The sequence below is a fragment of the Rhinolophus ferrumequinum genome, chromosome 12, assembly GCF_004115265.2.
Source record: "Rhinolophus ferrumequinum isolate MPI-CBG mRhiFer1 chromosome 12, mRhiFer1_v1.p, whole genome shotgun sequence".
Lineage (NCBI taxonomy): Eukaryota > Metazoa > Chordata > Mammalia > Chiroptera > Rhinolophidae > Rhinolophus > Rhinolophus ferrumequinum.
The window spans coordinates 82,098,587-82,234,730 of record NC_046295.1 but is presented as its reverse complement, the minus strand read 5'-3'; the positions used below and the strand labels follow the sequence as shown (position 1 = coordinate 82,234,730).

General features: G+C 58.1%; 6 protein-coding genes, 1 long non-coding RNA gene and 2 other non-coding genes across 27 annotated transcripts; 3 read left to right on the top strand and 6 right to left on the bottom strand.

The window, feature by feature from the left end:
- Positions 1-19,582: 19,582 nt before the first annotated feature.
- On the top strand, positions 19,583-29,662 carry EGFL7 (EGF like domain multiple 7). Of its 8 annotated transcripts, none has more exons than XM_033124049.1 (9): positions 21,395-21,485; positions 25,200-25,327; positions 25,464-25,580; positions 26,862-26,977; positions 27,188-27,283; positions 27,425-27,589; positions 28,308-28,372; positions 28,964-29,087; positions 29,303-29,662. In XM_033124049.1, exons 2-9 carry the CDS (start codon positions 25,242-25,244, stop codon positions 29,323-29,325), a joined length of 792 nt encoding a protein of 263 aa, XP_032979940.1. In that variant the 5' UTR covers positions 21,395-21,485; positions 25,200-25,241; the 3' UTR covers positions 29,326-29,662. The 8 variants fall into 8 exon arrangements, 7 of the variants coding, with proteins under 7 accessions (XP_032979941.1, XP_032979942.1, XP_032979940.1 ...); XM_033124046.1 differs by having other exon boundaries at positions 28,964-29,126; XM_033124047.1 differs by lacking the exon at positions 21,395-21,485 and adding an exon at positions 22,423-22,472 and having other exon boundaries at positions 28,964-29,126.
- Positions 29,663-30,219: 557 nt separating this feature from the next.
- Positions 30,220-43,835, bottom strand: AGPAT2 (1-acylglycerol-3-phosphate O-acyltransferase 2). 3 transcript variants are annotated; one of them, XM_033122642.1, is made up of 6 exons: positions 43,501-43,835; positions 34,470-34,603; positions 33,873-34,048; positions 33,560-33,655; positions 31,763-31,835; positions 30,220-30,852 (listed from the first exon to the last, which is right to left on the bottom strand). In XM_033122642.1, the coding sequence occupies exons 1-6, from the start codon at positions 43,680-43,682 to the stop codon at positions 30,677-30,679; spliced, it is 837 nt and encodes a 278-aa protein (XP_032978533.1). In that variant the 5' UTR covers positions 43,683-43,835; the 3' UTR covers positions 30,220-30,676. The 3 variants fall into 3 exon arrangements, with proteins under 3 accessions (XP_032978533.1, XP_032978534.1, XP_032978535.1); XM_033122643.1 differs by lacking the exon at positions 43,501-43,835 and adding an exon at positions 43,242-43,419; XM_033122644.1 differs by lacking the exon at positions 43,501-43,835 and adding an exon at positions 39,527-39,645.
- A 17,587-nt stretch (positions 43,836-61,422) lies between these two features.
- On the top strand, positions 61,423-69,273 carry DIPK1B (divergent protein kinase domain 1B). Of its 4 annotated transcripts, none has more exons than XM_033122702.1 (5): positions 61,423-61,568; positions 65,001-65,135; positions 67,099-67,206; positions 67,294-67,470; positions 68,068-69,273. In XM_033122702.1, exons 1-5 carry the CDS (start codon positions 61,506-61,508, stop codon positions 68,878-68,880), a joined length of 1,296 nt encoding a protein of 431 aa, XP_032978593.1. In that variant the 5' UTR covers positions 61,423-61,505; the 3' UTR covers positions 68,881-69,273. The 4 variants fall into 4 exon arrangements, with proteins under 4 accessions (XP_032978593.1, XP_032978594.1, XP_032978595.1 ...); XM_033122703.1 differs by having other exon boundaries at positions 64,998-65,135; positions 67,144-67,206; XM_033122704.1 differs by having other exon boundaries at positions 64,998-65,135; positions 68,224-69,273.
- Positions 69,274-70,826: 1,553 nt separating this feature from the next.
- Positions 70,827-76,571, bottom strand: LOC117031862 (uncharacterized). Of its 3 annotated transcripts, none has more exons than XR_004424637.1 (6): positions 76,361-76,571; positions 75,516-75,603; positions 74,119-74,170; positions 73,633-73,734; positions 72,328-72,362; positions 70,827-72,235 (listed from the first exon to the last, which is right to left on the bottom strand). It is a non-coding gene; the product is annotated as an uncharacterized LOC117031862 (long non-coding RNA). The 3 variants fall into 3 exon arrangements; XR_004424636.1 differs by having other exon boundaries at positions 76,410-76,571; XR_004424635.1 differs by having other exon boundaries at positions 76,414-76,560.
- LOC117032609 (small nucleolar RNA SNORA43) lies at positions 74,782-74,925 on the bottom strand. The gene has a single exon (XR_004424784.1). It is a non-coding gene; the product is annotated as a small nucleolar RNA SNORA43 (small nucleolar RNA).
- LOC117032613 (small nucleolar RNA SNORA17) lies at positions 75,683-75,813 on the bottom strand. The gene has a single exon (XR_004424787.1). It is a non-coding gene; the product is annotated as a small nucleolar RNA SNORA17 (small nucleolar RNA).
- A 5,757-nt stretch (positions 76,572-82,328) lies between the features above and the next one.
- Positions 82,329-84,987, bottom strand: MRPS2 (mitochondrial ribosomal protein S2). The gene is made up of 6 exons (XM_033122062.1): positions 84,852-84,987; positions 84,790-84,793; positions 84,222-84,583; positions 83,967-84,101; positions 83,237-83,366; positions 82,329-82,980 (listed from the first exon to the last, which is right to left on the bottom strand). The coding sequence occupies exons 1-6, from the start codon at positions 84,985-84,987 to the stop codon at positions 82,371-82,373; spliced, it is 1,377 nt and encodes a 458-aa protein (XP_032977953.1). The 3' UTR covers positions 82,329-82,370.
- PIERCE1 (piercer of microtubule wall 1) lies at positions 84,575-91,299 on the top strand. Of its 2 annotated transcripts, none has more exons than XM_033122434.1 (3): positions 84,575-85,497; positions 86,560-86,638; positions 87,275-91,299. In XM_033122434.1, the coding sequence occupies exons 1-3, from the start codon at positions 85,100-85,102 to the stop codon at positions 87,461-87,463; spliced, it is 666 nt and encodes a 221-aa protein (XP_032978325.1). In that variant the 5' UTR covers positions 84,575-85,099; the 3' UTR covers positions 87,464-91,299. The 2 variants fall into 2 exon arrangements, with proteins under 2 accessions (XP_032978325.1, XP_032978327.1); XM_033122436.1 differs by having other exon boundaries at positions 87,310-87,444.
- Positions 91,300-91,438: 139 nt separating this feature from the next.
- Positions 91,439-102,007, bottom strand: PPP1R26 (protein phosphatase 1 regulatory subunit 26). 4 transcript variants are annotated; one of them, XM_033122430.1, is made up of 4 exons: positions 100,288-102,007; positions 97,819-97,932; positions 96,899-97,036; positions 91,439-96,619 (listed from the first exon to the last, which is right to left on the bottom strand). In XM_033122430.1, exon 4 carries the CDS (start codon positions 96,559-96,561, stop codon positions 92,953-92,955), a length of 3,609 nt encoding a protein of 1,202 aa, XP_032978321.1. In that variant the 5' UTR covers positions 96,562-96,619; positions 96,899-97,036; positions 97,819-97,932; positions 100,288-102,007; the 3' UTR covers positions 91,439-92,952. The 4 variants fall into 4 exon arrangements, with proteins under 4 accessions (XP_032978321.1, XP_032978324.1, XP_032978323.1 ...); XM_033122433.1 differs by lacking the exon at positions 100,288-102,007 and adding an exon at positions 100,025-100,046; XM_033122432.1 differs by lacking the exon at positions 100,288-102,007 and adding an exon at positions 99,803-99,965.
- Between the last annotated feature and the right edge of the window lie 34,137 nt (positions 102,008-136,144).

Below are 136,144 nucleotides of genomic sequence, written 5' to 3'. Positions count from 1 at the left end.
CTTATTCAGTTAAACATGTATCTCCCCTAAATCCTGCAATTTGACTCTCAGGTGTTTATCCGAGAGAAATGAAAACGTGTCGCTGTATCAGTTATCTGTTGCTCTATAATAAATTGCCACAAGCTTGGCTGCTTCCGAAAGCACCCACTGTTTAGCACACGTCCCTCAGGTCAGAAGTCCCGGGCGGCGTGGATCCCACAGGCCAAAATCAAAGGTCAGTCAGGCTGGGCTTGTCTAGAGGCTTTGGGAAGGATCAGCTCCCACGCTCACCCGGATTGTTGGCCACGTCCAGTTCTTCGTGCTGAGGCTCCAGGTCCCCATTTCCTCGCTGGTTGTCTGTGCTCTGAAAGGCCACCCTCAGCCCCTGGCCCTCCGCCTTGAAAGCCAGCAGCAGCGCAGAGTTCTCTCACTCCCTTCTCTACCACCACTGGAGGAAACCTCAGCTTTGAGAGGGATCGTGTGGCACAGCTATTCTCGGGTCTCCTTTTGCCGTATAACGGAACCGGATTCCCGGGGTCATGTCCACAGGTCCCACCCATGCTCAAGATGGAGGGGTCTACAAGGGCAAGTGCATTAGGAGCCAGTCTTACCTGCCCACCGCAGTCACCAAAACACACGCACAAGAATGTTCCAGGAAGCCTCATTTGTAAGAGCCAAAGCCCAGAAGCCAATCAAAGGTCCATCAGCAGATAAACAGCATCCTTGCGGGAGCCAGACCATGGACACGCTCGGCTCTGAGAAGGACCCTCAGAGGCCTGCAACGTGGCTGAATGTCAGCGTCATTTCGCCGTTAAGACTGCCCCACCGCAGTGCAGGGTAGCAATGGCGTGCAGACTGCAAGGGAGCAATCCAGTACTTGGCAGGAGCCAGGCTTCTCACTGCTGGGGTGGAAGTGACAGACAAGCTGGGGAGGTGCTAGAATGATGCACGTGGTGACAGATTAGAGCTGGAGATAGCAGGAGAAGCTCATAGTTAGCTTCCTATAGATACAGATGTTTACATATAGAAACATTTATAGATGTGTGTATGTACACAGGTTCCTATATGCACATACATCTCCTTGCTCTGTCAGGCGAGAGGCCCTAGAAGCTACGACACCCCAATAGCAACCTTGCACACCAGCGCCCGGACCTTGGTCTCCAGTGAAAGAAACCAGGGCTCCTTGGAGAAACGGCTGATTCTAGGACGGGGACAGGAAATACACACGATGAACCTGGAGCATCTCGTGATGCCAGAAAGCAAGGAAATGCTCACCGCCCCCCAACCCAACAAACCCACAGCATGAGCTGTATGTCAAAAGGACACAGACACCAACCGAAAGCGCTCCCAGCAGGCCAGAGCTGGGACAAGTTGAGCGACTAAATAATTTCGTATTGGATTCTAACGCAAAGTGTGAAATAAATACCCATGAGTATGGAGTGATACAAACATGCCATTGAATAAGGGAGGTAAAACCTGTCATGCAGAAGCACTCCAAATGCGTTATGTAGATACCCCCACATCCCGAGGTGCAGCAGAACCCCCTCTCCTCAGCTATGACTGTGCAGGTGACGTCCTTCCACAGAGCACAGCGTGGAAGGCAGGGGGAGGGGGTTTACAGCAGAGCAACCTGGAACAGAAGTGCATGTCAGCCCAGTGGCAAAGGTCAACATCGCCAGCGAAAAGTCATGTTAGCAGCAAGCAGCTCTGCTTGGATGTGATGAGAAAGACCCCCTCACCTCTCTGGACTTCCCCCAAAACCCGTCACCTCAGTCATGGGAAACACACCAGACAGATCCCAATAGACGGACACGCTACGGAACACCTGACTAGTCCTCCAAAACAGCAAGGTCAGCAAAAGCAAGGAGAGTCTGAGAAACTGTCCCAGTCCAGAGGAGCCCAAGGGGACGTGACGACTAAGTGTCATGTGGGGTCCTGGGTCAGGACAGGGACTTGGCTAAACACGAAGGAAATCTGGAGAAAGTTCAGACTTACTGATATTTAATGATAATGTCTCAATATGGGGTTATTAACTGACTAACACCCCATCCTGGTATAGAATGTCGATAACAGGAAACTGGGTGCATGGGATTCTGTAGCATCTTGATGCTTTTGCGTAAATGGAGATGTATTCTAAAATACGAAGTTTACTAAAACCCCTTAGAATGTAGGCTGTAGGCACACAGCAGGATGGGGGCAGATGCAGAAGGGGACAGAGTCGTGAAATCCAAACTCCATTCCTGGTAACTCAAAACATATGCTGATGGATCGTAAACATCAAAATGAAAACACACTGTGGATGCCAAGCCTTCGTCTGTCTTTCTCAAAGTGCTGAGGACAGGAATGGGACCTGTTTGAAAACTGTCCTTGTAGGTGACACGGAAAGTGTCCTCGTCCATGTGATCTCTGCTAGAGCCCGAGGAGCCGCCGAGTGGGTCCACGTGGTCATCCGCCCCCAGCAGGAGACACCTCCTCCCACGATCCTGACCTGCCGTCCCGTCGTTCACAACTCTTTCCCTCCAAGTCATCTAAGCTTGTCCTAAATCCAGTAGAACTACCTCTGAATTGCACAAAACCCCCTGCTCAAAGTTGGAAATGGAATGCCTTAGAGTATTCCAGGCTGCCATATGTTTTAAACAAGCTGTGATCGTAAAATTCAATATGCGACTTACAATTAAAACACAATTTTGCTGCGCGAAAGAAGCCAGACACAGACAGGGACAAACTGTCTGATTCCATTTACACCGAGTCCAAACACAGGCAAAGCTGACTATGGTGACGGAAGGCAGAAAGTGGGCGTGGAGTCGGGGTGGGGACTGCCCAGGGGACGTGGAAAGGGGCCTGGGGGAACTTTCTATGGCAATGCCTTCCACAACTCTACTTAGCTTTTTAAAAAATTATTTGTTTAAATGTGCTAAAGGGTGCATAACATAAATGTACCATCTCAACCATCTTTAAGTGCCAGCTCAGTGGCATTAGGCGCAGTCACCCTGTTGTGTGACAGCCCCCTCCATCATCTCCAGGACTTTCTCATCTCCCCAGAGTGACACTCTGTCCCCATTGAACACTCGCTCCTACCCCGCCCCCAGCCCCGGCCCCACCGGCTGCTTCCTGTCTCTAAGCTGTCTCTCCCTCCCCTCCCCTGTCTCTTATGCTGGTAAAAAACACGGAACATCAATTTTACTCTTAACCATTTTGAAGTGTACACTTTAGTAGTACGTTGTGTAAGTCACACTGTGGTACGCTCATGTCCAGAACGTTCTCATCTGGAAAATAGGAAACACTATACCCGTTAAACAACAACTCCCCTGTCTGCCTTCCTGCCTCTGAATCTGACTCCTCTGGGGACCTCCTGTGAGGGGGTCCTGCAGGGTTTGTCCTTCTGGGACGGGCTCGTTTCACTGAGCACAGTGTCCTCAGGGTCCGTCCACGTGGTAGCGGGTGTCACGACCTCCTTCCTTTCAGGGCTGTGACATTCCACTGTGTAGAGGGACCCCGTTTGGTGTGTCCATTCATCTGTTGATGGACCTCTGGGTCGCGTCCACCTTGGGGCTGTTGTGAATAGTGCTGCTGTGACTGTGGCGGGGGCAAATGTCTCTTCAAGACCCTGCTTTCGATTCTGTACGCCTACAAATGGAATTGCTAGACCATATGGTAACCCTGTTTTTAATTTTTGGAGGAAATCCCATACTATTTTCCATAGTGGCCACACCATTTCATACCAATAGTGCACCAGGGTTCCAATGTCTCACACTGTCACCGAGACTTCTTTTCTGTTGTTTTGATAGTGGGGGTCTTAATGGGTGTGAGGTAGGATCTTACCATGGTTCTATTTAGCTTCTGAAATGCAAAACACAGCTATAGTAACGGTTTCAATGTCCTCTGCTGCTTCGTGGTAACATCTGTGTCTGTTCGGGGTGATTTGGGGGATTGTCAATACTCCCCTGGGGCTGCGTTCCCAGCTTCCTTGCGTGCCTGGTAATTTTTGCTTGGATGCCAGACATTGTGGGTTTTACCTTGTTGGGTCGTTTGCCTTCCTGTAAACCCTGTTGAGCCTTGTTCTGGGGTGTGGTTACCTTTCTGGGAGCAGGTCAATCCTCCTGGAGCCCGCTTTCACGATTCAGGAGTTGGGTCCAGAGCAGAGTTCAGTCTAGGGCTAATTATTGTCGACCACAGCGGCAAGCACTTCTGAGGACAATACCGTCATTCTGTGATGGAGAGTTCTCTGGTCTGGCTGGTGGGAGCAGGAGTGTGGTGGGGGTACTGTTCCCTCGGATCCTTCCAGATGGTTCTTCACCCGCCCCTGGACATACCTTCATGGGCAGCTGCTGGCCAGTCCTTCTCTAAATCCTTCAGGGGACCCTCTTCAGATTGCCAGGGTTCTCCCCCTCTCTGACACTCTCCTAGCCACCTAGACTCTCACCCAGGGAGTCCTCTGGGGCTGTCTCAGTGCCCCTCCCATGCCCAGGCCCGGGACTCCTGAAAGGCAGGGAGCTGGGGCAGTGGGGCTCACCTCATTTGTCTGCATCTCTCAGGTATCACTGTCCCGTGATGTTGGGTGTCCAGTGACTTAGAAGCCACTGTGTCACACATTTGGCTGTTTGTTTTGGTTTTTGGTTGTTCCCAGTGTGTGTGGGGGGGTAAGTTGGTCACCTCAGCTGGCAGGGGACGTTTTTCCTAGAGTGATGGCAATGTCCTAAGTCTGGACTTGGGTAGTGGCCACACCTCCCTGAGCTCATGCGGTCCAGCAATTCCCCCTCTGAGCGGACACCCAGAGAGCTGCAAGTAAGAACACACAGGTGTCTGCCCTCCTGTGTTCACAGCAGCGCTGTTCACAGCAGCCAAAGATAGAGGCATCCCAGGGCCCCTGAACAGATGGATAAATAAACAAGGTGTGCACCATCCATACAACAGAATAATATCCAGTCCTAAAACGGAAGGACATTCGAACACACATTACCTCATGCATGAACTTTGAGGACATTGTGCTCAGTGGAATAAGCCGGCCACAAAAGGACAAATCCTGTAGGATTCCACTTACGTGAGTGCGATGGCTAATTTGATGTGTCAACTTGACTGGGTCATGGTTGCCTGAAATGTCACCTGGCAGAGACGCTGAGCGCTGGCGGGGGTCTGGCAGGAGCTTGGGAGGTAAAGCCTCCAAGGCGAGCTTTCTGGGGCATACCCCGGCTCTCGGGGGGGCCACATGTGACGTGCATGTTCCTTTGGACAGAAGGAGCCACTTCATAACTGAGCTGGGTCTTCTCTACCTTGTGTGTCTGAAGCTCCTTGCCACACTGTACAATTGCTCAGGTTGTCAGGGGAGTGCGACGGCTCACACTGTCCCACACTCTGGGGCCCCAAGCCCCCCCAAACTCCTGTCCAAGGTTGGGGCGGAGCTTGCTGCCCCCACTGGTCCTTGGTCATTTCCGAGGACTGGGGCCTGGCTCACGTGGTGAAACACCGCTGCCCAGTGGGCAGAGAGTGAACTGCACGGGAGCGGACTCCATGTGGTCGTCCTCAGCAGACTGCTGGGAAGAGGGGTCCCGGGGCTGACGGGAGCTGCCAGGCTGAGCACCCTAGGCCTGCGTGCCCAGGAGGGGGTCCTCACACCACGAGCTGGGAGGTCCCAAGAGGCTGTACCCAGCGCCCTCCCTGCCCCACTCCTTCCTTGGGCCCAGGGAGGACAGGCAAGGACCAATGTGCCGATCTCTGGCTAGGCCTGCGTCTGGGGTCTGGGGCACAGCAGTGACCGTGCTGACACCCTCCCCCCCAGCATGGATGTAGGAGCCAAGTGTCACGGAAGCCCCTAACACTTCTCCAGGGGTCTGGGCAGTTCTCAGAGAGTGAGGCATTAAGGCCAGGCCACAGAGGTCACAGATGGCCGGGGGCTGGCCACAGGCCCCCCCGGTACACTCTGGGTGCTCCTGGAGCAGCCCAGACGGGTGGGGTCAGTGAGGAAGCAAGAGACTGGCCGCCTTCCTCTGTCCTCTCCAGTCAGCAGCAGCAGGGCCTCCGGCCAGGCCGGGCCAGGGCCGAGTGTGGACGTGCTCTGGACATGAGTGCTGGCCCCTCTGTGGCTCCCGAGCACGTCCCACCCTCCAGCTTGGGAGGGCTGCCCACAGGGCTGGGGCCAGCGCCACTCAGGCTACAAGCCTGGCCCCATCTGATGGGGGAAACTGAGGCACAGCCAGGCCCAACGATGGTGATGGAACTGGTTGGCTGCTGCAGGTGGCAGGAGCCTGGCGAGGGCCTTGTCCTCTCTGACCCCTGGGTCACAGGCCCCAGGCAGGACCAATAGGAAAGATTTTCACAGCACTGCCCACAGAGGGGCATGGCTGTCACCTGATCTCAGGTGACAGAGGTCACATCTCACGGCAGAGCCAGGGCCTGAGCCCCGAGCCTGGGCTCCCCATGTTTCTGGGTGAGGTGAATGGGAATGTCTGACCAGCCCCTCCCCACCCCCTGCCCCCAAACACTCCGAAGGAGAAGCCTTGGGTGACAGGGGTGCAAGCCTCTGGGGGCCTCTGCCAGGCCCCTTCCTTCGCTATGCAGAAACGGCAATCCTGCAGAGGGCTCTGGTGCCTGCCTGCTGCTGGTGGCACTGGGACAGCCTGCATGACCACAGATGACAGCCTGGCCACCAGGACCCTGCTGCCAGGACCCTACATTTTGTTGGGGTCCCACCCCCGAGTCCCATTGCCCCGTTCCCACGGAAACAAGGACTCTCTACCCTGGCTTCACACTGGCACCCCAGGGAGCTTTCAAAGTCCTGGGGTTTGGGAGGGGCCCCTCACAGGGGATTTGTAAGTCTTCCCCAGGTACCAGGACTGAGAACCACTCCCCTCCTCTGTACCCCGTCCCTTCATTCAGGAAATGGGGTGATCAGGCCAACAGTGGGTTTCCAGAGGGAAAGGCCATGAGCACCGGAGGACCCTTTCAGACCCGGGCAGTAGGGGCACCCAGGACGGACCCCTGCCCGTTTGGGAAGGGAAGCCCGAGGACCCAGCGAGGCTGTCCCAAGTCTGTGGCTGCTGGGGCAGAGCCTCGGACTTGGAGCCACTAGGATCAGGCTGGTGGGGAGGGTGGGTGGGACGAGGTCCCCACCCCCCACCCCCGCAACAGACCGTGGGTCTTTGTAGGAAAGCCGCTGAGCCCCAGGCCCACTGCCTGCAGCCACCTCATGCTTAGTAATCGGGGCACACTTTTCATAAATGACATAAAACGTGCAGCTCTATGTATTCAGTGTGCTGAGCTGTGGCAGGTGTGATACCCTGCCCCCTCACACCCCTGCCTGGGTCTCTCCTACCCCGTCGGGAGCATTCCCAGGGGTCGCCGTGGGGGGGACCCAGGCAGCCACAGTCACACAATTGCCTATTGCCCATCCTCCTCCTCCCGCTGGGGCGCCTGCCCCCCCTGGTCACGGCACTCTGGGCTTGTCCTCATCTGATGGACGGGAGACTGTTGGCGCCTCCTTCACGGCCGTGCAGCAGGCAGAGTGACTGCCACCACTCCACACGGATTACAGCCCAGAACCCCGGAGGCCAGGTGACCTGCACCCTGCTGCCCCCTGCCGGCCGGCCATGTCCCTTGGGGGGCAGGTGTCTCCCTCCGCCAGTGTCCCCTCGCGCCTACACATGCGCAGCCCGGTGGGGTGGCCAGGCGGCAGGAAGGCGGGCGGAGAGGAGAGTTTCCGCCAAGGCCCCTCGCCCGAGCGTGCAGGCCCTGATAAGGGCGCACATGGCCGGCTGCACGTCCGCCTTTTGTCCCGGCTCTGCTCAGCCTTTCCTGCCAGGGCGGGAGGCCGGAGCTCCCTCCCGGTGGCGGCCCAACTTCCCCTCCCCGCTCCTCTCAGCTCTGAGGTCCAGGGGCCAGGAGGAGTTTGAAGCCCCGGTGGCAGGGCTCCAGCCCTGGCCTTGGAATCTGGACGGCCCAGGAGCTGCTTCAGGCTTCCTTCCCTCCAGGGCCAGCACTCTGCTCCCGCGGCTCTGGGGAAGTGGGTCCCCTGTCCCCACCTCTCCCGCTCCTGTGGCTCAGGCCGGCTCAGGCTCCTCAGGTGCAGACACTGCCCACTGGCTACCTGAGGTCCAGGGGAGCACAGGCTTGGCTCAGCCTCACTGGTGTCCCCTCAGAACCCGCCTCCCAGGCTGCTCTTCCTGCCATCTGTCCTAAAATGAGCTGGTTGGCATGAGCCAGACCCTGGGCAGAGAGAAATGTCAGCCCTACCCCCCTGCCCCCACTGCCCACAGTGACCACGACTCTTGGCCACACAGCAGGTCTGGTGAGCTGGGCTGCGGGGGGCTCCAGCAGCCCCTGAAGGGACCTCTCCCACCCCCTGAACTCCAGGAGTGGCCCTTAGCTAGGGAAAGGGTTACCCCGTCAGAGGGTGGACCTCAGACGGCAGACGGAGCCCAGGGCAGGGCCCACCATCCCCCCAATGTTTGCTTTCGGAGTCCCCGGGAGCACAGGAGAAAGGACCTGGGCCCTGAAGATGCCCTGCCAGGCTGGGGACCCTCGGTGCTGACCCCCACCAGTTTTGGGGGTCCTCCTAAAACATGCCCGCACATCTCGTGGGGCTGGTCAGATGCCCCCCAGTCCGTAGGCAGAGCCTGATGGGCAGACATTCGGAAGCACCTCAATTTCTTCTTCTGTAGCATTGAGGTGTAATTCACGTACCACAGAGTTCGCCCTTTTAAAGTATCCAGTTCAATAAGCTTCGGTTTATTACATGATTAATTCTTTTAAATTACGATAGCATACATATAAAACATAAACTTGGCCATTTTCACTGTTTTGAAGTGTACAATGCAGTGGAATTAATTACATTCACGTGGTCGAGCTATCACCAGCACTATTTCCAAAACACCCCCCTCACCCCAAACTAAAGTTCTGCACCCATTAAACACTGACTCCCCTCTGCTCCTGGCATCCACAAATTGATTTTCTGTCTGGATGTGCCGACTGCAGACACTTCACATAAGTGGAACCATACGATGTGTGTCCTTTTGTGTTTGGCGTCTGGCACTCGGTGTCATGTTTTCAGGGCTCACCCGTGTGGGAGCGTGTCGGCTCCTCGTCCCTCTTTGTGGCTGAATGAGGCTCCACTGTATGAATGCACCTCACGTTGTCTGTCCACCTGTCAGCTGAAGGACACTTGGTCGCCCCGCCTCTTGGGCTGTGGGCGTCCCACACATCTGTTTGAGTCCCCGCCTTCGCTCCTTTGTGTGGACACCGGGGAGTGGCGTGGCAAAATCATGCCGTAATTCTCTGTTTACTTTTTGAGCAACTGTGGGCCGCGTCTTTTAAAGTGTGTTTGATATAAACTGTGGCCCACCCACACCGCGGGATCCCACTCAGCAGGGGACGGGCGTGAGCTGCAGACCCACACGCAGCACGGACCACCTCCAAGGCTCCGTGCTGAGCCCAGGGTCCTGCCGTGTGGTTCCAGAAAGGGACTCTCCAGAGTGGCAGAGTGCAAGGGGGGGACAGAGTGACCACAAGCGGGTGGGGGCTGCGTCGGAGTAGAAGGGAAATGTCCTATCGGCTGATCGAGGCGGGGGTGACACGGGGGACACACACACCAGAATCATGAAAGTGTCAGCTTACATCAGAGGCTATTCAGGACAGTGACACTGCTGAGACCCTGTGGTGGCTACGTGTCGTTATACGCGTGTCCAAACTGACAATGTACAACCCCAAGAGTGGCCCTAAGGTACACTGTGGACGCTGGGTGATGACCACGTGTCAGTGCAGGTTCCCGCATTGTAACAGACGTGTCACTCGGGTGGGAAGTGTTGGTCGCGGGATGGCTGTGCATGTGGAGGCTGGGTGCAGGGGACTCTGTACGTCCCTCTCCATGTTGCTGTGAACCTAAAACCGCTCTGCAGATAAAGTCCATTGTGTCGTACATGTCTTACTGCAAGTGCTGGACGTAGCTTAGACCTCAGCAAAGTCGGTCTCAAGGACCTGTCTGTCCCCATCGCCGTGGTGGTAGTGCTGGGGCCCTGGCCAGGGAGGGAGTCACTCTGCATTCACCCGCGTGCCTCAGCCTTGCATGGCAGAGTGCTGTGGGCACCCAGGAGCCCCCCACAGACGCGAGGCTGTGTGGCGTGGGGGGAGTGGCGGTTTCTCTCTCGGGCTTCTGTGCCTCAAATCCAGCCAGCGTTTTCAAAACAAGCAGATATTACATCATAGCCCAGACAACACTCAAAACAATTGATTTGCATGTTGGGATTGTAAAATACAATAGAAATAAGTGATCCTGGTCCAGAGGGACCTTCCTGTCCTGCCCCAGCCACAGGCCACTGGCTTCTACACCCTGGAGGAATCACATCCCCGCAGCACAGCCCACAGGCTGGGGCCCAGCTGCCCTTTGCCTCCAGGGTGTTGGCCCCGGGAAGGAGGTGGCTCTTCCTCTGGATGCCATTCCTTTAAAATGGTGGGGGGCTGTGCTCACTTCGGCAGCACATATACTAAAATGGTGGGAGGCTGACTGGGGCGAGGGTTGGGGTGCCCCTGCGCCTCCTGAGTCAGACCCCCTAACGCGTCACCAGCACCACACTTGCGTCCCTGAGCCCTCAGCACTCTGCTCACTAAGCCTGATAAGCCTCCTGGCGGGGACGCAGCGGAGGTGGGGCGTCCCTCCCTAAGCAGAGCAGGAGTGGGCCGTGGGCATGGTGGCCATCTGTGGCCTGCTTCCTGAACCCTCGGCCAGCCCAGGCCTCTGGGGGGGGGGGTCCATCGTAGCCCAGAGACGACAGGCAGTCAGGGCTGACAAGGCCGCCCGGGAGGAGCTCTGCTCAAGCACAGCAACCTTCCCACCTCCCCAGGGCCACACGTGGCCTGCCCAGACCGGACCACGGCCTGAGCAGGGAGTTTCCGGCCATTGTCAGAGCAGGGGCTGGCTCAGGAAGCTGTGATCCCCAGACGGGGCCTGATGAAGCTGGGGTGGGCTTGGGGACATCCTGGCTGAGAGTGCAGCTGGCGTCACCTGGGCTGGGATGGTGGCCTGCGGCAGCAGTACCGACACCTAGACTTAGGGCTGATCCCCACGCCTGAGTGCCTGCTCAGACAGAATTGTTGCCAGGCCTGGGGTGGGGACTGCCCACACCCCCTCCTTCCCCAGGGAAGCATACAGGGTCACCTTCACTCGGTCACACTTGGGTGCAAGTGGGGCATGCAGAGCTGGTCCCCAGAGTGGTGATGGGGTATTGGCAGAGAACGCACCAAGAGTTATGGAGACTGAGGACCCTGGCCCAAAGCACCCAGGGGCCACTCAAATCCTAGAATGGGGGAGGGGGAGGGGGCACAGGAGACACAGAGAGCAAGTGCTGGCTGCGTGGGGACCTGTATTCTAACCCTGGCTCCACCATGTGCCTGGTGGCCTGGAGGGCACTTGGCCCTCTGAGCCTGTTGCCCCTGGCACAGTGAGGGTCGCGCTGGAACCCTAAGATTTAGTAATGGGGGTCTGATCGTTATCATTACGGACGGAGGACACTGGGGTCTGGAGAAGATGGGGGCTTGCCCAGAACTGCCCTGGGCCCCAGGAACCCTGAGCGCACAGCCCAGACCAGAACCCTGCACTGTCACTCTCCCCCAGCTGGTGGGGGGCCTGCCTCCCTGGTCCTGGTCTCACCATGCCCAGACTGGGGGCCAGGGCAGGAAGCTGGGCTGGGCACGAGTTACAGGCACTGGGGTGGGACAGGAAGCCATTCCAGAGGGCAGTCCTGAGATCTGGGGACCCCCTGTACCTCCTGAGGGCTCCAGGACTGAGTCTAGCATGTTCAGCTGAGAGACAGGCTCCTGTGTGACCCAAGCACACAGTCTACAGAGAGGGGACAGCCCACAGGCTGCATGACGTCTGTCCCATGACAGCCTCATGGGTCTTTGGTTCAGTTTTGAGCCTGGCCCAGAGGAGCCACCAGCCCGGCTCCCACGTGTGTGTTTCCGAGTCCATCCCGGGTTCTGGCAGGATCGGGGAGCTGCCCCTCCAGCTTTTCTGGGGGTGGCAGGGGAGTGTGATCAGACACCACCAGCTTGGGACCTCCCCAAATGATTACGCACGGAGTTAACCCACTTCCAGGCGTGTGCCTGAGAGAAGGGAACATACACAAACTTGTACGCACACATGTTCACAACAGCCAAAGGTAGAAACGGCCCAAACGTCCATCAGCTGAGGGACAGATAAACAAGATTGGCCCATGCAGATACTGGAGCCCTTATTCAGCCAGAGAGAGGAGGGAAGCACGGACACTCGCCACAACACGCATGAACCTCTGTGAAGGAGGCCAGACACAAGTCAGACACAAAAGGCACGTAGTGTAAGATTCCACTTACATGAAATCCCACAACAGGCAGATCTGCGGAGACAGACAGTGGCTGTCGGGGGCTGGGGAGATGTGAGGGTTCTGGGGATGACTCCCACAGGGTGTGGGTTTCTTTAGAGGTGATGAAAATGTCCTAGAAATGACCGCAACAATGGCTACTAAACCCTGCGACGTACTCTAACATCTATTGAATTGTACACTTTAAATGGGTGGAATTACATCTCAGTAAAGCTCCTATATTGGAAAAAAAAAAAAGAAAGCACCTGCTGTCCCTGGTTCTCACTGAGCCAGGGCCCCTCCTGGAGCCCTGCCTGAGGTCACAGCTCCATGTGACAGGGCCCGGGCTTGTAACAGAGTGCCTCCGTGAGACCTGCGTTAGCCTACTCAGGTAGGCATGGGTGTTGCAGGTGAGGGTCCAGGGGCCTGGACAGGCAGGGGTTCCCCGAGGGTAGCCTCTGTTCTGGGTGTGGAGGGGGTCTCTGTCCCCTGCACAGGTGGGCCTCTCCAGAGAGGACCTGCAGCCCCAACCAGACCCCGCGTAACCACAGGTACTCCACCCCACACCCCGCGGCCCCCAGACGAGGCTCTTCCCCGCTCTGGGCCTGTTTACCCATAACGGAAAGGAGAGCACAGCTAGATGGTCCCTAAGACCCCAGGAGCCCTGACATCCAGGGAAGGAGGGGGGCCTTGCACCCTCCCCCCAACAATGGGGCACTGGAGCGTTTCATCAGGAAAAGAACCAAGACTAAATTTATGCCTCAGCCAGAGCATGGTGGGGGAGAGGTCAGGCTCCGGCCCCCACCCTGGCCTCTTGACGCAGTTCCTCTTCCCTTCTGGGGGGGTTCTATTGTTCTCGCAGCCCGGTCCCCAATCTCCCCAGCACACTCACTTCCTGTTTCCTGGCTGAGAGGAAACAGAGATTTCTAGCTGGGCAGCAGATCCTGGCCTTTTTTTCCCCCCTTCTCTCTTTACATTTCTAAGCACATTAAAAAATAATGATGATAATAAGCAACTTCAGAGCTGAGGGTGGTGAACTGGGAGGTCTGGAGGAACCTCAGGGCTCTGACCTTGGGGGGGCGTCACAGACCCCTTTTTAACAACCCGTGGAAGCTGCAGAACCCTTGTCCTCCCCTGCCCCCCGCACAACAGGCCCAGGCACAAACTGTCCACCATGCCGGAGGTTGGAGACCCCGAGATCTCCCTAGGTCTCCCCAAACCCACCACATCCTTACCTGACACATGGGGAAACTGAGGCAGAGAAGCCTTTGGGGTATCCAATGTCCCTGACTTCACTGGAGCCCACGTGCAGGTCTCCCCAGGGAGGGGACTCACACACACTCCCAGCAGCCTTCCATGACCGTTGGGATAATGGGGACAGGGGCCTGTCTCGGGATGGGGACCGCTCACCTGCCCCCCACGGCCAGCATGCCCCTGCCTGCCGCTCCCGCCTGGCCCGGCTCTGGGCAGGAGGTCAGGCTCTGCCCTGACAGTCTTCGTGACCGTGAGGAGTCATTCTTCCTCCACAAACAGGGTCAGACTGTGGCATCACCCTCAAAGGGTGGTGACAGCCCCCCAAGGAGCCACAAGCACTCAGCAGTGTCTGCAGGTCTTAGCTGTCACTCTTGTTCCCCCCCCCAAAGGCTCTGGAGGGCCTGGCCCCCAGCTTTCCCTAAGTGGGCAGGGCGGGGAGGGGACAGGATGGCCCCAATGGGGGCAGGAGCTGGGGGGCCGCTAAACCCTGGCCCACCGCCATTAACGCCCCCTCCCCCATTCACGGAACTTCCCTTTCCGTCCAGGGAGGTAAAGTGTTTTTTTCCCTCCACCTTAACGGTTGCCCCATCTGCCTGGCTTGGCAAATTGCAGCCCGACTGTAAGTGGGGCTTCCGTGCAGGACGCCAGGCGGGAAGGGCAAGCCCCCTTCCTTGGCCCCCACGAAGGGGGAGCTGTGAGGGTGTGGGGGTGGCCTCCGTGGCCTGGAGGAGCCTGGGTTCCAGATGAAGCTGGGCCCTGGGACAAACCCCGGCCGTGGGGCTGAGTGTGTGGGCTGAGGTGACCCTCGAGGCCCGGCCACAGCACCAGGGGTCTCGGACTCTGCTGTGGGCTCTCCCAGCTCAGCGAGCCTCCTGCAGGAGTCAGTCCCCCCACCACGGCCCACCCTGTGCGTGCCGCCTCCTGGCTGGAGTCAGCACCTTGACCCTGAGCTAGCCAACAGCTCTGGACACAAACATTTCATGGGGGCTCCTGGGAGCCAGGGACACACTGAGTACCCACAGAAATTACACCAGGGGACCCCCCAGGCTCAGCCCCAGTGGACGGCCTCTTCTCTCTGCACCACCCAGACTTGTTCGGTGCCCTGAGACAGTCACCACTCACGGTGCCTGCAGGTCAGACTGCTCAGCGAAGCCAAGCCTGGCCCTTGGCCCCTCCTCGCAGCCACCCTGCTTCCCGACGGCCCCCTGTCCGGCTCTCACCCCCACCCAGGTATCTCCTCTATAAATGAGTCTTTCCCCAAGGGAGAAATCTGTTGTTCAAAAAAGAATATTTTCATCATCTCCTTACATTAAAGAAATAGTAACACAGCGATACCACTGCAGAATCAGCAGAATGGTTCAAATGATAAAAGACAATAGTCGGTGCTGCCGAGGGGCGGGGCAGCGGAATGTCCCTGCACTGCTGATGGGGGCCACCTGAACTGCTGGGTGGTCGCTGGCTTCGTGCCTCTCCTGGGACAGTCCCAGGTACAGGCAGCCAAGAGAAACGCGTTCATGTGTGCGTCTGCCAAAAGGCCGGCCCAGTGTCCAAAGCAGCACCGTTGGTAAGACCCAAAGCCAGCCACACTGTGCACGTAAGTTGTTCCATTCTCCCAAGGGACGAGCAACAGCCACCAAATCACAACAGCACAGACGGGTCTCACAGATGCACCATGGAGTGGCACAGGCCAGACACAGCGTGGGCACCACGTGACGCCATGGGCTTAAGCTTTGAACCAGACAGAACCACCCTGTACGAGTCAGGGGAGCGGCTCCTGGGCCGTGAAAGCGGGACCCGGTCTCTTGGCCGGGTACCGGTTACACGGGCGTGCTCACCATGTGAACATTCACAGGGCCATGTGGTTCTCTACAAAGTGTTGGCTGCAGTGCATGTTTGCAAGCCACCTCTGGGTGGGGGGCGTCTGCAGGGCCCCTCAGCACCTATTGAGGATGTAAGGGGCGGCTCTGTCCCAGCCAGGGCAGGCAGTGAGCGAGAGACGAGGCCCCGCTCCGTGGAGCTGGCGCTCAGGTGCCGTGTGAGGTTAGAACTCAGCCCAAGTGCCGTGGGAAGCCTTCAGGGGGGCTTAGGCAGGGATGTCACATGAGCTGATGTCACCCTGCACAAAGCTCCCTGACAACTGGTGTGGGGAGGAGGGGTGCCCACCAGGTCGAGGAGGAGACCGTCCAGGCGGGAAGCGTGGTGGCTTGGAAGGCAGAGCCCATGGGGATCTGGGAACGAAGGACGGGGTGTGGGTGTCGGGGTTGGCTCCCGGTCCTCCATGAGTGGTCTCCAGGAAGCGAGGTGGTGGGGGCAGCAAGGAGAAGGAGCCTAGGGTTCCCAAGAGTCTCCCGGTGCCCAGGCGCCCTGAGCTCTCCGTCCAAGGCTTCTGTTTCCCACTGGCCGACCCTGGACAAGCACCTTCCCCTGTGCGCCTGAGGCCCATCACCTGAAAATGGGAAATTCTCAGCTCAGGGGTGTTATGTGAGCACTGAGCATGGTGCCCAGGTGCCCAGCAGGGGGCACTTCTAACAGACACGTGGGGCAGGAGTCAGGGCAGTGGGGCGGGGGAGGAGAGCTAAGACCCCAGGCAGGCTGGACAGACCCCAGCTCCCTATCGAACCTGTTCCCTTCGGGACCTGGCCCCACTAGGGGTAGACAGCTCACCTGGCCAGGGGTGCCCGAGCCCGGCCACCTCCCTTGCAGCCCCCACTGGGATGGGTCGCTGGACCAGGCCATCCCTTAATGAAGGTTCAGCCACATCTGGCGTGAGGCTGGGCCCAGCTGTAGTTGACAGACCATCCTGTTCCTGAGGCCAGCGGCGCTCAGTGTTGGGGGGTGGGGTGGGGAACAGGAAGCCCCATCTCTCCCGGCAGCTCCACGCTCAGCTCTCCCCTTCCTGCATCCCGGCTCACACTGCGCCTGGTACCCCTCTGCCTCAAGCCGCCTGAGCTGCCCACACTGGCTTCTGCTGGGGACTTGGTTCACCTTTTCCTGGGGCTGCCGAAGCCGAAAGCTCAGCTGTAAGAGGTCCCAGGAGGGTCCCAGGGGGCCGACCTCTGCCACTCACCATCTGACCAGCACACTCGGGGACGGTAAGGTAGTAGGACCCCTTCCCAATCAAAGTGCTCTGGCAGCAGGGAGGAAGCTGCAACAGTCTCACCCCGCTAACCGTGGAGCTGTGGGGAAACTGAGGCGCAGTGTCGGCAGAGCCTCCCACGGAAGCAAAGCTGGCACCAGAGTGCCAGGGCCCCTGCCTTGGATGCCACACTCAAAGCTGGCGGGGCTCCAGGCCAGGCCTATGAGCCATCCAGGTGTGGACAGCCAGGACCGCGTGGAGGTCACTGACCAGTCCCACCAGGTGGTCACCTCCGTGCTGGGCCTGTGAGGCAGGGCACGCTCTGCCATCTGGGGACATAGGCCTGGGTCAGAGGCGCTACTGACTCCTTCCAAAAAGGACTCGGGGCGGACAGGTGGTATGCTCGATGAACCTAAACAGATGCTATCAGAGTGGGGAGGAGAACCTTCCTGCGGGGAGCGTGGGGTTCTGGCCTGCCCCAGGTTGAGCCCCCTCCAGCCTGGAGCACAAAGTGAGCTCTCACCACTCCAGCACCCCAAGGGGCTCAGGGGACAGCAAGTACCACTTTCTTCTTCCAGGCCCCCGGGACCCTCCTGCAGTCTGAGAGGGTCAGACAGCACCCCCTGTCCTGGGCAGCCCCTCCCTGACATGTCCTGGGTTGGGGCAGGACTCCAGTCGGGGACCTGAGATGGTAAAACACGGTGGGGTTCTAGGCAACTGGACAGGGCGAGGTTGGTACCCTGCCGCCCTGAGCCAACGCCTCTCCTCCTTGGATTGGTTGTGGTGTTGGTCCAGGGAGGGGCTGGGGTCAGGGCTTGTCAGGAGGGGATCACGAGCAATGGCGGACCCCCTAAACAAGAGGCCAGCAGGCAGGGTTAGATCCCACCCCAGGTGGCACCCAGGAGCCAGAGTAGGAAGATGGACCTTGGCAGGACCCAGGGCTCTGCTCTCTCTCCTGTCTGTGCCTGGACTCACCTCTGTGAGCTGGGGCACCTTTCCAGAAAGTTCCCTAACATGCCCCAGCTTTAGAGGGAGGAGTTTGGCTAATTAGCTACTCCAGACCCATCCTGCCCCGGCATGAATGGGTCTGATGCCTAGTGGGGGGCATAAGGAGGCATCGGGGTGTTCACTGAGCAAACAAAGGAGGAAAGGAAGGGGCTGTTCCTGTCCTGCCCGGCCCCCTTGCTTACCTGGCCGAGTCTCTTCCCTCTCTGGGCCTCAGTTTCCCCACCTGTACACAAAAGGGGCTGGATCTACCCAGCCCTGATGTCTGCTGGTTCTTCCACCCAGGGGCACAGAACAGATCCCTGGGCCTGGGGTCTGGGTCGTGTGGGCACCTCCTGTGGGGGAGGAAAAGCCCAACTGGGCCCCATACTCTGGCAAGGACCTTGGCAGGATACCCCAGCCCTTCTGGGCGGATGGGCCCTCAGGTGGGTGAGCAAGGAGGCCGAGCAAGGCAAGGGGTGACCAGAGTGCGGCCCCTGTGGGCTGGTGGGGAGAGATGGGGGGAGGGGAGGCTCTACCTGCTGGCTCCAGCCTCTGGGCAGGGGGCACCTTGGCAAAGAGGCCTCCAGGCCCCTCACCACTCAGACCAACCACAGCTCAGCCCCAGGTGCCTCCTCAGCCATCACAACAAGCCTGCTGGCTGGAACCTCTCTCGCCCCCATGGAACAGATGGGGAAACTGAGACCCAGAGAAGCGAAGCCCCTGGGTCCTGACCGCAGCCCTGCGCCTATGGCAGACCCTTCCCCGGCCATGGGGGCGGGGAAGGGAGCAGGTTCCCTACTGACCATGGGACCTGCCAAGCATGGGTGAGACCCCTCCTGCTCTCAGCATTTCCATGGGGAATTTCCCAAGCTGCCCGCCTCCCTCTTGGCCTAGACATGAGCTGGGTGGGGCTGGCGAGAGGGGAGGGTGAGTGGAGGGGCTCACGGTCACAGAAACGAGGGTGTCTCCGGCTGTGGGGAGGAGGGCTGACCCCAGATCAGGGCTTGTGCCCTAGGGCAACCCTGCTTATTTGGAGGCCCTCGGCCAACTGTGTGGTCTGGGTGGGTCCTCAGCAGCTGCCCAGCTCCCCGCGGGCACCTGCCACCCACCATCACAGCCTCTGATGCTCGGCCTGCAGTCTCTCAGCGCCACTTAAATGAGGAAACCGCAGACCAGACCTGGGGGCTGGACCACCCAGTCACCTGAGGAAGCACCCTCTTTGGCCAACTGAAGGTCCTGCGTTCCTCCACCCCCATCCCACCCCGCACCCCTCGGCCTGCTGGAGGTTGAGGAGGGCCAGAGAACATGCTTTGCCCAGGACAGCACCCCTGCTGGTACACCTCCAGGACTCACTGTCCCCTGGGCAGTCCTTTCCAAGGGACACAGCTCCATTCCTAGAGAGGTCCCTGAGCTGATGTCTGCCCCTCCCTGTCACGCCCCACAACAGCTGTTCTCAGACCACCCAGCCCCCTTGTCCATCCCCAGGTCTCCTCTGGCTGGGCTTCCACCCCGTGGCACACACATCAGGGGGTGCTGGTGTGTGCCCCGGGGGAGAGTCCAGGGTCACAGAACCAATGGTCCCTTCTGTGGAGACACACTAGCATGGCCTGAGGTCCCACCAGCCTGGTGGACCCACGGTACTACAAAAGCCCTGGTGCCAGCCACATCCTCTGTCACACATGGGACCAGCCGGTCCCAGGGTCAGGAGCAGGGCTGTGGTTGGCCAGAGCCTGGTCTCCGGCTGCTTCAGGGTTCGACTCTGAAGCCCCAGGGGGACGGGTCCCCCACCCCTCCCGCAGCTGGGCCAGGCCCCTCCCTCGAAGGCCCCCACCGCCCCTCAGCCTCCTGTTTGTGTGCCGACAGACAGATCCCATTATCAGTGGAGAACACACACAGGAAGTCCGGTGGGGAAGGGCCCACCCCGATCCTGATTTCCACGGGAGGGAGCATAAAAAGCCGCCCTTCCTTGCCCGGGAGGAGCCTCCCTGCCCCACGACGGCTGTCCTGCACGCACGGCTGAGATGGAGGCTCCAGCAGACAGGCGAGGCGGATGGCCTCAGGAGGTGTCCCGGGGCGACTGGCGAGGGGCAGGGTCCACCCCCGGCCCAAGGAGGCAGCTGTGGTGGCCATGGCCCAGCCAGGGCCTGGGCAGCGTCAGGTACGGCAAGGGTGGCCTTGGAAGGGCAGGAAGCGGGCAGAGCGGGGTGAGCGCCTCAGCTCCCAGTGACCACGGCACCTGTGCCAGCTCCGGACTCCGCTCTCCGGTGCCGTCTCATTTTCCTCCTATCGGTGCCATCCCCACTGCTCAGAGCAGTCAGGCCCCTGGGCCACAGGTGCCCACTGATGGGGGCCCAGTCTGGATTGCGGTCTGGGCTGCCCGACTCCAACACTTACCCCTGGGCAACCTGGCAGCTGTTATGATCCCTGGAAAGGGAAGCCACGTGCAGCTGGCACCCTTCCCCTCCTGGCACCCCTCCTTCTGGCTATACTCTGCTTCCAGGAGAATCCCAGCCTGGCTCTCCTCTCAGACCCAGATATCCTGAGGGCATCCCCCAAGGGTGGGCGAGCACTCCTGGGGAGATCGGGAGGGCTGCCTGTGGGGGGCAGGAAACCCAAAGCCAAATCTGCAGGCAGGATGAGCAGTGCATGTTGGGGGCATGGAACACAGGACCAGGAGGAGTCCCCTCCTGCTGGCCTGGCTTCGGGGGTCTGCAGGCAGAGGGTCCGCGTGGTGGAGTGTGGTGTGAGCACTGTCAGCCCACCTAGGACCCTGGGGCAGCGCCTGTTCTCCCTCTCCCCCACCCCACCCAGAGTGGCCCAAGTCCCCTCCCAAAGCCCCCAAGCTGGAGTGGGGGCCTTCCCAGCCCCAGCCCCAGCTTGCTGCCATCTCACATGCACACCAGCAGCCTGTCTGAGGAACACCCATTTTTCAGATGTGGGAGCAGAAAATGAGGCCTCAGCCCTGGTTAGTGGCAGAGTAAGGACAAGCTGACCCAGCCCCCCAGGCTGTCCTTTCTGCTCAGGCAAGAGGTCAAAGGGTCAAGTGACCACAGCTTCAGAGACTGGATGGGGGCAGGAGACAGGGTGAGGAAGCTCTTCCCCTGAGTCGCAGCTCTTAACCCTTTACTGCCTGGGGCTGCATGAGGGCGACCCTGCCTGGGTTGGGGCCAGGAGACCTAGGGTTCTCAGAGGTAAGACCCCCCCCTTCACAAACATAGGCATCCAGCAGCAGCTGTCCCCGCTGCCCTCAGGCCATCTGCCAGAGGTGCCCAGGGTCCCCTGGTCTGGGGCAGTGGCCACTGAAGGGCAGGAAGGAGAGGCCTCATTCTGGGGGCCCCTGTACAGCCAGCTGGGTCCCCCCCCAGCTCCTGTGCATCAAAGGAGGCCCAAGCCTGATGTCTCATAGCTGCTCGCCCTGCAAGAAGGGGCCTTCCTTCCTGTGAGCCTGCAGGACCTTCTCCCAGCACCAGGGCTTTGCAGAGGGACTGTGGGCTATAAGCAGAGCGTTTCCATCCCCAGGGAGCCTGGGGCAGGAGGCAGCAGTTCCCTCTGACAGACAGACGGAAACCTTGTCTGCTACCAGACTGCAGGTGTGTGTGGGGGGGCAGAGCTGAGAGGCTCTTCAGCTTGGGCCCTGAGGGGTGGGGGTCTGTAGAGCAAGTGCGGGCGAGGTCCCGCAGTAGCGTCAAGGCTGGCCCCTGGCCCCTTTCCCAGCCTCTGGATGCCAGGGTGACCGAGGCTGTGTGCTAACCCACACCGTGTCTCTGACCTGCAGACCCCAGCACAAGGGAGGCACAGGTTGCCCCCACCGTCCAGAAGAGCAGCTGCCGCCAGTGTCCAGGGCATGAGGGAGACCCCTTCTCCAGGTGAGTCTCCACAGCAAGGCCCAGGGGCTCTGGGCAGCGGTAGGGGGGCCGGGCTGCGCCTTTACTTAGGTGATCAGGACCCAGGCTTGAGTTCAAGGGCAGAAGCTGCCAAGAGGGGAAGGCCACGGCCTCAGGCAAGGTGATGGCTATAACAATCAAGTTAGAAAACGACCAAAGTGGTAACAGTTCCCAGGTACGGCATGCCTGCACCTGGCTCCAGCTGTGCCAGCCGCTGTCTCTCAGTGGGCACTGCTGCTTCTAGACATTCTGCCACGTGGGGCTGCTTTAGCACATGTTACAAATGCCTAAGTGGAGCTGAGGAAAGGAGAGACCAGCCCAAGAGTCCCCATTGGTGACCATGGAGTTGGGAGGACTCCCTGGGGGCCTGAGGAGCACACTCAGAGGTGGTCCTGACTGTCCTGAATAAGGGGTGCTAACCTGACACCCTGGTTGGGAGGGAGGCCTGGTGTCACACGAGGACCCAGCAGGCTCTGCGGGACTCCCATGATCTCATGGGAGTAAGGGGTCTCCACACTTGGGGGGTCATGATGGCCACCCTACGTGTGGCTACAGAGCCTCAGTCAGCTCTAGCCTACCCCTGGTGCCTAGTGAACTGGCCACCCCCGCCCCCACCGTTGGTGCTCAGCTTGGGGTGGGAGGGGCGAGAGCTAGCCACCCCGGGCCAGTGTGGCCCCCCAGTGCGGATCCCCAAGGGGCCTACTCTCATTCCTGGTCCCCTGCGGCTGGTGGCGGCGCTCCGAAGCCGTTGTGCGTCTGGAGCCCCGAGTTGTAGCTGACTCACTGCCCTGCGGGGCCTCAGTTTCCCCATCTGCGCAATGGGGGCGGGAGGGGAGGCTGGGGGCTCGGAGCCCACCCCGGGGCGGGGGCGGGGCCGGGGCGGGCCAGGTGGGGCGGGGCCGGGGCGGGGCAGGGCCGGGGCCCCTCGGCGCGGTGGCGGCGGCGGCGCGTGCGCGCCCGGATCGGGCGGTGAGTGCGGAGGGAGCGGGGCGCCGGGCCAGGGGCGCGGGGAGCGCCGAGGGCGGGGGCTGCTCGCCGCTCAGGCTGGGGGCGGGGCAGGTCGGGGACCTAGCGGCGAGCGGAGCTGGGGGGCGACGCCGAGCGACGGCGGGGAGTCGAGAGGTGAGCGGGCCAGGGGCGCCAGGCGCCGCAGCGCAGAGACACGACCCCCAGACCTGGCCCCGGGTCCTGAGGCTGGGTCTGCAGAATGGGCCCAGCGGCCTTGGGAAGTGGCGCCCCCTGCTGGTGACGGGCGCCCCGGGCCGGGCCGCGTTGGGGGCCGAGGTGGGGAGCGCTGCAGCCCCTCATCCGGCATCCGGGCCCTGCGGGTCCTCCAGGGCCTGACTCTGGGCTTCGCAGGCCCGGGACCCCACAGCCCAGGCCAGCCGAACTGTCTGCGGAGCGGGGAGGGGGTGTCACTCCACCCTCACTCCCACTCCCCCACGAAGCCGGCGTGCAGGGGCAAGGGGGGGCGTGGGGCGGGCAGTAGAGAGGGCACGGTGAGTCAGTGTTCTCTCACTCCGCCTCGGCGCCCCCCCACCGGCGCCCCCCCACCGTGGGTCCTAACGTGCAGAGCACCCCTCCCGGTAGGAGGAACCCAGGGCCATGGAGCTGCGGTGGAGTCAGGCCCCTCCTTCTGCAGACTCAGCGTCCCCGAGGTGTGTGTGGGGGGGTCTGCCCGGATGCAGACCGGCCAGGTGCGAGGGAAGGTGGCAGGCAGGGCTCACGCTGACACTAGGAGGGAATGGGACACTATTGCTTATGGACCTGGCGGCCGGTGGCCACCCCCGGCCTGGTTGTCCCGCCCCAGCAGGGCTGCAGCACCAAAGGGAAATAAGAATCTGCCAGCCCAGCGAAGGCACGGCAGTGCCTTGCCTTCCTCCAGTCCAGGGGGAGAGCATGACTTTCAAAAACTGAGTTTCCTTTTCTGAAGCACGATTCCTTTTCTAGGCCACTTGGATAAGTAGGGAAGGTACTGGAACCGAGTTTTTGCAAAGGGCAGTTACACCTGTAGAAGCCTGGCACGGCCCTGCCCGGCTCAGCCACTGAGCCCACCCACCCACCTCTGCCTTCCCAGGGCCTCCTCCCAGGGCCACCTCTCCTCACCAGGCCAGTTCTGACCTGGACCATCAGGCCCGCCCCCCAGCTGTGCTGCCCCCACGGTCCACCCCAGTTCATCTCCCCACCGGCTCTGATTAGCAGGATGTGCCTCTGCGTGGAAACTGAGAAATCCCCCACTGCCCCCGACACCTCAGTTGCCCACTGCAGTCTCTGCCTGCTCAGCTGCCCTCTGCCCTCCCCTCTCCGGCCCCCCAACAGAGAACGGGGGGTGCAGGAAGGACCCTCCTCCCGCCCTGTGATGCAGTGGGCAAGAGTGTGGACTGAACCAGCTGAGTGACCACTGGGACCAGGCATGGCAACACTCTCGCCTCAGGGTCGGGCTTGGTGGGCATGGAGGTCTCAGTGACGGCTCATGGTGCTCATGTTTATGGGACTGACTGTCAGAGGCAAAGGAAGGGCCTCTGAGATCCCAGTGATGTCTCTGAGGAAACTGAGTCCCAGAGAAGGGGACTACCTTACCCTGACTCTATCCCCCCACCCCCACACACACACGTTCAGCTTCTTCTGGTGCCTTTCCTACAGGACAGCCCAGGGGCGGGGGCACTGACACCTGGCCCCTTGGGGCCCTTGGTAGGGGGCCAGATCATGGGGGCGTGGAGCTCCCCAGCTCTCCAGCGCCCTGGCTGCACATATGGCAGTATCTTCCCCAGTCCCGGACTGTGGACCGCCTCTCCAGTCCCCGGGGCCATGTTCCAGACCATTAATTCTGGGCTGGGTTTCTCACATGCCCAGGAGTCCTCCTGTGGCCTCCCTGGCTCCCACCCACAGCCAGCTGAGGGATGGGGACCCGATCCACTGGCGCGGGGTGGGGGAGGGGGCTGCTCTAGTCCCCCTGCCGGGTGGGCGCCCAGTGGGGCCGCTGTCCTGGGAGCCCTGAAGGCTGCATGATACTCCAGACGGGTTTGGTCCGCAGTGTAGGACTCCCCGCCTCCTAAGCGCGGACCCCAAGGCCACTCTGAGGACTGGGAGGACTCATGCATGAAGCGCCTCACGCCTGCTGGACGCCCCTGCCAGGCCGCCTTGACTGGCTCCCCATTTGGCAGATGAGCACTGGAGGCCAGAAGGGCCAAGTCAGCTGGGCTGGGTCCCAGCTCTGCCCACTAACGGCGTTTGTGGACTGAGATTGGGGTGTAAGCGTGCCTTTGCGCTGCCATGACAGGAGGGCACTGAACCCCATTAGGGGAGGGAGAGCTGGTCCATACGCAAGCCCTGGGCCCCCACTTGCCTGAGTGAAGTTCCCTGGAGCTTCCGATGCTTTGCAGGCTCACTCAGTCCAAGCCCCGCAGGGTTAGGGTGCCTGGAACCCCAAATGAGAGTGCTGGCTTCTGTTCCTAGGCCCCGATGGTGTCGCCTTTCTGTGGTCCCCGGGTGAGCTGTACGTGGCTGGTGAGCGGCTGGCCTCACTTGGTGAGGCAGGCTGGGGGATGGGAGAGCTGGCACCCACCTGTGGGGCCCCTCCCGCTGGCAGGAGGCTGAGCTGGACAGGTGTCAGAGCCAAGGGGACAGTCCCCACCCGGAGCATGGGCTCGAGGAGGGTCTGCAGAGGGACTTACAGGGCTGTGCCTTGTGCTCCAGGCCCCCCTGAGGAGAAGGCCGTCCTACCTGGAGACGCGGACCATGTGGGGCTCCAGCTCCAGCGAGCTGCTTCTGGTGTGGCTCCTGGTGCTGGCAGCAGGTGGCACCGAGCACGTCTACCGGCCTGGGTGAGCTCATCCTTGAGGCTCCTGCTGAGGGTCCTCCCCACAGTGACACTGAGAAGCCCCTTCCCTGGGTTCTCGGCTCCCTTGGGTCCCAGGGCTGGAAACCCCTGGCTGACCCACTGTCCCCCCACCTCTGCAGCCGCAGGGTGTGTGCCGTTGGGGATCCCAGGAGCCCCGTGTCCGAGTCCTTCGTGCAGCGTGTGTACCAGCCCTTCCTCACCACCTGCGATGGGCACCGAGCCTGCAGCACCTACCGGTGAGTGGCCCCCACCCGCCACACGTGAACCCTGGGGCCCAGGAGGGCAGTTCACCCCGAGATGGGAAACCGAGGCCCAGAGCAGCAGGACTCGCTGAGATCACGTCCAAGTGGGTGGCAGAGACTGATGCCTGTTTGAACGTGGGCAGTCCTGGCCTCAGGAGGGTATCGCAGTGACCTCAAACACCAGTCCTCCAAGAGCATCTGGCACGTCTGCCTCCACCCTCATTTTAGAGGGGTCCCCATCCTGTCTGCTTCCCTCCATTGCGGGGTGTGAATTCCCCCACCCCCAGCATCACTGGCTACTGTGCTGTCCACTTGTGATGCTGCCTCCGTCCTGCTCCAGCCCTCGGGGCTCCAGTGGGCACCCCTCTCCCCTTGATGGCCCTCGTGGTCACAAATGGAGAGCCTGCCCCCCGCCCCTCACCAGTATTTCCCCTTCGGCTTCTGTCAGCGGGAGGGGCGTCCATCTCTGGTTCTCAGCTGTGGGGCTGTGGCTTAAAAAGATTTTATTTTCTGTAAGGTTCTTTAAGACCTCCCTGGCAGAGGGCGGGGTTCGGGCTGGGGACCCAGAGACACATGCCCAGTGTGGGGCAGAGTCCTAGTTGCCTCTGCTCGGGTACCTCAGCCTGAACATAAAACATACGGAAACGTCATGTTTCACTAAGCCTGGGTGGCTGAGGAGGGGGCTGGTAATTACAGCCCTGATCCGTGAGCCCTGTCCAGCCTGCTCAGGGGAGGGGTCTAGGTGGCTCCTGAGCCGGTGATTTGAGAAGTGAGGGTCTAGAAGAGCACTTTCAGCAAACTGGGGAGACCAGCCCTGTTCTGCTGGTGACATGCTGCGGGACCAGCAAGTCCCTTACCTTTCGGCCTGGATCCCCCTGTTCCTGGAACAGGAGGCTCAACTGGCGTGGCACGTCTGGGTAGCGGCACCACCTCGGCTCTAGGCCAACCACAGCCGGGGCTTCCTGCCAAGTCTTGGGGTCCCACTCATCACCACAGAGCAGGGTGGGGAGGTGGCTTTTGCAGTGACCCCGAGCTGCCATCCCAGGGGGAGAGGACTTCTGGGGGCACACCTGGGTAACCTTGTCCACTCTGGGGGAGACGTGGCTCCTGTGGGGCTTAGGACCAGACCAGCCAAGAAGGTGGGGGGATAGGGAGGGAAGGTGTGCCTCACTTAGCGTGTCTGGGGCAAGCCTGGCCTGGGCCCAGGAGACCTGGTGCACCCGCTGAGGCCAGTCCATGCGGGGCCCCTCTGAGCTGCCCCTGCCCACCCCGCAGGACCATCTACAGGACTGCCTACCGCCGAAGCCCCGGGCCGGCCCCCGCCAGGCCTCGCTACGCCTGCTGCCCCGGCTGGAAGAGGACCGGAGGGCTCCCTGGGGCCTGTGGAGCAGGTGAGGATTCCGCAGCGCCCCGCATGGCAAAAACAGTGGCCCGGTTAGGCAGCAGCCCCTCCCACACTCCAGACCCCAGCAACGCACCTGCTGCTTCTCAAAACCTGAGCCCAGCGCCTCCTCGCCCTGGCTGCGTGGGACCCTCCCTGCTGCCAGCCATGGGGATCTGGGGAACTTCCTGAGTTGGTGACAGGCCTCCCCCACCCACAGCAATATGCCAGCCACCATGCCAGAATGGAGGGAGCTGTGTCCAGCCAGGCCGCTGCCACTGCCCCGCAGGGTGGCGGGGAGATACCTGCCAGACAGGTGAGGCTGGACCCCACCCTCCCAGAGGGGAAGGATCTCCCCGTGTGTCCTGGGTGGCCCTTGGATGGGTCGGTCTTGAGGAGGCTCAGGGTGTGCACCGCCCCCTAACTAACACCCTTTCCCACCCCACCCCCCCCGCAGATGTGGATGAATGCAGTGCTGGAGGGGGTGGCTGTCCCCAGCGCTGTGTCAACACTGTGGGTAGTTACTGGTGCCAATGTCAGGAGGGGCACAGCCCATCTGTGGACGGGGAGCTCTGCCTGCCCAAGAGAGGGACCCCCAGGGTGGCCCCAAATCCCACCAGAGGTAAACTCCCCACCGGCCCTACCCTTGCTGCTGTGCCTGGGGGAACAGGTGGGGAGGGCCTGGGGTGGTGGACATCAGCCGGTAGGTCTGTGCTGGGCATGGCGGGGGCTGCAGACCAGCGCCCTGACCTGGCAGAAGTGGGCTCTTCCCCACAGGAAGGACGGGTGGTGGCTTCTCTAGGGCATGTGGGGAGGTTGCTGGGGGCCTCATCTCAGCCAAAAGGGGAAGAAGGCCCGGCCCTGGGGGTCCTGTGTGTGTCCCCGCGCCGGCAGCCTGGAGATGCGGCACCTGTGCTGGTGACGGGCCATTATTACTTTTGGTACGCGCTGTGACACTTCAAACTCGTACCGTGAGTAATAATGCGCCGTCGACAGCCTGGCACCAAGAGCGTGGCACGGACCTCGGCGGGGACCTCAGCATGGTGGGGAACCTGCACCAAAGGGCTGGTGGGAGTGGGGCTGCGTCTGCCCAGAGCCACACCCCAGGGTGCACTGAGCTGGCAGGGCCACCTCCCAGACCTCCAGGCCTGCCCTGGTGGACACCTGAGCCCCAGAAGGGGGGGACGGGCTTGCCACCACAGCTGGGACTTGAACCCGTCTCCAGGGTTCGGTCCCACACCTGGGGCAGAGGCGGGGAGGCCACCCATCAGGGTAAGAGGCCAGCCTGGGGTGGGGCGTGTGGGCTGAGCCTCCCTGACTCAGCACCTGGATTTCCCCAGGAGTGGACAGTGAGGTGAAGGAGGAAGTGAAGAGGCTTCAGTCGAGAGTGGACCTGCTGGAGCAGGTGAGGCCCCACCCTTCCCCCTCAACGCTGTCGCCTATGGCAGAGATCTCGCCCTGGGGATGGCTGTGGGGTTCAGCAGGGGTGCTCCAGGAGGAGGCTTCCTCGATCCTGCAGCCCAGGGGGCCCTAGGTCTGGGTTCTGTGTGGGCTAGGGGCAGCATATGACCGGGACCCCCAGGACAGCAGGGGCCTGAGCTCAGCCCTGTCCCCTCAGGCCACACAGCCTGAACCCAGGTCCAGCCCACCCCTGCCTTTGTCCCTATAGGGACAGAGTGCCCCTGTGGGCCTTTCCACGGGGACACTGACCTGACGACCCCTCAGAAGCTCCAGTCCACCCCTCCTCGCTCCCCTGACCTGGGACCCCAGTCCTTGGGGAACGTGGGCTATCTGCCTGTGACCAACCACTTCTGGCTCCCCTGGCTCAGAAGCTCCCTCTGGTGGACGTCCAGGGCCCCGCAGCTAGAGTTAGGTGGTTCGGCAGAGCCCTTGCTGGCCGCAGCAGTTTCCTTTAAAGTCTAGTGGAACAGAGGGTGAGGGGCTGGCCCAGGGTCACACAGGCCCTTCCCCACCCGGCCCTCTGCCTGCCCCACAGAAGCTGCAGCTGGTGCTGGCCCCACTGCACAGCCTGGCCTCGCGGGCGCTGGAGCACGGACTCCCTGACCCCGGCAGCCTCCTGACCCAGTCCTTCCGGCAGCTGGAGCGCATCGACTCTCTGAGTGAGCAGGTCTCCTTCCTGGAGGAGCAGCTGGGGTCCTGTGAGTGCCGGGTCCCCACGCCCACCGCCCCACCCGAGTTCCCCTGCTAGCTGAGCCACCCAGACGGGGGGTGGGGGGAAGGGTTGGGGCAGCCACAGAAGTGAGAGGGCAGAGCTGGCTGGACTGGAAGGTGGTGGGGAGCAGTGACCTCTGACCTCACCCCTATCCACCTGTAGGTTCCTGCAAAAAGGAGGTGTGACTGGCCTGTCTCCTCACCACAAGCTCTGCTCTGCACCCCCCACCCCACCCTCCCCACTGTGCTGGGCAGGACAGGGGGGCGGCTGTGAGCCGAGGCAGGGGAAGGCGCCCCCACCTCTCCTACTGAAGAACCAGGGCAGAGCGGGCTGAGGCGTCCTGTGAATCCAGCCCCAGCCCAGCCAGACCCCTGCACCCCCGAGCTGGCTTTCACGGCCTGGTGGGGCCGTGGCTGAGGGAAGGTACGAGGGCTCCCTGCCCAGAGCCTGGGGCTGCTCACTGGGCAGTGTGCTGTGGGGGAGCCCCCCCAACCTTTATATGAATAAAATGAGACTTGAGGAGCTGCTGCTCTATGGATGGGTTTTGGGGGCATTCAGAAGCTGACGTGCCTCCCCAGGCCCACGGCCCTGTGCTGGCTAGTGGGAGAGGAGGGCAGCCACAGGCCAAGGAGGGTGGCTCCAGCCCCCTGGGTCCTGCTAGGAAGGGTCTTGGTCCCCACTCTCCAAAAGGGGCTGGAGCAGGTGGTTCCTGGGAAGGTGTCACTGGCCACAGAGACAGCCTCCTCCTGTGACAAGTTGGCCCCACATGCAGCCAGTGGCCAAAGAGCAAATCTCCAGCCTCTTTCCCCAGTGTCTGCCGGACCCCTGGGAACGCCCACTGCCCCCATTAGGTGGACAAGCCCACCCTGAAAAAAGTATTATAGGATGACTGTGGGCCCAGTCCCTGGAAGGGAACATTGCCAGGGGGTGTGTTGGGGGTCCCCTACACTGTGCCCCAGTGGGGAAGAGGCACAGGGAGCCTGGAAGACCCCATGCACTGCCTGGGCTGTGCCTCCCTTCGTCCAGGATGGAGCCTGAGGCAGCCCCGCCCACCCTTTTAATGACCACAACTCACCAGGCACTTCCAACAGTTCATTTATAAAAAACAACCAAGTGCAGTACCAATTCAGCACGTGCTCCCCAGGGCCGGCGGGGGTACAGACCCCACCCCAGAGCCTGCCTCTCCCTGAGACCTGATACAGGCCCATGGCTGGGAGCCCAGCAGGAGGGCGGAGGCCTCAGCTCAGGCCACTTGCTCTGGCCCCAGGGCTCCTCCTACATGCGGATCCTGGAGGCACAGGGTGGGTGAGGCCCTGCCCTCAGAGCTCGGGGAGGCTCCAGCTGACTCCTTTGCAGGGGCATCAAGGGCTTGGATCCCAGGCCAGTGACAGGGGCCTGGATGAAAGCCAGGGAGCTGTGGGAGTGGGACACTGATATTTGGCAGCCAGGGTGGGGTGGGGGTCCCTCTGTCCATACTCTAGTCAGGTCCTGCCCCCACCTGCCCCACCCCAAGTCCTGCCCCACCCCAGGCCTTGGCTACTGGGCTGGGTGGGCACCAGACCCAGCAGTGGCCCCGTTCTCCTGGGGTGTCTTGGACATGCGGAAGAAGGTGGTCCTCATGGCTTGGTGGCAGTTGTCCATGAGCGTGGTGACATCAGCGACGGTGAGGCCCCTGGTGGGGATGGCGTCCAGCACTTCTACCTTGATGGTTGCTGTTGGTGGGGGTGGGCGTCAACAGCCTGGGGGGCTTGGGGCCCCACCTGTAGTGCTGCCCTGGCCCCAAGGCTGCAGCCTCTCGTCCCAGCTGAACCCCCTCCCCTCCCTCTCGGCCACTGACCAGACTTCCCTGTGGAGCCCCCGAGGGCCCAGCCAGGCTGGCTTCTTCTCTGGACACTCCAGCCTCGGGTGGTTGGCTTTTAGCTGAGAATAACTTACACAATCACCACAGCTCCTACGTACACACTCAGTAGGTTTGGATAACCGTGTACGCTATAAGCACCACCCAAAGTACAGAACATTTCCTCCCGAGAAAGCACTCGTGCCCCCCGCCCGCTCCCAGGCAGCTCCCACCCATGTTTACTCCATCTCCACAATGGTTTAGGCTGCACAGAATCCTGGATGTGGGCAAACAGCTTGGCTCCTTCCCCACTGCCCTTCAACCTTGGACCCCACCTTTCCACCTGGGCACCAGATGCAGGGACTGGAGGGAAAAGCAAAAGCCCTGAGCTCTGTGGCCTGTGGGCATGGGGGTGCCTGGGAGGCTGCTGCCCCGGGAATCAGGTCTGGATGCACCCTCGGCACAGGAGATGCCTGCCTCAAGCCCCCTGAGATGTGGGTGTGGCCTAGAGCCGTGTGTGAACTCAGGCACCCCGCACACAGTCTGGGAGCCTCAGTGTCCTCATCTGGGAAATGGGCCCACTACCACACACCTCATAGTCCATAGCTGAGACACTTCTTCCCTGCCTCCCTCCCTCCCCCCTCCCTCCCTCTTTCTAATGGTTACTGTGTGGCAGGAGTCTGGCTTACAGTAACCACTGGAAATGGGCACTATATTAGGTGCCCGGGTGTTACAGTGACCAAGGACGAGACAGGCTGTGTGTGCACAGGCGGTGGGGGTGCTACCTGAGGTGAAGAGCTTCGTCTTGGGGTTGTAGAAGGAGGAGAAACTGGAGTACACCACGGGGATGATGGGCACCTGTGTACAGAGAGACGCGGGCAGCCTGAGGACGACCGGAGCTCACCCCAGACCACTCATCCCCAAGGGCGAGCTCATGTGCCTTGTCACCCGCCTGCCCCACCGTGGAGCAGCTGCCAGACAGACACCCTGTCCTACCTCAGTACCCTTCCACACTCTGACCCCTGGGCCTGGGACACCCTTTATGGGCTGGGTGGCCCAGAGTTCCATAAACTCATCCTGCACGTCTTCACGCAAGCATCACCTCCTGCAGGAAGCCTTCCTGGCACACGCCCATCTGACCCACGTCTGTGTCCCCCATTGGGTCCTAAGATTCCCCAGTGGGGCTAGACAAGGTTGCTGAGGTCTCCCCATCCACCCTCCCTGCCCAACCTCGCCCCCACCCTGGGGAGGCTGGAGGCAGCTCTCGCGCAGGGAGGGGGCAGGGCCTGCTGCTGTTCCCGGGAGACACCAGGGTCAAGTCCAACTGTGACTGCAATGTCGGAAGTGGTGCCTGAGGGAAATCATTAACCTGGCAGTTAGGGAGCCTCTCCCCAGGCACCACAGAGGACCGGAGGGCGGCTGGGAAAACAGGGAGGCTACACTCAAGCAGGTGGTGGGTGGGGGATTGAGGGCGAAGGGAGGATGATGGGAAACTGCGTCCAGTCCCCTGGCTGAGGCTGCTGCTGTCCCAGCCCCACCAGATATGCCTCCTCTCCCACCACCCTCCCCCATGCCGCTGGCAAAGGGAAGTGACATCAGCCCCAGGCACCTGGCAGGAGTGCCCTCCACCTCCTGGCTAGAGAGGCCACAGGCCCAGAAGGCGGGAGAGCCTTGCTTGGGCAGGGCTGGGATCGGAGCCCAGGCTCTGGAGGCCCCCAGCTCAGGGATCCTCCAGCCATCTGCCAGTTCCTGCACCCCAGGGGGTTAGCTGGGAGCCTCTGGCAGGAGGGCTCACCTGGCCTTGCTCAGGGCCAGGACCAGGGGGTGCTAGAGGCCACCTGTCACAGGTGGAGGACAGGAGAAAAGTCACCACATAGACCCCAGACCCCAGATGGGCAGGATGAAAGCTCTTTCTGACCCCAGATGATGGTTTCCATACACAGATGCCCCCAGCACGGTACCTGGGTAGGACAGGGCATCTTTCACCCACCAGGAGACCCCACCCTGAGGATGAATGCGACACCTGAATGCCTCTCCTGGCATCGCTCCCAGGCCCCAGGACACCTCTGGGACAAACTGCACCCCTGGAGGTCAAGGACCAGGAAAGGATAAGGTCCCACAGCACAGCTCGCGGCTCGCTCCACCCAGGCCCACCTCCAGCTCTGGCCCAGCCCGCCCCACACTGCGGGTCCCGCTCGTTTACACCCACTGCCCACTCCCACCCCAGCCAGGGTGCCTGGCACTGCCCTCCAGAGCAAGCTCAGCAAACGGGCTTCTTCTACCACCCCCTCCCTGGGGGACCCTCGCCTGGCCAGCTAGGAAGTGGGGGCGCTGAAGCTCCAGGTGCGGCCACAGCGGAGCCGAGCATTACTCCAGCTGGTCACTGAGCCTCAGCAGGCGCCAGCCCTGGGCCTGGTGTCAGGCCTGTCACTCAGTAGGTGAAGGGGCCCAGAGGACCTTCCTGAGGTCAGGCGCTAGAGGGGTGGTGAGGCCCTGCCACCTGACCAGGAGTGGTCCCTTCAGCCTTAAGCCAACCTGGACCAGCCTCCCCAACCCCCAGGAAGGTGAGGCCATGGACACACCTGGGCCTGGATTGCCAGGTAGAAGGCACCTTTCTTGAAAGGCAGCAGGTCCCCATTGTCATTTCGCGTGCCCTCGGGGTAGATCCACACTTTGAGCTGCAGGGGACAGAAGAGGCAGCTGTGGCAGGCTTGCCACGGCCCACAGCTGCCCCAGGGAGGCTGCCCCTTCTCAGCAGGGGACACCGCTCAGTGAGGACTTCCCTGTGTGCGGTTTGCAGCCGTGCGGGGAAGTGTGTTTCTGCCCAGAGGAAGTGGCACTGCCTCCCGCCAAGACAGAGCGTGAGCGTGGGCAGCCCCAAGCCCTGGCACTCACATTCTCGCTGACCATGCGCTCGCCCACGTCGGCCATCACGGTCATGGCGGTCCTGGAGCGCTGCCGATTGATGAAGATGACGCCTCCCAGGTACATGATGAGGCCCACAGGCCCCGTGAAGAGCAGCTCCCGCTTGGCGATCTGCACACAGCGCCGGGGGAGAGTTTCCATAAGGCCTGCGGGCACCCGGGGGGAGGGGGGCAGAGAGAGAGACAGGCAGGCCTCAGAGCCTGGAGCCACCTCCCCAAGGAGGAGGGAGACCCGGCCGCCCTGTGCCCTGACCACCAACAGGCCTGGGCGACTCCTGCCTTCCCACTGGCTCCCTGGGCAAGCCATTTGGCCTCTGAGCCTGTTTCCGGCCTGTGAAGGGAAGGCGCTCAAACAGCTCCCGGGCCCCGTGCCGTGCCGGTGTCACTCGAGGCCTGTGCGGGAAGGAGGCACTCTCCCCTGGCCTGTCAGGCCCCCTCCCCTGCCAGCTCATGGGGCCCCGCCTCCACCGCCCTGAAGCAGCACCCTCCCGCAGGCACCAGCTGGTGGCCTGGACTGAGCCTGTGGCCGGGAAGGCCGGCTCTCCCGCCAGACCCTCAGCCTACTCACCCATCATGTCCAAGATGCTCTGGTGGTTGGAGACGATGACACAGGGGTGGTCCACCTCCAGCTTCTGGCGGCCCTTTATCTCAAAGCGAAGGCCATAGATGTACTTGAAGGTCCGGACGAACCAGCTGATGATGCTGAGGGGGACAGTGCCAGTGAGCAGAGGTGCCGCGGCCCCTCGGCCTGTCTCAGACTGGCTTGGAGGCCTGGGAGGTGTCATGATACAGGACAGGAGAGAGACACGGCACCGACGCCCGCAGCCGACAGGGCCTGCTCCCCCGCTCGTGGGCGGCGACGTGACCTGGAGCTCCCCTTCCCATCCAGAGCCTTCAGGTCCTGTCCCTCAACGGGACAGCGAGGGCTGCCCTGCCTCCCGCCACCCCAGCCAGACAGATGGGAGCAAAGCCTCTGGGGGCAGACACCCAGCAAAGGGCAGGGCACCTACTTCCACGTCTGCTTTCCAGGGTCCTGCCCATGTCGCCTGCCCCTCACCCCACACCTCTGCTTGCTCAGCCAAGTGGGGACCGAGCTGGAAGGGGCTGGAGGCTGAGAGCCCATGGGGCCTGGCTGAGTCTGCTTCTCAGCATGTCAGTGACTGAAGGACCCAACGTGGGGAGAGGTCCCAGGTGTGAGCAAGGCCCCCACCCACAAACTCCGGGGGAGCAGACCCAGGCAGGGAAGTGACCGTCCCCTCAAGGTAGTGCCATACCAGGAAGCAAGCATAGATACCAAGCGGTGACCTTTGCAAGGAGCTGAAGGAGCTTCCGGAATGATGGGAGAGCCACCCCGGAGGGGACTCGCGAGACCAGGCACATGGAGGCTGTGCTCTTCACTCCTCACCCCCACCCTACAGAGCAGGGCCAGCGTCCCCTTTTCACAGATGAAGACACAGGCCTAGGAAGGTCAAAGACCTCGCCCAAGGTCACCAGGAGAGAAAGTTGTGGAGTCGGGATGTGTGTGGGTCCGGGACTCTTGACTTGGAAACACAAGGCTCTTCCAGGCCTTGCTCCCACAGGAGGCTTCCCTGAGGCACCCGTGAATTTGAGGGGCCTGTCCAAGCAGCACTCAATGGGCGTGACCAGGTGTGTCCAGGGGGCACCTGTGTCTTCTGACAGAGCCTGTGTTTGCAGGTGGCTGGCTGGGTGTGGAGAACCAGGGAGAACCGGCCGCCTCAGGGCCCTGCTCTGCAGGATGCTTTGCTCACAGCTGGGACAGGACAGGTGCCCTTGAGGGGTCAGCCCTCAGGGGGATGCCTAGTCACGATTCTGAGATGTGAGCTCACTGCTCTGCGAGTCCCTGCAGGGCCCTGGGTCCCTCCCACCCCCTGTGGGTGGCAGGGGGCTGGGGATGTGCTACCCACCCACCCAGAATTGCTGCATTTCTCCCAGAAGATTCCTGTGACTGCCCCCCGCCCCCTGTCCTTCCTCACTGTCCCTGGCCTTCCTCACCAGTCCTGAGGGAAGCGGGGGGGTATTTTCCACCCTATACAGGAGGTTACTGGGAGCTGACTCTCAACAGAGTGGGTTAGGGGGGCCTCTGACTCAAAGCCAGACCCGGGTCTTAATTGTGGGAAAATACACAGGAAATCGACCATCTCACTCATTTTTAAGTGCCAGCTCAGTGGCTTTAGGCACAGTCACACTGTCGTGTGCCCACCACCTCCATCATCTCCAGGACTTTCTCTTCTCCCCAAACTGACACCCTGTCCCCATCCCACCCCTCCCCCAGCCCCGGTCCCCACCAGCTACCTCCTGTCTCTGAATCTGACTCCTCTGGGGACCACGTATAAGTGCAGTCCTACGGGATTTGTCTTTTTGTGTCTGAAAGGCTGTGCCTCTCACAGAACCTAATTCCTGTCAGAAGCGCGGACACATCTCATTGCCTCATGCTGCACATGGGGAAACTGAGGCTCAAGGAGCACAGTGGTTAGTCCTGGGCTGCTTTCACGATCAGACCTGCCATCCCTCCCTGGATCTGCAAGCCAGGGCCTTCCTCCCCACGTCGCCAGCCTCCGCCAGCTCAGGCCAGACCTGCCCATTTGTCCCATCCACGCAGGGGCTGGGCCCCGGCTGCAAGCCCTGGACAGCGGCTGGAACAACTGCCTGGCTGTCTCAGCTTCGGGAGCCTCAGTTTTCTCATCTGCAAAAGACAGCCTCTCGGGTCACTGAGATGATTGAAGGAGACAAGGAGAGGACATAAGTGGTCATTTTACAAAAAGAAAAAACATAAATGTCCAATAAACATAGAAAAAATTCCATCTCACTATCCACCAGAGAAATGCCCATTGAAACAAGAAACCCTTTTTTCGTTCTTCAGATTGGCACAGGTTAAAAAGACTGGTAACGGGAGGTGTCGGCTCCGAGAGATGCTGGCAGTATTAGGAGCAGCAGATGCTTCTGGAGAGCAGGTTGGCTGCACTCCGCAAAAGCCCTTAAGAAACCGAGTTCCTTTCACCTGAAGTCGCTCTCTAGGAATCACCCAAAGGCAGTTATGGGTAGCTGTGGTGACGCTCAAGTGTGGTCTGAATTAGGAGAATCTGAAAACACCTAAATGCCCCCCAGGAGGGAGAGGTGAAATAAATCAGGGTCCATTTCACAGCCTGCTGCAGCGGAGGAAAATAACAACGGAGATCTGCATTTATTTACTGCAAGAACATTCCTCTGACTTCTAATCCTACTTCTAATGGTAACTACACATGGCTTGCCTCTCCCTACTCTGCTGCACAGGAAAATCTCAGGCCACACAGGAAATGGACAGTGGTCCCACCTGGTAGTGGGATTTGCTGGTTCCGTTCTTTCTTTTTAAAATTGTGGTAAAACACGCATAACATAACATAACATAAAATTGATCACTGTAATCATTTTCCAGTGTCCAGTTCAGCAGAACATTGCACAGCCAGCCCCACCATCTGCCAGAGGGACTTCCTCTATTGTGTTTCTTTTTGTATCATATTTAAGGGACTGCTGGCACACTATTACTGTTTCTGAACTAAGACAGATACTATGTATCAACCCCACCCAGTAGGACCTAGGCAGGAGCCCCTCCACATCGGTCCCCTGCCTCCTGCGCCCGCCCCAGCCGGAAGCCCAGGCAGCCTGGCAGAGGCCATGCTACCAGGACCAAAGGCTCAGGGAGGGACAGACAGACTGCTTCAGGAGATGGAGGCTCCCATGGCACCATGCTCTCTACCTTTTTACAAATAACTGAATTCACACACACTGAAAAATACAGCAGCCGGTGTGATTACAGCGAGCTGCGGTGCATCCTGGGAGTGAGAAATCCCAGGCAGTGCCCATGTGGGCACCCACTTTTTCTTCTCCCAATGTCCCACCCATATTTTCAAGATTTTCTGTAAAAGTGGTGGGATAATATATATTATCATTTTCACAGTGTTTCCTCAAAGAGGAAGGAAGCAAAGCAAGCTCTGCAGAGGCTCCTATAGTCAGTAGACATTTCCGGGGACCCACCATGTGGCACCAGGCACCTGGCGCCCAGGCAAACAAAGCCGGTTGGGAACACCCCCCACGAGTGACGTCTGTTGAACATCTACTGTGCACCGAGCACTGCACCAAGGGCTCCACGTGAACCATCCCATGTTTTTCAGACACTAACCCCACACGGTCAGTACACTCAGCATACACTCATTATGCCGATGAGGAAGTTGAGGCTCAGCAAAGTTAAGTAACTTGTCCTAGGTCACACAGCAGAGAAGCCAGGATAGGCCAGAACCCACCTCTTAACCTGGCTTTTGAAAACCATGTGAAGAATGCCAGGCAAAGGGCACGCTGGAGGTGGGGTAAAGGCTAGGGGATCGCAAGGGTTCAAAACCACAAGACTCCAGAAGCTAGTGTTGAGGCCGCCCTCCCTCCCCCGGCTCTACAGCGCCCACCCAACCCCCAGCAGCGCTGGAAGTGGCTGTCCCCCATCCTAGCCGGAACCTCGAAGCAACCATCACCCCAGGAGGCCCTGCCTGTCCAGCCCAGGCCTCATCCTGAGTGCCAGCTGTCCTTTGTCCCCAAGCTTGGGGCAGGTGTCAGCGCTGCTGGTCCTGGGACATACTTCTCTGGCCGCTGTCCCACATCCTCCAGTCCCCGATCCCATGACCCTGCTTTCCCAGGGAGGCCAGTGGGAGTGGAGCCAAAGTTGCCTAAAACCCAAGTGGCCATTGGATGGGTTGGGTACCTGGCCCGGTGTTCCAGAGCACCACTGACGGCTGCCAGGGGGGTGACTGACGTGGGCTTTCTCCAGCACGGCCGGTGGCCCCTGGAGCAGGCCCTTTCCAACTGCCAACAGGAGTATCCAGCTCCTCAGGCAGAGAGGAAAGCCTGACCCTTCCCCGGTCTTTTCAGGAGCCCTCCACTTAACCTCAGACCAGGACTACTGGCCTAGAAGGGAGCGCCACAAACGTCACAGAGCCTTCCAGGGCCATGGGAGCCCAGACTGCGCTCCTGGCAGCCAGTCTCTTTGGACCATCTCATATGCTTGGCCCAGGGACACCTGGGCCCCTCCCAAGCCCTAGGTCAGACAGACCCGGATTTGGATCCTGACTCCCGTCTCACCAGCTGTGACCTTGAGCAATAAACTTGACGTCCCGAAGCTTCCATTGCAGCCTGTGAAATAGGAAGGGGGTGGAGGGATTGAGCACCATAAGGGTGGGACACCCCGTGAAACATGTGGGACCGTGGGAGCCTCTATAACAGCAGCTGTGATGATGACACGAGCAGAAAAGAAGAACCCAAAGTAAATGAAAACAGAGCCTCCCCCCACTCGGCCAGCCCACTCCTCCCCCACCCGGCCCCGGCTCCAGGGAGCTGCACAGCAGTTCAAAGCCAGGCAGGGCCACCTGCTGACCTTTGCCCTCAGCCCCTGGACTTGGTCTGGGTGGCTCCCAGGAGACCCGGGCAGCTGTTTTGGCCAAGGCATGCCAGTCCTCAGACCCCTTGGGGTTTGCCCCACAGAGCAAGGGGGTGTGGTAGGGCTGACTTGGGGGCAGCCCTGCCAGGAAGGCAGCACAGGTTCTGCTGATCTGCTCAGGAGATGGGACGCCCCAGTGAAGCCACCTGGCAGAGTAGGGGCACTTTCCAAGTGTCATACGAGCTGGAGCACGAGGAAGGGACAGGAGTGGAGGGCAGGCGCTTCAGCCTGTGCAGACGACCAGAAATGCTAAGACGGGTGTGCAGGAGTGGAGTGAATGCCAGGGACCTGGAAAGAGGGGGCCCACAGGTGAGAAGCTGTCCAAGGAAACCCTCCCAACCCTCATTAATGAGCAAGTCTCCAGGGCTGGTGGGAGCCCTGGTTTCTGGGCCCAGGAGAGTCTACCTGTCCCTTGCCATCTCACCCCAGCAGGACAAGGGTGGACTTTCCTTCAAGACCAGGGCCCCAAGCCAGCCCCAGGTGCTGTGGGGCTCCCCAGGCACACTGTGTCCCTATCCATGCGTCCCCCCAGGACCGCTCAGTGGCAGGCAGCACTGGCTAAGATGCTGGGGTATTCTGGCTTCCTCAGCGTTTACATGAGCACGGCCCACACAGACCGCGTAGCTCACTGCCCTGCCTCCCTTGCTGCTAAGAGCCACGCCATGGCCACAGGATATATGTCATCCAGTCCCCAGAGGTCCTGCCACAACGGTGGCCTGCTGGACCCTGAGAATAGTGGGGCAACAAGCCAGAGGAGCCTGAAGCTTTCTGTGGCCCCAGGCCACCCAGCTCTGGTTTCCTTTGATGTATGAAAAAGTGAACTCTGAGTGGATGGGGGCAGGAGGGTTGTCACTGTGTGAGGGATATAAATGATAAATGTCGAACTATGACATTGTTTTGTGCACCTGAAAGTAATAGTTAAAAAAATGTTATAAAAAAAAAAGGGGAACTCTGCTTAAGCTCCTATTCTGAGGGTTTCCTGATCCTACAGCCAAATCCAATCCTAACACTCACAGCGTTCCTGGACTTCACTTTCCTCTCTGTCAAATGGGCGTGATAAGGGCATCTGTCGTCTCCCAGGACAAGGACCGTGGCCTGCTATTCCCCACTAGCCCTGCACACACCACCAGCCCAAAGCAGGTCCTTGGTCCCAGCACCCCCAGCCTGGTCAGAACAGTCCGCCTCTGCTCTTCTGTTCCTATCACTTTTCCTGGCGCACTCAGAACTTGAGCCTCAACAGCAAATGTCTCCTTGGGGGCCCACCCAGAGTCCCACGGGGAGGGGCTACAGCTCAGGGGGAAGACCGGAAAGTGGGGGAGAGGGCAGAGTGGGGATGCCCCTCCCAGAACTCAGGGCTTTCCCAAAGCCTGGGCTCCAGCCCCAAGACCACCACGGCACTGTCCCCAGACCCTAGCGCTGGGAGGGCACAGAGGAAAGGAAAAGCACGCATTTCGGAGGCACTCAGTGGATGTGCATCCTGGTTCTGCCATGTCCTCGCTCTGGGACCCGGACAACCACCTCCTCCCCTCCCCGATTCGGAGGCCTTAGTTTCAAGTTGCTTCTCTGAACCTCAAACTCTTCATCTATAAAACGGAACACATATTGATCCATTCCCAAGGCTGAGGCATCTGCGGCACAGAGTGGGGTGCTCAGGAGTTGGAAGTGGAGGTTGGCATAGAGCATGACAGGCAGAACACTTCCGGAAAACAGGTGAGACTGGAGAGGAGAAAGCCAGGCACCCACGGTGCGCACGGGTCCTGGGACTAACTGGGCAGACGTAGCCTGCCCCGGCCCAGAAGGGGCCAGAAATGGGGGGGGAGCCTGTCACTCACCCCATCTTCCTGGGTCCTGTTGCTGGACACAGAACCTCTTCTTTCTCTGCATTTCTCAGCCTCCCCTCCCCCACAGCCACGTCCCTCTGGAAAGTCACCTTCAGGAGCACCCTATCCCAACTCTGCATCCCTACCCCCCACCCTAGCCATCGCTGTGGAGTCATCACTGTGACCCATCCCTGTGGGATCTGGGGATGCAGGGGTGCAGGCTGTGGGCTCCCCTGGCCCATCTTCTCCCTGCTGTTAGGTCCTGGAGCGGCTCCTTTAAAGAGTCTTTGTCTGGGGATTGCCCTGGGGAGGGGCGCAGCAGGAAGCCCCACCCAAGCACCATCAGGCCATCTGGGGTCCAGAGGGGGAAGCCCTAGTGGCCAGAATCTCAGGTGAGGCTGGGTGCCCGAGTCAGGCCGGGCTGAGGAGGGCCAGCAAGTAGAGGCCAGCAGAGGCCAGGCGGCCAAGGCCAGGCAGGGTGGGGCTGCAAAGTCAATTGCTAATGTAACCCGCCCACCAGGTCCAACCACTGTCAGAAAGAGCTGGTGACTCCTGACTTCACCCCTGGGGAGCAGCTTTGTTGTCCAGTGCACTCTTGGAAGAGACAAGGGAGCCTTTAAAAGACAAGGAAGCCGCCTGGAGAGGCCACCTACCTAATGACACAGAGTGTGTGTGTGTGGTGGGGGATCAGCTCTAGGATCTCCTGTCACTTCTACTGGAAACCTGCTCTGGGCCCAGCTCCCCCCTGCACCCCAGGAAAGCCAGGCCCAGGGCTCCCTGCTGCCTCAGAACCAGACATGCCAGCTCCTGGCCTGTCTTCAAGAGGGCAGCACCCTGAACTCAGCACCACCCCTTCCTGCACCTCCAGGCCCAGCCCCCAGCAGGTGCAGGGTGGAGACTCAGGCAGGGTCCCAGGGCCTTCCTGCCAGGCCAGGCCTTCAGAGATGCACGAAGCCGGGGGCACTACTGCCCTGGCGTGGTGGGGGCCCAGCTCTGAGGAACTCCTGTTTCTGGTGAGGCCCTCCCCTCACCAGAGGGCACTCCTTGGGAAGACTGACGCTGGAGGGACAGCGCCTGGGGCCTGTGTGTGGGTCCTGGGACGCTGGCTGGGCCATTTTGAGTGTGGGGGCCAAATCTTATTGAGCACCCATGGGCCCTCCAGTCTGAGCCATCGTGCCCACTCTCAGTGCCATGTGAAGCCACAGACCTCTGAAGACAAGGCCTGGGGACCCATGCAGCATGGGTCAGTCCTAGTGGCATCAGCCTGCTACGGGCAAGAGACGGGAGAAAGCCAGGAACCCTCACCTACTGCCCTGTAACCACATGGGGGCGGGGGGGCCCTCAGGGACCACAATATCCCCACATCAAGCCGCAGCCAAGAGGCCAATGCAGAAGCCACAGAGGGAAATGTTCAACAGCTCCACCCTCCATCAGAATCCAGGAGAAAGGCAAGAAGGAGCCCCCTCTCTGGCAGCCACAGCCCCTACCACCCTTCTGACCCAGAGAGACCATGAACTCTTCTGGTCAGCCCAGCCTGAGACCCCACTCCACACCCTATACCCCCTCCCAAAAGCCAAGCTCCCTGGGTCTGGGAGGCTTCCAGAGGCAAATTCCAGCCACCACCCACTTCCTTCACCTAGACTGGAGCTGGACCCCAAGGGCCAACTTCCACCGTCCCTAGTGTGGAACCTCCCACCTTTCTGAGCAGAGGAAGGAAAGGGAAGGAGGCACCTGCCAGAGGTGCCCGGGACCAGGTACATTCATCACCTGGCGGGTGGGCGAGGGGGGGGTTGGAAAGGAGAGGAACCACCAGCACCCCAGTGCGCCCGCCGGTCCAGGCGGGGGCGGTGCTCCCGCGGGGCCCACGGGGGGGGGGAGGATGGGGGCAAGCCCGGAGGTCCTGGCCTCGGTCTCCCCCCGGGGGAAGGAGGACTGAGCCTCTCCCAGCTTGGCCCAGCCTCTGCGCCACCCACCGCCTGGCACCCGGCACCCGTACGCCCTCGGCAGGACTCAGGGACACCGCGGCGCCGGAGGCCGATACCTGTTTAAATCTGTCAGTGCCTGCCCTCCGCCGGGGCCTCCGGGCAACAGCGTGGGCATACACTGTGACGCCGCTTCCCGGGGACCCTTACCCACCCCCGCCGGCCTCCCCAGCGGCGCTCTCCCCTCGCGCGCCCGCCCAGCAGCTCGGGGGAGGCGCGGGCGGGGCAGGAAGGAGGGAAAGAGAGAAGAAAGTTGGGGAAGCGGAAGCAGGCGGCCGCCGGCCCTGCCCCCACCCCCACCCCGCCCGGCCCCCTTGCCTCATGTTCTCCACTGTCCGGCCGCCGTGGCGCAGCAGGCAGACGACCGCGGCCACGATGGAGACCGTGCAGCAGAGCACGCAGTACAGGGAGATCTTGGCGTAGAACTTGGCCGCGCGGCTCAGCTGCACGAGCAGCAGCAGCAGCAGCAGCGCCGCGGTCAGCCAGGGCCAGAACTCCATGGCCGCGCTCGGCGGCGGCGCCCTCGGAGCCCCGACGGCGAGGGCCTGGGGCTCGGACCGCGGTCGCTAGGCCGACCTGCGGGCTGGCGTCGGCTGGCCCTCCTCCCCGCCCCGCCCGTGCCCCTTATTGCGAGGACGGAGGGGCGGGGCGGCGTGGAGAGAGCGCGCGCGCCAGGGAAGCGGCTAGGTGCGGCGTGCCCGCCCCGTGACTGCCCCCGCCGCCCGGTCACCCGCCCCGTCCCGCCCCGCCCCGCGACACTCCCCCTTTCCCCGCCGCCGGGTCACCTAGGCTCTGGCGCCGCGGCCCCCTCCCAGCCACTGCACCCGCGCAGCCAGGTCACTGGGACTCTGGCACCCCCCCACATTCTGGGGCTCCTGGCCTGTCGGGTGTCCCCCACCTCCGGGCCGACCCCCGCTGGCGCTTCCCCTGAGCCCAGACCACAGCTCCAAAAGCGGCCCAAGGACGTGGCCGCCCGTGCCAGCCCGGTCGCCACACAAAGGGGCCCTTGAACCGCGCCCGAGTGACCAACGGCCACCTAGACGGCCAGCCTGCCCCTTGGGGTTCCCTGGGGCAATTACAGGGAGGCCCAGCTGGGCTCGGGGCGACCTCGCCTCGCGGGGTTTGGTGGGCGCAACAGATTGGGGGAGGGGTTAGAAGTAGGAATGGGGCGTGTTTCTGGGCGGGGCTGAGGGTGCCAGCCCTGGGAGCCAGCAGCGGTGTCACCGCGGGCGCTCCTGGTTCCAGGCCAGCTGCAGATATCAGGCAACAGTATTCACATCAGCTTAGCTGATGGGCGGCCAGCCTGGCAGGACAGCCGTGCCGTTAGCGCTGGCTTGGGGGAGGGAGGAGGAGGGACCTGCCCGGCGTTCCAGATCATTCCTGTGGGGACAGCCGTCAGACCTCAGAGAGCAGATCTGAGTTTGTGAAACCAAGTTTCCTTTTTGCACAAGTCCTCACCACGTGTCGGGCTGGGGGTCCTGTGTTTGCTGCAGATTAGAAAATGCCCACTGTGCTTGGAGCTCCCAGGGCGAAGGCCGTTAGCAATATTGGCCTCTTTCTTTTTTCAGATGCTAAGGTGACCTGTTACTGAAATCTATCACTGACACTCCCAAAAAAACTGTTCTGTTTCCTCTGACAAATAACAAAAGCTTCTTGAGATGAGTGGGGACTTCTGGCCCTGGGGAGGCGGGACCTTCCTGCTGGGCCCATTTGCAGGTGTCAGAGGTGCTGCATTGGCCCTGCCTAAATACGGAGCATTCTCGAGTTAGTCTCATTCCACCTTGTCTGGCCGTTATTTTGTATCAGTTTAAAGAGACCAGCTTGTCCCTCTTTCCACTCCTGCCCCCTCAGAGGAGACCTGAGAGCCCCCCCAGGAAGGGGGCACTGGGCTGCTGCAGGATTCAGTCCTGGTGCAGACCTCAGGGTGACTGGGAGAGTACGCTGGTGGGTGCAGGTGGGTGCCCTACAGCCAGGGAGCTGCAGAGAGGGAGGAACAGTGAGCGTAGGCTGGGTCACAGCGGACTTCTCAGACGAGGAGTAGCAGCGTCTTCGGCTGGAGTTCCTGAGGGTCCTTACTGGATGGACAGAATGCAGTCCTCACCAACCGGAGGGCAGAAAGGGCTGTGTTCCCAGAAGGCTTCCTTCCGGTCCTTTAGCTCCTAGCGCTGCACCTTCCCCAGGGACCCACCCATCACTCACACCCTGCCGTCTGCCTCACACTCTTCCTGGCACTTGTATGAGTAAGTCGCACGTTTGTGTGTGCGCTTGCTTTCCTTCTCCCCACACCGCACCCCCAACTAGAATGGCCGCTCCAATGGGACTTGTCTGTTCCATTTCACTGATGTATGACCAGTATTGAGAACTATGAATGCCTGGCACATAGTAGGTGTTCAACAAATAATCCTCTCGAGAGCAAATGTATCCCCATTTTACAGATGGGAAACTGGGCCTCCAGAGGTGACAACCACCCAGACAGGAAGTGACTGGGGAGGAAGCCGACCCCATTGTCACTGTCTGCCATGCCTGCTGCTGCCCTGTCGTCCTCCTGCAACCCGGGCACTGGTTCTGGACGCAGTTGCGTCCTCAAAGAGGCTGTTGCCCAATTTCACCTCCTTCCCCAGTTCCATCCTCCTCTTAGGGAAGTGTTGAAAGAAAACGTCCACTTTTCCTCTGACAAGAAGGGGGTGGAGGAAGGGAGAGGCCAGTGGAGGTGGCATGAGACTCCAAGGGGTGGGTCTGAAACAAATATTCAATATTTTACTGTAGCACTCTATTTGGAAAGTTAACAGAAGCTCCTAGTTTCTGGAAAGCGAGACCCAGAGAATCTTCCCAGTTGGTGGAGAGACTGAGAACAGAGATTCTCTCTAAAATCAGTGATTGTCAGTGGAGCAGCGACTGGCCTGGGGTCTACTCAGCTTCCTCCCAAGACCATGGCTGGTTCAGGGCCAGGGATGGGCGGCGTCCTGTTTGACACTCTCAGGGGCGCCCCGAGTCCCCACAACTACCATGGGAAGGTGCTGGGTGTGAGTCAGTCCTGTCCCCTGCCGGACAACAGCTGAGAGCCCTCCTGGGCATTTGCTGGGACCCAGCCAGACAGCACATGGCATCAGGTGACATAGTCAAGGCTGAGCTGGCACCATCTCCTGAGGCCCAAGGGAGCCCACAGCCGAGGGGAGGGGAACGCCGCTGGGCACAGGGGGCACACTGGCTTGGGCATGCAGATTGACCAAAGGCTGACCAGGTCCACCCACGGCCTCCTTCTGCGGGGGGGGGGAGGGGGCAGAGTGGTGCCCTGCAGTCTTTGTTTCTCTTAGATTGGGTGGGGTCTGGAGGGAAGGGCCAAGGCTCTCCATTCCTGGAAGTGGAGACAAAGGAGCAGCTGTGTGACCCCTCCCGTCTGCTTCGGTGTTAGGGGCAAGGGCGGTGTACCCAGCCTCTGAAGTCTGGTGATCTGCTCCAGCCTCCAAGTTAGGTAAACACACCTGAGCCTCAGTTTCCTCACCGGCTGAGATGAAAGGAGCACCTGTCCCCAGGCCTGTTCCCGGGAGGCTAGGCGGAAATCAGGGACCAGTGCTGACTTTGCCTCTCGCATCCTGAGCAGGTGCATTCCTCTGCCTCAAACCTGCCCAGGAGAAGGCAAGACCAGGAGGAGAGCCAAGGAAGGGACACTGTCTCAGCAGTCCCACAAGACCAGGGAGGGTGTAGACCACGGAGCAGCTGATTGCATAGCTGGCAAGCCAGGAGCACCAGGAGACACCCCTGTAAGGCCCCTGCTCCCTCTGGGGGGCGTCTCTAGGAGGCCCACCTCCCGGGGAGAAGACTGATGGAATCCAGGCCTGGAAGCTGGATGGAAGGAAGGGGCGCAGCTTGGAGAGCCGGGCAGTGCACCGAGGGGGCTGTGAGCCGAGCTGGTCTGCCCTGGGGTCTCAGGCAGAGCGCCCCTAGGTTTGTATGTTTTCAGAGCTCTTGGTGGGTGCGCCACAAGGTGCAGATGCCATCCCGACACCTGTAAATAAAGCAGCCTATAAATCTTTCATGGGCTTGTACTTAAAAATAGATGAGGTGAGGCCCCAATTTCTGGGGCTCTGCAGTAGGCGGTGCTGGGGCCACAAACTCCCAGGGAAGCAGGGGGAGGGGGAGGGTGGTGCTAGCAGGCCAGAGCTCCAGGGGGTGCTGGCCAGGGCACCTGGAGCTGGGGACATGTGGCCTGGGCTCTGGCCAATGGGAAACCACCATGTGGATGTACCATCCAGAGCCCTGGGTCACAAGGCTGGGAAGAGGGGCTGAAAGGCAGAAAGCACAGGGCAGATGCCCAGTGAGGCCCTGAGCCCAGCGCCTTAACCGTCCCACCAGCCGTCCTGCCTCTGACATGGGGCGGTTACCCAGGTCTCGGATGGGCCCTTGGAGATGGCCTTACCCAGCCCCCCACTGCCAAACAAGAACACGGGCCCAGAAGGGTGAGGACTGGCCCGGGGGTCCCTGGCCAGCAAGATGGAGTGGGAGGTAGGCTATGGTACAAGCCTAAGAGCCCAAGGCCAGACCCAGGTGGCCTCATCCCGCCGCCCGGGCCACTGGGACCAGCTCTTCTTCTCTTGGCCTGTTTCCTTGTCTGTGCCAGGGGACAATAATGAGCTCCTAGGGGCCTACTGAGATTCGGTGGGATAGGCTGTGTGTGAGATGCCAGCCTGTCAGCAGCTCTTCCTAGGGCATGCCGCCCTCTGGCCACCTTACCCATGGTCCAACTGGCATCCAGACTCAGTCAGCTGCCCCATCAGTGCTCCCCAGGCCAGCCCAGGGGACTGGAAGGGGCTGGAGGCCAAGCAGGCCGCCCTCTGTCTCTCCCCACACTCCCAGTTTTGGCTGCTGGCTGAGGGGCGTCTCTCTGGACCAAGGGCCTCAGCAGTTCCCTGGGCCCTGCTCTGCTGCCTGTCACCCTGGGGAGGGTGGAGGCAACAAGCACTAGAGACGGGGCTGGGGCTGGGGAGTGTGTCTACCATTGTGCAGGCCCGCAACCTCCTCTGACAGCGCGGGAGGGGTCAGGGACTGGAAGGGAGGGAGGCTCTGCCTTGCCCAGCTGTCCAGGCCTCCTTCACCCTTCCACCCGAATACGCTGAATTCCTGCAGCCTTGGAGAGCGCCCAGCGGCTGCTGCCCCTGCCTGACCGTGGAGGACGTCCTTCCCGTGAGCACTGCCTCAGGCCAGGAAGGGCCTTTGACCATCCCTTGGCAAACCCAATCTGGACACTCAAACTTGCCAGTTTAGGGAGCGACTTTCTGCTTTTCCTGAGGGTGGTCCCTGGCAAGATGAGGTCGGCGCTCAGCTTCCCAGAGACCGAGGCCGGACTTCTGCACCCCACCATATCTGGCCAGGGGCCCCTCCCGTCTGTGGGCTGTGGTCTCCTCCTGATCAGACAGGAATAAGGGACTCAGGGACACAAGGCCCTCACCATAGGGATGTGGGACTTCACTTTATGTGGGTCTCTTCTGTTTCCTCCCTGCGTCCTCTGTCCTCCTCCAAGCCCGGTGTCAACTTAAGAAATATCCAAACCTGTAGAGAATTTTTATAAGAGTTTATCTGAACCAAACTGATGGCATATGCTGGGAAGCAAGATCTCAAATGCTCCCAGGAATAACCGTTTTTTGCAGCTTCTTTTATGCATTTGGAATTAAGAAGGTGGGAGAGAGCAAGGTGGGGATTGGATTACAGGACACTTAACAAGATCCTGTGCTCCCCAGAGGCTGGATCCGCTTATTTCAAAGGCGACTTGACCTAGATGCACTGAAACAATGGACAGGGCTGGCTTATGGCAAAGATAAGCCTTTTACTAAAAAGTTATAGGCCTGGGGCGTGACGACCAACCATGACCTGTCCAGTTAGGGATTTATCATCAGATCTCCCGCCAGGTCACTTTCCATAACACCCCTCTTTTTTGTCCACATAGGTCAGACCTGGGCTGAGGGTCCTGTGCTGCCTGTGCAGGCAGGGGACCAGTGTCCCAGGGAGCCAGGCCCTCAGCCTCCATGAAGGGGGAGGCAGTGAGACGGGCGTCCTGTCCCCTATGTCACTGTCTCCCCGTTAGTTTACTCCCATAGTCCCTTTCCCGTGTCCAGCCCCGACACCTCCATCCCTAGCATCTGCATGGAGGCCTGGCCCACAGCAGTCGCCCACAAACCTTTGGTGAATGGATGAATGAATGAATGAAGAAATGAAGGATTCCTTCCTTTCAAGTCCAGAAGAGCAGCATGCATGCTGCCTGGAGCCTGCCAGCTGTCAGGGTATCGGGGGACAATTGGAGGGCCCCCTGCCCACAGAAAGGGACCGAGGGGCTCTGGAGGTCTTCAGGCAGTCAGCGGCAGGAACATTCGGCACGCCTCTGAGCAAGCAGAGCAGAAACGGGCTGGGTACAGCTAACCTGCACGTGGGCCTTGGGTCCCTCTACTGTCACTCTCCATTTTCCCATGGAGACCCCACCCCAGGGGCTTGGGTGTCTGAGCTCTTGCCTCTGCCCCTCTGCTCACACTCGCTCAGATGAGAGGGTGGGGTGTTGGACCAAAGCTCTAGGGCGAGGAGGAGGAGGCCCCAAGGGTGGGAAAGTGAGTCAGAGCCCCCATCTTCAGTCATACACCCAGTTCAACTGCAGGTGACTTCGTGACCTAAATAATACCAAGGAAACTTCTGCAGCAGCAGAGGCTGTGGTGTGAGGGAAGCCAGGCAGGCGGGGATGAGGGAGAGCCCTGGGTGAAGAAGGAAGCAGACACTGCCCACGACCCCCGGGCAGTTACGCAGGTTGTGCACTGCACAAGCCTAGAGAGTACCAGCAACACTACTAAGTGCAACCGGAGCCCTCCCTTCCAGAGTGAGCAGACCTGGTTCTCCGGCTCTTGGCCCTCAACCCACCTTTCACCACCCAGAGGCCTAGACAAATGAGTCTGGAGTCAAGATGAGTGGGTGAGAGGCCAAAGGCACAGTTCCTGAGCTCAGCCCAAGTGGCCCCATCCTGCCCTGGTGCCACTGGCAACTCACCTGAGTCAGAGCTTGGGTCAGGTGTGGCCTCCTGGTGACCCATCCAGACATCAGTCACTGAGCTAATAAGCTTGGAATCTGAACTTCGGCCCCTCCCAGACTCCCTGCAGCTGGGCGTCCAGTCTAGCAGATACAAATGCTGGACGTGGGGTAAGATTGGAATGTCAGATAAACAAGGAATAGCACTTTTTTAGCATAAGCACTGTTTAATATGTGGGACATAGGTGCACTCAAAAGTGCTGTTCATTGTTTTTCTGAGAGTCACATGTAACTGGCGTCCTGCATTTTATCTGGGACTGGCTCCCCAGACTAGGGCTGAACCCCTGTGCCTGCCCCTGGATTCCCGACTTTCCCAGCCCAACCAGCCAACCAGCCTGGCCTTCGCCAACGGCTGCGCTGCACTGCTCTCTAGTGGACAGACGCCAGAAGGGTGGACTACAGAGCGGAGGGATGGAGGGAGGAGCGCCAGGTTCCCTTGTCCCCTCCCTTGTCCCTGCGGGGAAGAGGGGGAGCAAGGACCTGGTAGTAATTAACCAGAGCCTGCCACCTGTCCAGGGCCCACTGCCCAGCAGTGGGTGCAGTGGTCACTCCTGGACTGCAGGCTGGCCCTGGGCTCTGGGTGCCCACACTAGTGGTCGGTCTGGAGGTGCCCCGAGGTGGTGCCCAGCAGACACACTGCAGGCCCCAGGACTCTGGACCAGGCTGCAAAGGTGTGTCTCAGCATCAGGGTGGTCCCGTATTTGGGGTATGGGCTTCAGCTGGAGCCTCTCTCCTGCCCCCTTCTGCTCCCGTTTGAGTCTCATTCTCTTCCCCGGAATTCCCCAGCCCAGAGCACTCAGTCACGGACGGTCTTTCCCGTCCCTCAGTGCACACAGGGCAGGGAGCAGAGGGAGCAGCTGCCTCAGGGCTGGGCCACAGGCCGTGCCAGTCAGCTCCCGGAGGCTGGGAGCATTAACGGGGCCCCAACAACTCAAGGTGTCTGCTCTTGGGGCCACCCTGAACCTCCCTCCCTCTCTTCCTGCCTCCATCCCTGTCTCTCTTTCTCCTTTTTCTTTCCTCCTTTCTTTCTCTGTTCTACAAACACATCTTTCTTGTCTTCTCTATCCAGCAGTTCTGTTCCTACCCCCCACCCCCACCCCGTGCAGGGCCCAGCAACCGCTGTGGGCTCCTTTTTCCACACAACACATTGGAAATTGTATTCTAGGACTGTGTTGGTATAAATATGAATGTCATATTCAACCCTAAAAGTGCACTTTTTTCCCTTCTGACTTGAAAAGAAATGAAACCACTTCTGTGGGCCCTTAAAGAGCTGTGGGCCTCCTGGACAGTGGGCCCTGCACAGGTGCCACCCATGTAGTCCTGTGGGGTCCCATCAGCGTGCCTGTACCCTGCCAGGTGCAGGCTGCGTGACCAGATGTGTGTGGTGGGACAGGTCAGGCAGCCTCTTTGTTCCCAGCGGTGTCTGAGCAGGGGCTTTGCCCAGTTACCGTGGGGGGTCCTGACCCATCGGCCAGAAGAACCTGCACCTGGTCGCTGGGTGTTTGTAAGACCAGCTTCTCATCCAGGTGGACCTAGGGGTGACCTCACGCAGATGGGTGACCCTGGAAACTGATGGCAGGTGGGGTGCCTGCAGGTCAGGGGCGGCTGAGGACTCCCTGGCAGACCTGCTCGCCTCTGCTGGCCTTGAGCCCCTGGGGGAGGGAAAGGGGGCCCCCACCTGCCTAGCCCTGGAAATCCCTGTCAGGGTCAGCATCCCGGGGAGGCCCCTGACTCTTTATCTGTGCCATGACTGCCACCCATCATGAGCCACCAACCTCATCAACCAGGTCCAGACATCAAGGCCCTGCTGTTATTTACTCAGATTGCAGGTTGGTCACCTCCCTCTCTCCTGTATTCCTTCCGTCCCCTCTCCTCCACTCCCCCCCACTTTCTCCATTCCCCATCCTGACCCCCTTGCCAGTCCTTCAGGAGCTTCTCCAGTGAGGGAGAGGTCACAGTCCTGCAAGGTCTTGGTCCAGGCCAAGGTCCGGCCAACCTCAGGTCAACCTCAGGGAGGCGGAGGGGACCATGGACTCAGCAGCCTCAACAGCCAAAGGGTCAGTGACTTGGGCCCGTCAGAACCAGCATTTGCAGGGTCACACACTCGTCAGCAGCCCTGGGCTGGGCCCCGCTGTGCGCAAATAGGCGTGTGTGTGAGCTGGCTACGTGTGTGTTTGCGTGTGTGTGTTTGTGTGTATGCACAGCCACGCCACGTGCTGGGGTGAGGAATCCAGCAGCGACGATCGGACCCAGACCGAGGCAGACTCACTTGGCTGTGGCTGCAGGGAACTCAGGGTACCGTGGAGAGCCCCACACTGACGGAGGGAGGTAGTGGAGGGTCCTGGTCCAATGGGGAAGCCCAGCATTAACGGGGCCCCAGTGACCCTTCAGATCGGGGGGCCCCTGGGAGTGGGAGAGGCCATTTGAGCTGGGATCCACTGAACAGGGGTGGCTGTGGATGGGAGTGGGGTGGGTGGGATTCCTGGCAGAGGGAACAGCACTGGCAAAGGCTCTGAAGCAGGAAAGAGCACATGCTTTCTGGGGACTGAAAGAAGAATGGGGTTGGGGTGAGGGTGGGGTCACTGAGAAGGACAGTCTGCTGCCCCAGGAGGCGGTGCCACCGGCACAGAGGGAAGCAGGCCGGAGGCCAACTCCCCCAGGACTGCCACCCCAGAGTTCTCATAGCTATGCTACTGCAGGGGCCTGCCCCCATCAGTGTCCCCCAAACCCCTACCCCCGGGATGGCTGTGTCTCATCCTCAACTATCCCCTGGGGGGGCCTCTGTGGAGTGGAAAGCAGCCCATTCAAAGCATTTGACTGAGAAATGTCACCTGCGGGAACCTGTGCTAAGTTGATAACTAAGGAAAGGGGCGCGGACTTAGCCAGAAGGTCACTCACCCAGACTTGTTCGGAAAAGACAAAGTTCACCACACTCTAAATGCTGCTGAGAGGCAACTGGTTGCAACTAGGGTCCGTTAGGGCAACAGAATGTTGTGCAGCCCTTGCAATGCAGCTGGCCTGGACCCTTCAAAGGGAAGCACATTGTCTGGGGGTGCGAGGTCTGCCCGGCCCCACAGCAATGCCACGGCCCTGCCTGGACGCCCTTCGAGAAGTCCAAGAAGTTGGGGGGAAACAACTGTTTCTGATGCCAAACGAAGCTCATCCTTCTTGGGATGTTTAGACAGTTCCTGTCACATATCATCAACATGACAGCACAACGTGTAAAACGTCACTGAGGACTTGCGGGCCCCCAAGAATCTGGTGGACGACTCCAGTTCTATTGAGAAAAGCAGATGAAAGAAAAGTACGGGGCGTGTGACCTCGTTCAGATCGAGTACACACATCTATGCCCGTATCTGCTGGGGGCTGTGTGTGACTAAATCTGGAAAGCTATACGCTTAGCTGCAGGGATAACTAACATCAGTTAGACGCCGAGGTAACAGGAGACTCTCTTTATTCTTGTTCACCTGGGTCTTTTTTTATTGAGGTGAAACTCATATAACGTAAAACTAACCATTTTAAATCGTACGGTTCAGTGGCATTTCATACATTCACAATGTTGAGCAACCAGCACCTCTCTCGTTCCAGAACACGGTCAGCACCCCAAAAGGAAGCCCCCATGTCCTGGAAACAGTCCCTCCCGCCCCCCTCACCCCCAGCCCCTGGCATCCACTAATCTGAGTCCTGTCTCTGTAGGTTGTTCTATTCTGGACTTTCCACAGAAGCGGAGTCATAGTATATGTGGACTCTTGTGTCTGGCTTCTTTCACATAACACAACGTTTGTGAGCGTCGTCTGTGTTGTAGCGTGTGTCGTCCGGACTTCGTTCTCTTTTATGGCGGGATAATATCCCACTGCGTGGATGGACAACACACCATGGAATATTATTCCATTCGTACAAAGAAATACCCATCCGTCCCTCCGTCCGTGGGGACACCTACAAGTATTCCTACAATGGACAGTTAAGCCTCTGCGAGCCGGACGTGAGTCACCATGACAAGGCTGTTCTCAGGGAAGCTGTCCAAGGTCCCAGGCCCCGCCCTTCCCAACCCATCTCCCTGCCCTGGGTCCTAGGCACTCAGAAGACCCTCTTTCTCTCCCAGGTCCTTTCCTCTTCCCCTTCTCTCCTCCACCCCCACCCTTGTACATGCTTCCACCCACTTGACACGTCGGAATCTGCAAGAGGAGGGATGACAGTGAGCAAATTAGGGTTACTGTGGACCCAAATCATAACCACAGCTCACGTGCTGCTCTGGGCTCTTCCAGGCCATGACGATGACGACCCGAAGGGACAAACATTCATTGTACAAAACGCAGGTTCCACATCTGCCCACAGTCTGTTGCCTCTGGCTTCTGTACACCCTGTTCCTCTACCTGGAGCTGCATTTCTCGCCCTCCAGCCCCTGCCCCCCATTCTTTGGGTCTCAGTGTAGACATGACCTTCCCCAGGCCTGGCCTGGGCCTGAAGCCGTCCCCACCATATGCCGGCTTCCCCATTCTCCACACCTCCCTGAGCACCTGTCTGAAGGGAACTGCATGACCTCTGACCTCAGTCTAAAGGTCACCAGGGCCTGGGGGGGTGGGATGGGCTATGCCTGGAGCGGCAATCTGCCCAGGGGCATAAGTCTCCGTTTCTCCATTTTTCCTGTGACACACTTGTGCCCAAGACTGAGGGTTAAGAGAACCCTGGAGTTTTAATTGGACACGAGGCTACCCAGAATAAGACTGCGTTTCCCAGACTTCTTTGCAGCAAGTAAGGCCATGTGACTAAGCTCTGGCCAATGGAATGTAAACAGAAGACGTTTGCATTTCCAGGTCCTGTCTTCAAAGGGAACGTCGTGCTCTTCACTTTGCTCTTCCTCCTTGCTGCAGTGTGGACGCGATGGCTGGAGCCGAGCCGCTATTTTAGACTGCCAGAGTGCTACCTCAGAGAGGAATCATTCCCCTCCCGATTAAGCCACTTTTATTTTGGGTTCCCTTGATGAAACCTGTTACATTTTCATTGACTCCTGGGCTGTTTCCAATGACGTAGCTGTTTGGTCTGAGGAGTGGGTTAGGCAGTGTCCCCCCAGGCTCATATCTACCCAGAGCCTCAGAATGTGGGTCACGGGGACTTTGCACGGGGTGTCGACCTTGCTCCTGACAAATTGACTCCGTCAGACTTTGATCTCCTCTCAGGGCTGCGGGTTACGCCTCACCGCCTTGCCAATCAGCTGATGTCACGAGCGACTGCTGGGCCCACAGTCCATGCTGCAGTCTTTTCCTGCAGGTCAGGGGGACTAACCCCCGAGAGACTCTCAGACCCCCAGGATCGACCCGGCACTGACTGAGGCCTCTGCGTAGCCGTGGCACGAGCGAAGAACAGCACACAAGATCTTACATACCTTTCGGTATGCTCTTTACTCAAACAGCAGCCATCAATACACCAAACAGTAAAGCGTCACTCGTCAATGCACCACACGGTGAAGCACACGCAGAGTAATACAATAATAGGATAAAATAGAGGAACGAACACGTCCCAAAGTCACTCAGATGCCTGGTGGAGCGAGGAAGGGCGGCTGGTCTGGGAGGGTTCTCGGATCAGAGTGACAGCATGGTCACCTCTCAGGCGAGATTGCTCTCTGAGCTGCAAAAGTCCTCAGTTCTTATGCAGTCATGAGTGCCCTCCTGATGTCACCTTATTGGGGCAGCCAGCTGGCAACCCTGATGTCATCATATCGTCAGTAGCAGACCTTTGGGGTGTAACTGGTTACACCCAATTACCAGGGCAACCGGGTAGCTCCCTGGATGTTGTCTGCTAAGGACATGTTTGCCTACGTCCAAATGGAGTGACTCTTGCTCATTCAATATGGAGTCACTCTTGCTCACACAAAACTCATTCTAACAGCTTTCAGGGGTGCTCTACACAGCTGACAATGGCCACACCCTTGCAGTCCCTGAAACTAAGGGGTGTCATGTTTTTGGCTTCATTTGCAGTCTGACAATGGTGTCTCTTTTATCACAAAAGCCACCCAGTGGTGAGCTCTTCCACACTTCCTACCACCCACAGACCCTGGTGGTGCTGTTATGGACTGGCCTTCTCCAAAGTGCGCTTAAGATTTCTGACTCTCCGTCTGTCCCCTTCTCCTGACCCATACACCTTAGGCAGCTCCTGCACAGAGCGTGACAGCCCTAGAGGGGAGCGCCTCTGTGGGGGTGGGGCTATTTAGATCTCTTTAGAATATTGAAGATTCTACCCTGACCCTTCTGAGCGGATGCTTCTTTCCTTTGGCAAGCCTGGGGGGAGGGGTCCAAAAGGGGATGCAAAGTTAATTCTGGTCCACACCAGGACTCTCCTGTGGGACTGACATGTCCCTGGATCCAAGGGCAATGACCACTTGGTTGGTTGAGGACACTGGGCACCCGAGGGTGGGCCACGTGGACCAAATGTGAGTGTCGTGGGTCTCAGTAAGTTTCATAAAAATGCCCGTGTCCCTTGTGTACTTGACGTTGTCAGTTGGGGTCCCAGGAGGAAACAGAAACGACATGGCAATTTGAACAGGGAAAATTTAATACAAGACATGCTAACCATCCAGAGGGGTAGAGTGAGGCGCAGACACAGCTGCAGTCAGAGACCTGTTGGGAGAGTGCAGCCCTGGCTTCCTGGTGGGCACAGAAATCACTGTGGTACCTGTAATGCAGCATCTCGGCTCCCGCTCCCTGCACAAGAATGCAGGATATGGTGAGGCCAAAAAGGAACTCCCACGGAGCCATAGATAGGGGAGTCACACCACTATATTCTCGCTGGCGGCTGGGTTGGAGACACAGGAAGCAGAATCCACACGATGCGCAATCCGCCGTCCGCTTCTCTGCCAATCCACCCACCAACCCCTAGCGTAGGCACAGCAGTTGTATTAGTGGCTAATGGCTGACCGGTAACAGCTGACGGCCATCTACTACCCGAGCCAGCACCTTTCCACGTGAGGCCGAGAGCCTGGAAACTGCTCTCTGGGGCTCTGTCCCCGCAGGGCCCGCAGAACTGCTGGAAACCTACCCTTTGGAATTTGCTGGAAAATCAGCCTCCTGGGCAAGTGTCTCTGTGGAGGCACCACTACAAAACCACCACAGGGGTCACCTTCAACAAGTGTGCTGCAATAATTGGATATCTATGTGCAAAAAACCCCAAAACATTACCTTGACCCTGACCTTGCACCATATACAAAAATCAGCTCAAACAGAAACATTGCCCTAAATGTAAAATCAAATATTATACAACTTCTAGAAGAAAACACAGGAGAAAGCCTTTGAGACCCTGGGTTAGGCAAAGATTTCTTAGATAAAACACACAGGAGGGCCGGCCCGGTGCCTCAGGCGGTTGGAGCTCCGTGCTCCTAACTCCGAAGGCTGCCGGTTCGATTCCCACATGGGCCAGTGGGCTCTCAACCACAAGGTTGCCAGTTTGATTTCTCGACTCCCGCAAGGGATGGTGGGTTGCGCCCCCTGCAACTAGCAACGGCAACTGGACCTGGAGCTGAGCTGCGCCCTCCACAACTAAGACTGAAAGGTCAACAACTTGAAGCTGAACGGCACCCTCCACAACTAAGATTGTAAGGGCAACGACTTGACTTGGAAAAAAGTCCTGGAAGTACACACTGTTCCCCAATAAAGTCCTGTTCCCCTTCCCCAATAAAATCTTAAAAAAAAAAAAAAACAACAGGAAAAGCACAAGACATAAGGGAATAAAATGAATAAATTGGACCTCATCAAAATTAAGACCTTGTGCTCTGTGACAGTGTGGGGACAGAGCCCCAAAAAGCAGTTTCCAGGCTCTCAGCCTCACACAGAAAGGTGCTGGCTCAGGTAGTAAATGGCCATCGACTGATCAAATGGCCATCAGCTGTGGCTAGTTGGCCGTCAGCTGTAACCAGTGAGCCACTGGGCACTAATATAACTGCCGTGGCTAGGCTAGCAGCAAATGCGGGCTAGCAAGAAGATGGTGGCTGAGCCTGCAAGCGGCGCAGTGAGGGTTGAGAATTGTGTGGCTCCTGCTTCCTGTGTCTCCAACCCAGCCGCCAGCTAGAGTATAGAGATATGACTCCCCTACCTATGGCTCCGTGGGTGTTCCTTTTTGGCCTCACCATGTCCTGCATTCTTATGTGGGGAGCTGAGACCCTGCAGGCCGCCCCGCTTGACACATGGCGAAGTCGGCAGGATCCCCTGCACTACACATGGCGCAGCGAGCAGGGTCTCCTGCATGACGAATGGCGCTGTGAGCAGGGTACGGTGTCGGCCAAGGCTCTCCGAAGGGCGGTGGAGCGGTTTGTGTCTATGAACACTCAGTCTCAGGAAGACCAGGAGGAGCAGCTGCCTGAGAGCTGGACCCCGTGGAGGGGTGGGAAGACATGGACGGTTCCCCAACCAGCAGAGGCTGGAGAAAGCGAAGGTCCTTGCGGCCCTGTGGGCTGGGAAGTGCTTGCTGAGACAGCCCGGATGCAGGACTTGTAGTCCCAGGAGGAAAGGCTTGCTGAGTTCTCCGTGGGAGCTGAGGGTGAGGTCCAGGTCATCCCTCACCCCCAGGACAGCCCTGGCGAATGACTATGGACTATGGGGAATTGCCTTCCATCCCTAATTTAATGGACAGCTTGACTATTTGTTTGGGAACATACCACCATGTAGTGGAACTGGCGGATGTTTGCTTTTGTGTCTTGATCGGCCACCATTGAGAATATGTAAGCACCTTGACTGTGAGCCGCTGTTGTTCCAGCACGGTACCCTGAGAGGCCCAGAGAGAGTGGCAGTGCCCTGAGAGCCCTGGCTGAGTCCAGGAAGTCTGGCTGTGTCCAGAGAGAGGGGCAGTGCCCTGAGAGGCTCTGGCTGTGCCCGGGGAGACTAGTGGTACCATAAGAAGTCCAGGAAGTCTGGCTGTGCCCAGAAGTACTGGTGGTGCCCTGAGAAGCCCTGGCTGTGCCCGGGGAGACTAGTGGTACCCTAAGAAGCCCAGGAAGTCTTGCTGTGCCTAGAAGTACTGGTGGTGCCCTGAGAAACCCTGGCTGTGCCCGGGGAGACTAGTGGTACCCTAAGAAGTCCAGGAAGTCTGGCTGTGCCCAGAAGTACTGGTGGTGCCCTGAGAAACCCTGGCTGTGCCCGGGGAGACTAGTGGTACCCTAAGAAGTCCAGGAGGTCTGGCTGTGTCCAGAAGTACTGGTAGTGCCCTGAGAAACCCTGGCTGTGACCAGAGAGCTTGGCTGTGTCCAGGAAATAGCATTCACCTCCAGGCTCCTCGCACAGGGCCCCTCGCGGAAGACGCTTGTCGCGTAGATTGTGAGGCGAGAGCCTGTAGGGGTGGAGTGTGGGGACAGAGCCCCAAAAAGCAGTTTCCAGGCTCTCGGCCTCACATAGAAAGGTGCTGGCTCAGGTAGTAAATGGCTGTCAACTGTGATCAAATGGCCATCAGCTGTGGCTAGTTGGCCGTCAGCTGTAACCAGTGAGCCATTGGGCACTAATATAACTGCCGTGGCTACGCTAGCAAAAAAAAAAGGGGGAGCTAGCAGGAAGATGGTGGCTGAGTCTGCAAGCGGCGCAGTGAGGGTTGCCAACAGTGTGGCTCCTGCTTCCTGTGTCTCCAACCCAGCTGCCAGCGACAGTATAGTGGTGTGACTCCCCTACCTATGGCTCCGTGGGTGTTCCTTTTTGGCCTCACCATGTCCTGCGTTCTTATGTGAGGAGCTGAGACCCTGCAGGTCGTCCCCGCATGACACATGGCGAAGTTGGCAGGATCCCCTGCACTACAGACAGACTGTTAGAAAACTGAAAAGACAAGACATACACCAGGGCAAAATCTTTGCAAACCACATGCTTGATGACGTACTTGTATCCAGAAGATATAAAGAACTCTCACAACTCAACAACAAGGAAATAATTTTAAAAATGGGAAGAAATATTGAAAAGACACTCTGCTAAAGAAGATATATAGGTTACAACTAAGCACATGAAAAAAATGTTCAATGTCATGGGTCATTAGGGAAATGCAAATGACAGCCACAGAGACACCACGCTCCCACACCCTCTAGAACAGGTAGAATTGAGGGCTCAATACCCAGTGTCGCCAGGATGTGGGGCAGCTGGACCCCGCACGCTGCCTTGGGAACTCACACGTTGGGGGACGGAGGAGGACAGCCTGTGGGAAGCGTTTAACAACCTGACCCTACAGCGCAGCGAGCCCTCCTGCACCTACCCCAGTGAAAGGAAAACTGACCTTCCCACAAACACCTGAATACGAAACTTGACGGCAGCTCCGTTGCTGATCAGCCCCAGCAAATCAACTCAAACGTCCTCCAGCGGGTGAAGCGCTAACGAACCCAACCAAGCATCTGTGCCGGGAGGGCTGGCGGCGAGGAAGAGGGGCTGACTTTCCAGGGCGCTCTGCCCAGTGACAAAAGCCGGACCGCAAGGCAATCACTGCCTCACTACACTCGAGTGACATGGAGGGCCAGCCAGAGCTCGCCAGGGCCGGGGCTGCGGGATGGCTTGAAGAAGGGCGTGAAGGGGGCAAGTGGAACAGTCCCGCGTCCTGCACGCCTGGATGTGTGAACACTGGCAGAGCAGAGCTGCACAGTAAAAAAGGTGTATTTTGTTGTATCCCTGTAGAGAATGGAAGAAACAGTCAAACGCCGCCACAGCCTCCACCGCCCCGCAGGCCCGGTGGTGGGGGCGGACCCCGACTCGGGACCTCGCCCCCGACAAGCCCCGGTCCCTGGGCTTCCTGCCCCGCCAGACTTCAACCCAGGGGGCCTCTGCAGGCAGCCAGACTCATCCCCTGCATTCCCTCTGCCGCGGCGCCGCAACAGCCCCGCGGGTGACAGCTCCAGCGTGAGGGGTGGGGAGCGGGTGGCCAGGGCCTGGGCGCCCTCCCCTTTCTCACCCGAGATGGGGGCGCCTCCGCCCCTCCCGCAGTACCGCGGCTCCGCTCAGCGCCCAGACCCTCTGTCCCTCCCGGTCGCGCATCCCTGCAGCGCCTCCTCCCCAGCCCTCCTCTCGGGTCCCCATTCCCTCCCACGCGACCGCGCGCCCCCGCAGCACTCCCGCCCCTCCTTCTCCGCTCCTCCCACGAGCGCCCCCCAGCGCCTCCTCCCTCCGGCCGCTGGCGGAGACGCGCGCCCTCGCGGGGACGCGGCGGGCGGGTGCGCGCGGCGGGCGGCGGCAGCGCGGCCGTTGCGGGCCGGCCCGCGGGGCTGGGGCTGAGGCCGAGCCGAGCCGGGCCCGCGCACCGGTCGGGCGCCCACCATGCGGCGGCTGCGGCGCCTGGCGCACCTGGTGCTCTTCTGTCCCTTCTCCAAGGGCCTGCAGGTAGGCGCACCCCGCCGGGCGCCCACCCCACCCACCCTCAGTGCCCGGGCCGCGGGCGGGCGCGCGGCGTCCAGCCCTGGAGTGGGGGGGGGCGGGGGTCAGGGCCAAATTCAGGACCCTGGGTGTGTGGCCGCTGGAGAAGCTGGAGAGCCGGGAGGGCCCCTGGGGCGGTGTTGCTGGGGCGAGCGGAGGGGCCGGTGGCGCCCATGCTGCGTGGTGGCAGCCCCTGCTCCCAGGGCTGAAGAGGCCCCACCCCCGTCGGGCTGGACCCTGCTCCCAGAGGCCCAGAAAGCACACCGCGTCCGTTCCTCTTTCCTCTAGTTAAACATCAGGTCTGTTTTTCTGTTGTGGAAAACTGGGGACACAGAAATGCTCTAAGAAGGACATAGATAACCTCCCCCTGGGTTATCACCCAGCCAGCCCCAGCTTAGGGTGTGCCCTGAGCCCCCACGATGACCTTGCACAAGTCATGTCCTTGCCAGGGCCCTCCTCTGCAGGGGAGGCCCAGGCTGCCTTGGTGCCAGTCTTTGGGGACCCTGTCACCTCTGCCTCTGGTGGTCTGAGCCTGGCCTACATGAGTCCCAGATCTTCTGGGCCCACCCTGTGACCGCGATGTCCTCCAGGACAGCCCCGGTCAGAGCCATTTTGGGGTCAGGGCAGGATTGTCCCTGCTGGGGTGCTGTCCTTGGCCCAGGGCCCAGCTGGCCTCGGCCCCCCTGCGGGGAGAAGTAGGGAGAAGGGTGGAAGCTGGGAAACAGGCTGGTTACGTGTCTGTGCCAGATGCCCTCCCTGGCCGCGGAAGGCCTCATGGGTGTGGTGCTCGGCCCAGCCCTGGGCCAGCGGGGAGCTGACGGGTCTGAGGGTCCACCTGCACGCGAGGGGTGGACCCTCAGCTCTGAGGGAAGGCCTTGACCAGCTGCAGGGGTGGCCCAGGAACGGCAGATGGGCGGGAGAGGGGTTCTGGCAGGTTCCCAGTGGTCTGAGCCCGGCCTGGTCCCTCTTAGTGTCAGGACAGACTCTGAGCCTCAGTTTCCCCACCTGTGAAACACGCTCCTGGGTCGGTGGTGCACGTGCAGATCATTATGTCATTGCTGTCCCCTGAGTAAGCGTCCTGTCTCCAAGTGGCTCCACCAGGAGCTGGGGTGGGTGGGGGTGAGGTAGGGGAGCAGCTGCATGGGACCCACTGATGAGTAAGTCCCGGGGGCTCACTCACCCACAGGGGTCAGGGACTGCCCCAGCAGGAAGTGCCAAGTGCCTGCCTAAGATGCGGACCTAGGGGTCAGTCAGAGCTAGCCAGGCAGGGACTGTGTACTGGGAGAAAGGCCACCACAAGAAGGCCCAGAGCCTGGGGGGGTCTGGCAGGGGAGTGGGCAGTGTCTGGGCCCCCACCGCCCCACAGGCTCCTGGAGCAATCACGGTGTGAAGCCGAGGGTCCACTTCCGGGTCCAGCACTGGCTATAGCCTGCCCTCCTCCTGCTGCCCCCCTAGGGCCCCAGCCCCAGCTGTTGGGGCCCCCTTGGAACTGAAAGCCCACCCAAGCCCTGCTCACCACCACCTTGGGCGCTTGCACCACCAGCAAAAATCATGGACCTTGTCCAGCCACCACACCCCCAGCTCCCCAGCCCCCCCACCCCGTTTCTCTGCTTTCCTGTTTTTCCTTTTGAACAAATCTGACGGAAACAGACGTGGTGGCAGGGACAAGTGGGCCTGAGGCCCAACCCCTTCACTCTGCTCCAGTGCTGCCCGTCCCCCTGCTCCTCAGTGGCCCCTGAGGCTCCGAGCCCGTCCCCGGAGCTCTCGGGGGTCTTCCCGCTGCAGCCCCTCCCAAGGCAGCCAGCCCCTCCAGAGTAGGTGCCAGGAAGCAGGAGGTGAGGACCTGCCTCTCTTGGAAGAACCATAAAAATGACCACAGCTGCTTGGGCTGGGCCCAAAGGCCCCTGCCCAAGACTCAGTGGGGAGCTGGTGGTCCCATTTTTCGGGGCAGCCCCCAGCCTACAGCTGACCAGGACCCAGGACTAACCAGGCCTGGAGCTGCTAGCTGGCCTAAGGCTGGGGGCGCATGTAGCCAGTGCTGGCAGTGGTGCTCCTCTGGGGGCAGGCGGACCTGAAGCCCCGGGCCCCCTGCTTTGCTGGTCCCTGGGGCTAAGCAGCCCTGTCGGGATGTCTGAGCCCTTGCACGGGACAGCGCCTGACAACCCTGTCCCCTCAGCTGGCCGCTCCTGGACAGCAGCTTGCGAACCTGGGATTTGCCTGGGAGGGGGTTGGGGAAGGGAGGTGGTGCCCTGGAAACCCCGCTTGGGGGATGCATGGGACACGGCACCCCAGCTCACCTACTGCCAGGCTGTGGGGCCCTCACACCCTGATTCCACTTGTCACCTGCGGAAAGCACAGAAGCAGTTCCTGTCACCCTGAACGTCAGGGATAGAGCCTCTGGCAGGGAGTCCAGGGGCTTCGGTCTTATTTATTTATTACTGGAGTAAACCATACATAAGACAAAACGGACCATCTCAACATTTCAGTGCCAGCTCAGTGGCATTAGGCGCAGTCACCCTGTCGTGCGGCCACCACCTCCCTCATCTCCCGGACTTTCTCATCTTCCCAAACTGACACTCTGCCCCCATTAAACACTCACGCCCCTCCCCTCCCCAGCCCTGACCCCCATCTACTTCCTGTCTCTGAATCTGACTCCTCTGGGGACCTCCTGTGAGGGGGTCCTGCAGGGTTTGTCCTTCTGGGACGGGCTCGTTTCACTGAGCACAGTGTCCTCAGGGTCCGTCCACGTGGTAGCGGGTGTCAGGACCTCCTTCCTTTCAGGGCTGTGACATTCCACTGTGTAGAGGGACCCCGTTTGGTGTATCCAGTTCTCTGTTGGTGGACGCTTGGGTTGTGTCCCCACTTGGCAGTACGCTACTGTGTGTATGTGAGGCCGTGTCTCTTAAAGGCTGAAGGGCCGACTGCGGCCGGGACCTGCCCTCTGCACCAGCAGCCTCCAAGCCCCGTCCTCCCTGCTGGCCCCAGTCCAGCCAGAACTTTCCACCCATTGGAGGATAGTGTGTAAGGGTGGTGATTCTCCAACCTGACCTTATGTAGAGGTTACATGTCATTACGAAATTAGAGAGCAAGACAGGAGGGAAATTTGTAAAAAACGTCTTTATTCAGCAAAATAAAGAGTTGCCTAGCTTGTAGCCCTCATTTTGAAATTGATTCTTACCTGCCTGTGTTTTAAAAGTCTGAGAGCCACCAGGCACACGTCCCTACCCTGGAGTGGGTGCACTGAGGTGGGAGAGAGACAGAAGGAAAGACCGGCTCCGGACTCTGGGGCAGGGCGGGTGGGGGCTGACTGGGAGGGGCCGGCGGGAAGGCTGGGGTCTGTGGAAGGGGGTACATGCACCCCAAACGTGGCGCTTCCTCACATCCCTTTTCCCCCAGCAGGGCCGGCTCCCGGGCCTCAGGGTCAAGTATGTCTTCCTGGTCTGGCTGGGCGTCTTTGCGGGTGGCTGGCTGGCGTACGTGCACTACGCATCCTACGTGGAGCTGTGTCGTGGGCACGTCTGCCAGGTGGTCATTGTAAGTGTCCCCTTGGGCCGGGCTTGTAGGCTGACATGGGGCACCTTCGTGCCCAGTGCTGGCACACGGGCAGCGGACTGTCCAGTCTCAGGCACTAGCAGGGTGGATTGAAGATGGATCCGACTGCACGGTGCCTGGCTGCCTCCGGCTGGGTGTGGTGGAGATTGGGGGTGATGGGCGGGGCTGTGGGGAGGCCACTGCAGGGGACCAGGGTGGCTGGGGATAGACAGACCAGCGGGCGGACTCCAGAGCTGTTTGGGAGGGGGACTGGAACAGGCAGATGTTGGTGGCCTTGAGGGCCCCTGCTGGGGACGGGTTCACCAAAGGAGGTGGCAGGGCATGGTCCGCAGAGCCTCCTGCCTGGGGACAGCGCTAAAGTCACTGCTTGCAACTTCTAGAGCGGGGATGTGCAGGAGCCTGTGTGAGCGTGAGTGTGTGAGTGCGAGTGTGATCTGTGTGCTGAGTACCTCCCGGGGGCCCGGCCAGCACCCAGGACGCATCAGCCCACCTCGTGAGGGCTCTCAGCCGTCTCAGAGAGGTTCCACCACTTGTCCAAGACCACAGTGAGGCAGGCAGGACCAGGGGTCATGGAGCGGGTGTTCGCCGGCCGTGGGGGCCTGGCCGGTGCTGCACATTGAGGCCCCACCAAAGCCCAGCCTGCACATGGGAAACGGGCCGGGAGCTGAGGCGACTTGCCTGGAGCCTGATGGGCCGGAGGAGCTCCGGGATGCCGGACACACTGCCCGCCTCAGCTCTGCAGAAGCTCCTCTCCAGCCCTGGTGCCATGTGGTGAGCAGGCTCCTGCCCCTGCTGGCTGGGGCTGGCCTCGGCCACCCAGGGTTTGGGGGGCAGGAGCTGACCCCTTGGGGTGGAGGGCCTCCCTACAGGGTGGTGGAACGAAGGTGTGTAGTTTTTCTTAGTTTTCCTTTTCTATCTTGATGAACGGCTGTCATTTTCATGACGTCACAGCAGATGCCCCTTCACGGTTCACACAGCTGAGTCCCGAACCTGGTGCCCTGGAGGCCGGAGCCCTGAGTCCTGTCCCCGCTCCTCCCCACATGGGTGATGCTGTGTTCTGCCCGCTCCGTTGCCTCTCCTTCCTCCATGCCTGGCTCCACCAAGGGCCTGGGCTCCATGGCAACAGTGATGCACACCCAGGAATTCACCCACCCTGGCTGCAGATGGCCACAGCTCCCCCAGGGGGAAGGGTCTGAGTTGGTCACCTCCCTGCCACGCATCTTCCTGCTAGGGTGGGCCCAGACCCCCAGGATTCAGGGGGCTGCAAGGGGAGGGGCCGGGGCATCAGCCATACCTCATTCCCGCTGAGAGCTTCTCCCTGGGCCTCTGGCTGAAGTGGCCCAGGGGCAGGCCCAGGTGACAGACTGCCCTCGTGGGGGCCAGGCGGGGCCTCCCCACCTCACAGGAGCAGGGTGAGCAGCCGGGTCACATCACGCAGCTGGTGAGCTCCCTCTCAGCAGCTGAAGCCCGCCGCACTGGTGGCCTCTGCACTGTGCACTTGGGCGGGGGGAGCCTGCCTCGCGTCACGGCCCTGCCTCAGCCCACAGCCCACAGCCCACAGCCCACAGGGAAGGGCCCGCGGGATGCAGACAGACCTGACCCGGGAGAAACAGAAACCCGCTCACCAACAGTCACGCCGAGGAGAAGCTTGGCATCTCGTAGGACGGTGGGGACAAGTGGGAGGGGCGGCTTCCAGACCGCAGTGAGCGTAAGGCTCCTGCCAGCTGGGCAGGTGCCAGGCTGTGTGGCTGCAGCCGTCTGGGGGCCCTGTGTCAAGTGCTGTGGCCCAAGAACCAGGGAGCCACTGGCACACATGACCAGGCCTCAGCATGCCCACCCAGGGGCTGCAACACGTAAAGAACGGGGGCAGGGAGGCCCCTCTGGGGGGAGGGCTCAGGCCCGAGTCCCACCCCCCAGGCCACTTCCTGGCACCCCCTCTCCTCAGTGTGACCAGTACCACAAGGGCATCATCTCGGGTTCCATCTGCCAGGACCTGTGCACCCTGCACAAGGTGGAGTGGAGGACGTGCCTCTCCTCCCTCCCGGGCCAGCAGGTAAGCCCGTGGGGGGGCCCGGCGCTCAGAGGCCGAGCTGCAGCGTGAGGGGCACGTCTACACAGACGATCCCTGTGGCCCCCCCAGGTGTACAGCGGGCTCTGGCAGGGCAAGGAGGTGACCATCAAGTGTGGCATCGAGGAGAGTCTGAACTCCAAGGCCGGCTGGGACGCGGCCCCCCGGCGGGAGCTGGTGCTGTTCGACAAGCCCACGCGGGGCACCTCGATTAAAGAGTTCCGGGACATGACGCTCAGCTACCTCAAGGTCAGCTGGCTCTCCTGGGGGCTGTGTCCAGTTTATGCCCAGGGCATGACGCAGGCCGGGTGGGGGCCTTACAGGCCAACCAGGCTACTGGATAGCCCCCAGCTCTAAGCAGACCCTTGCTCAGGGAGCACCCTCTAGGCAGGGAGGACCCCATTCCCCAGGAGCAGCAGTGGGGGACAGCAGGGAGCTCTGAGTGCATGGTGGGGGGGCGGAAGGAGTGGGGCAAGAGCACATGAGAAGTGGCTGGCCCCACCTAGCGGGCTCTCACCTGTGCTGAGGTGCCCACCCCGGCTGTCCGAGCATTGGTGGAGACACAGGGACACAGACCCTGGGAGCAGCTCCAGGAGAGATGCAGGTGGGGTGGTGGTCAGGGCAGGCTTCCAGGAGGTGGCAAGGGGGCCTCCCACGTCCCTGGCTCTCCTCCATCTGTTCGGTTGGAGGCTGGGCTCCCCTAAGCTGGTGGATGTGCCAGGTCCTTCGTGCAGCCCCCCGCCGGCACCCACGTGCTGGGAGGACCACACGAAGGCCGGCATCCTGCCAACTTAGAAACGTGCGGCTCTGAGACGACGGTCTCCCTCTTTTGGCCCCAAATGTCAGGCGAACCTGGGCGACCTGCCCTCCCTGCCTGCGCTGGTCGGACAGGTCCTGCTCATGGCCGACTTCAATAAGGACAGCAGGGTGTCGCTGGCCGAAGCCAAGTCAGTGTGGGCCCTGCTGCAGCGGCATGAGTTCCTGCTGCTGCTGTCCCTGCAGGAGAAGGAGCACGCGTCCCGGCTGCTGGGCTACTGCGGGGACCTGTACGTCACCGAGGGCGCCCCACCCCGCTCCTGGCACGGGGCCGCGCTGCCGCCCCTCCTGCGCCCGCTGCTGCCGCCCGCCCTGCACAGAGCCCTGCAGCAGTGGCTGGGGCCCGCGTGGCCCTGGCGGGCCAAGATTGCCATCGGCCTGCTGGAGTTCGTGGAGGAGCTCTTCCACGGCTCCTACGGGACCTTCTACATGTGCGAGACCACGTTGGCCAACGTGGGCTACACGGCCAAGTACGACTTCAAGATGACCGACCTGCAGCAGGTGGCGCCCGAGGCGGCCGTGCGCCGCTTCCTGCGGGGCCGGCGCTGCGAGCACAGCGCCGACTGCACGTACGGCCGCGACTGCAGGGCGCCCTGCGACAAGCTCATGAGGCAGTGCAAGGGCGACCTCATCCAGCCCAACCTGGCCAAGGTGTGTGAGCTGCTGCGGGACTACCTGCTGCCCGGCGCCCCCGCCGGCCTGCGCGAGGAGCTGGGCACGCAGCTGCGCACGTGCACCACGCTGAGCGGGCTGGCCAGCCAGGTGGAGGCGCACCACTCGCTGGTGCTGAGCCACCTGAAGACCCTGCTCTGGAAGGAGATTTCCAACACCAAGTACTCCTGACGGGCGACTGGGGTCCCCCACCGACCACTCCAGAAGGGCGGCCTGGAGTCTGATGCCAAGGACTGTGACCCCACTCTCAAGGGGCCGCCTGTGGCCCGAGAGAGCCACCCTTACCCTTGGGGCCTCCTCGCTCTTCACCTTGCCACCAGACAAAGGACGGGGCTGCTCAGGTCCAGCCCAGTAGTCCTTGGGATCTCCTGGCAACCAGAACTTGGACAGGCTCACCCTGACGCTCCCTTTCCCCAAGGTGTCCCTCTCTTGATCCCAACAGCCCGGACAGACAAGGACAGACAACCGTTTACCTGGAAGTCGGGAGGCAGGAAGGACCCATGCAGGCCAAGTTGGGTTTTGTTACTTTGAAGATGTAATGTAAATAAATAGGTTTTCTGTGAGTACTCGAGTTCCCCTCACGTCACTCTGGCCCATTCTCTGCTGTGCAGACCACACCCCCAGCAGGTTGGACATGAAGTGGGGGCTGCCCTTGCCTTCAGTAGAGAAAATGTGTGGGCTTCTCAGGGTCACGGCTGCTGGAGGCCTCAGCAGGGGGTCCCAGAGCCCTGCCTGACCCTTCAAAGCCCTACAGCCAGCCTGGGGATGGGACAATTAACTGGGACGGGCTGGTGTGTGACAGGCTGCTGCAAGCTGACCTTCATTTTTGGTTTCTGAGGTCCCCGAGGGCCAGAGCCCGCCTGGATTATGGTATGACCGACAAGGGACGTGTGGACGGAGCCTGGGACCAACAGGAAAGGTTCTAGCAACAAGCGGGAAAGCAGATGTGATCTATCCGCTAACCACCTTCTGTAATACCTGCTGCTTAGAACAAAGCCGCATCCAGGAAGTCTGCGTTCAGGAACCACTGCGTGTGAAGCCCATTACCTGGGAAAGAGTCCAGATCTCCTCCCTGCCCCTCCCCAGCAGGAAGCCCTCCACCCAGGAGCCCGATGCCCCCCCCTCCACACCTCCCTCCTGTTCCGGCCTCCGCTCATCAGACTGAGGAAAAGGCACGTCAAGACACTGTATTCAGGACCAGTTCAGTCTCATTTTGCCATCTTTCCTTGAAGAAAAATGCATCAAACAAATCCTTAAACTCAATTTTTGCTTGAAACAATTTTCAAATTTCAACCATAATGACACATTCTTAGTACTCGTACACCTCATCCTAAACACGTCAAAATAACTTTCTCCAGCTGGATTTCTCCCTTGTGGGGGGGGGGAACATAATCCAAACGCAGTAAAATAGAGTTTAGGACCACGGGCTCCGAGAGTGTAGTTGCCTCGAACACAGGCCTGAACTACACAGGTCCACTTACGCGTGGATTTTTTTTCAATACATCGGAAATTGTTTCCTGAGTTTGCAACAATTTGAAAAAACACACAAACTGTAGCCTAGAAACACTGGAGAAATTAACAAGTTAGGTGTCCTGAGTACATCGAATTACATCGACGCTGGCCTGTCTTGTAATGGCAGTTCTTGCATTCACTGTTCAGTGCAGAACCATGACCTGAGTAACACCAGGGGACCCGTAAGTGCTCCCACGAAGTCAACATTACAAGGAAATGTCCCGTGGTGGGGTCTGCAGCAGCGGTCCCCATCTCAGGGTCAAAGAATCCAGCCGAACGAGCTGAAACAAACATACGAAGCCGCTGCTGCAGCAATGCCAGCAGGCGTGAAAGGTGTGAGAACTTGCATTTCAGGAACTACCCTTGTGTTGAAAATGCAGCTTTCATGTGGGTGCAGGCTTGCACACCTATAGACTCTTACTGATTCGAGAAAAAGCAACTTAAATGTGACAACTTAAAGTGAAAGGGAGGTGAAGGATCTAAAGCTAGAGAATTTAATGCCAGCAAAGGATGGTCTGATAATTTTAGAGGTTTGGCTCAGTCCAGATAACAGGCAAGTAGGCTCTGCTGACCAGGCGGCAGCAGACGGGTTCCCAGACATACACCATTAAGATCTGCCTCAATAGACTTTTAACGCAGCGCCAAGTCACAGAGGACATTAGCAAGGCAGAGAAGTGAGCACCACGATTTAAGGCAGACGGGCTGTTATGCAAACGCGGTCGGGTTCGTGGGCCCAGCCCTCATCTGTAAGGCTCACCTGAACCTTGAAGGGGAAACACCAGCTACCAGTGGTGGTCGTACACGGTGGGGACGAGAACCCTTTTCTGGATTCGTTCCATCAATGCTTTGTCCCCAGTCGGAAGTCTAATGCCTCGCCTCTAAGAAACTGCTTTTTAAAGGCCTTCTCACGTGGGCCGTGCCCCTGGCCCCCAGAACCCACGAACCCAACACAAAGGCGTCAGAAAGGTCTGGCTACGTGTCCCCCACACCCTCTCCAGAGCAGGGGTCCCAGGGACCTGTGAGGCCGGCTACACACGGTCTCCATGTAAGTCTGGAGGGTGACACCACCGCAGATGCCATCGCTGTTCAATTACAATGTTCTTTGAGGAAGATTAATGGCAACGCGTTTCGACTGCAGTCATTTTCAACATTCCCTGTGTTCCTTAATCACACCCGTATGTCATTACACCGAGCCCTCCTTAGGCCCCCCCGAGAGAGCAAGACCAACCCGCTCCCTCCCTCAACTCGAAGACCTCCGCGACCCCGTCCCCTGCCAGCTAATAAGCTTGTCAGCCATGTCGCTGTGTCATCACCCAAGTAGCCTTTAGATCCTTCGCTTGGAACATCATGTGCGCGACTTGAACACAAGCAGACAGCCTGTCCTCACAGGCGTAAGGTGAGTAATACGTAAAAGCAAAGTTAGTTTTCTTATGCTTTATAACTGCTTCCAGAGAATAACACTGCACAGAATGACTCTCCCAACTGGAAACTGCGTGTCAGCCGGTCGCCATAGGTAAATTTCATAAAAGCGGGAGTTTCCCATAGTGCATGAGTGTGACCAGTATGCACAGTGCACATTTTACACGCATGCACGCGTGTGCAGGCCAGGCTGCTGTGAAGCACTGTTCTGGCTGCTTCCTCGTCAATGCACGGAATCTCAAGGCTTGTAAATAAACATGGCTCACTTTATTGTAACAGCACAGTGTGTGATACATGCCACCCTCACAACACGCGTGTGAACGGGCTGCGGATGTCATCGGGGAAACTTCCGGACAGGTTGGTTACTACTAAAGGAAATTCACGGCTGAGCACACAAGACTGCTTTCAACACCGACATCCCGACCAAAATGATTTTAGGAGCCTGCAGGTCTTCCTGGGAGGACACCGCTCAGGGCCACACCTGTTCCAGCTGACAGGCCCGCGGGCTGTTGGGAGGGGCAGGCAGCACCTGTCCCCCTGGTTCTCCTCTCTCCAGAACTGAGACGCCGCCTAGGCTCACCCAGCGGATGCCCACCTGCAGAGAGAAAACCAGCCAGTCCCGAAGTGACCCACCAACAGTCCGCCCGCTGCTAGACGACAGCCCTCCCACCTGGTCCAACGCCTTACCTTGGGACGGAGACCTCAGGACAGCAAGACGGCCTCTGGAATGCAAGAACATGGCTGCTGAAGACTCCTCAGCCCTCTCCCCGAGACGTGCCCAGCCCGGCTCCCTCTTCTCAACACTTCACTCACCACCCAGTTTCTAGTGGAATTCACCCACGTCAAGAGTCAACAGACCCAGCCTCGTCAAAGTTCAAAGACCAAAAAGAAAGTCCCAGCTCTAAGAAAACAACCTTCTGACTGAAGCAAGGTTCTACTCAGTTACCAACGAGGGCGGGCACCGAGCGGGCCACCCGTCATCGTCCTCCGGTAACCAAGCCCACTAACTCCCTGCAATTTCAAAAGCCACAGGAAATCAAGGGTCTAACACGAGAAAGGGGGGCAAACACTAGTGGCTGCTCAGCAATAGCAGGAGTAGCCAGAAGATCAAGCACACTGTTCTCGTAACAAAGGTGCTCCCTCCCAAAACTTGAAGGAAGGGCCATCCACATAAAGGACAAACGACACTCAACCCTGCCAGCCTGCGGTGAGCACTGGACACGCTGTGGTGGGCAGCCCCTCCACCTCAGCGCTGGCCGGCGTGACCAGCAGTGATGTCCCTCCCCAGCTGCCCCGTTATGAGGACCCTCAGCTGTCTTTGGAAGCGGCTCTTCCTGCCCCGGCCAGACTTCAGATGGCACAGCCCCGTGAGAAACCCAGCCAGGCGCTGACCCACAGAGCTGTCTCAGGGCACCAAGTTTCTGGGCAATTTGTACTTAGCAACAAGTAACCAACACATCATCTAACAGATGAGGTGACAGAGGCCAGCCCACAGGCTACCCTGCCTCACCAAAAGATGGACGCTTTGCCATCACCCAGCTCTGCCTGACAAGGTCAAGGGTGGCACTTACCGTGTTTCCCCCAAAATAAGACCTAGCTGGACAATCAGCTCTAACGCATCTTTTGAAGCAAAAATTAATATAAGACCCGGTCTTATAGTAAAAGAAGACCGGGTCTTATATACACCCCCGTCGCCTGGAAGTGAGATGTGCCTTTATGACGGCCACCGGCAAGCACCGACACGCAGCACGAGTGCCGCAGCGGAGTCCAGACAACAGAAAAGCCGAGTCAAGCCTCCCCAAGAGCATCGCAGGAGATGGGTGCAACACCCCACCCTAGCTGGTAGGATGGAGCCTTTCCCAAGTCAAAGGCTCACCCTCCTTTTCCAGGTGGCTAACCAGCTCCAACCAGCCAGTGACCCCCGACTCCTCCCCCAAATGAGAGAAATTCCATCCTCAGTCCTCAGCCGCCCCCTCCCCCACCCCCACTTACCTGTCCTGAAGCAAGTCGTGGAGTGACAGCCTGCACGTAGTCTATTCCACCGACCAGCTGCTGGGCACGGAGCGGGCCCACGCCCTTGCGGGACCTCTGGATCTGAGAAATGCAAGACGGTGAGCCCTGGCCTGGCTCTCCTGCTTTAACCAGATGCCCCGGACAAGCTTCAGGGAACCCAATCTGTGGACCCCCAAACCACACCGTAAGTGGTTTTCTGATGTGATTCTACAGCAGGGCTTGTCAACCGCAGCACTACGAACATTTGGGGCCCCATTGCTCACTGCAGGACATGTGGCAGCACCCCTCATTCCTGCCCACCTGATGTCCCCAGACAGTACCATGTGCCCTGGGAGGGGCACACAAATCGCCCCTGGTTGAGAACTACTCATCTATAACTTTTGTCCAACCCTCACACTAAACACTTTAGGAAATGCAAAACGTCTGTTTTTTATAATAAAAATATGAAACCAGGGAGTTTCTTACCTCCAGCAGACGGCCCGAGGTCTTGTCAGGCTGTGATGGCCGATCTCTCCCCCTGCAACGGGACAAGGACAGCCTGGTTACACCTGCCACTCCAGCAGGCTACCAAGAATGGCCCCCACACGCCCCAGTGCCCTGGTGTGTACAGTCACTTACCAGGTGAGGGACGCCACACGGGCCCTAACTTCCATCTCAACAGGACAAATGCCCGGAGTGAAGCTCGGCACTCCTCCCAGTCCCCGAAAATGCTCTGCTTGTCTCAAGGGTCCCCAGAGCATGGGTGTTCATGGGTGACATGTCTCCCGACCCTCCACCCTGGGCCCTGCAGGTTCCCAGAGAATTATGACGGGGACAGGGCACCGTCGTACCAGCTCAGCACTTCTTAGCCACGATGCACGTCACACTTGCCCAAGGCCTGCTGAAAAGCCCCTCCCCAACTTACAGAATGCCCATTTCCAGGAGGGAGACCCTCTCCCGTTGCACCCCAAGTTTGCCTTGTGTACACACACACACCCCCTCATTTAATCCTCACAACAAGCCTCATTTCACATATGCAGAAAAGGAAAAAGTGTTCAGGGTCTCACCCGGGGTTCCCAATGAAAAGCCTGAACACATTCTGGCTACACGTGCACGTGGAACAAATGCTACCTTGCTGGTGGTTCGAAGGAATGTTAGGCTACAAACCATTCTTAGTGCTCACTGTTCTGAGCACTGAGCGTAGAAATAGCCACTTCCTCTTTGCCCCGACGTCACAGGTGCAGCACAGCAGCTGCACCCGTGGTGCTGCCAGTCCAGCATCTGCAGGGCAGCCCTTCTCACCCAGCAGAGAGCCAGGGTTCCAAGTACTAAACTTTATGCGCCCCCGGCCTCCATTCAGTGTTTAAAACTCCTGAAGCTGCCACTGACCAGGGAATCTACCTTTTCCACTGTCACCTTCAGATCCCCAACGGGCAGCCCAACGTGGAGGCAAGAGAGCTACTAGTGAGGTGCTGACCAATGGATCAGAGCCACAAAACAAGAGGGGAAGGTGGCGGCACAGGAAACAAGCAGTGCCCTGGCATTCTGAAAATTCTCACATGCTGGAGAAAGCTAAGGTAGCTGGCCTGCGGAGCTGTCTGTCAAGTTTAAATCCTGCAACTTGATCTGAGGTTTCTGGCTGCACAGTCCATAAACTTGTTTGAAGAGACAGAGTAGCTAGAACCACGAGGAGCAAGAGACAGAGAACCACAAATACTTTGTAACATTTAAACGGACATAAAGTAATCTGAACTATCTGACCATTAGGTGACATTCAGCTTACCCAGAAAGAAAAATTTTGGTGCCACCCTCCCTTTGTGTCATCCAATGTGACAGGTAAGGAACACTCAGATCTTCAGCAAATCGGCCTGAAACCTACTCACCTTTTCTGCTCATCCCGGAGCCAGTGACCCAGTCCTACCTCCTGCTGTCAAATGCACGACAACCTCGTGATCTGAGGCCAGCCACGAACTAGAAAAGAATTAAAAGAGCTTTTACTCAATAGGCTTCAGGTTGCCAGGACACACCAACAGCCCAATGCACTCTGCCAAGTGTCAGACTATTAACCATCCAGACGTTCACGGACCAGAACGCTGAGCGTAGGCCAGCCTTTCTTCTCTCTGCCACCTAATGACACAAATGTGACACAGCAGCCACATCTGCAACGCCTCTAGGGGCAGTGTACATGGAATATCAACTATCTCAAGCTTTTATTCCCTGACCCTGTGGATACAGGGTCGACGAGTCCCTGACAGTCACCCAGAAGGGCTGAATTTGCAAGTCATCCCTCGGGGTGAACCTGTTCTCACCCCAGACCCCAGGAGGCCCTTCCAAGCACTTAGTTTACAGGAGGCCAACTCCCCAGAGAAAAAAATGAAATCACCGTGTAAGAAACACAAGGAAGCGCTCAGCCGCCGTCATCCACTGCGCACACGGACGATCAAGGGACCAGAACTACGAATGCGGTTACCTCTTCCCCCAGCCACCTGGCTAAGCGGTAGCACTGACACCCGCTATGCAACTCGGAAACCGCTGACTTCTAGACAGAACCCAGCGAGCAGTGAGTCAACCCATCTTTTAAGTCAAAACAGGTTGCTAGAAACATCAAGTCATTCCCTCCACGTCTGATGGTCAGAGGTGGGAAGAACTCCTCCCCGTCCACTCCGGGCAGCCGCGTGGATGGATGGTGGGGGGCGGGGCACGGCACGTTTCCCAAACGTCGATTCACCTATGAAACTAGCGCTAACCCGCCCGGCTTCCTGAACGAGGCAGCGAACCTACGGGTGAGACGGGTCCCTTGCCGTTCCGGACCCCATTCCTCCACGTCCCCGCCCGAGGGTGCGTTCCTCCTGGAGGCCACGGCAGCAGGCGCCTCCTCCCGCCCGCGCGGCAAGGCCTGGGAGCAGCGGGGCGGTGGGGCGGGGCCGGCTGCCGTCGCCTGCGCCAGGACAGCGAGGCCGCGCGGGCCGCCATCAGCGCCGCCGCCCGCGCCGCCGCCCGGAAAGAACGCGCGAGCGCGCGCCGCGCCTTTTATAGGGCCTACGGCGGCCCGCGCGGGCCACGCCGCGCCAGCCCGAGCCCGCCGCCCTCGCCGCAGCGCCCTCCAGCGGGCCTTCCCTTTGCTGGCGCCGGGCTCCCTGGTCTCGTACCCTGGGCCCTTCCCGGGGCCAGCCGGGCCGGGAGGGCCCCCGTCTGCCCGCGTCTGCGACACGGTCCGATGGGGGCGAGCCCCGCGCAGCCCTGGCTCCTCCTCGTGTAGGGGTGAGACCCTGCAAAATGGGGATCGCAGTGGGACCTACCTCCCCGTGAGTGGCATGGCTGCATGACTCAACCTGTGAAAAGCACTTAGAACAGTGGATTCAGGGTATATGAGGTCTGACAATTACATTCACAAACATCCTAGAAAAAGTGCTGCATATCTCATTGCTGAATATCAGTGCAGTCACCTCGTTGGGAAGCTATGCACTGACACCAGCTATGATTGTGCCGTCTGTGCCCAGGACAGCCCCCAAAGGTGGAGGCTCCCCTTGAGGACACAGCAGATTACGCGAGGGAGGGTGCCCCTCACTCGTTGGCAGGTGGATTACATTGGACCCCTGCCTAAGGCCCGCAATGCGATATACGCGTTTACAGCAGTGGACACTGCTACGGGATTGATGTTTGCTTGGCTGTGTCCGGCTGCAGATCAGCGGCATACAGTGGTCGCTCTTACACGGCTGTGCGCCCTCTATGGGCGCCCCCAAGTCATTGAAAGTGACAGGGGTACCCATTTTATGGGGCAAGAAGTGCAGCGCTGGGCTGCCAGGATGGATGTGCAATGGTTGTTTCATGCTCCGTATAACCCACAGGCAGCTGGCATGATTGAACGCTATAACGGCCTTTTGAAGCAAGGCCTCCGCGTGTCAAAACACCCTCCCACGATGCGTGACTGGGCCTCGTGTTATGGGATGTCCTGAGAGTCCTGAATGAGAGACCACGGAAGGGAGGGCCGGCACCAGTAGAAGCTCTGCTACATCGAACAGCTGCGCCCATTGAATTACAAGTTACCACCAGTGAGACTCTGTTAAAACCAGGCTACGGCAGGAATGGAAACATTTTGCTGCCAGCACCCACATGCTTGAAAGCAGGGGAACGGCAGCAACGGACTTGGCCCTGGTGGGTCAAAAGCCCCCACTGTCAGTGGTTGGGCCTGATAGCCCCATGGGGGGCCGGTTTGACTCATGATTTGCAAGTGACGCCAGGGGTGGTGGCTGAGTGGCTGTAGTATACGAAGGTCCTGATACCGGGATGATTTTGCGGGGAGACTGTGTGCTCTCACTATGGCCTATTATGGGGTCCCCTGTTCTATTACATGTTGAAACTATGCAAGGGACCCCAAGCACTGTCATAAAGGTCTGGTACCACAAACCGGGAAAGGTGCCAGTGGCAGCAACCCTCCGTTCCCAGGACAAAAAGCTAGCGTGTATCCTCCCAGATGGAAGGGATTTGCCATTGTTGGTTCCTAAGACTACCATTTCTTTTCGTCTGTAGGTGTCAATAGGCTAATATGGCACAGGGACCCTCGCGGAAGACGCTTGTCGCGTAGATTGTGAGGCGAGACCCTGTAGGGGTGGAGTGTGGGGGGCAGAGCCCCAAAAAGCAGTTTCCAGGCTCTCGGCCTCACATAGAAAGGTGCTGGCTCAGGTAGTAAATGGCCGTCGACTGTGATCAAATGGCCAGCAGCTGTGGCTAGTTGGCCGTTAGCTGTAACCAGTGAGCAATTGGCCACTAATATAACTGCTGTGGCTACGCTAGCAAAAGAAGGGGGGCTAGCAAGAAGATGGTGGCTGAGCCTGCAAATGGCGTAGTGAGGGTTGAGAATTGTGTTGCTCCTGGTTCCTGTGTCTCCAACCCAGCCGCCAGTGACAGTATAGTGGTGTGACTCCCCTACCTATGGCTCCGTGGGTGTTCCTGTTTGGCCTAGCCATGTCCTGTGTTCTTGTGTGGGGAGCGGGAGCAGAGACCCCGCATGATACCCTGCATGACAAACTCCCTCACAGACAGTGCCCTGTGAGCTGGCGCAGTGTCGTGATGCAAGAGCCATGAATTGTTGGCGAAAAGTTCAGGTCGTTTTTGTCTAACTTTTTCATGCAGCCTTTTCAGCACTTCCAAATAATAAACTTGGTTAACTGTCCAGTGGGTACAAATTCATAATGAATAATCCCTCTGATATCAAAAGAGGTTAGCAACATCAGTGCAACAAGTTCATGACCTTAATTGTCAGACCCGGTATGGTCCCTGCTATGACGGCTGGTGGGACTGGCTGACCCCCGATTAGAATGGAGGCCGTGAGGGCGTCACATCTACCGTACCTGCTATGATGTTTGGTGTTATTGGCTGATTCCCTGACTAGAATGGAGGCCGTGAGGGCATCACATCTAAGGTCCCTGCTATGACGGCTGGTGGGACTGGCTGACCCCTGACTGGGACGAAGGCTCGGGAGGGCGGGGATTTTTGTCTGCTCTTGTCACTGAATTATGCTAAATGCCGGAAAAGTGCCTGCACACAGGAAGGGCTTCATGGAATGAACGAACCCCAACCAGCACCTTACAGATACCGGCGTGGATCTGGGGCCGCTCAGCCAGCCCCCAGGGATCCGGCTATGAGTGCAGGGGCCCCAGACCGAATCTGGAACCTCCATTCAAATGGGAGGACAGTTTTACCCGAGGGCACAGGACAGGGAGGTTTGAGGCAGAGAGCAGCTGGGTGGGGGAGAGGAAGAGCCTAAGTAAGGACCAGCACAGCCCTGGGCAGCCCTTCCCGCAGGGCCAGGCCTAGGTCAGCACTTTCCCCAGAGTCCTGACTACCCTGGGAGGTTGGTCCTCTCAGCACCCGTTTTCTCACCAGCAAACTGAGGCTCAGAGGTGAAGTGACTCCCGAGACACACAGAGCAGGTGGGCGGGCAGCCACGGTGCTGTGGGGGTGGGGTGATCACCTTTTGAACAGCAGGTCCAGGACCTGCTGGGTGGTGATGAAGGTTCGGTAGGTGCACAGGAAGATGGTGACATAGGAGAGGTCACGGCTCTGGAAGGCAGGCACCAGGTGCTCCACCAGCTTCTCCAGCGTACCTGCCTTCACGGTGCGCACCTTGCAGGTGTCATACAGGTTCAGGGCCGACTTTTTCACACTGGGACTAGTTCTCAGACAAAGGAGGGGCAGTTCAGAAAACATGAACAGTACAAAACACCCAGTCTGTTGGTCTGGATAATCTTAAATGTGTGAAAAGTGACTTTGGACCTAGTCAAGGCTGTGGCTGGATGGCAGGAGGGTCCCAGACTCCATGAGCTCAGACTCTGGCCACTGAGGAGGCAAAGCCCTGGGCTGCACCCTGGGCCGTGTCTGGGCAGGAGGCCTTCCTGGCCATCTCCAGGCCCTGCTTCTGGAGACCCGCCACCGCACTCACCGGGAGCTCCCGGGGCCGTTGCTGGGGGCATGGGGCTCCTGTCCTCACCCACTCTGGCCCCAAATCCCGAGCCAGGCTCTTCCAGGCCCTTCCTCTGCTCTGGTGGCTGCAACTTATCCCCGCAAGACACCAGCTGTCAGGGCACGGCCCTGAGGTCAGGTCTAACGGGGCGTGTCAGACACTATGGCAGCAGGACGGGAGGACGCAGGAGGCCAGCTTTGGGCACAGTCTCCTTCGGCCACTTCTGGGCTCTTGGGGTTCATCTCCACGGTGGCAAACTTGGAGGTCCCCTCCTGCCAGGGTGGAGGCCATGCTCCCCACCCTTTACCTGAGCCTCTCTGAGACCTCCCCAGCTGGCTTCTCCGCGTCACCATCCTGTCAGTTCAGAAGTGGCCCTCAGGCCCTCCCTGGCTGCTCATCCAGGAGCAGCCCCCACCCTGGCTCTGTGCCCCATAACCCTGTACTTCCTCTAGGACCTTAACCCCCTGGAATTGTCCCACTCACTTGGGTGCACTGATCCAGTCACCCACCTGGTGGGGGCCACCCCTGCCTGATTCGTTCTGTTCCCAGCACCCCTAGAACTCGAGCACAAGTGACCAATACAAACTCCTGGATCCCTGCTGGTCACCGGGGCATGTCTGGGGCAGGTTCCAGGGAGACCACTGGGGGACAGAGGATGACAGGGGCCAGGCAGGCCATCAGCGTGGTTCCCGTGGGGTTGTGGAGTGGGTGCTGCTCCAGGCAGGCAGTCAGCATCTTTGGGCCTGGACACCCCATCCACCTTCTCCCAGGGCTGCTCCCCTCCACCCCTCCCCTTGGTCTAGGATGAGAATGGGGGCCAGTCCCACGTCTCGTCTTTGTGCCTCCCTGTGAGTCACTGTCCTGCCCAGGCCGGGAGCCACCTGTGACATCCTGAATGGCCTGCTTCTGAAGGGTGGCACGGACCCTCTGCCACCCTCAGCCTCGGGAGGTCCAGGAACCCCCATTCAGTTGGGAAGCAGTTTTATCTTGTGTCCTGATGTCAAATGTCTCGGCTGCCCCCAGCTGGCCTCTGGAGCTCTGAGGGACAGGGTGCCCAGCCAGCTCTCTCCATCGGAACTCCGCTTGGGGACATGTGACCTGCATACATCCAGGCCCATATCCTACGGTGTCAAACCCCTCAAAACACACCTGCCTGTACACTTGCATTTGCATATTTCAGGCTTGCAAATTAAAATCATGCTGGTCACTCAGTGGTTTCAAAGTGGCATCCAATTCCCTGCACCATCCACACCATGAGCCATGACACCCCCACCCCCACCCGACAGGAGCAGCCGAGCGGACACCTGGGACTTGTCTTCCTGTCTCCTGTGTGCTCTGCAGGACCTGAGCTGACACATGTGTCGTGTGTCCATCCACACAGGGCCACCCTGTCCCAGACGCCGCTGTCCAGACATTCCCCAGCAACTTCACGCAGCACAGATGCTGAGAGCCATGAGGGCTCCTGGACAGAGGGCCCACGCCTCACCCCAGAAACACAAGCGCTACCAGGGAAGGCCTGTGAGTGAGCACTGAGAAGTCCCAGTAGGCAAGGGCCCCTGGTCTTTTCTGACCAGAGAGGGTGCCCATTTAGGTGTCCCAGGCTGGCCTGGCCTGTGGGTGGGTCACGAGGGCCTCCAAGCCCCAACAATGAAGATGGTAGTCTCGAGGGGCAGCTGGCACCTCTGCTGTCCCTACGCCTGCTCATCTCCTTGAAGCTCAAGGACCCTGAGGGCAGGAACCTTATGTGCTCCACAGGCCAGGCAGGTATCTGGTGAGTGTGACACCAACGACAGCAAGTCAACAAGGAGCACAGTGCTAACTCAGGGTCCAAGCCAGCCTCTGCCCAAACCTGAGTTTTATGTCTGTTGGAATCCTGCTTGTCCTGTCCCAACCCAGATGGGGTCTTCCGAGTGGCTGGCCCTGTGACCTTGTTACATAGCAGCCCTGGAACCAGACAGCGAGGGAAGCAGCGCAACAGAGGGCCATTCTGGTTGACAATAAACACCAACCTGGCGTAAGAACCTACCTACAAAGGACTGATCTCAAGGTGGAAAGGCGGGCTTCAGATTTGGGGATAAGTGTTTCCTTCAGATGGGGGGTCCTCTGTGCTCCTGTTGGGCCCCGGGGTCAGGAGCCCGGGGGGTGGGGTGGGCAGCTGCTGAGAACTGTGACCAGCAGAGTGGACGCGAGGCTGGGACTGGGACGCACTAAGGACCGTGGCCAAGGACAGAGGGAGGCTTGGCTGCTGTTTTTATTCGGGAGGAGGGTGGACATGTCACGAGGAATGACCCACACCCAGCATGGCTGGTGTTCCCGGGGAAGGAGGGCTGGTCGGGCCCTGGGCCGAGGCCCCCGCCTGGTCCTGCAGTCGATACAGGGCCTCGAGCTGCTTCCGCTTCTCCTTGGCCCGGACGATGGTCTTCCGAAAGAGCTCGCAGAAGAGCTGGACGGACGGGGGTGAGTCGTCGTTGCCAGGCACGGGGTAGGTGATGAGGCAGGGGTTACAGTTGGTGTCCACGATGCCCACGGTGGGGATACTCATCTTGGCCGCGTCTCTCACGGCCACGTGGGGCTCGAAGACGTTGTTGAGAGTGTGCAGGAAGATGATGAGGTCGGGCAGGCGGACGCCGGGGCCCAGGAGAAGGGGGGCGTTGGTCAGCAGGCCGCCCTTGAAGTAGCGGGTGTGGGCGTACTCGCCACAGTCCCGAGCCGTGCTCTCGATCAGGTGTGAAAACTGCCGGTTCCGGCCCACGAACAAGATGATGCCCCGGCGGTAGGCCACGTGGGCCACGAAGTTCAAGGCCAGTTGCAGATGCGTGGCCGTCTGTTCCAGGTCGATGATGTCCTGGTCCAGGCGGCTCCCAAAGATGTAGGGCTCCATGAACCTGCCAGGGACCCACCCAGGCGAGCCGTCAGGACGCCCGCAGCCACCTCTACCGGCCGTGGTGTGTGTGGGGGGCCGAAGTGTGGGGCGTAAGAGCTGAGTCTACAGACAAACCCCTGCCTCTCCTTGGGGCCCAGTGGTCCCATCTGGAGGAGAAGGGGGCTAGACTCACTCAGACCAACTGATACCCGCCAGCAGAGGGGCCCTGGACTCCAGGAGCCCAAGGCAGGAGGGTCCCCACGCTCTGGGAACACTACCTGTGCCGACAGCCAGCTTTGTGTCCCAGATGCACCCTGGCATCGAAGAGACTTCTCACAGAGAACAGCTCCTTGACATTGAAGAAGTCGGAGTGCCTGAGGGGCTCCCTGAGGATCCTGTCCTGCAGATCTAGGGTGAGGAGAGCACGCGGTGTCTCGGTGCCCCTGCTGTCCCTACAGCCAGTTGGAGGCCACACCGATGGGGGAGGGGCAGTGAAGCTGGTCCTTGTCGGGAGATTCAGGAGAGAGGCTGGGTTCTGACCATGGCTCTGCTCCTGGCAGACCCGGTCAAGTCCTCACTCGGAAGGGAATGGGGCCCAGCTAGTTTTTGGGGTCCTTCTGGTCCCTCACAGTGCCAGCTGAGACTCCGCACAGGAGTTGGGGGAGGGCTCTGTGCCGTGGGCCAGTGGCCCCCCCCAAGGAGACAGGCCCGCGTGAACCAGTGGACAACCACTGTTTCTGCCCCCACCCTGGAGGGAGGTCCTGGCCTGGGCCCCGTTCTCAGAGGGGGGCGGACGACTGAGCTGCTCCGAGGCACCAGCTGAGTTGTGGGTGGGGTGAACCTAAGGCTCCGCCGCCTCTGCCTCTTCTCCTCCCTGGGTTCGGACCCCTCCGGGGTTTCACATCTAAACAAAGGGGGACTAAGGACTCCTGGCGGCAGACGATTTCACCCAAACCGGGGAGGCCTGGCGCGGGCCCTGCAGCCCCCTCCCCTTGGTCTGCCCGGAACCTGTATCACTGCTGCCGCCCTCGGGCTCGCTGATGGCGGGGGCCGCGGTGCCTCCCAGAGTCCTGATGCTCGGCGGGCCCGGCCCTGGGGCCATCGCCTTGAGGACGTGCAGCCGGAGCGGCCTGGGCCACACACCTGCGGTGGGAGCGGAGAGTGGATTCGTGGAGCGCGCGTCCTCCCGCCCTCCCTCCCGCTCCCAGGTCCCCAGGCAGCGACCCTGCAGGTCCGGGGCGAGGCGGTTTCCCGCGCGCTCACCCGCACTCAGCAGACGGGGTAAGGCGGGCGCGGGCGCCATGGCGCGGAGGAGGCGGACGCGGCGGCGGACGCGGTTCACAGCGCTGCTTCTTCCGCCGCGGCCCGCGCCCCCGCGCACCGCCGCCTGCAGGCCCGGAGGTGCCACTGCGCTCCCCGCGCCGCGCTCTCGGCCCGGCTCTCCAGGCGTCCCCGCCTGCCGGCCCCGTTGGCTCCCAGGTCCGAGTGCGCCGTCCCGGAGGAGCTCGAGGCGCTGAGCCCGACTTCTGCTCGCAGCCGGCTCGGCACCGCAGGCGCGCGAGGACAGGGGCGGGCCGGGGTCGGGGGCCGGGCGAGTGCGGGGTCGGGGGACGCGTCCCCGCTCCCTGAGTCCCCGTTAGCACTCTGGGAACGGCGTTGGGGGCGGCCCCTCGCCCTCTAGCTCGCCCCCTCCCTGCCCAGTGCCCGTCAGCCGAGGGGCCCACGAGCCGTCGGGTGGGAACGAACACGCCAGCCCTGGGACCCTCATCACCTCCGGCTAGGCTAGCCCAAACTCTCACTCTCCAAAATCGTTTTAATTTTTAAACAGTACTTGTCTTAGGAGGATTCCGTAAAGTTAGGCAAATCTGGAGTCTAAAAGTAGACTCCGGGTACTGGAGGGCACGAAGTCGCGGGGTCCAGAAGCACCCCTGGTGCGCGCGGTGAACGTCAGGTTCTTGGCGTGCCCAGCGGCCTTGCAGAACTTGAACTCCGGCAGCTCGCTGATGAAGCCCCGGCACCGCGGTTTCATTTGCCCAGAAATCCACCTTGCCCTGCATTCGCGACAATATCGGGACGTGTTCTGCGCGCGATGACTGCCCGCCCCGCACGCATTCCAGGGTACCTGACACTACAACCCCAGAATGAGATGCCTTGTTATCCCGGCCAGCCCGGGGCCCTGGGTACTCGCCCCGAAGGTTCTAGACCTCGCACTTGGGCCCCGCTGGCCAACAGTGCCCGGCGGAGGAGGTGCGGCTCCTTTAAGACCCGACCCACTCAGTCAGGTGACCAGGCCGTCGCTTAGCAACAGGACGCCGCGCGACCCTCGGGGCGCGGGCTGCGGAGAGGCTGTTCCCCGCCTTGTGTTTCTTCCTCGCGCAGCTCGGGTGGATTGCAGGATGTCCGAGGAGAACCCGCGAGAGTGCGAGGAGTCTGTGAAGCCCGCGGCCCAGGCCCTCCCGGAGAAAACCGACGACTACTACCGCGTAGCCGAGGACCTACCGGTCAGGTTCAACAACCCAGCGTGGTTTCGGGGCTACAGGTGAGGACCGTGGAGTCCGGGCAGGGTCCACCTGCAAACGCAGAGGACAAAGAGGCCGCCTCCTCCAGCGTGCACACAAGTGCCTAGTTCGTCCTGCGCTCTGCTCACACAGTCCTGCATGCAAGACTTCCCAGGTCGCCAGCCTGGCCTGGCACCCAGGTCAAAAGCGTGGTTAGCTCTTTGGGTCAAACGAGCTGCGAAAGTGCCTCCTAAAGTTTTAGAGAGAGTCAGTGGGCCTCCGGCCAGTGCAGGTGGGACAGTGGGTGATCCCAGGGGAAGTCACAAACCCAACTGGGGGTTGAGGGGCCGGGGGGGCGGGAGCGGGGATGGGGTGGGGGTGGGGGGGGCGGTAAGTCTCCATTCTTCTCTAGGCTGAAGACACCTCTGCAAAGTGTTAAGAATCCAGCCACACCTCCATCATCCTGCTGAGACAGTGGCCTGTGAACCCTCACAGGCATTGCAAACTACACTCTTTCTCACAGCTGGGCAGCGGCACCTTCCCTGCCCTCCCGCCTTTAGTCCCCTCTACAATCCCTTACAGTTGGGTCTGGTATTATCCTCATTTTTCAGGAGACAACGGGATTGTGGAAGGATCCTACCTTGCCCGAGATCTCATAGCATGCATAGCATGAGGCAGAACTGGGATGTCTGAACCCACAGTCCCCTCGGTCAGACTGTCCTTTGAGTAGTGTCAGTACAGGACACTGCAGGCACATTTTCTCAGGCTCAGAAGTGGAGGGTCCCCCCTGGGTGGTGGGGTCTGGAGGCTGAACCACAGCTCCCGGCCTACCCAGGAAATGACAGCATGTGCCAAGGCTGAGCTGGCATGAGGACCCGCACTTGTCCCCTGGAAGTTTTTTCGGGCTTTGGCCTGCCTTGCGAAGAGCAAGGGCAGCAGAGGTGTGTAGAGGGGCTCGGCGGTGGGCGAGTCTGTGCTCCACTGGAGCCCACATTCACGGTGATGCCCCCCACCTGGGGCGTTCCCAACAAAGCTCCATCAACCAAATCCTTGAAGGCTGTGGCTTAGGCAGAATTAGAACAAATGAACTTCTCATCTGCCAGGACCAAGGAGCCCGCCTCGGTGTACAGGACCAGTAACCAAGCTTACGGGAGCAGAGCCCCCACGGTGCACGAGATGCCAGTAAGTAGGAAGCAAGGAAGGGCACGTGTGCAGGTCGGGAGTCTCCAGAAGAGGCTAATACCCGTCATGGGGGTGGGTGGGTGGGTGGGGCCCAAAGTTCCAATATCACAAAGTGGAAAGGGCACCTCAAATCTTGCTGGATCAGGGCTGGATAGAAATGAAGGAATCTAGCAATGAAACATCTTAAAGGATGAAAAAAGTACACACAGACTTGCCGACGACCTCTCAAAGGACCGGCCCCATTCACCCATATATACAACCAACCCTTGTGATTGAAGGCAGTCCGTTTTGAGGCAAATAAATAAAAGTCTAGTAACTGTCCTCGGGGCACAGTTGGTCAGAGCAGAAGTGGGGGTGGCTTTGGACTGACCCCCAAGTCAAGGCTCAGAACCACGCCCACGTGGCCCCGTAACTGACCCTTCTATCCGAGTAATAGTGAAAGGAGGCACTATTAATTATTATTCCCAGACGTCAGGCATAAATTGGGGTGGTCTGGGCCAAACTGGGCCATCCTGCCTGCCCTGGCTTTTCTATTACCTAGGAATAGAGATGACATTTTCTTACGAATTCTTATTTCTCTTCCAAAAATGACTAAGAGTATTATCATGCATCACTGTGTTCCCTTTTCACTTCCAGAAAGCATTTTATGCACATTCGAATAAATTTTCCAGACAACTTGCCACTGGTGGAATGTTCCAGAACAATACTTTGAACATGGACATAGAGAAGAGCATTGTGACAGGTGCCGACAACCACATCACCCCCTATGACCGGCTCAACTTCCACCCCAGTTACAACGTCAGCAGGCCGTCCATTTGTGATTGAGGGGGCTGGGACACCTCCCTCCGGAGTCTCCTGACCCCAGCAGTGGCAATCTGGAGAACCATCATCCCTGATCTTTGATAATTTACCTAGTTGTGAAGGTGACAGAATTCACTGCTCTCCCTTAAAAGTTTCCCTCTCTAGATTAGAACAATACACAAGGGGGGCTGTAATGTCTTACTTTCTCACCTCACATCTGAGATGGAAAACGTGCTCATGCCTTGACTTTCATTAAAAATGTTGCCGCTTCCTGACTTTCGGACTCACCTGTCATTAAGGAGCGTGTCTGGGTGTCCTGGGACCCAACTGTTGTCCTGAACACCGTCCACCTGCATCTTTATTTGGAGCCTTGTTCACAAGTTATGGAGCAGACTTCCTATTCTAAAGCGACCTGAAATCTGCACAAACCCTACAAGGCCGGGAGGGACGGGAGGGTGCCCTGCCCAGGCATGGATGGGAGTGGCCAGGGAGGGGAACGGCAGAGCCCTTCCAGAAAGCTCCAGGTAGGAGCAGGCAGCGGGGCCATGTTGTTCGAAGTTCCACGGAGCACCCTCCAGCCACGAGCCGGGTGGGAGGCCCAAGAAATGAACAAGGTCAGCAAGTGTCGGGCTGATGCCCACATGGGAGTTCTCTTCTTTGTGTTCATTTTAAACTTTCAATAAAAAGTCAAAAAAAAAAAAAAAAAGGGAAGCGGGTAATAACATTTTTCTCAGGTGTGGGGGGAAATCGCTGTATTAAGTGGATTTTTATCTCTCTGTACTTGAAGTCGTCAATCAGTGTTTCCTATGAGTTAGAGGGTCCTCAATAAGAAATTTTCTGTGACAGTACATCTTTCAGACATGGATCTCCCCCTTCCATTATGACGGCAAGACATACTCATTACAGAACAGAAAAAACCATTGTTACATACCATCCGTATCATCTTGTTTATGGAGATTTCTACCCAAAGAGAGTTTACTCACATTTGAATTTGGGAAGAAATCAAGCACCAACTGGTCATTTCTTCATTAAAAACATTTTATTATTCATACACAAAGGACACATTTTTGGCAACATTCTTAATGTCCACTTTGGAATGGAAATGGTTTCCAGAGAAAATCAATATATTTAATAAAAAAGATACAAAACTGAGCCTGAAGCCAGGATCTGTGTAATGTCCTTCTCCTGAGCTTAAAAACCAGCAGAGACTCCAGGCATAAAACCGAAAATGAGTTTTTACGACCCCTCATTAAAAACAAGAAAATACTAAGAACTCTTCTGTGTTTAGCCTGTGTTGAAATAAAAAAAAAAGAAGGCCTCTCAGCCAAGTTTCTAAACTCACCACAAAAGATGAATTCCTTGCGGGGCAGCTGACTAAGCAGGTCAGCAGTTCCAGGGGAGAATAAAGCTGGCAGCAAACGAGCTTTGTGCTCCTACCTCAGACTGGTGAACAGCATTCGTGGAACAAGACAGCTTCCCAAGCCACACACACAGGAGAGACCATTAGGAAAAAAGCCCCAGTTTGGGCTGGGAGTATCTTCAAGCTGACATCAACAAACAAAAGAAATGCCAATCGCTCCATACACAGATAGGGCAGGTAAAACAATAAAGCTTCCAGGAGAAAGCCTAGGGAATGTTGTCTTCGTGACCTCGAGTAGGCCAAGGTTTCTTACAGATTCATGAATTGGACTTCATTAAAATTGAGATACATCTGTTTTCCTAACAAAAAAAAGATGCCAACCTCACCAACAGGTGTCCCAAGGTGCGTGCTGGCATCATAACTGGGCACTGATGGTAGCCAATACACTAACATTTCAGTGACAGTTGCTAATGAGTTAAACTCTACATTTAGAAATAATAAGATTACTAATAATAGACAAATAGAATAAATGGGAAGTTGGAAAACAGAAATACCTTTGGTTTACATGTCCATCTTCCCCAAAACTCAGCTGCTGTTCTTCTGACACCTCGGCCCCTGTGTGCTGTGGGTGGCCGCTCCTCTCCATTTGTCTGCCGTCGTTCCAGGGGCTTCAACATTGTCATCTCATTGGACACACACCCCTGCGGCAAACTTACACCTGCACCTCCACTTCCAGATGGGAAAATTAGGGTCCAAAGGAGGTGGCTTGTGGCCGGCCCTGGGCTTGTACCAGCCTTGGGTATGTCCTGGGAGAGACGAGGTCACCAGTGTCTGACCCCACTTTCTGACCCTAACTTTCTACATATTTGCACAAGTCCTATAGGAACTCCAGCGATTATGAATTTTGTGAACTTTACCTTTTTGACATATTTTCAGACTGGAATCTTTGTGTATTGAGCCCTGGGGAAAAAAGAGATTAGATCCACCGGTCTAACTGTTCTCATTGGGGTGACAGCATACAGAATGGGTGGCTGAGAAATGAAAATGACATCCCCTCACTCTGACCTTTGTACTGAGTTCTTTCAAAATCTTAAATCCAGCAGAATAATTATAGAAATGGCAACCGAGACATTAGGTGTGACAAAAGCCAGCTAAAATATTAACGTTCGTGGCTATTCCTGAAAACCTGGCTTCATCTATGAATAGGTCTTTGCTTGGTCTAGCCTTTGATTCCACTCTGAAAGCAAACACTGAAAAGTGAAGTTTCATGACACTTGACTAATTATTTAGCTGCTGGGTTGGCTTAAAACCAGTCACTTCTTACTCAAACCGTATATTTTCGTTTACGTTTGTGTATTTTCCTCCAGTAACCTTTAATCTTTTAATTATAGTCAATTAGAATAAGAGGTTTCAAACATAGTAAACTACATCAATGCTGGAAAAAACTCTGTCCAGCACACAAAATAGCAGACGCCTGAGTCGGCAAACAGTGCACTGCCCCCTAGTGGCCGTGTCCGGTACTAACCTGGTTGTGGTTTGCAGGCACCGGGGGTGGGATTTGTGCCGTTTCTCTGGGTACAGGCCCTTAATTTCCGGAGAGCAGGGAATCAAGGTGGCAATACTTTTTATATTTTCCTATGCAAAGATAAGGTGCTAGTGTTTAAATTTAGTGCCTGCTTTCCCAGAGCAAATATCTCTCAGGCTGGGAGCACCTGTCACCTGACTATTCAGATTCTGAGCAACAGACGAGAGTGACTCTTGGCCGCAGAAGACCCTCTACAGGGGGACGTGGGTGGTGAGCACGGAACATGAACAGGACTGTCTCCTCCTTCCCACTCCCACTCCCGTTCCTGCTCTGTGGGACTTGACTGCAGACGGGCCCCGCCGACCTGCCCCAGAGCACCAGACACCTCTGAAACTCGGCCCCCTTCCTCGCACTGAATGAAATGAACCCTGGCCCCAGGCACAGACCCACTGCCCACTCCCTGGGAGGCGAGGGCAGCTCTGTGGGTGTGACTCGTCTGGGGGTCTTCACAATGACAGCTGGGTTTAGAGACTCATCATTCACCTGGCTCTCTGTCCACAAGTGTGCAATTAGCACTGCAGGCAGCGGCTCCTGTGACACTGCCGTACGTGGCCAGGTCAGGCCCGGGCCAGCGGAAGTGTGGGACAGAGGCTGCAAACATCACAGCCAGTCGTCACTCGGCAGCCCAATCTGCCCCGACTGCAGTGCCCTTTCCAGACAGGGTGCGGGGGACACTTCCGACCGTGGCCCTGGCACGCGCCAGCCCGCCTAGGGTGTGCAACACAATGTGTTTTGTCGGCTGTCTCAGGGATGGACCGTGCAATCAGGCTTATGTCCGGTTTGTGAAAATAAGGCACGTGTAAGCGACGGTAGGCACCCAGAATGGGGCTCAGTGCCACACAGGTGGTGGGAACTCGGGAGGCAGGAAGAGAGGCAGGTGTGAGGGGTCCTGCCTGGGAACAGGCGAGGCTGGCATGGGCGGAAGCAGCAGCGTGGCAGGTGCTCAGTGCTAAATGTGCTGATGGCACCGGTGGGACACTGCAGGTGGCAGACACTGGGTGCTCATGACATCTCGTGAAGGTCCCTGCACAGGACAAACTCCATAAACTGACTCTTAAGCAGTGCTTGATTTATTAGCCTTTAGAAAACGGTTCTTATATACAAAACAAGCTGATGTTTGTTTTCGAGTGTTAAATACACTCCCTAAAAATTAAATAAAATTTAAAGTATGGATTACATGAACTGTTTTTCCTGGAAGCAATTCAGTGAATGAATACTTGACAACGGGGATCTCGAATGCACATCACACAGGCACCAGTCAGCGTCCATGGGCCCCCTCGTCCAGCATCTGACCCAGCAGACACCGACTGTGGGTGCCGGGGCAGGTCCACCTTTGGGCACAGAAGCGAATCACTGCTAAAACCCAGGGGCACACGCCGTGTGGAAAATTCACTCACAGTGAGAATACGAACTACGTTCAGCTGCAGTCAACCTCGTTCCAGGGCCGTCCCAGCCACGTCACACTGTGAGCTGTCAAACTCCAGGCAACTGATGAAAGTTTGCCAGACAAATGCACGTAAAGGTTCTGCCTGGTCAGTGTCCAGCCCCAAGGGATGCAGCTGTCCCTTCTCTCTCTATAGTAGCCACGGGTGCCTCCACAGCCACAGAGCAGAAGGCCCAGACGGTCATGCTTTTCCCTCTTCTGTGCTCAAACACTGAGAGCGCGGGGGACGACGCAGCCCTGGGAGGTAGGCCCTCCAAAAGCCGTGGGAAGTGTCTGCTCGGCTGCTCCCTGGAGGGTGCTGGGCTCTGTCGTCGGTGCTCCGGCTGTCTGGGCAGCTCCAGCCAAGCTCATTGGTGGGCACAGCTCATAACACGACATTACAGATACACAAGCTGCCCGTTACCTCATCGGGCCGTGGCTAAAAATGAACAGCAACTCCCATGTAAAGAGGTTCATCGAGCTGTTAGAACCATGAAGACATTGAATGGGATAGGACACGAGACAATAAAGGCTTCGTGTGGGAACTGGGGTGATCGTGCCGAGCCCTCAGCTGGGATTTCCACGCAGCGGGGAGCAGCCAGGGTGCCTGCCGGCCTCTGTGCTTTGACACGTCCTTCCGATTGGAGGCTGTGACCGCATGTTCCGGGGATGTGCTCCGGCTGCCCGGGCCCAGGGCCCCTAGATAACAAGTGCTGGCCAGGAGCCTCCCGACAGAGACCAGGACGGGGGCTCTGGTGGTGCCCGGGAGGGCGTCACTGCTGCCCCCTCAGGCTGAACTGCAGGCACTGCCGGATGTTGCCAGCAGCAATCACCCCAAAGTATCAGTCTCAGAGTCACTTTAAACCTGGCTGTGACGGGCAGAACCAAGTATGGGCAAACCTAAGACTTGTATGGAGACCACAGAAACTGCAATGAGGGGCTCTCTACAAAATCAAACAACTATATTTTCCAAAAATAGTTTTTACAGCACTTTAAATAATTTACAAAAAAGCTACAAAAATCATATTTACCAGGACACATGTGTGAAACAAGACATGGTTTCCTGCGCGCTCTCCCCTTCACCACAGCAGCAGACCCACGCACATACGCGTGCTCTCCACACACGCTGCAACCGGGACGTGTACTCACAGCTTGAGGACCTTGCCCTTGGCCAGGGGGCTGCCGCCTTCCTCCACGGAGGTGTCACTCAGCTCACTGGCATCGCTGCCCCAGGCCTCCGGGTCGTCATTGCCTCCATCCATCACCCTCTGTCGATACCTCAGGTCTAAAATAGCCTCCTCTGAACCCGAGTTCCTCTTGTCGTGTAAGCTGAGCGCTGCCGGCGCCTTCCGACTGGGCCAGTGTCCACCCTCCTTCTTCACGAGCAAGTGCGAGCTTCCAAACACGGGGCCATGGCTGGCCGGAGGCTCTCTGAAGGCCGAGAAGGACGGGCCCTGCAGAGGCAGGCTCAGGGGTGTGCTGAAGAGGCCGGCTGGCTTGCCCCCCCAGGAGACACTCTTCCCAAAGTGGAATAACTGTGTGGAGAGCAGCGGAGAGAAGCCTGCGAAAGGCAGGCCTCTCTTGGGGTCTGGGGGGAGGCTGGGTGCACACGGGGCCTGGCCCTCGGGTCCCTTCTCCCTCTTGCTCCCGAGGCCCCCTTTCCACGCCATGTCCCTGCCTTCTGAGCTCAGCACCCATGTGCTCTGCAGCCGACTCTGGTGGGCAAAGTCGCCCCATGGGAGGGTGAGGCCAGCTTGGGGCCCCCCTTCCCTGTCTGCTCCCGGGCTCCGCGTCAGTGCGCTCCGGCTCCTGGAGGTCACGGGCAAGGCCCCACTGGGGCTCCCTGCCTGGGCGCCAGCTTCCACACAACTGGACAGCTGACCAAAAGCCCTGTCCCCGGAGGCAGGCCCGGTCCCTCGTGGGCTTTGGTCTTTGTAAGGATAAAGGTTTCTCTTACCAGTGGGTGACCCTCTGGCAGACACAGTCCCACTGGCACTCCTGGGCGGCACCAGCTGGCCTCTGGCCAGAGCAGCGGGGAGGCAGGCCTGGTCAGCGTGGGGGCTGGCCCTCGGCCCCATGGCTGGCTGCGGGGTCCCCCTGACCCTCTGGCTCCGCGTGCACACTCCAGGCTGAAGGGCCAGAGCCGGGGCCACTGCCTTTCGGCACAGCAGCTCTGGCCTGGACACGTTCCCCGGCCCGAGCGTGGTGGGACCCCCTCCTAGAATTTCTGAACTGCTCACGGACTCTTTGGCCTTTTCTGCCAAAAACTTCCTGATTTCTAGTTCGATGCTATCGTCGCTGTCCACAGAACTGCTGTCGTCAGACCGGGAGCCGGGGCTGGCGGCTGAGCCGCGAAGTCCGTGGTCTTCTGCTTCGTGGGAGAACAGGTGCCCCTCACAGGCTCGTGGCCCTGACGGGAGGGCTGCGGGCGCGTCCGCGGGGCCAGCACCCACTGGCTTCGTGCTCTCTGTTTGGCGGCCGAAGACGCGCAAAGGTTTCCTTAGCAGGTTCTCCCTGCTGTCCTTTTTGGACTTTGAGAGGCAGCTTTTCAGCAGGTGTGGGCTTTTATCTTTCCAGTCTCTCTGGAAGCCACCCAGCTGATCCAGGAACTGGGCCTCGGTGGTGCTGAACCTAACCTTCTTCTTGCAGGCCGCCCTGGGGTCCCGACACCGTCTCTTGAGCTGCCGCTTAGATCGTAACAAATCCTTGATGGCAGTGTCCAGGTCCTCGTCGCTGTCCAGGGAGCTGCTCTTCTCCTCGGAGCTGTCCTTCTCGTCGACACCCCCCACCTCGACCGCCTTCCCCTGGCCTGGCGACACGCCACCCCTCGTGTCTGGCGCCGTACCCTCCGCGCCCAGCCCGACCGTCCTGCAGGGCAGAGGCTGACTGCCGGCCTCACCCTCCCTTCCGGGGGCCTTGCTGGCTTTTCCCTGGCTGTGGTCACAGTCCAAGGTGACCTCCTTCCCCATCTCTCTCATTTTCTTGGGTGTAGGTGGCCGCACAGTGTTGCTGCTGCCTCTGCGTTTCCTTTTACAGCTCAGCGACAGGGCCTGTGTCTTAGAGACAGGGGCTTTGGGGCCACCAGCCTGGCCATTGGGGCCCGGCGACGGCAGTGGGCTGTGTGTGGACTGCGGGCAGGCTTCCGTTCTGGCCAGCAAACTCCCCGACTGTGCCTTCAGCGCCAGAAACGTCCGGATCTCCTGCTCTATGCTGTCGTCACTATCCACCGAGCTGCTGTCCCCATCCGAGCGCGCAAGCACGTTTGGGGGACGGAGGAGCGGGCTGGCAGACAGGGGTCTGTCACTGCCTTCTCGAGGCGCTGGCAGGATCGTTTTGGAAATGTCCAGGATGGCTTCGGCACACATCAGCTCGGTGGGCGTGTCTGCTCGGCATGAGGATCGGTCCACAAACTCACTCTTGGCAGCCGTGTTTCCTGGCAGGGCAGGGGCTTTGGTCTCCTTTGGTGGCTTAGAGGGATGGTCAGGGTCAACGCCACCTGGGCCGAGGTCCATGGTCTTCGAGGCCACCGGCTTCTTCTTGCCTGGCATTTTCCGGTGGGTTTCTGGCAAGGCACTTTTTGTGGAGTGGCTCATGCTGTGTGTAGGAGGGTCGGGCCCCTGCTCTTCCCCCGGTAGGGTTTTCTGCAGTGGGTCCCCGCCTGCCTCCTTCCTTTTCTCCAGCTGGTACAGCTGGATGGCCTCCTCAATGCCGTCGTCGCTGCTCGAGTCGGACGCCTCGTGCACCTGGGCTGCGCTCTGGAGTCGCTTCCCCCTCCTCCCAAGGCCCACGCCCCTCTTGACCCCACCTTTGCTCTGGGCTGCTTCCACAGGGCAGCAGGTGGCGGCTGGCCTAGGGGCTGCTGGCTTCGTGCCACCCATGCTCTCTGGCTCAGTGGTGACCCTGGACCTCAGGCCTCTGGGCTGTGCCGTTGCCTTCGCCAACCGGGGAGGTTTCCGGAAGACAACCTCCTTACGCGCTCCCATCAAATCCTGCCGGTACGCCTTGACTGGCTCTTTGCTGGATCTCAGTGCCGGTCTGGCCAAGCTGTCGTTGGGGTCTGGTGCTTTATCTGCAGACACGTCACATTTTGGGGTCTCGTGCTGTTTCTTCTCACTCAAAAACTGCTCTATTTCTGCCCGGATGCTCTGCTCAAAGGAGTCCTCACTGCTGACGCTCACCGGGGAGGTGGAGCCCTGGTCCTCGCCGGCCCCCACGCGGCTGCCCGGGACACCTCCTGAGCCAGCGGCAAGTTTTGGGGGACATAGGGCAGTCGGGGTGCTGCTCGGAGGAGGCTCTGGTTGGCTGTCCCCATCGGCGGGCGCGGGGGGCTGGGTGGCCCCACTCTTGGCCTTCAGGTACTCCTGGATGGCTTCCTCGATGTCCCGGTCCACGGAATCGTCACTGTCGGAATCCAGCAGCGAGGGGCTGACATCTGCGGCTTGCTCGACCCCCTTGGGGTCAAAATCAGCAGCAAGAGCACAGGCAGCCGAGGCGGGGCTGGGGGCCCAGCGGGCGTCACGGCCCCTCTCTGCCCTCTGGCTCCCATGCAGGGCGCGCTCATGGCTCATGCCCCGTGCAGCCCGGGCCCCCTGGAACGTGCTGATGATCATGTGCACACTGGCGCGCACCGCCCTGCCCCCCACGCCCTCTGTCGCCTCCGAGAAGCAGCCGGGAAACCTACAGCTCCCCGGCGGGCTGAAGGCCTCCCATGTGGACTGGAGAGCAAGCACAGGAGGGGCGTTCATGAGAAACATCCTAGCAGACGGGGAGAGACGTGCAGAGTCGAGTCTGTCCGTCTGCCCGGTTCACATCCTGGGGGGAAAGAAAGCACATTGCTCAGATGCCACTGAGGGAGGTGACGGCGCTGTGGCCACGAAGAAACAGCAGGCCGGTCAGCGTCCGGCGAGCGGGGGGCCCAGGTGAGGCGGGTGCGTGGGCCTCAGTGTGCTGGGCTGTGAAGTGGGACCACCGCGAAGACCCGAGGGGAAACTGCCTCCGGGCCGCCCGCCTGCTCGCGGGAGCACACCCGTGCCCCCCCGACTCTGACTTTGGGACCCCATTGTTTCTGCAAGAGAACAGGTCTTATTTTACCTCATAAAGTTGTCCAGGGGTGCCAGTGGGATAGAGGCCACAAACGCTTCTCTGTGAGGTAAAAAGAACGAGATTCTGATCCTCGGTTAGTTAGGGGCCTTCGTGGGTCGGGTCATTCTCGACAGAAGCAGCAGGGTCCTGCAAGGAAACGTTACGTGATGTGAGCAACCCGACAATTACTTCCCCAAACATCTGCAAAGAGTCCCTTTTTATTCAAAGACATCACAAATGTGTATTTGTTAAATGGTCTCATGCAGCCATATCATTATTTTGGCTACTTAGCATACAAGTCGTCCCCAAAATAGTCACACCGTTTTTTCATCCTGTGGTCACCTACGGGTCCCCTGTCTCAGACCAAATGTGGCCTCGTCAGCAGAACCCCTGGGCTGGTCCAGGGAACACTGACGACCAATGACAAACAGCTTCCACACCAAAGGTCTGGGGACCACTGCTGCAGAGCGGACTATAATGTGGACGGCAAATAGTCAAGCAGTAAAACATAAGCCACACCAGATAACCGTTAATTTTTAACATGTTTCTCTGACCTATCGTGACCCTGCCAACTGGAATGCAAAGCCACTGAGATGCAAGAGGACAGCCTGGCAGCATTTATGGAAACAGGAAATTGAGTTCCGCCCCAAAAATGGTGCCAGGCAAGGCTGTCACCACCCTGGGGACCTCAGGGGTGGGATGGAACCGGCCTGTGGATTTGCTTTGCTTCCGACACAGACCCTTCTCTGCCAGGAGCTTCCTTTCTGACGAACATGTAATCTTGTTTACACACCAGAGTCCTCTCCAAGAAAGCGTGGCTCAGCCACCTCGGCACAGACATGCCCCAACAGGTGTGACCGGCGATTAACCAGAGGGTGCGACAAATTCAAAAAGTAAAACCACAATGTGAAAGAATTTCTTGCACTTACTTGAAACTCTCTTCACGTCCAGGTTCAGTCCGGTGACACAGCAGCCCACCCTGGCACAAGGTCGCATGGCTCCACCTGCACTCCATGGCGCCTTTTACCCACTTTTAAAATAGACTTTGGATTGCCAGGAATAAAGAGAAGCAGAGACATCTAATTCAGAGGCTGAAAAGTATACATATATATACTTTTTGAAAAGAAATAGCATCAATTTAAGGGCTCGAAACAAATTTTGAAAGAACTTACCCTGAGATCAAATACAGTTAATCACAACTAGTTTACAACTGTCTGGGCCATACAGCTGATACTATAGGATGTTGATGGGGAGTATGTGAACCTATCCGCTAGTTCTCAGACCCTGGCAGCCACTACAGCCCACAGTCCCAGCCGCAGAGCAGTGGGCACCAACAATGTGTGTGTGGGGGAAGTAGAAGAGGGCTCTTTCACTCGCTGGGGACCTGTGCTTGCCTGGCTGGAGTCGTTATTGAAAATTACAGAAATTACAAGACATTTGAGTAGGCCTGGGGCTGTGACGAGTCTACATCAAGAATATTAACTCCTGGAGGCTCAGTTAGTTAGAGGGTGAGCTCTCAACAAGGCTGCCGGTTCAATTCCCGCATGGGATATGGGGCTGCTTCCCCCGCAACTAAAGATTGGAAACGGTGCCTGGGCTGGGAGCTGAGCTGCACCCTCCACAACTAGATTGAAGGACAGTGACTTGGAGCTGATGGGCCCTGAAGAAACACACTGTTCCCCAATATTCCACAATAAAATTTGTATGTATATATATAAAAAATTAACTCCTGAAACAGCAATACCATCTTAAAAAGGGGTCCAGGGATGAACCCCAACATGTCCCAATGCATCAGGCTGCAGTGGTTTCTACACTAGGAAGCAAAGTTGGGAGAAGAAAGCCACTGGTCTGTACTAACAGTCTGCGCAGTTCACCATTCACTCTTAATTGACTGCAGACAGAGCTTGGACTCCTAGTGAACAGTTTTCTGAATTGTCAAATTACCTAGCAGAAGAATGAGGTTTAAAATTCAGAGGGCGTCTCCAGCGACAGCCTGTGGCTTTAAAACAATCAACCGCAGGAGATGAATCACTTTGGGAAACTCCACTAAACTGTACTTGGAAAGAACTGAGAGCTAAAGCCAGGGGCTCAGGTTTGTCAAACTGACACCCTGCACCGAGAGCCCAGAACCAGGTCTCGAGGGTGGCTGTGGGGACGCCCAGCCCTGCACCCCAAAACCACGTGGTGCCAGAATGTAAAAAGTAGTGGAGGGACCCTGACATCTCAGTCTAGACACCCACCTTCAGGGAGAATGAAACCAAGCTTAGGCTTATTCTTAACAGTCTGCCTTCCTGCACGAAATACCCCCAATACATTTCTCAAATCACCAAAAGTGGTTCAGCTCTTGTTCTTACCTCCCAGGGGCACGCCCCCCACACCCCCAGGGCGTTTAGAGAGGTGAGGGCCTGGTAGGGTAAGGGTCCATTCGGGGCAACCTGAAATGGGCGTGGGCCAGGTAGACCTCACAATATTGCAAGGTCTCCCCCCCAAGCAAAGCTGCAGTGCCACCGCGTGTGACCGAGGGACTGGAGGTTAGGCAAGGCCCTCAAAGCTGACCCTGCTCTGTCCTTTTCTCGGAGCACAGGGGGCTCCCAGCCTGGGGGCGCTGAACCCGCTCTGCCTTTGCCAGAAAGATCTCTGCATACGGGGCTGCGACCTGGCCCTCAGCCAGGTGAAGTGCGAGCACCTCCCTCAAGGAAGGGGACAGGCCTCCACGCCAAGTCTGCGCCCCCGGGATTATTTTTCTGGGATACCGGGGCTGGGGGCCAGGGGCCGGCCGGACGCTTCGTGACCCTCCCGGAAGCTACGGCGGGCGCAGAGCTGAGTGCCCTTCCGTGGGAGGGCCAGGCCTTCGGCCGAGCTCGGAGGGCGGGGAGCGCCGCACCGGCCGGAAACTGTCCCTCGGGCCCTTACCTGCACCTCACCTGAGTGCGCGCTGCGCCCCTCGTCCCATTCCCCGCCGGCATCGAGGGGCGCGGGGGGCCACGCAGCAGGGCCAGGAGCTGCCTCCCGGGCCGCGACCCTCGCCGGGGCCAGGTAACAGCCTCCCGCCCCCGCCGAGCCCGCGCGCCCGCCCCGGGAGCCTGGCGCTGCCGTCCGCGGCCTGCCCCGCCGCCCCCCCGCCCGGGCGCTCACCTCGGCCCCGCCACCGGCCCCTCGCCACCGCCCCCTAGCCCGGCGTCGGCCCGCCCGCCCCGCGTCCCCGGGGAGGAGCGGCGCGCGGGGGGGCGCGCGGGGGTGGCGGGGTCCCGGCGCCCGCTCCTCGGGCCCGGAGTGCAGGGGGCTGGGGCCGCCGCCTCTCCGCAGCCGCTCCCACCCCCGCTCCGGCGCCGAGGGACGCGCGGAAGGCGGGGCGCGCGGGGCGGGGCGACCCCCGGCCGCCCCCTCCTTGGACCTACCGGCGGCGGCGGGAGCGGCGGCCGCGCTCCGGAAGCCGTGCCCGGTGGCTGGGCATCATGGGAATGGCACGGCCGAGTTCCGGGGGAGGCGCGCGGCCCGGCCGGACCCCCGCCCGGCGAGCGCGCGCCCACCTGCCGGCCGCTACGGAGGCCCAGGGACGCCCCAGCCCTCCCCGACTCGGACGGGGCACCCGGAAATGCGCGTGGTGCAGTTGGTGAATTGTTTGTGTGATGTCAGACCCCCGCACACCCCTGTAGAGGCGGGAACCCCCGGGGTCTGTTGGCCGCCCTGTCCCTGGGCTCGCGCACTGTAAGTGCTGGGAGTGCGGCGAACGCCCGCCCTCCTCCGCCAGCCCGGAGGTGGGAGGGAGGGATGGGCCGCGGGCGAGCGCGCTGCGGTTCCTTTATCCTGGATGTCCTGACTGTGATTGTAAGCGGCTGTGCCACGAGAAGCTCCAGCAGGTCTAGTGTCCGCTGTGTGCCTGGCACATCTCTATCCTCCTTGGGGCGGCGAAGGTGAAGTTTCGTGCTGCAAGTCTGCACCGAGCTCCGGGTTGAGCCTGGCCTCCCAGCGGCGGTAGGGGCCAGTCCCTACCTGATCCCGTTCCCCTCCCCACCTCGTCCCGTGGTCCTCCCAAGCTTCGTGCTGCACGGCCAGCTTTCCCCCCAGGACACGGCCCAGGCCTCCAGCTGTGTTTGCCCTTGGTGTTGCACACTGCTTCCATGAATCTGGGCTTACAGCCTCACCCCAAACTCAGATAAGGAATCTGAGGCTGAGAATAGATGAGGACCGGCCCAGGGTCATGGTGCCGGAAAGCCAGGCAGCCAGGGAGCCAGCCCTGTGTTTAGTAGAAACCCAGAACTTCTGAGCAGCAAGGACCTGGCAGAACTCCCCTCGGTCCCCCAAGAGATTGTCCTGGGCACCTGAGAATGTGTGGGCGCTGGAGGAGGCAATGGAGTCGGAGGGAATTGGGGGACTGCTCTCACGTGCACACCTGCAGCCTGGTTCCAACAGGAGGAACTGGATATCAGAGCATTCCCACCTGTCCTGGATGAAGAGCCATCCCACCTGTGCTGGATCCTTGGCCTGTTTGGGAAGGGGGAGGGGAACACATCAAGGACCGGCCCTGGACAGCAAGTCAGGTTCTGTTTCTGGACTCTTCTCTGAACTTGTGACCTTGAACGCCTTTCCAGTTTTCTTTTATAATTCAAATAGTCCGGACACCTTTGCCCAAGGCCTGTGGTGTCCAGGTGCTGCTCAGGGCACTAAGCCAGTTAGGATCCGGACCAAGCAAGAGCAAGACACAAACACTGTCCATTTGTCTGTCCCTGCTGGCCTCTGTGGCCATAACCCAGATGTAACTGGGGGTGAACTGGGGGGTCCATTTCCTGTCTCAAAAATGCCAGAGGGAATCTAAAGAACAAACGAAATGAACAAACAAGACAGAAACAGACTCACAGATACAGAGAACAAACTGATGGTTGCGGGTGTGTGGGGCGAGGGGGGTTTGGGGAACGGTGAAAAATGTGAAAGGATTAAGAAGTACAAATTGGTAGTTACAAAATAGTTACGGGATGTAAAGGACAGCTTAGGGAATAGACTCAATAATGTTGGAACAACTACTATGTGTGTTGCCAGGTGGGTACTAAACTAATGAGGGGATCACTGCATAAATAATATAAATGTCTAACCACTACGCTGTACACCTGACACTAATATAAAATAATATTGAATGTCAACTGTGACTGAGAAAAAAAAATAAAGTAAATTTAATAAAAAAGAAAAAAGAAAATGCCAGAGGTTTGATAGAATAAAAAACCAGGAGCTTTTTCCTACAGGGCTTGAGAAGGGACATTTGTAGTCTTACCATCTGGGGAATTTGGGGGCCAAGTGTCAAGAAACCCATTAAAGGGGCATCCGGTGCTCAGTTGGTTAGAGCGGGGTGCTCTTAACAACAAGGTTGCTGGTTCGATCCCCACATGAGCTGCACCCTCCACAATTAGATTGAAACAACTACTTGACTTGGAGCTGATGGGTCCTGGAAAAACACACTTAAAATTTATAAAAGTTTGGGGGAAAGAAATAAAAAAAAAAACACACATAAAAAAACCATTAAAACATTCTCTTAATGCTTCAGTGAATTGTTTTAATGAACAGTATTATCGCATTATAAAAGTCATACTTGTTCATTATCAAAAGGCTGGGGAAATGTATCTAGGTAATCACCTAACAGCCCAGAAATATGGACTGTAAATATTTTGGCATGTGCCTTCACAGTTTAAACAGTGCGGTGGTGAACAGCATTGATGATGTGTGCTTGGAAGCCGCTGAGGATTTCCTCAGGGTGAATTCCTAGAAGAGACACCATCGGCCAAAGGCTAGTATGCATTTTGCCAAAATGCCTTCCAGAAACGCCGACTGTGGGGCAGACCGCCCACGGGTGGGTGAATGGGCCCGAACCGTGTGGTCTCTGGCAGTCTCATGGGTAAGACAGCCTTTTCATCACTTTCATTTGAATTTCTCTGATGCCAGTTGAACACCTTTTCATTTTGTTATTGGCTATTTGGAAAATTGCCTGTACGTGTGCTTTGCGCATTTTTTCTTTTTCTTTTGGGCTGTGTATCTTTTTGTTATCTGAGAGCTGTTCCTGTTAAGGATTCTAGCCCATCTCTACCACACACTAGTGGGCATCACATTTATTTTTCACAGTTTCTCATTTTTCTTTTCACTGGGGACTTCCCTTGTTTGTTTGTTTTTGTTGCAGTGTGCAAGTTTTGAACTTGTTATGTAGCCAAATTTATCAAGTTTTCTTTTATGGTTTCTGGCTTTGGGGTAAGTAAGGCCCAGGGTAACTTTTATCACTCTGAGATTTCGTAAGTTTTCACTGATTTAATAGTTAAATTTCAAAATCAGAGAATAACTGAAGACATGGAGGGGCTGAAGCCAGAAGGGCCCTTATTATCTGTTTCCCCTTCAGGAGTTAATGACACTCTCATAATTAAAGACTCAATTGACAGAAGACACCATTTCCCGCTGGAGGAAGTTTGATGGTCTCCAGTGGGAGGTAGACTTATGCGTCCTGTCCTGTCTGTGGAATGTGAGATGCTGGACCACACTTCCGGGAATCCGTCCTGAGGCCCTGCTCACTGTGTGTCCAGGCGGGTCTCTACAAAGGCTGTTTGTTGCTTCTCAAAGCAAAAAACTGGAAATGACACAAATTGAGGGGAACTGTGAAAAATGATGTCACATCAATGCCTGGCTGAGCCTCTGATGGAAAGAATGAGGTCTCTCTGTGCCCACTGGGAACCGGTCACATAAAGCCTGATCCAGGTGTGCTCTCCGTGGCGGGTGGTAAGGGTGTCATGTGATCTGCTCTCTGGCCAATGGAAGCACAGATTAATTGTCCCACCTGGGCCTGAGAGCAGCCCTCAGGGATTTCCTCTGAGGAGTAGCCTGGGGTGGGGGCCGGCAGAGAGAGGTTTTATTGTTCCTTTTATATTGTTTCAATTTTAAAAATCGTGAGCATTGCTTTCATATGTAAAAAGAAAAAAACTCTCTTGAAATGTTTAATAGGAATGTTAATGTATGCAAATGAAGTTATATGCATATTGCACCCAGAGCCAGGGGGAAGTAAATGCTGACTCGATTTGATCCTGGGAAAATCTGTGTCTGCACAGCACAGTTATAAAATCTTTTACCTCAGAAGCAGTTTTAACAGCTTTATTCGGTTTTATTTCTTGAGTGTCAGGTTGTTAGAATTCTCCTGGCATGAATTTTACCCAGTTTTTTACCATTTCAGAGGACGACGTGACGTTAAGCTTGTCTATTTATAAGGGAGCATTCTAAACTCAAGCAGAAAATAAGCCTCTTGAGAGGAAATTATTCAGCAGGGCCCAGTGGGAATCATAAATGGAAACTGAGGACACGTCACCTCAGATTTATTCAAGAAAGAGCAGTATAGTTTCCAATTCAAGATTGGAGGGGGAAAATGATTTTCTCGCTCTGGTTCTTTGCAGAAAATAAATAGGACAAAGGCTCTTATTAGACAATTTTGGGAAGTCAGCGCCTTTCCTTTCCTTGGAGGGCCTGGTGGCCTCTGCGGGTGGCACCGAGAGGTGGCCGGGATGGGGGCTCAGGGCTGGAATGGGGTTCCCTTTGAAAGTAGGAAAAACATACTGAAAAGGTGAAAGCAACAACAGCCAGCAGAAATCAGCATCTTTGCCCAGACAGTCTGGGCCGGGAGCCACCTGGGGTTAGTCCCACCCAGACGGGAAGAAGTGTCTGTGTGTGTGTGTGTGTTTCTCAGGGTAAGGTGGTCAGCCAATTCAGTACTGTTTGGATGCAGGACGGGGCAGAGGGAGTGGCTGTGACATGCATAGGACGGAGGCCTCCGCCGAGATGGCCCCTTGGATTGTCCAGTTGAGGGAAGTGGCTGGGTCTTCACACCCCTTGTACAGAGGCTGCTGGATGTGGGCTGCCCCCGGAAGAAGGTGACCTTGGCCCAGGAGTGTCCTTCGGGCTGAGGCGTGGCCCCAAGGGTCTCAGCTGTGGCACCTCTGCCGGGAAGGGGGTCTGGGCCACTGGCCTGTGTCTACCACCCACCGCCCAGGTCTTGATTCCTTTGGAAGCACCTACTTGAACCTTGTGCTTCAGAAAATCTGCCAGTAGCTCTCTGTCCATATTTCAGGCAAAGCTTAGTTAATTTGTTAAATCTTCCTCAAAAGTTTGACTCAACCTTCATTCAGTGGAAGAGGCTGCTGGAAATGTGTCAAGAAATTATAAGACTATAAGTCTTACTGAGACAGGTTAGTTAACATGTTGTTAGGTAGACAGGAAGGTGGCTGGTAAAATAAATAAAAGACAGGCATATCCTGAAACTCCAGGTTCTGAAATGGCTCATTCACTCCAGGACAAAAATAACAGCACCTTGAGGTTAATAAGTTATCTCGTAAATCCCTTTTGGCTGGACAAATGGGAGCAGTCTGATAGATAGGAACGGGTTATTTTGCTAACCCCTTTAGGGTGGGCAAACAGGACAAACCTGATAGCTGAATTCCATTAAAAGACCCAGCTCCCTTCTCCAAGCAGAGAAGGGAAGATATAAAAGTAAGAGCTTTTGCCTCAGTCACGGGGTCCCATTCGGGAACCCCCTCCCGCTCGAGAGCTGCAATTCTTTACTTTTAATAAACTATCCTCTTTGACAACTCTGTGCCTCTCCTTGTTCCGTGCTTCCCTTCTTCGGTTTCACGAGACACGATCCCGGCACTCAGAAATTTCCTGCATCATTACATATCAAAATCGGAGCTAGAATTTTAACCATCAGGATTAAAATGATGCAAATGCAACGCAGGAAACAAATCCCAGCAAAACTTGTCCTGAGCAAGGGTCCGCGCCCGCAGTGAGGGGATGTGCGTTGGCGCGCCAGTGAGAGAGTTCACACGTCAGCCTTGGAAATGTCCCCGAATCCATAGAAATTATTGTTTCAGTTTTCCTTTGGCAGAAAGAAGCAGGGCATCCACTGTACATTCTCATTCTCTGAGTTTGGGAAGGGCAATTAGAGAATTTTATATTTGTGTGTAGAACCCGACTTAGGAGGTTTAAAAATTAAGTTCACAAACTTGTTGCAATGATGTTGCTAAACATTTTTGATATCAGAGGGATTATTCATTATTAATTTGTACCAACTGGATGAACAATTAACCAAGTTTACTATTTGGAAGACCTGAAAGGCTGTGTAAAAAAAAGTTTTTAGGGCCGGCCCGATGGCTCAGGTGGTTGGAGCGCCGTGTTCCTAACGCTGAGGTCACCAGTTCAATTCCCACACGGGCCAGTGAGCTGCGCCCTCTACAGCTAAGACTGTGAACAGCGGCTCCAGAGTTGGGCTGCAGTGGGCTACTGTGTGCGACTGACTGCCTGGGGGGGGGCGGGGAGTGCAAGGCTCCTAATACCAGCAGGGGCCAGGGAGCTGTGTCCTACACAACTAGACTGAGAAACAACGGCTTGAACCAGAGGGGCAGGGGAAGGCGGAAGAAGGGGGGAAAAAGTTTTCGTCTGAAAACCTGAACGTTTCACCAACAATTCATGGCTCTTGCATCACGACAATGCACCAGCTCACACGGCACTGTGTGTGAGGGAGTTTTTAGCCAGTAAACAAATAACTGTATTGGAACACCCTCCCTACTCACCTGATCTGACCCCCAATGACTTCTTTCTTTACCCGAAGATAAAGGAAATATTGAAAGGAAGACATTTTGGTGACATTCAGGACATCAAGGGTAATACGATGACAGCTCTGATGGCCATTCCAGAAAAAGAGTTCCAAAATTGCTGTGAAGGGTGGACTAGGCGCTGGTGTCGGTGCAAAGCTTCCCAAGGGGAGTACTCAGAAGGTGACTGTAGTGAAATTCAACAGTGAGGTATGGAGTACTTTTTGTAGGGTGAGTTTGTGAACTTAATTGTCAGACCTCATATACCCTGAATCACTTATTCCCTTTCTGACACATGGGATAGTGAGAACGATCCTCAAAGCTTGACAAAGGTTTATGGTTTGTTTGTACCGCAGTGAGTCGGTGCCTTAGAAAGAAGTAGGAGTGTGTGGAGAGCTGTGCCTTTCCCTCTGCTAAAAGGACCACCCAGGACCTGAAGGAGTTGAAAGATGACCGGTGGGAACAGAGAAAGCCATGTCCCAAAGCCTCTCCATTCCAGAAGGCACTGTCAAATTTCAAACTAAAGCAACCTTCAGAAATGGCCCGCACCACAGCGCACTGTGTTCTGTTTTGGGAATGTTTCCCTCAGGTACACGACTGGGAGAAACGCTACCCTCCTTTTCTCTAAAGGTCATGACCTTGTGGACATAAGAGACGAGAGTGCTGCTCTGGTCCCTGGAGATCAGCTGGGCCCGCTGGGGGGGGAAGGGGGTGGTGTGGGGGCTCGTGTGTGGGTGTCACCCAGGCTTCACCTTGGGGTGGCCTTTGCCATACCTGCTGACCCACAGGGCTCATCTTCCTTGATAGTAGGTGCAGTAGTGGGGAGACCTGCCCTCCCACGGAAGGTCAAGGGCCACACAGACTGGCCAGAGCTGAGCGTGAGGAAGGCCCTAGGTGGGTGCAGAGCCAGGGGCAGGAGGGTTTTCTCCTCCCTTCAATCAGACACAACTTTGCTTTGGAGTCTAGGTGTTACTGTTGTTAGTTTTCAGTAGACAGTGTTTGACTCCCTGAGTGGCACAAGCACTGTCATGCTCCAGACCCAGGTGGGTGTCCATGCACCTGATCCATCCTAACACCTAGGGTGGAGGGAGGGACGAGCTGAGCTGCCCCTGCCCTTTCAGGCCCATGTGTAGGTGGCGGGACACGAAGGTGAAACACTCAGAGGTGACCTCCCTGCCCAGCCAGCACCTTCTGCTCTGTTTACGTAGCAGGATGAGCCTTCCCGTGAAAACCAGCTGCTCAAACCTGTCGCCCCTATGTTCTGAAACCACGGTCTCTGGTCACAACGAAACAGGGTTTGTTTGTGCAATCCTACTACCGAAAGGCAAGAGGAGGCTGACCAGTAGACAAATGTAAAACCTGGCCGTAATTCTTACCGTGGAAGCCAGAGACAAAGACCTGGGCCACACAGCACCACTGAGACGTTTACACGAGTGACTAGCCGAATGACCAGCTGTTGGGTCACATCGACGGCGTGGGCAGAGTGACCTTGCCTCTCAGTCTGTGAAGCCCGCTGACCTCCAGCCTTAGAGCGCTCTGCGCTTGGTCCAGCCTGGACGCGTGCACACACACACAGTGAGACTTTGCGTTTGCAGTTTTGCTGGGCATCAGACGTGGACTTTGAGGGAAATGAAGGCAGCTGGTCAGGCCCCATTGTGTCCCAAGCCACTATTAGTTCTGCAGCCTCTGTCACCAAGGGTAAAAAGGGACAGGAGTGCTCTGCAAACTCTCTGGCTGAGAAGCCACTCCTGCTCTGAAAGCCTGGACAGACTGTGCTGGTCCAAAGGGACCGCAGTCACACAGTGTCACACAGCGTCACTGTGACAGCTGAGAAGCTCTTCTGTGCACGGCCACTGCTCTGAAAGCCACCCTGGACCCCTGGCTCACTGGAGAAGAAGCGACTCCATCTAGTACCTCAAAGGAGAAACCCAAGATATTTAAAGGTGACGCCAGAAAGAGAGAGTAAGTTTGCCATCTGCTTTCTGCTCTGTGTATCTTCCCCAGTGTCTCTGGCTAAACTGGAAAAGAACAAAGCTGTGTGTGGAGAATAAGAGGCCTCTATGACGTGAGTTGCTAGAACTTCCTAAGACACCCAAAGCTGCTCTTGATGTCTTGGCTGCAGAGAATGTCATGTCAAGTGTCATCTGAAGACCCCAGCCTCAGGCCTCTAAGGTTGAGGAAGAGAAGGAACCACGGACAAAACATTTGTGATTGAAAAAGAAGAGCCAGACACTTTCCTGAAGAATCCAGAGCTGGCTGAGAAACTGGGTGGGGGAGAGGTCACTTCCTGAGAAAGGTCTCAGCACAGACCTGGTCCCTCAGCTGAAGGTACCAACCAGGAGACAGAGAGCGTCGCTCAGACCGTCCTGCCCCAAATCCAGCACTCTTATTCTTTGTTGGTAAAACTGGTAAAACTTTAGTGCATATATTAATCTCTGTCCTGACAGTACCACCTAGTTTTCTTACGCAGCGGTGTCGAAACTTCATTGAAGACCTCAGATGGATAGAATAACACCGAACCTGAGACCTGTCCTGGGGGACAAATTAAGGAGTAAAACTTGTCGAGGTCCCCATATGCCAGAGATGGACAGGCAGGTGAAGAGGAAGAATTAGCATTTTCCCTGCCTTTCCCATGTGCTCTGTGCCAAATAGGACGCAAGGGAGCCTTTTTTTATGGAAGCATTCCAAGTAACAAATGAAAAAGGAATGCTAGATCTAGAATATCACCACTGTGCCACTCCTGCAGCGGTTGGCTCCTGAGAAAGGGAAAATCAGACCTGTGTGCCCCCGATGGAGGTCATGGCAGCCTGGGGACGGCCTGGGGGATGCGGCCTGAGTGATGGACTCCCCGGCCCTGCTGCCACCCTGCAGGAAACCCACTAGACTATGGTACAGAAAAGGAAGGGTGGAGAAGGCCCTGGTTCTGTGTCACCAGTATTACCCGCCCCTCCCCTTGCCAGGGACACTAGGAGATCTTCTCAGATCTTCCCCAGGTGCACCTGGCGGGGCTCCTGGAGGGAAAGCCCTTGAGAGCGTGGCCCCCAGACTGTGGCCCCCAGCAGTTGCTCAGAGTCCCCACGTCGTCGGTGTTCCTGCCAGTTGGGCTGCAGTGGCTTCCGCGGCGGGAGAGCCTGTCTTGCCTTCAATTGTCTGAATTCCTGTCTCTCCAGGTGTCAGGGTGGCCGTTTGGCCTGCAGCCTCCCTCCTCCAATGGGTCCAAGGAGAGTCGCTGGTTTTGCTTGTGCAGCTTTTTCTTGTTCTGAGGACGGGGTGCCGGCCTCCCAGCTGTCGTCTGCACGACGGAGCTGAGGCCACTAGTATCTCCTCTGAGACTCCCACCATGCACTTTTCCAACATTTTTAATGATTTCTGTCCTATTTCCCATCTGTTTACCATTTCTTTCCTTCCGCTTCCCACTTCCCTTGGGCTTGTTTGCTCCTCCTCGCTAGTTTTTTTTTTTTTTTTTTTAATTGGAGACTATTGGGGAACAGTGTGTTTCTCCAGGCCCATCAGCTCCAACTCGTCGTCCTTCAATCTAGTTGTGGAGGGCGCAGCTCAGCCCCAAGTCCGGTCGCCATTTTCAGTGTCAGTTGCAGGGGGCACAGCCCACCATCCCAGGCGGGAATTGAACCAGCAACCTTGTTGTTGAGGCTTGCCCTCTAACCAGCTGAGCCATCTGGCCGCCCCTCACTAGCTTTTTAGGAAGTAATGGATCTCTGAGCCCAGGTGGGTCACTCCCCCCACCCCCAGACTGCTGCCTAAAGGAATCGGGGAGCCAAGGCAGCCCGCGCTCACGCCCACCGAGTTGAAGTGTGCTGCTTACCCGTGAGTTTAAGGAGAGTCTCCGCTGCTGCGAAGGGCAGCTCTGATCACCTGGAAGGCCCTCCTCTCACAAGGGAGGGTCTTAGCTACCACTTCAGAGTAAGCAGGTCCTAACGCAAGTCGGTGTGCACAGTCCCAATGACCTTGACATTCAGAATCATGCTCGTCACCCACAAAATCGTGACTTACGTTTACATCAAGTTTACCAAGTAGGGAAGTAATTGGGTTTCCTCGAAACGGAAACGCAGTAAAAGTAAAGAAGAAAAAGTCGAGCCGATTTAACATTTAAAGGGCGAGTTTCCCTTCCTTGGGAAAATCTCTCCCGCCAGGCCTGGTGCTGGGACGGCAGGACCAGGACCGCCAGCAGGCAGGCCTCTGCCCAGCCTGGCCCAGCCTCGCTCCCCCAGGCAGCAGCTGCCCTGGGCCGCGCCGCAGCGCTGGCCTTTACCTGATCAGGTGACTCCTGCGGCACATCTGTCCCGTCTTCGCGTCAGCCGTGGGGGTGGCAGTCTTGCTACAAAGTGGTTAAGTCATAACCAGTCTGTACTCTGCACTCAGGCCGGTTCTTTAACAACACTCCCCCAGAAAGACTTCCAGTTCGGGTGGATGAACAGGAGTGTTTGGGGGAGATGCCCAGCAGGAGTCAGCTAGGGGCTGGAATCAGAGCATGCTGCTGTGTGCAGGGCCCAGGAAGGGGCTTTCGGGCTCAGGGGGGACGGTCCTCATCTCCACCCAGGAGAACCCCAGGGTAAGCGTGGGGGAACCAGAGCAGCAACCGTCATGTGAAGGGAAATGGAGAGAAAAGACAAGTGTGTTGCCCGGGGCCGGGGACCAGGAGGTGGGGGCGAGGGAGGGGATGGCTCACGGGTGCGGGTTTCTCTTTGGGGTGATGAAAACGGTCTAAAATCGACTGTGGGGATGGTTGCACTTGTGGTAAAGGTACTAAAAGTCATTGAATTGCACACTTTAAATGGGTGAGTTTGCTGGTGTTTGAATGATCTCACAAAAAAGCTGTTAAAAAATGAATAAAGGGCCGGCCCGGTGGCTCAGGCGGTTGGAGCTCCATGCTCCTAACTCCGAAGGCTGCCGGTTCGATTCCCACATGGGCCAGTGGACTCTCAACCACAAGGTTGCCAGTTCAATTCCTCGAGTCCCGCAAGGGATGGTGGGCTCCGCCCCCTGCAACTAAGATTGAACACGGCACCTTGAGCTGAGCTGCAGCTGAGCTCCCGGATGGCTCAGTTGGTTGGAGTGCGTCCTCTCAACCACAAGGTTGCCGGTTCGACGCCCGCAAGGGATGGTGGGCTGCGCCCCCTGCAACTAGAAAACGGCAACAGGACCTGGAGCTGAGCTGCGCCCGACACAACTAAGACTGAAAGGACAACAACTTGACTTGGAAAAACAGGCCTGGAAGTACACACTGTTCCCCCAATAAAGTCCTGTTCCCCTTCCCCAATAAAATCTTTAAAAAAAAAAACAAAAAAGAATAAATAAGCCAAGCCCCAGGCTGGTGCGTGGTGCGATGGGTGCAGCCAGTCACCTGTACACACTCACCCTGGGCCTCAGGGCTGAGCAAGATCACCACGGGCCTTTCCCGGCATTTGGTGAAATACTCGCTGAGAAGGAGTCGGGCGGGCGGGAGAAGCAGACAGGGAGCCCTGGAAGTGTGGCCCCTGCCTGCGGACCAGACCCCGTTTACATGGATGGAGGCTGTGTCCCCATAAGGTGGAACTGCCCCGGGGCCAGCCGGAGCTGCCCACTCAAGAAAACCAGCCCTGGGTGATTCCATCAAGCCTGGTGTGGGGACAGAGCCAGGAGTGCAGTTTCCAGGCTCTTGGCCTCACGTGGAAAGGTGCTGGCTCGGGTAGTAAATGGCCATCAACTGTGATTGGATGGCCGCCAGCTGTGGCTAGTTGGCCATCAGCTGTAACCAGTGAGCCATTGGCCACTACTATAACTGCTGTGGCTACGCTAGCAACAAATGGGGGCTAGCAAGAAGATGGTGGCTGGCAAATGCGGATTGCAGTTCAGACGGCGGGTTGCAGACAGTGGGTTCCTGCTTCTTGTGTCTCCAACCCAGCTGCCAGCAAGACTATAGTGGTATGACTCCCTTACCTAAGGCTCCGTGGGTGTTCCTTTTTGGCCTCACCCTATCCTGAGTTCTTATGTGGGGAGCGGGACAGGAGACCCCACCTGACTCCCTGCGTGACACCTATGTTCAACGTGACACCCAGAACCTGCCTGAGGAGACCCTACTGTCGTGAATTCCCTGGTGTGGGGACAGAGCCCCAGAGAGCAGTTTCCAGGCTCTCGGCCTCACGTGGAAAGGTGCTGGCTCGGTTCTTAGATGGCCGTCAGCTGTAATCAGATGGCCATCCGCTGTGGCTGGGTGGCCATCAGCTGTTACCAGTTAGCCGTTAGCCACTAATATAACTGCCGTGGCTAGCCTAGGGGGTTGGTTGCTTGGTTGGTTGGCAGACAAGCAGACGGTGGGTTGCGGCTAGCAAGTGCGATTAGCAAGTGCGATTAGCAAGCAGGTTGTGGATTGCAGATCATGTTGATCCTACTTCCTGTGTCTCGCCTGCCGCCAGCAAGATGGGGGTGCAGGAAGACCCCTCGTTGGGGTACTGGTGGATGTTTGCTTTTGTGTCTAGACCAACTGCCATCGAGAATATAGTGGTATGACTTCTGTGGGGACAGAGCCCCAGAGAGCAGTTTCCAGGCTCTCGGCCTCACGTGGAAAGGTGCTGGCTCGGATAGTAGACGGCTGTCAGCGGTGACTAGTTGGTCATCAGCTGTAACCAGTTAGCCATTGGCCACTAATATAACTGCGATGGCTGAGCTAGCTAGCGCGATTGCAGGTAGCCAGTGAGGTCGGTTGGCAGAGAAGCAGACAGCAGGCTGCGGATCGTGTGGCTCCTGCTTCCTGTGTCTCCAACCCAGCCGCCAGCGAGACTATAGTGGTGTGACTCCCCTATGTGTGGCTCCGTGGGTGTTCCTTTTTGGCCTCACCATATCCTGCGTTCTTATGCAGGGAGCAGGACCAGAGACCCTGAATGACGCTCGGGATTGCTTGCCATATTTGCAAAAATTAAATCCAGCTGGACAGCTGTGCCCCTTGGAGATACATCACAGGTCCAGCGGGCAGTGAGATCTGAAGGGTCATTCTCACCTGGCGCCGTCCTGGGAGCCACACCCTGGAGCATCACCCGGCCTGCACGCCAGGGGATGAGGCGATGTCACCTGAAGTCTGTTAAAGTATTTGTCTTGCTTTCCCTGACTTATAAGTGATATAGGTTTAGTGTGGAAAATTCGGAAGATAAAAAATCGATAAAAAGGCCATTTAAAAGCACCCACAGTGGCCAACCATTTCTAATCTATTTGTATTTTCTGGAGGCTTTAACCAGTGAAATTGTGCCCTGGAAGCAGGGAGAAAACGGCCTAAGGCAGGGTTGTGGGGACACAGTGTGAGGACGCCCCAGGGCTGGCCCGGGTTCCCCACCATCCAGTCCTGGGTTCAGATCCTAGCGTGTGACTGAGGGGCTGTGGGGAGCTAGCTTCCTTACAGACATGCAGTCCCGACCACCCATGGTGATTGACAAGCCTGTGACCTAAGGTGCCTTGTGAACCTTCAGTCAATGACAAGTTTGTGCTCTGCCTTTTCAGCTCCAAATGGCTCTCCCCACCCTCAGGGCACGATGGAGGTGAGCCCGGGACTCCTTTTCAATGATGAGTGTCTCCTGTCTTCTCCTGTGAAACTAACTGGGTTGGGGGACTTACCCCAGTGTGTGACTCCCTCCTCTTCCTGCAGCCCCCATATTTGTTACTACTGTTTTCACCAGCAGAGCAACCGGCATTCCTGAGCTGGCTGCCTGGGACCCTCACCCGCCCTCTGAGCTTCTTCCTGTCTTTTCTGCTCTGGGCTCCTCTGGCCCAGGCACACTTCCCGCCCTTTCCTGCATTTTCAATCTGCAGTTCTTACCCATCTCCTTGTTTTCCTGAAAATGGAGTTTCAAAACCTTTCCTGTTATTATATGTGATCTCTAGGTGGGCGGTGCAAACAGTGTTGTCCGTAGCAGGAGGCTCAGAGTCACGCTTTTCAAGTAAATATTTAAGGTTTTTTTTTTTTAAAAAAAAGACAACAACCTCCCTTGGGAGAGTCTGTTCGGGTTTATTTTTTCAGCTAAAGACAACAATCGTTTTCCCTGAACGAAATTTTTGGAGTCATCTTGGTTTTAGGAATATCTATTACAACGTTTTAGCTTTAGAAAAAGTGCATATGAGGATGTTTTTAAGTTCAAGGAATTTAAACAAACCTTTCCAGTAGAATAAACAAAAAGGACAAATTTCACTAAATTTCATCTTAAAAAAAAAAGAAATGGGCCCGTCTCTTTCTCATTTCCTGCTGCGAGGTATTCGGCTTATTTGTGTAAAAGCCTTGAGGGAAAAATCGAAATTTTCCTTCCTGTGCTGCACGGAAGACTAAGGTGACAAAAGTGCAGAGGGCAGCGAGTCTGTCAGAGGAATCTGGGCCCCTGGCTCTGGACGTGAGAAGATTCCACCAGGATGGGGGGGCGGGAGGCGCCAGGCGCCAGCTCCTTGGGGAGGAGCAGAGCTGGAGAAGAGCAGCCGCACTTCAGAAGGACACACAGAATGAGAGATCAAACCGGGCGGTGTGTTCAGAAAGAGCCTCCGGCTCCAGTCGGGGCCCCAGGGCCCTCTCTCTCTAAGGCGGTTGTGCGCCTGGCATCTTGCGAGACTCACTCTGATAGGAACTGCCTTGCTGTTTATACTCAAGATGAAAGGCCGGCGTGGAAGTCTCCCTCACAGAAAACGCCTTCCAGCCCGTTTTGTGAGAGAGGCTGTAGGAAATGTGTCAGGAGTGATGAGGCTTAGTCAAAAGTGGAAACCTGGGGGGGGGGGGGGCGGCCGGATGGCTCAGCTGGTTAGAGCACGAGCTCCCAACCACCAGGTTGCCGGCTCGACTCCCACAAGGGATGGTGGGGTGTGTCCCGGAAACCAAGATTGAAAACGGCGAATGGACTTGTTGCTGAGCTGCGCTCTCCACAACTAAAGGACAGCAACTTGACTTGGAGCTGATGGGTCCTGGAAATACACACTGTTCCCCAATAAAGTCCTGTTCCCCTTCCCCAGTCAAATCTTAAAAAAAGAAAAAGTGGAAACCTGGAGGGGCCTCTCGTGATTACGCACAGAGGGCATGGACACGACGTCTGTCAAAACGCAGAAATTGTTCACGGAGCACTGGGGCTTTTCCCACCAGGAATGGTCAAATGATTTGCAAAGACCTGCCCCGTGGCATGGACAAGGGAACGTTCGTGTCTCCAGCCAGTCTCAAAAATGGTCCAAAAATCTAAAAAAGCATTCCCTGTACATCAGTGGTTCTCGATGGAGGTGACCCAGCCTCCCGGGGGCCACGTGGCCATGTCTGGAGGCATTATTCATGGTGACAACTGGGAAAGTGTGACAGCTGCTGAGACCTAGCAGGTGGAGGCCGGGTGCTGCTACAGGTCCCGTGGCACCTGGACGGCCCCAGGGGAGGAATGACTAGTGCAGGGCCAGCAGTATCTTGCTGGGCAAACCCCGCTGTACGTGGGGACAGGCACGTGGGAATCTGGATTGTAGCAGAAAGTCACAGGGGAGGCTTCCTACTTCTGTGTAAAACCATGTCTGTCATAAGGGGACGAGCTCCCTGCTGAGCTGCCGCCTTTCGGCACCTGCAGCCCCAGCGTGCATCTCTGTTGCTCTGTCACGAGAAATCCGGTGTGGGCAACAGGAGAATTAATTGGCTTACGTGTTCCAACCCAACGGCCAGTTTCCTTGGTGGAGTCACGTGTCCCACGCTCAGTAAACGGGGCTGGATGGCTACTATTCCCCTTCTGCAGAGATGCTCACTCTGGCCTCTGGGTGCCAGGGATCCCCCATGGAAGAGATTGAAGCAGGGAGGAGAGTGTCCAGCAGGGGGCAGTCACGCCCTGTCTCTGGTTGGTGCCCAAGGGTGGCTGGTTGTCTCTCAAATACTAGAAAAAGTCTTCCCAACACCCTCAGCTCACCGTGGGGAGCCACGGCTAGCTCATGCTCCCTGGAAAGCTGAGGATGGAAACGTCCCCTTTTCCTGGTCATTCCCGGCACTGGCCACTGGTTTCTCTTTAAAGAAGTGCCATAGCAGTTTTCTTAGTCTCCTCCATCCCTGGTGAGGGAAGGAGGTCTCTCGCCCCCTCTGCTCTGCACAGCTGACCGCCAGGTGCTGTAAAGGCTATGTTTCCTCTGCCTCGCACAGCTGAGAAGGCTTAAAGGGGTGGCCCAGCAGAGCTGGCACTCGTGTCCCCATGGGTGTCCTATCGCCGCTCTCTGCCTCCTGCATGGTCCCCTTCCCAGAACAGCACCTCTTGGAGCCCTGCGGGATGAGGATCTCCGTTCTGTCCCCTGGTGATCAGAGGCAGATTTCAGACTGCTCTCTGACCCCCAGGCAGCCCATTTAATTCTGGTTCAAAACCAGGCCACCCGGAGAGGCTCCTACCCACGGGCTTCTCCTGGGGGTGGGCAGGTTCTGGGGGCCTGGCTGTCACCCAGGTCTTGGCGGTGGGTAAGTCTGTCCTCAGTTGCTCAGTGCCACGCTGTGCCAGGATGGAACTTGCCCACCGCTCCCTGCAGCGTTGGGCACTGGCAGGTTCTGCCTGGAGAGGGCTGAAGGCCCTGGGGCCCTGGGTGTCAGATGCTCTCCACTGGAAGGGCTTGTGTCAACAGAACCTTCTCTCGCTGGTGGACGATAGATTTGAACAGCCACTGTGGGAAAATGTGAGTTCTCTTGTAAAGTGGAAGTTTGATCCCAAGGCCTGGGAAGCTCTTCAAGAAATGCACCTCGGGGCGGCCGATTAGCTCAGGTGCTTAGAGCGCAGTGCTCTTAACAAGGTTGCTGGTTCGATCCCCACATGGGCCACTGTGAGCTGCGCCCTCCACAACTAGATTGAAACAACTACAGGGTACCTCAGTTTTCGAACGTAATCCGTTCCAGAAGACCGTTCGAGTTCTGAAGCGTTCGAAAACAGCCGACAGCTAGGCCTCAGGACCTTGTACTCAGCAGAAGCCGCGTGACATGTTCGACTTCCAAGGCGTATTTGAAAACTGAAGCATTTATGTCTGGGTGTACGGCATTCGTAAACCGAAATGTTCGTCAACGGAGATGTTTGAAAACCGAGGTAATACTGTACTTGACTTGGAGCTGATGGATCCTGGAAAAACACACTTAAAATAAATAAAAGTTAAAAAAAAAAAAAGAAATGCACCAAGTGCACAATTTGTGCAAAAGCGGACACACTGGAGCACAGTGGGAGGCCGGGCCAGCTTTGTCCCAGCAGCTCATGACCTCAGCAGGGGAGCCGAGGCACACCGGTGACCGAGGGACCTCATCCACAAAGCATCTAAGCAAGAGGTGACTTGGACGTACGTTTGTGTGTGATAAAACTGTTTACAGAACCGGAGGAAGCAAATGCATGTACAGGGCAGGCTAGTGTTTGTGTCTGGGGTGGTAGGGGTTGGGGGGAAAAACGGGGATGGAGGGAGCACAGAAGGTAACACTTTCATTCTGGGGTTTGGGGCTAAAGGTATTCACTGTATTACTAGCACACACAAATGCACGGACAAATCCATCAGTCCAATGAAAGAAGCCATGTGTGAGCCGTGGTGAGTGTCACGGTTGCAGGAGTGTGTGTCCTCTGCTCTGAGCCCTTGTGTCCAGATGACAGATGGACACAAGCTCCACCCCACCCCAACCTACTACCTGGTTAGAATTAACCCTTCAGCACAACATAATACAGAGGAAGTTCCCCGCTGCTGCAACCTGACCACTTATTATGCGTTTCTTTTCCAGGTTTTCTCAGAATCCAGCTCATGTCCAGGGCTGAGGACCTGGGCGCAGCAGGAAGGGCAGGCTCAAGGACACTCAGTGACCTGGGGACTGCTGGCTGGATCCCGGCCTTCTCCCTGCAGGTTCTCCTTACAGGCAGCACCAGGTACAAGACAGGAGTGGCTTCATGGTGAAGAAGCTTTGGGTGAAGAGTGGGAAATCGTTTCCATGGGATTTCTGAGGTCTGTTCAGTGTAAGAGGGGAAACCAGGACCTCTGGGGAGCACTTGCTTGTCACGATTTAACCGCCCACACTTTTCCTTCCAGTGCCAGCTGGAGGGAAGACTGCCGTGTCTGGTTGTTCTGGAAAGTGCATTTGTGGAGCGCCTGGTTCTGCCCACCATGGGCACGGGGGTGCGCCGTTAGTGTACTGACCTCCTGTCCCCAAAGGGCTGCAGAGAACTCAGCTCTTGGGGTGGGGAAGGGGTGCTGCGGAGAGGGGTTGAGAGTGTCACAGAGTAGCGCAGGGTCCAGACGGCACCCACTTCGACTCGCTCTGATACACATTTTGGCAGAATTTTCCAAGTATCCACTCAGAACACCCATTCTAGGGGACGCTCACAGGCAGGGCATGGGAAAAGGAACTCCAGGCAGATAAATTTGGGAAGTGCTGTTTTGGATGGAGTTCCCCATGCTCCCGGCCATCCCTACATTCCTGCGCATTGGGAGTGGCTGTAGGGAGTTTCTCAGATTTGTTTGACTTTCGGGCATTTCCTGGGAAGATGCCTGAAGGAACGTGCTGTGAAAATGCCACCTGTGGTGGTCCCTGCCCTCCCTCCATCTCTAGAGGATGGTCCATCGTGATGGGACCCCACACCCTGATGGATTGATGAGCTGGCCCTCCCTGGGGGAAGGGGAAAGAGAAGGGGCAGAGATGCTGGCTTGGCCCAGGGGACCAGGGCAGACGGCCCACCCTAAATAACGGTTCTCAGAGGGGTCCTAGCGCTCTTCCCGCCAGGCTCCCTTCCCCTGTACTGCTTCCTTGGCCACCGCCCTCTTCCACCTGGTTTAGAGACCTTATCAGGAATCAGAGTGCCTGTCTCAGTGCCTGGGGTGGGTGACATTCCCTGATTTTCAGAGGGGGACACGCAGGCCCAGATGAGTGAAGTCTGTCCAAGATCACACAGAGAGTCACCTGTGGAAGGGGATCGGTTCCATCTGACTCTGAAATCCACGCTCTCCCCACCCGCCCCCAGGAAGCTGTTGACGACGCAAGTCCAATCCCCAGAGGGGCAGAGGGGTGCCAGGGCCCTGCTGACCTTGTCTGTGCCACCTCCTTTCCAGTGTGAGAGGACATGGCCACAGGCTGCCTGTGTACTGAGTGCTGGGGTCTGGGCCCAGAGCCTGCACAGCCACGCCTGGCACTCGGCCAAGCGCAGACTCGGGTCGATTGCTCCCCTTGACTAGTCAGCAAAATTGTGCACCGAGTCGGGGAGCTCTCTGGACGGCCATGTGCAGCGCTGGACTTGGCTCCTCGAACAGGAAGCGAGGCTCAGGGCAGCCGTGTCATCTGCATGGGTCCTGGCAAAGGCCGGTGGCCTGTGCGCTTCTGGGTTAGCCTCTGGCACCCGTTCAGCAGCCCCTGGGAGGGCACGAGGCCCAGCAGCCTCTTGGGCAGTGGCTTCAGAGGTGGCAGGTCTCACGGGCAGGAGTGACCATGGCTGAGACTCAGACCAGGACCGTGAGGCCCCCTTTCAGGGGATCGTGACATTTCCTTACTGTATTAGTCAGGGGTGTCCAGGGAAAGAGAACCAGTAGGACGTGCGTGTATAGGAAGAGAGCGCTGTGAGGAGTCGGCTCCCAGGGTCTTGGAAGCTGACAAGTTCCAAGGTCTGCAGGGGGCAGGCTCGGGAGGCAGCACGGTGTCCATTTCGTTTGTCCGAGAGGAGGAAAAGGCTGATGCACCAGCTGGAGGCCGTCAGGCAGGAGGGGATTCCCTCCCACTCACAGGAAGGTCAAACCTTTCGGGTCTAGTCAGGTCTTCGACCAATTAGACGAGGCCCACCACACGGGGGAGGGCCAGCTGCTCTGCTCAGTCACAGATCCAAATGTTTGTCTCATCCAGAAACACACTTGCAGGCACACCAGAATGATGGCTGACTGAATGTCAGGTTGACACGTAAAAGTAAGCATCACACTATTGATCGGGTGTCCTTTATCGAAGTCTGGGGCCAGAACCAGGGCATTAAGTGGCCTCAGTAAATTGTGAGAGAAAAGTGAGCCGCACCCTGCAAGCAGGTGCCCTGGGCCGTGTGGCTGCTGTCCTCTGTGGCCAGCGTGTTGGTCATGGGGTGCAGAGCACGGGGTCTGCACTTACCACTTTTGTCAGACCTCCGTGGAGAACGGGGTCCCACTGTTGGCCACGGTCCCCTCTCGATGGTGGGAACAGCGGCTGTGAACCTTCCAGCAGTCCCTCAGGCAGACACCCAGCCCCCCGCAAGCCGTCAGGTAGACTTCTGTGCACTGGCGCATGGCAACCGGGACTGATAACTTTGTTTTATGGGAAGTTGTCTTCCTCCACTGGGCCAGGCTGGACCCCAGGAGTGGCATGTGCTTGTGAGGTGTGGTCTGTGCGTCAACAGTTGGCTCTGAGTGTGTACAGGCAGGTGCTGGGGCCACAGCATGGAGGGAGGAGCAGAACCCTCGCCCTTGCAGCTCTCCTTCAGGTCCGGAGAGAGTGACAACTGTGGGTCAGCATGCGTGAAGGTGGGAGGTGGGTCTGCGAGGCCGTGCTGGCCCCTCACGGTCCCCAGTCTCCTGTCATCCTGGTACTGGCAACAGCCTGCAGGGCCACGGGAAAGGCTCCTGGCCCCCACTCACAGCTCCCGTATTCCTCCAGAAATTTCGCATCGTGGAGCTTCCGCCCGGCCTGTGGTCCCCCTGCTGTCCTCTCACCCTACATCCACCCAGTCACCAGACCTGCTGGCTCTGTCTCTACACGGCTGTCTCGTCTTCCTCACCTATTGCTTCAGGTTGCCCTTCTCTCCTCCCTGGACTCAGCGATGGCCCCTGCCTCAGGCAGGGGTCCCCCCCAGGCTCACTCATCCATCTGGACATGCCCCTCCTCTCTGCAGAACCCCACAGCTCCCACACCCAGGCCCTCCCAGAGTGGTCCCTGCTACTCCCCCCAACCCCGGCCACTTCTGCTCCATCCCTAGTCTCTGCAGCCTGCCCAGCCTAGCATGCCCCGGTCCAACCCAGCTTGGGGGACACACCCCTCCTTGGGGGCCCCCATGAGACCCCAGGGACATCTCTCTGCTGGGGTGAGCACACAGCTCACTTTACAGGTCTGTCCCCCCAGACCAGTCGCTCTGAGGGCAAGCTGAAACGTGGGTTGAGTAAATTTATGAACAATGACCCTGGGTCCTAAAATGTCAGAATCACAGCTGCTCATAGATGAGGACCTCGGTGGTCATTTCTACAAAGGCTTCCAACCTTTCGTCAACTTAAGCTATTCCACCCCTGACTGCAGGAGCACACCTCAGGCCATACTTGGCCTCCGTGGGCATCCCTTTCAGATCTCTGTCTGCCCTCTTGCCTTCAGAGTCTACTTCCCACGCCCCCATCCCTGGGGAGGGAGGGCGGTGGCCTAGCCGTGGCCTAGGATGGGCCGTGACAGCCAGCCCTCGACTGTCCACGAGAGGGCGCTGTGAGCCCGCCCACCGATGGTTGGGAGGCCTTAGGGGGCGGGGAGGAGGGAGAGTGGGCTGCAGGAGGGCGGGGCGTGGGCGGGGCCATGGGATGAGCCTGGATACCTGTGTGTACACGTGGCACGAGCAGGTGTGTGCTGATCTACAGAGGCCTGGGCCTGGGAGGGTCGGGTGGAGGGGGCATCTACACCTGGCGGGTTGTGGGCCAGGGCAGCAAGGCGACCAGGGGGCCAGCAGAGTCCCTGTGGGCCAGGGCAGGAGTTGGACAGCCCCTGGTGGGAGGTCCAGCTCAGTGCTGCCCTCATAGCTTCAGGCTGGGGGCCCGCCTCCCTGGGGGCCTGAGTCCCCTGGGTGCTGCCTCTGGCCAGCAGCCCTCAGCCCCCCACTCATGCGAGTAACCAGGTGCTTGGGCCCCAGGACTCCTACATCTGAGTGTGGGGCTTGTCTGGGAGGCGTGGAGGTTGCCCACACTCGGCTTTGTGTGAAGGGGGCCTGGGGCCAGCTGAGGTGGGTGGGAGCAGGGCCCAGGTGCAGGAAGGCCACGATGGGGCAGGGAGAGCAGCCCCTGGAGGTGGCTCAGGCCAGGGAGGTGTGGCTGGCGGTGGTGGGTGGCCGGCGGGTCGGAGGAGGTGGCCATGTGGGTGAGAAGGGCATTTGCTGTGAACAGGTGAAGCCCGTGCGGGCTCAGCGCAGCGCCTGGCCCACAGCCTTCAACGTGTGGCCTCTGTCCTCATCACCACGCCCTCCACGAGCACCATCTCAGACCACCACGCAAGTTTCAGAGAGCTGACCCCGTGCGGGGACTCACAGGACTGCCACCTACTCCAGGACTGAGGAGGCACCTCGAGGAACAGGGGGCACCATCCCAAAGCCCGGGTGATCGGGGCTGTGGGCCTGAGGCTCCCGGACGTCCCCGAGGGCACAGGCCTGGGATCAGCCGCAGCCCCGCCCGCGCACCACTGCTCTGTTCCCGAGCCAGGAGTGCACGGTTCCCTGCGATGGACGTGGCACCGGGCATGCTGCAATAAGACCACGCCTTGCTTCTCCTCGGGGCTGGGCTCCTTCTGAATGGAAGACAAATGCATTTTAATTTTTTCCAACTTGACACAAATCCCCCCCCTTGAGGAACTGGGTCACTATGCAAGAAAATCCGTAGCTGGCTCAAACTCGCAATCCTTCCCCATAAAAATGTCCCTTGTTCTTCGGTCACACTGAAGGTGTCCATGGCGCTGTGCTCAGAAATGGACAGGCCCTGGGGAGTTACAGGGAAGCTCCAGAACAGGGTCCTCCACCCCAGGAGCTGAAAGACATCTAGGAAGGAGGTGTGTCTCCACTCCTGTGGTTTAAGGGAGAGGAAGGTAGGGTTCAGAGAGGGAAGGGGCCTGCCCAGGGTCACACAGCACGCTAGAGCTGGGACAGGCAGCAAAGCCCCTGCCTGCTGGTGCAACTGGTGCCTCAGACTCACCCTTCGCCAGGTGCTGGGACCTCTCTGAGCTTGGAACCCTCACCTGTGAACGGGGTGACCACACCTGCCTCTCAGGTGTTCAAGAGTAGGGCCTCCATGTGTCCCCAGGTACCCACAGGCTCCTGGGGATGGGCTCTTGGATGTTTAAGTCCTTCCGAGTCACAGGTGACGGGGCAGACCCTGTGATGGCTGTGCAGTTGGCGGGGAGGATGTCACCTGGTGGCCCACAGCAGAACTAGCCTGGCGTTGGCTTGGCCGCTCTGGCCTGGTGCACTCTTGGCCAAGGCAAGTTACCCCAGGCCACTGAGCCTCAGTTTCCCCATCTGGAATTGAGAGGCGGGAATCCAATGATAGGCATTGCGTGGGGCTCCAATGAGCGGGATATGGGAAGCGTGTCCTGGAACCTGCCTGCCCCACTCGGTCGTGAGGACGGACAGGCCAGGAGGCTGGGCCGTGAGTGACCAGGTGAGCTCCTGAGGCACTTTGGGACAGCCCAAGCTGGGTGGTTTTTAAAGTCCTTGCTGTTTGGATCTGTGACTTTTCTTTGGTGGAGGGAGGCTACAGGGGGACTCAGAAGTTCATTTGAATCGCGTGGGCAGGGACCCCAGCCCTGCTCTGAGCTCAAGGGTTTCTTTACCCCTGGAGAACCCTGTGCAGGCAGTGTGGCCCCAGGGCTATGGCGAGACTGTGAGACACTTTATCAGGAGGGCTGGTGTTTCCATTTCTGATGAGCTCCCCCGATCGGCACCTTCATGAAGACGGGGCTGCTGGGCTCCGGGAATGTGTACGCAGGACGCGTTCCTTCTGGCTCTGCTCACAATGGTCCTGCCTCTCTGGACTGCTGTCCTCAGGCCATCTGCCGTGGCTCCAGGCCCAGGCCCAGGGCCTGCCTCTGTCCACCTCCACCATAAACGATCCCTCCACTTATGTGCTGAGTATACATTTGTCCGTCCATCCATCCATCCATCCACTCCATCCATCCACCCACCATCCATCCATGCATCCACCATCCTTCTGTCCATTTGTCTGTCTGTCCATCCGCTATCCATCCATCCATCCATGTGTTCATCCATGCATCCACCCATCCATGCATCCCCTCATGCTGTAAAGGTTTTTCTTGAGTAAGTCGCACATGCCAGTTGAGGGTTAGGAGTGAGTAGGGAGAGATCCAAAGGGGAATAACCAGACACCATTTGTGCCCTCGCAGGGCCACAGTCTGGAGGGGATGACAGATGAGCAAATGGCTGCCTCCAGCACCAATGTGTGATGGGCAGATTGAGGGCAGCACAGGTGCTAAGGGAGCCAGAGGATCCAGGCCCAGTGGAGGTCATGGGTGGGGCCGTGAGCAGGAAGGCTTCCTGGAGGGCAGACAGTGAGGCTGAGACTCGGGGCCTGTCTCCTGGGCTGAGCCAGCTCTTCCATGGTGGCTCCTGATACGGAGTGGGGACGCTGCACACACACGTCTGTGCCGACCGCCCACACTGGGTGGGGCCACCAGGCTGCCCACGAGCCATATGCCTGGTTCCCGCCTTCTCCCAGTGAGCACGCCACAGCCCGTGAGCTGCCTGGCTCCTGGCACAGTTGCCAGCTGCACACGTGGGCCCTGGAGCCCTGCCCCACAAAACGCCCAGGGGTCTGGTGCCCTAGTGGAGAAAGGGCTGGGCCTGCAGAGCCCTACAGGACCAGAGAACGCTCCTCCTGGGGGGCGCCACACTTTATAGCTTACCAGGTGCTTCCATACCAGCGTTTTGTTTCATTCTCGGGACTGTCCTGGGAGGTGGCCAGGCAGTGGCCTTTGGTGGAAACTGAGGATCCAGGGAGTTGGTGACTTGTGCCTGGGTACAGAGCCCCCAGGGGCAGGGCTGAGCCTTCTCCTTCGCATAGCTAGGGAGGGTAGAGAGGGCGGAAGGGAGGGAGGGTTTGGCCACTGGAAAGCACTGGTCGTGGGTGGTGGTGGCTTCAGTTTTGGGAGGGGCTTGGGTGAAGGGCGCGGGCACAGGGGGCATTGAAGGAGGGTGTGGAGGGCGCAGGCTGGGGTAGGAACAGTGACACCCGCCGTGAATGTGTCTCCGTAAGTGCCTGCGAGTGTTCTCAGAACACACATCAGCCCTCCCCACAGCTTGGGGAGCATCCACTCATCCTCTGGCATCCACAAATTTGTTTCTCAACCATTCATGCGCACACACTCGTTTATTGAGCTCCTGCTGGGTGCCTGGCCTGTGCCAGGTGGCGAGTCTCTAGCGGATTTCTCCCCCTTGGCTGTGTGTCCACGTGGGGCTGGGTTGTTGTCGTGGGGGTGTCCTGTGCGTTGGAGAGGGTCGAATGGCATCTTTGTCCCCTGCCCACTAGGTGCCAGTAGCACACCTCCAGTTATGACAACCAAAGTCCCCAGACATTGCCGAGTGTCCCCATTCTGCCCCCCACTGAGAACTGCTGTCTGCAGCAGTGAACATAGGAGAGTCCATGGGGCTCACAGTTGAGGGGAGACAGAGGAACAGGGTCTCGTTGGGTCACAGGAGGGTGGGCGGGGCGGGAGGAGGCGCCCTGCGGTCTGGCTGATGATAGGCTGGACTGGGAAGAATGGCGTGGACTGGGCTCCAGCACATCTGGGAAGGAACAAAGCCTCGCTGAGCTGGGAGGCCAGGAGAGGGGGCTTGTCAGGAAGAGACCCTCAATGCAGAGGGGTGGGACTTGCCCGGGTCACCCAGACCCCTGGCTCCTTTTCCTCTCTTCCAGCCTTGCCCTCTTTGACCAGCTCTGCTCTCAGATGTGCCTGGCCCGCCTCTTGCAGGATGAGAACTGAGCAACTTGGGGCTTGGGAGGAGGGCACTTGACCTGCCCTCGGACAGTTGAAGGTGGTGACAATGGGTTCAGACCCAGAGCCTCATTGCAAAGAGCACAAAGCAGAAAGGCCTGTCCTGGGGCTGTAATCGTCACTGGTCTCACCGCCCTGCTGGGGTGGGCAGAGCTGGGCTCAGAGCTGGTCCTCATGTAGGGTGCTGCCACAGTGGGGGGACAGCAGGCGGGCTGGTCTCACAGGCACCGTGACACTTCCCTCTTCTCCATGGGGGAGCGTGGAGGGGTGGACGGAGGTGGCACCCTCTTCCTTGTGGACAGATGTGGAGGGGAGGCCCCAGCCATCAGAGAAGGAGCCTCCTGGGGCCCTGGGCCAGGCTCCTCTTGTTCCCGGTGGTCCCAATATCTCCTTTTGGAATCGTCCCCTTCCTCAGGGTGGTGCCGAGGGAGACAGGGCAGAGCCAGAGGACTTTGGGGGACAAGCAGGAAATCAGTGATCTCTGATGCGAAGGAGAAAAGCTCTCCTAGTCTCGCATCCAGTCTTGCCTCCCAAGAAGGCAAAGGGCTCTGCCCTGGGGAGGGCTGTGTGGGGCTTGGCGGCCTGGATCCTGGGTGGGGGAGAGAAATGGGTGGGAGACTGGGAAGAAGGGCGGTGAAGGCAGGTGCTGGCTTGGGGCGCATCCGCACGCCCTGTGTCCTGAGCATCTGGAGGGTGGGCAGCCTGGCAGTCAGACCACAAGGAATCAAGAAGAGGGGTGAGGGGCCTCTGGACACCAGGAGGGGCTTTATGGGGGTTCAGCAGCACAGGGCTCTGGAGCACGTGTGGGTGTGGGAGAAAAATAAGAAAGTCAAGGACTTGATGATTGGGTCAGTCAGTTCAAGCTTTTTTAAGCATTGTAAGAAAAGGCGCGATAACCTTTATTAATAAATTCTGCCCACTGGACTGTGGGTCTTCAGACGTGACCCTGGCCGAGACGGGGCTACCATGGGTTCCATGTGTTCGGGGCCCTGGAATGTGTTTGGGTTTCATGAAAAGGACACAGAAAAGGGAGAACAGTTACTGGGAGCTGGCCCAGCGCCTCTTAGGGAGGGATTCCTGTTTCCAGAAGCTACTCTGAGAAGCTGCTGGGGGTGTGTGGGGCCAGCACACCCGTCCACAGGGATTCTTGTGGGGCAGGGGAGGCAGCCCCGCCATGCTCTGCGCCAGGTCATGACTGGCTGTGGGGAAAGAGAGGCCGCACTGGCTTCCCAGGCCGCCCTCCCTGCAGCCTTTGCTCCCCTCGTGCCCATTCTCCGTTCTCCGCATGGGCTCTTCCCTGGACACAACCTCCTGCCCCTCACCGCTCGCTGGTTATATTTATTTTATTCTGTTGCTTTGATCTATAAAATGCCTGTCTGTACCCAGGAAATTCCTTTCTCAGACGTGCTGGCTATACCTCACCTGTTAATAGTGAAATATGGTGTTTGAATGTTTCATGGACTGGCAGTAAATTTTTATTACGGAGACCCGTTAGCTGGAGGTCAGCAGCTGGGCTTGTCTCTGCTGGGGCCCAGGGAAGCCGGAGGCTGGGCCAGGCAGGGCCAGAGGGGCGTTCCTGGACATTTGTCCAGAGATAGCCACCATCGGGCCCCAACACTGCGGCCCAGCAGAGGTGGGGGCTGGGCAGGGAGTCACAGAGAAAGTCAGGCTGGGCCGTCACCTCCTGCAGTGGCGGGCTGTATACGACGATGATGATGATGGAAATAGTGTTTGTGTGAGCCCAGAGTTCTGGAAGCACCTTATCCTCATTGCTGCCCGGGCAGACGTCCCCGTCCCTTCTGTCTGGGGCTTCCAGACCCTCCTCCTGGCCCCTGATCTGGAGGGTCACTGGGCCCGGGATGGATGTCCAGCTCCCCTTCAGGGCTCTGTCCTCCTGATGGGCCCACCCACTCCTGTGCTGTGGGCCTGCCTGGCTCTCGATCCTTCCTCTGTACTATGCCAGAGGAGAATGAGCGGTTTCCAGTTTACAGACAACCTTTGTAGACCCTGTGTCATTCACTGTCTCAACAACACACGAGGCACGGACTGTCCTTTCATGGTGACCAGCAGAGACAGGCTGAAAGATGAGGCCCAGGGGGCGTGAGACCCTCCCTATTTCCTTGTCATCCTTTAAAAAATAAATGGCAGTGACAGTGAGGCCGCCGCTGCTGGCGTAGCCCGTATGTGGGCCTGGCTGGCTCTGCGTGGTCAATGCCCCCCACTTGGGTCTCAGCACCAACTTGTGGTCCCAGTAGGACTCTGGTCAAAGCTTCAGCAATTTCCCTCTCCTGCTCCCCAAATCCAGACACAATCTAGGAAACCAGTGAAGGACAGTGGTGCAAACAAATGAGGTGAGCCCCATGATTTTGCCAGCTCATTGCTTTGATGGAGTTCCCAGGCTGTGGCAGGGAGTGGGGCCCCGGGAGGAAACTGGTGGGGGCCCTGAGTAGAGGAGATGGACGCGAGGGTCTGGGGACACCGAGGCATCGAGCGTTCACAGGGTGGAATGCCAGAGGACAGAGGAACACACAGAAGAAGGAGTGCGTGGGAGACTTGGTGGGGCCCCTCGAGTATTCACCTGTGTGTGCTGTATGCATGTGAGCAAAGGTTCTAGGGCCAGGAGGGGACCAGTCACCAAAAGGACCAGGAGAAACAGCCGTCGGGCTGATTCAGGGCTGGGAGTCTGTTCGTTTCCACCAGGAAGACAGGAAACCTCATGATGTGGGAGTCACTGGGGACATTATAGGAGGGTTCTGTCTCAGGTGGGAGGAATAATTAACCCAGATTAACCACCGTGGGTCCCGGTCTCATATAAGAAAGCTTAAAAGCAAGACCTGAAAAGTTCAAACTGTTCAAAATAAACGTTTCCCCAAGCAAAGTTCAAGATTATTTATATGAATAAAAAAGATTCAGCTCCAAACGAAGTGAACTTCACGATGTCAGGCATTCAGTAAAAAATTACCAGGTGCAGAAAAAGCAGGAAAGTACGACACCCCCACCCCCACCCCAACGAGGAGAGAAAGCAATTAATGAAACCAACCGAAACTAGCCTGGATGTTAGAACTGGCAGATGAGGACGTTAAAACAGTTGCCATAACTGTATTCCATGTGCTCATAAAGTCAGAGGAAAAATTGAACATGTAAGTAGAGGCTAGGATGCTATAAAAGAGATCCAAATCAAACTTCTAGAGGATTAAAAACTCCAGACTACAAAGTCTGAGATGAAAGACACACCGGATGGGATTAAGCAAAAAGATTAGTGAGCTTGAAGACATAGCAATAGGAGATATCCAAAATAAAACAGAGAGAAAACCTCTCACATCTATGAACGGCCACCAGGGAGCTGAGGGGAACTCCACGTAGCCCAATGCACGTGCAGTGGAGGTCCCTGAAGGAGGGAGAGGAGAGAAGAGCAGAAAAATATTTGAAGGCATAATGGCTCCTAAATGTCTGAATTTGAGAAAAACCATAAACCCATAGATTCAGGATGCTTGATGAACCCCAAGCACAAGAAGCATGAAGAAAACTACAGCAGGCGCTTTGTAACTAAATTGCCCAATCCTGGTGATGAAGAGAAAAATCTTAAGAGCAGCCAATGGGAACAGACACACTAACTCAGAGGAACCAACATGATGAAAACAGCAGGTTTCTCATCCCAAATAAGCGAGGCAAGAGGGGCAAGGTCTTCAAAATGCTGAAAAGAAAATAGAATTGTCAATCTAGAATTCTACACCCAGTGACCATGTCTCTCAGAAGTGAAGGTGAAAGAAAGACGTTTCAGATACAGAGCTGAACCAATCACCAACAACCTGCACGGCAAGGAGTGTTGAAAGGGTGTCTTCCAGGCAGTACAACGATGCTGATGGAATTATGGATTTGCACAGAGGAATACGACTGCCCAAAATAGGATGATGCGGCTAAATACATGTTTTTGTTTCCTCATAATTTGAATGTCTTCACCAATAGCAATAACGTTAGATAACACTTACTGAGTACTTATATGCACTCAGTGCTTTGCATATTCTATTGCACCCCATTTTCACAAACCCCGATGGGGCAGGTACAGTTTTTTACCTCCCTTTTACAGATGAGGAAACTGAGGCTTGGAGGTGTCACATGACCTGGATGATCTAGCAAAGAGCCAGAGTCAGCCAGGGTTGAATTCATCTTCCTTTCACCCCCCCAAGCTATGCTGGTCTCCACTCTTGTTGCCTCAGACCCATCCCTTGTGTCTTCTCTGAACCTCGACCATCTGAGCAGCGGCCACCCCACACTCAGAGCCCAGCCAAGGCTGGGGCAGGTTGGAACCCGTTTCCTTTCGGCCGGCTTTTTCAGCACTGCTAGAGTGTTCCCGAGTCTCTAGGAGATGAAATATGGGCTGGGGCTGTTGCCGTGGCAACCACTCATCATTTATTGATGGCCTGAGAACCCACTTGCTCAAACGGCCAGGAGTGATTTGCTGGTGCCGGTTCCCTCGGGTCAGTTCCGCTGGATGGTGGGCTCTTGCCCACAGGCCATTTCTGCTTTGGCTCAGGGTGGGGAACGGGGCGGGGGGAGGGCTGAGGGAAGATCCGTGACCCTGCTCTTTGCCCCTTACCATCCTGACACCAGAAATGGCCTTTCCTGCTTCTTCTCCAAGTGCTTAGTCACATATTGGGTCCCTCAGGGCAGACAAAGCCCTGCCTGTGGGCCTGGGTCGGTCAGTCCTCAGCCTCCATCTCTGAGACCCTCCAGCCTCCATCCTACCCGCTCCACTGAGCGGACTGGCCCACGTGCCTTTGTTTCCAATTCAAATAATGTATATTCATATAAAAAGTTAGGAACAAGCCATTGAGATGAAGAAGTAATAGCGGCCAGTCACATGGCACAGCCAGAAATAAGCGTGTCCTCATTTGGTACCAGTGCTTCCAGAGAAGTTTTTATAAAAATAAATACATGTGTAATGAGTTGATTAAAAAAAATTTTTTTAATTGTGGTAAAATACACATAACAAAAAGTATACCATTTTAACCACGTTTCAGTGCCCACTCAGTGACATTAGGCGCAGTCACCCTGTCGTGTGGCCACCCCCTCCATCATCTCCAGACTTTCTCGTCTCCCCAGATTGGAACTCTGACCCCATTAAACACTTACGCCCACCCTCCCCCAGCCCCGGCCCCCATCTACTTCCTGTCTCTATAGATGTGACTCCTCTGGGGACCTCCTGTGAGGGGGTCCTGCAGGGTTTGTCCTTCTGGGACGGGCTCATCTCACTGAGCAGTGTCCCCAGGGTCCGTCCACGTTGTACCAGAATTTCCTTCCTTTTTAAGCTGAATGATATCCCACTGTGTGGAGCGACCACATTCTGTTTACCATTCATCCGTCCATGGGTGCCTCCTGACGGGCCTCCTACCATTGTCCCCTCTCCTGAGGTCACCTGGCCATCACCCAGTGGTCCTCGTGGGAGGGGTCTCTTTCAGATGACTTGAGCCCAGCTCTCCTCTTGGAGAAGCCCCCCCTGAGTCCTTGCCCCAAACACAGAGACGTGGCTCTGACACACAGAGCCCAGGCTCCTCACCGTATGTCACACAGATGCTCCAGCCACAGCCCCTCCCCTGGCATGGTCCAGGTGAAGGTGCCTAGCCTGGGGGCCCCTCGTTCGACTTTCAGTGACAGGAGAAGCACCCGCCCCCTGCTCATGGGGGCAGGGACAGGACACAGCTCATTGCAACGATTTCTCCAGGGAAGTGCCCAGCCTACGTTCCCAACTTCAGCGGACTCTTCGTGTCCTCACAGGGTCGGGGGGTGCGGGAGGGACAGGGGCGGGTGGGTCCATCTCCCAGCCTTCCGGCCAGCCCCTGCACAGGTCATTGGCACCTGGCTCTACGACCTGCAGGTCCCTTGGAAACCGTTGTAGGGGGGTCTCAGATGGACGCTAAGGCGGTGGTTCTCACCTCCAGGCACACATGGGAGCCACCAACCCCAAAGAAGTCGCATCCACACAGGAAGGGGGTGTGAGCTCTCGCTCGCCTCAGGAGCCTCCTCAAAGAGCAGGCAGGGCTCCGGGGGCCCCAGGAGGAGGCCCAGAGAGCTGTCACCTGGAGGGGGACAGGCAAACTGTGGGGAGTGTTTCAGGGACCACAGAGGTCCGGCCAGATGCCTCCAGGGTCAACAGATCCACGGGCCACAGGCCATGGGGACATTGCCTGTGACTCTGCCTCTGGCGCCATCGCCTGATTCTTAGTCATTGGAGAGTGGGGGACACGCGGTGGCCAGGGGTCTGTGTGCGCAGCCCTGACGAGGCTCCTGCTGGCAGCCGCGGTTATGCAAGCAGGAGCAGCGCCCGCTCCGTGCTGCGCTGACAAGCGGGGTGATGAATGGACCTGCAGAAGGGAAGTTAGGGGTCTTCAGGGAACCCAGCAGACTTTTTGCAAGGAAAGAGCCATAAATCAGGGGGGTAGTTTAGCACTCTTAGTGCCTGACTCAATGCACGAGTGGACATGTGCGTGGAGGCCAGGCCGGGCGGGAGGGCGGCTGGCTTGGTGCTGATGGTCCAGGAGAGTGGAAGCTGTGCGTGGTTTCTGCGGAGTGGGGGTGCAGGCCCTCCTGCCTCTGTGTGGAGCTGAAGGTGACAGCCAGGGGCTGCTGTCTCACTGTCTCGGGTGACTGGGGGATCTCAGACCCAGACACGTGCACAGAGCTGACCACCCCCAACACCCCCCCACCAGACCCAGGGAGGTATGCACTCACGTGCAGACAGTAAGGGAAAGCATTGTGTCCTCTGCTGGGAAACCAGGGCAGAGAGGGGCTCAGCCTGGAGGCCCAGGGGCTGGGTGGGCCCCCCAGGTGGGGGTCCTGACTCATCAGTGACCCGACCGCTGGGCTGACCCTGGCCTGGCCAAGCTCCTGGTGGTCAAAGGGTGCTGCCAATCCTTTGGCATCATCCCTCTGAGAGGTGGCGTCAAGCCCTCCACCCTCTTGAAACTGGGTCTGCCCTCATGACTTTGGCCAACAGAGTGCGGTGGACGTAAGGCTGTGTGACTTCGGAGGCTGGGTCTTGGAAGCCTTGCAGCTCCGCCTGTGCCTCTGGGGACCTTGCTCTGGTGGCCTGAGCTGGTGGCCATCGGGACGGCATGGAGAGTCCAGTGACTCATGGAGGAGAGCCCAGCAGAGCCCAGCCGTCCTCAAGGTCCAGGCCTGCGGTTCTCTCTGAAATGAAGCAGCAACAACAGACACTTACCTCTTTTCCTGGGCTACGTCGCTCTCCGGCCCTCTGTCACAATGTGTTATGGAGATAGCTGGGCCACTTGGACACCCCACGGAGTGTCATATTGATCACGAAATGTATGACATGTGGATTGGGTCAGATGAGCGAGAGGTGGCAGGTACAGTGGGGGCTTTGGCGAGACACGCACTCTCTAAGGGACGCCGGAGCCTGTGATACCTTTAGGGTCCAGAGGGCAGAGCTGTGCTGGGAAGGCAGCCTTCTGCGTGCCTGCTGCTGACCTGCCCGAGCCACCTGGTGCCTCACTGTAAAGAGCACCGTAGGCTCAGGACGTCCGCTCGGCCCTGGGTCCTGTAACCCTCGCGGTCCCGCTGTAGTGAGGGTGGGTTTACGGGCTCGTGTGAGTCAGTTCTCTTTCCTGATGAGGGTGGAGTGCGCAGCACCTACTCTACCAGTGACTTGATACGCGTATTCAGATGCCAGGTGTCACCAAGAGCTCGCCTGGTGTCACCCGTGTGGCCGAGGCTTCCATGCTGGCAGGAGGGAGGGCCCCCGGCTGGGACCTGAGAGGACCTTTGCCTCTGTAGTTACTCACCGAGTCATCGCCAACCCTCAGTCTGCACCCCCAAATCCCCTCTGAGGGAGAGACGTCCAACTTTGGGGGCCCCCCCAACGTATTTCAGTAACGACCCACGCTATGAGCCATTAGAACCTTACAATTGCATAATTAAAAAGGAATCTCTGTAGACGTCTAAAAGGCATCAAACTACTCAATATTCCACATCTGATCATAATTAAAAGTAAAAAATATGGGCCAGGAGGGGGCCAGTTGTGACGGATTTGCTGCAGGGGCTAATGGAAGTGTTATTCACGTGAGGAGATTGCTGGAGACGGGCTTGGCAGGACGCCCGGGTTAAATGCGCGTGTGGAGGGCTACGGGGCCGGTGGTGATTAATGCCACTGACCCCCCAATCAAGGCAGGGTAATGGCTCTGACCCCTGAGCTCTGCCCGGGTCCCCACTCTGGGGACCCGTGGCCCTCTATGATGACCTGGAGACAAGGTCTCCATGTTGGTGGGTGGCAGGCGGCTGCGGAGAAAGGGGCTGGCAGGGTGGGGGTGAGGGGACTGAGAGCAAGGTGCGGGGTTGGGTGGTGGCGTCCGTGTGGTGGGCCCCGGACTCGCCCTTGGCTGAAGAGAGCAGCCTGGCCTCCGTCTAGGCTTTCTTTGAGGGCAGCCAGCATCTGGACTGGTTGATATGTGGCGTGGAATGTCTGGGCCGGCTCTGAGCACCTGTGGGACAGGCTGAGGCCTCTGCATGATCCTGCTTCCTCTCCCACCCACTCCCTGCAGGGGCTCATCCTGAGAGGCCCCCCAGTGAGCCTCCTGCACCCCATCTCCATCCCAGGGACGGCGTCCAGAGCACTGGCCTGCAATGGGGATCAAGCCACCCCGGGCCTCGGTGGGGCCAGCGTGTGGGCCGTGCCTCGGAGACAGCTGTGGGGGCAGGGACAGGGAGACTGAAGGATCACATCACGTCCCACCTCAGATCACGTGTCCCCATCTCCTCGAACATGCTCAAGGCCGTGCTGCCTCCCCTGCCATCCTCGGTGCCCACTTACCCTGATCTCACCTACAACAATAGTGCCAAGAAGCGCACTGTGGTTCACTGACGCCCTGGTTCCATTTGGTGCGTCTCGGGCGCCGATGAATTTGAGTTTCTTCTAACAAATTCCGCGTGGCCGCCTGGTCTTAGCTTCCCCGTCCCACCTCCTGTGCTCTGAAGGGAAATGGCCGATGACGACACGGGTGTCCTCATCACCCTCAGAGTTGTGTGGACAAGGGCACCAGTGCATCCATCTGAAAGCCAGAGGCCCAGTGCAAACGTCAGCTCAGCCACCTGCTAGTCGTGAGCGCCTGGCCCAGTTACTTCCCTGTCTGCCTGCTTCCCTGTCTGATGCTGGGGTGGTATCTCTCCTGGGGTGTCACGGTGAGGAGGGAAAGGGGCAGGCACAGCGGAAGTGCAACACCAAGGTGTCGGCTTGTTCGTCTGGAGCTCAGGCTTGAGCTCAGCAGGAGAGGAGGCTTTCTTGTCTCGTCCAGTGGCTGGGCTGGCGGCTGCATCTGGCGGCTGCATTGCCGCCTCTGACTCTGTCCTCATGTGGCTTCAGTTTGGTGTCAAATCTCCCCGTGCCTCCCTCTTATAAGGACACCTGTGGTGGCATTTAGGGCCACCTGGGGTATCCGGGATGATCACTCCATTCCCAAATCCTTCTTATTCACACCTGAAAGACATTTTCCCCCCACATAAGGTCACATCACAGGTCCCAGGGATTAGGACATGGATATCTTAGGGGCCCCTATGCAGCCGACCCCAAGTGGTCTAGGGTGGAACCTGCTACTCCCCATTTCTAATAGGCTTCTACGTAAGGCAGATTCTGCTGGTCTGCAGACCAGTGTGGGGTGGCTGTAGACACCCCCGCTCCATGTTCAGGCCCCAGAAGCTTCCTGGGGGGGCCATAGGCAAGGCCCCCACAGGTCTGAAAGGGGCCCACCGGGCCTGGGGGTGGGCAGAGCCCACTCAGAGGGCGTTGAGTTTCAGCCTCTGCTCCAAAGGCTGTAAGGAAACAGGACAGCTGCCTGGGTGGGGGCAGCTGCGCCCCGGCTGGATGGGGAATATTCTAGAACTTGCATAGCTCCTGTTCTTGCCTCCTCCTCCAAAACGTGAGTCCAATGAATCCTTTCTCTCTTTGTCACTACCTACTGCTCAGAA

Coding starts and splice junctions, on each gene's coding strand:
- EGFL7 (XM_033124046.1), top strand. CDS start 25,242: ATGTGGGGCTCCAGCTCCAGCGAGCTGCTTCTGGTGTGGCTCCTGGTG. Junction 28,373..28,963: donor GAGTGGACCTGCTGGAGCAG/GTGAGGCCCCAC, acceptor CCTGCCCCACAG/AAGCTGCAGCTGGTGCTGGC. Junction 29,127..29,302: donor GGAGGAGCAGCTGGGGTCCT/GTGAGTGCCGGG, acceptor ATCCACCTGTAG/GTTCCTGCAAAAAGGAGGTG.
- AGPAT2 (XM_033122642.1), bottom strand. CDS start 43,682: ATGGAGTTCTGGCCCTGGCTGACCGCGGCGCTGCTGCTGCTGCTGCTG. Junction 34,604..43,500: donor CGGACAGTGGAGAACATGAG/GCAAGGGGGCCG, acceptor TGTCCCCCTCAG/CATCATCAGCTGGTTCGTCC. Junction 30,853..31,762: donor GACGAAGCTCTTCACCTCAG/GTAGCACCCCCA, acceptor CCCCACCAACAG/CAACCATCAAGGTAGAAGTG.
- DIPK1B (XM_033122701.1), top strand. CDS start 61,506: ATGCGGCGGCTGCGGCGCCTGGCGCACCTGGTGCTCTTCTGTCCCTTC. Junction 65,136..67,098: donor ACGTCTGCCAGGTGGTCATT/GTAAGTGTCCCC, acceptor CCCTCTCCTCAG/TGTGACCAGTACCACAAGGG. Junction 67,471..68,067: donor TGACGCTCAGCTACCTCAAG/GTCAGCTGGCTC, acceptor CCCAAATGTCAG/GCGAACCTGGGCGACCTGCC.
- MRPS2 (XM_033122062.1), bottom strand. CDS start 84,987: ATGAAACCGCGGTGCCGGGGCTTCATCAGCGAGCTGCCGGAGTTCAAG. Junction 84,102..84,221: donor ACCCCGTCTGCTGAGTGCGG/GTGAGCGCGCGG, acceptor CTCCCACCGCAG/GTGTGTGGCCCAGGCCGCTC. Junction 82,981..83,236: donor AAAGCTGGCTGTCGGCACAG/GTAGTGTTCCCA, acceptor GGTCCCTGGCAG/GTTCATGGAGCCCTACATCT.
- PIERCE1 (XM_033122434.1), top strand. CDS start 85,100: ATGAGATGCCTTGTTATCCCGGCCAGCCCGGGGCCCTGGGTACTCGCC. Junction 85,498..86,559: donor GCGTGGTTTCGGGGCTACAG/GTGAGGACCGTG, acceptor CTCATCTGCCAG/GACCAAGGAGCCCGCCTCGG. Junction 86,639..87,274: donor CCACGGTGCACGAGATGCCA/GTAAGTAGGAAG, acceptor TTTCACTTCCAG/AAAGCATTTTATGCACATTC.
- PPP1R26 (XM_033122430.1), bottom strand. CDS start 96,561: ATGTTTCTCATGAACGCCCCTCCTGTGCTTGCTCTCCAGTCCACATGG.